At 47.5% G+C, this 123,639-nt stretch overlaps 2 protein-coding genes across 3 annotated transcripts; one reads left to right on the top strand and one right to left on the bottom strand.

The window, feature by feature from the left end:
- Positions 1-54,185: 54,185 nt before the first annotated feature.
- Positions 54,186-90,252, bottom strand: LOC125448458 (serine/threonine-protein phosphatase 2A 65 kDa regulatory subunit A alpha isoform-like). 2 transcript variants are annotated; one of them, XM_059641234.1, is made up of 15 exons: positions 90,144-90,252; positions 86,358-86,448; positions 84,084-84,184; positions 83,300-83,532; positions 80,326-80,473; positions 77,409-77,564; positions 75,533-75,647; positions 75,150-75,220; positions 68,802-68,936; positions 67,969-68,142; positions 66,779-66,839; positions 63,618-63,772; positions 60,244-60,386; positions 55,705-55,796; positions 54,186-54,566 (listed from the first exon to the last, which is right to left on the bottom strand). In XM_059641234.1, exons 1-15 carry the CDS (start codon positions 90,225-90,227, stop codon positions 54,550-54,552), a joined length of 1,776 nt encoding a protein of 591 aa, XP_059497217.1. In that variant the 5' UTR covers positions 90,228-90,252; the 3' UTR covers positions 54,186-54,549. The 2 variants fall into 2 exon arrangements, 1 of the variants encoding a protein (XP_059497217.1); XR_009443093.1 differs by lacking the exons at positions 54,186-54,566; positions 55,705-55,796 and adding an exon at positions 60,514-60,705 and having other exon boundaries at positions 60,273-60,386.
- Positions 90,253-97,125: 6,873 nt separating this feature from the next.
- si:ch211-79k12.1 (uncharacterized protein LOC568891 homolog) lies at positions 97,126-121,500 on the top strand. The gene is made up of 8 exons (XM_059641313.1): positions 97,126-97,310; positions 103,710-103,831; positions 106,099-106,297; positions 109,194-109,345; positions 112,777-112,921; positions 114,602-114,743; positions 116,237-116,339; positions 119,003-121,500. Exons 1-7 carry the CDS (start codon positions 97,250-97,252, stop codon positions 116,325-116,327), a joined length of 912 nt encoding a protein of 303 aa, XP_059497296.1. The 5' UTR covers positions 97,126-97,249; the 3' UTR covers positions 116,328-116,339; positions 119,003-121,500.
- The last annotated feature ends 2,139 nt before the right edge of the window (positions 121,501-123,639 follow it).

Consider the following 123,639-nt stretch of genomic DNA (forward strand, 5'->3'; position numbering starts at 1 on the left):
GGATACTGTATTTGCGTGGGTGAGGGTGTAACACTGTATCAATGGAGCTGCCTGTGGAATGAGGATACAGTATTCGTGTGGGTGAGGGTGTAACACTGCATCAAAGGAGCTGCCTCTGGAATGAGGATACTGTATTCGTGTGGGTGAGAGTGTAACACTGCATCAAAGGAGCTGCCTGTGGAATGAGGATACTGTATTCGTGTGGGTGAGGGTGTAACACTGTATCAATGCAGCTCCCTGTGGAATGAGGATACTGTATTAGTGTGGGTGAGTGTGTAACACTGTTTCAATGGAGCTGTCTGTGGAATGAGGGTACTGTATTTGTGTGAGTGACTGTGTAACACTGTATCAATGGAGCTCCCTGTGGATTGAGGATACTGTATTCGCATGGGTGAGTACTTTATCAATGGAGCTGTCTGTGGAATGAGGATACTGTATTCGTGTGGGTGCGGGTGTGACACTGTATCAATGGAGCTGCCTGTGGAATGAGGATACTGTGTTAGTGTGGGTGAGGGTGTAACACTGTATCAATGGAGCTGCCTGTGGAATGAGGATACTGTATTCTTGTGGGTGAGGGTGTAACACAGTATCAATGGAGCTGTCTGTGGAATGAGTATACTGTATTAGTGTGGTGAGGGTGTAACACTGTATCAATGGAGTTTCCTCTGGAATGAGGATACTGTATTCGTGTGGGTGAGGGTGGAACACTGTATCAATGGAGCTGCCTGTGGAATGAGGATACTGTATTAGTGTGGGTGAGGGTGTAACACTGTATCAATGGAGCTCCCTGTGGAATGAGGATACTGTATTCACGCGGTTGAGGGTGTACCAGTGTATCAATTGAGCTGCCTGTGGAATGAGGATACTGTATTCGCGTGGGTGAGGGTGTAGTTCTGTATCAATGGAGCTGTCTGTGGAATGAGGATACTGAATTCGCATGGATGAGGGCATAACATTGTATCAATGCAGCTGCCTGTGGAATGAGGATACTGTATTATTGTGGGTGAGGCTGTAACACAGTGTCAATGGAGCTGCCCCTGGAATGTGGATACTGTATTCGTGTGGGTGAGGGTGTAACACTGTCTCAATGGAGCTGTCTGTGGAAAGATGATAATATATTCGTGTGAGTGAGGGTGTAACACTGTATCAATGGAGCTGCCTGTGGAATGAGGATACAGTATTCGTGTGGGTGAGGGTGTGACACTGTATCAATGGAGCTGCCTGTGGAATGAGGATACAGTATTGTTGTGGGTGAGGGTTTAACACTGTATCAATGGAGCTGTCTGTGGAATGAGGATACTGTATTAGTGTGGTGAGGGTGTAACACTGTATCAATGGAGCTGTCTGTGGAATGAGGATACTGTATTCATGTGGGTGAGGGTGTAACAGTGTATCAATGGATCTGCCGGTGGAATGAGGATACTGTATTCGTGTGGTGAGTGTGTATTACTTTATCAATGGAGCTGTCTGTGGAATGAGGATACTGTATTGGTGTGGGTGAGAGTGTGACACTGTATCAATGGAGCTGTCTGTGGAATGAGGATACTGTATTAGTGTGGGTGAGGGTGTAACACTGTATCAATGGAGCTGTCTGTGGAATGAGGATACAGTATTCGTGTGGGTGAGGGTGTAACACTGTATCAATGGAGCTGCCTGTGGAATGAGGATACTGTATTAGTGTGGGTGAGGGTGTAACACTGTATCAATGGAGCTCCTTGTGGAATGAGGATACTGTATTTGTGTGGGTGTGGGTATAACACTGAATCAATGGAGATGTCTGTGGAATGAGGATACTGTATTCGTGTGGGTGACGGTGTAACACTGTATAAATGGAGCTGTCTGTGGAATGAGGATACTGTATTCGTGTCGGTGAGGGTTTAACACTGTATAAATGGTGCTGTCTGTGGAATGAGGATACTGTATTCGTGTGGGTGAGGGTTTAACACTGTATCAATGGAGCGGCCTGTGGAATCCGGATGCTTTATTAGTGTGGGTGAGGGTGTAACACTGTATCAATGGAGCTGCCTCTGGAATCAGGACACTGTATTAGTGTGGGTGAGTGTGTAACACTGTTTCAATGGATCTGTCTGTGGAATGACGATACTGTATTCGCGTGGGAGAGTGTGTAATACAGTATCAATGGAGCTGTCTGTGGAATGAGGACACTGCATTTGCGTGTGTGAGGGTTTAACACTGTATCAATGGAGCTGTCTGTGGAATGAGGATACTGTATTCGCGTGGGTCAGGGTGTAACACTGTATCAATGGAGCTGCCTGTGGAATCCGGATACTGTATTTGCGTGGGTGAGGGTGTAACACTGTATCAATGGAGCTGCCTGTGGAATGAGGATACAGTATTCGTGTGGGTGAGGGTGTAACACTGCATCAAAGGAGCTGCCTCTGGAATGAGGATACTGTATTCGTGTGGGTGAGAGTGTAACACTGCATCAAAGGAGCTGCCTGTGGAATGAGGATACTGTATTCGTGTGGGTGAGGGTGTAACACTGTATCAATGCAGCTCCCTGTGGAATGAGGATACTGTATTAGTGTGGGTGAGTGTGTAACACTGTTTCAATGGAGCTGTCTGTGGAATGAGGATACTGTATTCGCATGGGTGAGTGTGTATTACTTTATCAATGGAGCTGTCTGTGGAATGAGGATACTGTATTCGTGTGGGTGCGGGTGTGACACTGTATCAATGGAGCTGCCTGTGGAATGAGGATACTGTGTTAGTGTGGGTGAGGGTGTAACACTGTATCAATGGAGCTCCCTGTGGAATGAGGATACTGTATTCGTGTGGGTGAGGGTGTGACACTGTATCAACGGAGCTGCCTATGGAATGAGGATACTGTATTCATGTGGGTGAGGGTGTAACTCTGTATAAATGGAGCTGTCTGTGGAATGAGGATACTCTATTCTTGTGGGTGAGGGTTTAACACTGTATCAATGGAGCTGTCTGTGGAATTTGGGTACTGTATTCTTGTGGGTGAGGGTTTAACACTGTATCAATGGAGCTGTCTGTGGAATGAGGATACTGTGTTAGTCTGGTGAGGGTGTAACACTGTATCGATGGAGCTGCCTGTGGAATCAGGAAACTGTATACGTGTGGGTGAGGGTGAAACACTGTATCAATGGAGCTTCCTCTGGAATGAGGATACTGTATTCGTGTGGGTGAGGGTGTAACACTGTATCAATGGAGCTGTCTGTGGAATGACGATACTGTATTCACATGGGCGAGTGTGTAATACTGTATCAATGGAGCTGTCTGTGGAATGAGGACACTGAATTCGCGTGTCTGAGGGTTTAAGACTGTATCAATGGAGCTGTCTGTGGAATGAGGATACTGTATTCGCTTGGGTGAGGGTGTGTAACACTGTATCAATGGAGCTGCCTGTGGAATGAGGATACTGCATTCGTGTGGGTGAGGGTGTAAAACTGTATCAATGGATCTGGCTTTGGAATGAAGATACTGTATTAGTGTGGCTGAGGGTGGAACACTGTATCAATGGAGAAGCCTGTGGATGAGGGTACTGTATTTGTGTGAGTGAGTGTGTAAAACCGTATCAATGGAACTGTCTGTGGAAAGATGATAATATAATCGTGTGGGTGAGGGTGTAACACTGTATCGATGGAGCTGCCTGTGGAATCAGGAAACTGTATTCGTGTGGGTGAGGGTGAAACACTGTATCAATGGAGCTACCTCTGGAATGAGGATACTGTATTAGTGTGGGTGAGGGTGTAACACTGTATCAATGGAGTTGTCTGTGGAATGACGATACTGTATTCACATGGGCGAGTGTGTAATAATGTATCAATGGAGCTGTCTGTGGAATGAGGATACTGAATTCGCGTGTCTGAGGGTTTAAGACTGTATCAATGGAGCTGTCTGTGGAATGAGGATACTGTATTCGCGTGGGTGAGGGTGTGTAACACTGTATCAATGGAGCTGCCTGTGGAATCCGGATACTGTGTTAGTGTGGGTGAGGGTGTAACACTGTATCAATGGAGCTCCCTGTGGAATGAGGATACTGTATTCGTGTGGGTGAGGGTGTGACACTGTATCAACGGAGCTGCCTATGGAATGAGGACACTGTATTCATGATGTAACAGAAAGGAGTTGTGTTGGGGACAGTTTCTCAATTTGTGAGGATGTAACAGGATGGAGGTGTGTGTCGGGTACAGCTTCTCAGTTCTGGTGAGGATGTAACAGAATAGAGTTGTGTGGGGGACAGTTTCTCAGTTTGAGTGAGGATGTAACAGGTTGGAGGTGTGTGTGGGGGAGAGTTTCTCAGTGTGAGTGAGGATGTAACAGGATGGAGGTGAGTGTGGGAGACAGTTTCTAAGTGTGAGTGAGGATGTAACAGGATGGAGGTCTATGTGGGAGGACAGATTCTCAGTTTGGGTGCGGATGTAACAGGTTGGAGGTGTGTGTGGGGATAGTTTCTCAGTTTGTGAGGATGCAACAGGATGGAGGTGTGTGTGGGGGACAGTTTCTCAGTTCTGGTGAGGATGTAACAGAATGGACTTTTGTGGTGGTCAGTTTCTCAGTGTGAGTGAGGATGTAACAGGTTGGTGGTGTGTGTGGGAGACAGTTTCTCAGTGTGGGTGAGGATGTAACACGATAGAGGTGTGTGGGGATAGATTCTAAGTTTGTGTGAGGATGTAGCAGGATGGATGTGTGTGTGGGGGACAGCTTCTCACTGTGAGTGAGGATGTAACAGGATGAGGTGTGTGTGGGGGACAGATTCTCAGTTTGGGTGAGCATGTAACAGGATGGAGGTCTGTTGGGATAGTTTCTCAGTTTGGGTCAGGATGTAGCAGGATGGAGGTGTGTTGGGGGGAGAGTTTCTCAGTGTGAGTGAGGATGTAACAGGATGGAGGTGTGTGTGGGGATAGTTTCTCAGTACGGATGAGAATGTAACAGCATGGAGGTGTATGTGGGGATAGTTTTTCAGTTTGGGTGAGGATGTAACAGGATGGAGGTGTGTAATGGGGACAGTTTCTCAGTTTTAGTGAGGATGTAACAGGATGCAGGTGTGTGGGGCACAGATTCTCAGTTTGGGTGAGGTTGTAACAGGATGGAGTTGTGTGGGGGACTGTTTCTCAGTTTGGGTGAGGATGTAACAGGATTGAGGTGTGTGGGGGACAGATTCTCTTTTTGGGTGAGGATGTAACAGGATGGAGTTGTGTTGGGGACAGTTTTTCAGTTTGGGTGAGGATGTATCAGGATGGAGGTGTGTGTGGGGGACAGATTCTCTGTTTGGGTGAGGATGTAACAGGATGGAGGTCTGTCGGGGGGATCGTTTCTCAGTTTGGATGAGGATGTAACAGGACGGACGTGTGTTTGGGGGACAGTATCTCAGTTTGGGTGAGGATGTAACAGGTTGTAGGGGTGTGAGGGATAGTTTCTCAGTTCGGGTGAAGATGTAACAGGATGGAGGTGTGTGTGGGGGACAGATTCTCTGTTTGGGTGAGGATGTAACAGGATGGCGGTCGTGTGTATAACACTGAATCAATGGGGATATGTTGGGTATGAGAACGTGGGGAATGCCAACATGGTCACAATGCAGAAGGGTCTGGACCCGAAACGTTAGCTTTCCTATTCCTCTGATGCTCACTGGCCTGCTGTATTCCTCCATCAACCAACTGTGTGTGAGGAATTATTTCTCAGCGTGGGTGAGCATGTAACAGGATGGAGGTGTGTGAGGCGACAGTTTCTCAGCGTAGGTGACGATGCAACAGGCTGGAGGGTGAGGGGGACAGTATCTCAGTGTGAGTGAGGATGTAACAGGATGGAGGGCTGTGGGGTACAGTTTCTCAGTGTGAGTGAGGACGTAACAGGATGGAGGTGTGCGTGGGGGACAGTTTCTCAGTTTGGGTGAGGACATAACAGGATGGAGGTGTATTTTGGGGACAGATACTCAGTATGGGTGAGGATGTAACAGGTTGGAGGTGTGTGTGGGGGACAGTTTCTCAGTGTGAGTGAGGATGTAACAGGATGGAGGTGTGTGTGGGGGACAGTTTCTCAGTGTGGGAGAGTATGTCACAGGATGGAGGTGAGTATGGGGATAGCGTTTCAGTTTTGGTGAGGATGTAACAGGATGGAGGTGTGTGTGGGGGACAGGTTCTCAGTTTGGGTGAGGACGTAACAGGATGGAGGTGTATTTTGGGGACAGATACTCAGTATGGGTGAGGATATAACAGGTTGGAGGTGTGTGTGGGGGACAGTTTCTCAGTGTGAGTGAGGATGTAACAGGATGGAGGTGTATGTGGGGGAACGTTTCTCAGCGTGGGTGAGGATGTAACAGGTTGGAGGTGTGTGGGGGACAGTTTCTCAGTTTGTGAGGATGTAACAGGATGGAGGTGTGTGTGGGGGACAGTTTCTCAGTTTTGGTGAGGATGTAACAGGTTGGAGGTGTGTGTGGGGATAGTTTCTCAGTTTGAGAGGATGTAACAGGATGGAGGTGTGTGTGGGAGACAGTTTCTAAGTGTGAGTGAGGATGTAACAGGATGGAGGTCTGTGTGGGAGGACAGATTTTCAGTTTGGGTGCAGATGTAACAGGTTGGAGGTGTGTGTCGGGGACAGTATCTCAGTTCGGGTGAGGATGTAACAGAATGGAGTTGTGTGGAGACAGTTTCTCAGTCTGAGTGAGGATGTAGCAGGATGGAGGTGTGTGTGGGAGACAGTTTCTCAGTGTGAGTGAGGATTTAGCAGGATGGAGGTGTGTGTGGGGGAGAGTTTCTCACTGTGAGTGAGGATGTAACAGGATGGAGATGTGTGGGGGACAGATTCTCAGTTTGGGTGAGGATGTGACAGGATGGACATGTGTGGGGGGACAGATTCTCAGTTTGGGTGAGGATGTAAAAGGTTGGAGGTGTGTGTGGGGGACAGTTTCTCAGTGTGAGTGAGGATGTAACAGGTTGGAGGTGTGTGTGGGGATAGATTCTCAGTTTGGGTGAGGATGTAACAGGATGGAGCTGTGTGGGGCACAGTTTCTCAGTTTGGGTGAGGATGTAACAGGATGGAGGTGTGTGGGGGACAATTTCTCAGTTTGGGTGAGGATGTAACAGGTTGGAGGTGTATGTGGGAGATAGTTTCCAAGTGTGAGTGAGAATGTAACAGGATGGAGGTCTGTGTGGGAGGACAGATTCTCAGTTTGGGTGAGGATGTAACAGGTTGGAGGTGTCTGTGGGGGATATTTTCTCAGTTTGGTTGTGGATGTAACAGGATGGAGGTGTGTGGGGGACTGTTTCTCAGTTTGGGTGAGGATGTAAGAGGTTGAAGGTGTGTGTGGGGATAGTTTCTCAGATTGGGTGAGGATGTGACAGGATGGAGTTTGTTTGGGGATAGTTTCTCAGTGTGGGTGAGGATGTAGCAGGTTGGAGGTGTGTGTGGGGGACAGTTTCTCAGTTTGGGTGAGGATGTAACAGGATGGAGGTGTGTGTGGGGATAGTTTCTGAGTTCGGATGAAGATGTAACAGCATAGAAGTGTGTGGAGGACAGTTTCTCAGTTTGGGTGAGGATGTAACATGATGGACGTGTGTCGGGGGGATGGTTTCTCAGTTTGGGTGAGGATGTAACAGGATGGAGGTCTGTGTGGGGGAGCAGATTCTCAGTTTGGGTGAGGATGTAACAGGTTGGAGCTGTGTGTAGAACATAGAACAGTACAGCACAGAACAGGCTCTTCAGCCCACAATGTTGTGCCGACCATTGATCCTCATGTATGCACCCTCAAATTTCTGTGACCATATACATGTCCAGCAGTCTCTTAAATGACCCCAATGACCTTGCTTCCACAACTGCTGCTGGCAACGCATTCCATGCTCTCACAACTCTCTGCGTAAAGAACCTGCCTCTGACATCCCCTCTATACTTTCCACCAACCAGCTTAAAACTATGACCCCTCGTGCTAGCCATTTCTGCCCTGGGAAATAGTCTCTGGCTATCAACTCTATCTATGCCTCTCATTATCTTGTAAATCTCAATTAGGTCCCCTCTCCTCCTCCTTTTCTCCAATGAAAAGAGACCGAGCTCAGTCAACCTCTCTTCCTAAGATAAGCCCTCCAGTCCAGGCAGCATCCTGGTAAACCTCCTCTGAACCCTCTCCAAAGCATCCACATCTTTCCTATAATAGGGCGCCCAGAACTGGACGCAGTATTCCAAGTGCGGTCTAACCAAAGTTTTATAGAGCTGCAACAAGATCTCACGACTCTTAAACTCAATCCCCCTGTTAATGAAAGCCAAAACACCATATGCTTTCTTAACAACCCTGTCCACTTGGGTGGCCATTTTAAGGGATCTATGTATCTGCACACCAAGATCCCTCTGTTCCTCCACGCTGCCAAGAATCCTATCCTTAATCCTGTACTCAGCTTTCAAATTCGACCCTCCAAAATGCATCACCTCGCATTTATCCAGGTTGAACTCCATCTGCCACCTCTCAGCCCATCTCTGCATCCTGTCAATGTCCCGCTGCAGCCTACAACAGCCCTCTACACTGTCAACGACACCGCCGACCTTTGTGTCGTCTGCAAACTTGCTGACCCATCCTTCAATCCCCTCATCCAAGTCATTAATAAAAATTACAAACAGTAGAGGCCCAAGGACAGAGCCCTGTGGAACCCCACTCACCACTGACTTCCAGGCAGAATATTTTTCTTCTACTACCACTCGCTGTCTTCTGTTGGCCAGCCAATTCTGTATCCAAGCAGCTAAGTTCCCCTGTATCCCATTCCTCCTGACCTTCTGAATGAGCCTACCATGGGGAACCTTATCAAATGCCTTGCTGAAGTCCATATACACCACATCCACAGCTCGACCCTCATCAACTTTTCTCGTCACATTCTCAAAAAACTCGATAAGGTTTGTAAGGCATGACCTACCCCTCACAAAGCCGTGTTGACTGTATTTGATCAAGCCATGCTCTTCCAGATGGTCATAAATCTTATCCCTCAGAATCCTTTCTAACACCTTGCAGACGACAGACGTGAGACTTACCGGTCTATAATTGCCGGGGATTTCGCTATTTACTTTCTTGAAGAGAGGAATTACATTTGCCTCTCTCCAGTCCTCAGGTACGACTCCAGTGGAGAGCGAGGATGCAAAGATCTTTGCAAGTGGCGACGCAATTGCATTTCTCGCTTCCCAAAGCAGCCGAGGACAAATCTGGTCCGGGGATAGTTTCTCAGTTTGGGTGAGAATGTAACTGGATGGAGGTGTCTGTGGTGGACAGTTTCACAGTTTGGTTGAGGATGTAACAGGATGGAGGTGTGTGGGGGACTGTTTCTCAGTTTAGGTGAGCATGTAACATGTTGGAGGTGTGTGCTGGAGACAGTTTCTAGTGTGAGTGAGGATGTAACAGGATGGAGGTCTGTGTGGAAGGACAGATTCTCAATTTGGGTGCGGATGTAACAGGTTGGAGGTGTGTGTGGGGATAGTTTCTCAGTTTGTGGGGATGTAACAGGATGGAGATGTCTGTGGGGGACAGTTTCTCAGTTCAGGTGAGGATGTAACAGAATGGAGTTGTGTGGGGGACAGATTTTCAGTGTGAGTGAGGATGTAACAGGTTGGAGGTGTGTGTGGGGATAGTTTCTCAGTTTGGGTGGGGATGTAACAGGATGGAGCTGTGTGGGGGACAGTTTCTCATTTTGGGTGAGGATGTAACAGGATGGAGCTGTGTGGGGGGCAGTTTCTCAGTTTGGGTGAGGATGTAACAGGTTGGAGGGGTGTGTGGGATAGTTTCTCAGTTCGGGTGAGGATGTAATAGGATGGAGGGGTGTGGTGGACAGTTTCACAGTCTGGGTGAGGATGTAACAGGATGGAGGTGTGTGTGGGGATCGTTTCTCAGTTTGGGTGAGGATGTAACAGGATGTAGTTGTGTGGGGATTGTATCTCAGTTTGGGTGAGGATGTAACAGGATGGAGGTGTGTGTGGGGATAGTTTTTCAGTTTGGGTGAGGATGTAACAGAATAGACGTGTGTATGGGTGACAGTTTCTCAGTGTGAGTGAGGATGTAACAGGATGGAGGTGTGTGGTGGATAGTTTCTCAGTTTGGGTGAGGATGTAACAGGATGGAGGTGTGTGTGGGGATATTTTCACAGTGTGAGTGCTGATGTGACAGGATGGAGGTGTGTGTGGGGGACAGTTTCTCAGTTTGGGTGAGGATTTTACAGGATGGTGTTGTGTGGGGTCAGTCTCTCATTTTGGGTGAGGATGTAACAGGTTGGAGGGGTGTGTGGGATAGTTTCTCAGTTCGGGTGAGGATGTAATAGGATGGAGGGGTGTGGTGGACAGTTTCACAGTCTGGGTGAGGATGTAACAGGATGGAGGTGTGTGTGGGGATCGTTTCTCAGTTTGGGTGAGGATGTAACAGGATGTAGTTGTGTGGGGATTGTATCTCAGTTTGGGTGAGGATGTAACAGGATGGAGGTGTGTGTGGGGATAGTTTTTCAGTTTGGGTGAGGATGTAACAGAATAGACGTGTGTATGGGTGACAGTTTCTCAGTGTGAGTGAGGATGTAACAGGATGGAGGTGTGTGGTGGATAGTTTCTCAGTTTGGGTGAGGATGTAACAGGATGGAGGTGTGTGTGGGGATATTTTCACAGTGTGAGTGCTGATGTGACAGGATGGAGGTGTGTGTGGGGGACAGTTTCTCAGTTTGGGTGAGGATTTTACAGGATGGTGTTGTGTGGGGTCAGTCTCTCATTTTGGGTGAGGATGTAACAGGATGGAGCTATGTCGGGGACAGTTTCTCAGTTCGAGTGAGGATGTAACAGAATGGTGGTGTGTGTGGGGATCGTTTCTTAGTTTGGGTGAGAATGTAACAGGATAGAGGTGTGTGTGGAGATTGTTTCTCAGTTTGGGTGAAGAGGGTGTGACACCATCCCAATGGTACGCTATGGGGAATGCGAAAACTGATTTATTTCTTGTCATGTGTGCCTTGTTGTATTGTGTTTCCTCTCTCTGACGCCTATAAAAATACAAAAAAAACATAGATTATCAAGACAGAAAAATGAAGAAATAAAGAAAATGTTGAAGTGTTTCTTTTCAAGAGCTCCATCAAAGGCCATGGGTCTGGTGGCCAAGGCATGAACCCCTTCACTATGCCAGTGCAAGTTGCCAATCTTCAGTACCATTCTACCTTCAATGACACAAAGCAGAAACTTCTTTCCCTCACTCTGACAATGGTAGTTGCCAGTAACTGCAAAGTAATTCCAACTTTGTGATGTATGTGGTTTGTCCCACTTCTTCCACACAGTCCCCCAGCCTTGGAATTGAGTATGAGTCAGATTTTCTCATCTCATTGTTCTTCTGATAATCCATGCAGAATCATTAAGTGCCATCGGGTTTGGGAACCACTGTGATTGGCGAACTCCACTTGCTTTGACTCATCTCTATGATGTCTTTGTGGAGCATCACTTCCACTTTCTTCTGAACCCGCTCTGTTTTAAGAGGATTAAGCCTGTAGGGGTGTGGCTTTATTGGACCAGCATTCCCTATGTCAACCTCATAATCTACAGCATTAGTCCTTCCCATTCTATTTCTCCACGAGTCCTCAAGGCACTGCAACAAGCCTTTCAAGTCAATTCTCTGTTCACCTTCCTATCCCATTCCTTGAGGACTTCCTCATTAATCACTTTATCCTGAGGCATATCAAAATCCAAATCTTTCAGATTTGATTCCTCATTCTGAGTGGCAGTAACTAAAACCTATTTCTCTGGTTCCCTTTCTCTGTCACAGTAACATTTCAGAACGTTCACATTGACATAGCTGATAAAGTTTATTCCTATAGGGGATCTTTACCAGATAATTCACCTGACTTAATTTCTTCTCAATCTGATAGGGACCACTAAACCTTCCTGCAAAGGGATCTCCTACCATTGGCAACAGCATCAATACTCTATCCCCATGGACAAATTGTACAAGTTTTAGATTTCTTACCTGCTTCTTGCTTCATTAGGTTCCGTGCCACTTTCAAATCTTTTCTAATTCATTCACCTACTTTGTTTAAACTTTGTCTCACCTCAGATATGTAATCCAACTGTGAGATCTCTGACTTCGGATCTATCAACTTTCCCTCAACTAATTTTAAAGGCTTTGTGTCTGAATATCAGTTCAAATGGAGTAAACTGAGTTGATTCATTTGGAGCATCTCGTGGAAAACGATATAAATGTGATACTTTTATCCCCAATCATTTGGGTAATCCTGGCAATAAGCCCTCAGCATGGACTTTAGGATCTGATGCCACCTTTCCAATGCTCCCTGGGATTCAGGACGGTGCAGTCTTGATTTAACGTGTTTGATGCCTAAACGATCCATGATCTCCTTAAATAATTTGGCAGTAAAATTGGTCTGACTGAGTCTCCCTGGGTAGGTGATAGCAGATAAAGAAAGCAAGCAACTCCTTCAACAACCAGTTTTGCTTTGGCGCTCCATAACGGAATTGCTTTCAGAAAAATGACACGTCATTTATGGGTAGCAAATACTGGTTCCTACTTTTAGTTTTCAATCATAACCTGTGTGAAAGCTTCTTCAAAGGAGGAAATTGTTATCAAATGTGCTGTTTTTATTAGTCCCAGTGGCTTTCCTGCCAGGAGACATGTCTGACAGTTACAGCAAACTTCAACAACATCCATATGTGATCCAGGTCAATAAAAGTGTTTCTGTACCTTAGCCTGAGACTTCCTCACTCCTAGATGACTTCCTACAGGTAATTTGTACACTACTCGCAATACTTCCTGTCTGCATTCTACCGATGACACATTCTGGTGAACTTCCATCCATTTCTCACCTCCACTAACTTGCCAAGGACCCCATTTCTACCTTAAGATTTTATCCTGAAAGTAATAGCATTCTGAAATAAATTCTGATTCGTTTTCTGAGTAGGCTTTATGATATAAATCCTTTATCGTCATATCTTTTTGTTGTAACTTGCAGAACTAAACACCTCTGCTGACTTGCTTAGGTTTTCCATTACCATCTCACCAAACTGAGTGTCAGCTAACTGGACCTCAACTCCTTCATCTTTCTCTTTTTTGTTTCCCCTTCTGGTTTGAACTCATTCCTATGGGATCCGGTCACCTCGCAGTCCGGGAAGATACCAGGGTATTTTTCTTTTTAACTCCTCAGTTCCCTGGTTTTATTTTGGTTTTTCTGCTACAACAGGCATCACTCTCACCTGTGATCCCACTGTGCTGTTTCCAAGAATAAACTGTGTTCCCGGAATAGCTCAATTTCCCATCACTCCCACTATCACTCCCCCAATCTCGATAGGACTTTCTGGTTTTATCTTGCACAGGGGAACACTATTCCTTTTTCCATTTGTTCCACAGATTACCGCTCCATCAGGCAATATTTCAGAACAAGTGCAAATCTTTTCATCTCTTACTTTAGAGACAGACTAGCTTCCGTTTCTGTCAATATTTCAACTTGCATTTGGTTGGCTTGCTCCTGAGCATCCTTGTAGAAAGTAGAGTCATTGGCAGGTAGCGCCCTGTCATTTGGCGTAGCACTCCCATTTCTGCGCCCAATTTGAGCGAGCTTCGCCCATAAGTCTCTAAGATTTTTGAGTAGATTTGTAGCTCAGGTTATAGATGTTGTGGTTGTTCAGCTCTCCAGCTCGGCGAGCCAGCCAACCACAACATCTATAACTTGAGCTACAAATCTACTCGAAAATCTTAGAGACCTAAGGGTGAAGCTCGCTCAAATTGGCACGGAAATGGGAGTGCTATGCCAAACTTCTTTACCGACCTCCCTGTTCTACCCGAGTAAACCTTACCCACACAGGCAAAGAATGGGATACTATCTCACTAACCAACCCATGGCTAGGCTATGCACTCTCCTCCAGCTCCTTGACTTCTCTTGGAATCTTCTTCCCTGCCTTAACTAATCCTACTCTTTGAGCCACTTGTACCACATCCGTTCTCCACAGTGCCTTTTCTTAAACCATCAGCACTGAGACTTTGTGTGTCCCACCTTACAGCAGTGAAAACACCCAAGGTCTTTCACCACATTTCCACCCTCTTGGGTCTCTTTTCTCACTCATGGTAAACCTGTCCCAGTGTGATCTACTTTCTGTTTTTCACCGAAAGATCTCCCTTTTTCCCATATTCTATCCCTCACAGAACGAAGTTGCGGCCGGAAGCTAGATTTCGATTTACGTGCTAATATATATTCACCCTGCAGCTCTTCTTACATTTTTTTTAACTTTCTGTTCCTCAAAATGAGTTCCTATCACTTCTAGAAGTAAATTTTAAAACTCCTCTGGTAGAATAATACCTCTAAGACCCTTGTAAATCTTTCCTGTCTTTCATGTTCTCATCCATCTATCAAAGCTGTTCCGTTTAATTCTTTCAAACTCGATGTAAGTCTGACCTGGTTCCTTTCTTACATTTTTGAACCATTGTCTATATGCTTCTGGTACCAATTCATAGGCACTCAAAACAGCCCTTTTTTTAACTTCTTCATATTTTCCTGACACCTTCTTTAACAGCGCTACAAACACGTCACTAGCTCTACCTACCAACTTTATTTGGATCCAACAAAACGCACATGTTCTCTGGCCAGTTCATCTGTGTAACCAATTTCTGAAAAGAAATGAAAAGGCCTTCTACATCTTTAACATCAAATTTTGGTAATGTTTGAACATATTTGTATGTATCCCTAACAGCCTGTTGGCTACTGTGAGTTTGCTCATGATCACTTCAATTGTGTACTTCTACTTCTGCCATTTGAAATTTTTTGCTGCAAGTTCCAACTTCATCTTTTCCAACTCGAGCAGTCTTTCCTTTTCTTCTGCTCGGGCTTGCCTCTCCTTTTCTGTTTCCTCTGCTTTTAATCATAAGTTAAACTGTTTCAGTTTCCTTTCATGTACAAACTGTTTCATCTTTTCCGATCTAATATTCCTTCCCTTTCTTAATCATTAAGTGCACTTTCTAACTACAATTGTCTCATTTGCAATTTTTTTTTTCTAACTCCATTGTTTCTGTGATATACCTAAATACTTGACTAACTCCGTTATAATTTCAGCTTTCTGATTATCCCTTGTCAAACCCAACTTTAACCTGTTTGCTAATTCTACAAGTGTCACCTTTTTCTGTCTTTCCAAACCTCCTTGGCAAACTTGTGAAGCACCTTTGACCCCTCAAATCTCATTAACAATGTTGAGGGGTATATCTGCATTTTGATTTAACCAACAACAAGTAACCAAAATTAAACAGATTTTCAACTTATCACTAAAGTTTTAATTAAAGATCTAGGACATTAGTCCCCAAGTCTGTTTAAATCTACTGTGACATTTCATATCCTAAATTTGTTCAAACCTGTCCAAATCCATGCAGATCCCGGACCTGAGCCTCCAATCTGTTATAAAGCAGAGGTTGATTCCTTCTGAGAGCTAAAAAAGGAGAACCACGCCCTATAATCTGTTAAAAGGAGTGTGAGAAAGGGTGTGCTGTATTTTCTTTCAGAAAATTCTGATGGTTAAGTAAAAGAAATCCCTGACACTTACTTTACAACCCACAAATGGCAATGTATTCATGTAACTCCAACAGTGAACAAATTAATGGACCCAACAATTCCCTTTAACTACTAACTATCCCAGAATAATGCAAGATTCTGGTGGTATGCTGTTCCAATAAATGCAAGTCTCACTTATATAACAAAATAATAGAATTTAGTCTCGGCACGGTGGCTCAGCGGTTAGCACTGCAGCCTCACAGCACCAGGGACCCAGGTTTGATTCCAGCCTCAGGCAACTGTCTGCGTGGAGCTTGCACATTCTCCCCGTGTCTGCATGGGTTTCCTCCGGGTGCTCCGGTTTCCTCCCACAGTCCAAAGATGTGCAGGATAGGTGGATTGGCCATGTTAAATTGCCCGTAGTGTTCAGGGGTGTGTGGGTTATAGGGGGATGGGTCTGGGTGGGATTCTTCAAGGGGCGGTGTGGACCTGTTGGGCCGAAGGGCCTGTTCCACACTGTAGGGAATCTAATTACCGCCAGGTGATATCTTCTGGAACTTGCTGTGTCTTCTGTATTGATCCTTCTGCCAGGAATGTTTTCATTGTAAAATCTTCTGTCGGGATGGCTTTCTCCATATATTATTCTGTCCAGAATTTAGATGGTGCGCCACAGTACCTTAGTAAATAGATTTTGCTTTCTCTAAGAGCTGAGAGCTGTTATCTCTTAGCAGGTGGCAGTTCACTCCCCAAGTTTTTCAACTGCCCCCTCCTTTATACCCTTGATGACTTAATTACGATCGGATTGGTGCTAGGTTGTCAAAACAATCAGATTTAAATTTAATCTACTTTTGGCAGCTAAGTGCTTGAATTAAATTGATTGGCAAAATTGGAAAAAAAAATGGCTTGTCTTGGTGAAAATGCAGCTTGGCCATTCAATACAAAATGTTTCAATTTGGGTGCTTTTGGTGCATTGGCAAACACTCAATTTTCAGTCTAAGCGCCAAAAAAACCCACAATCTTTTAAAGGGACCATGCAGTGCTTTTCCCATTTCATACTTGTACAATTTTACACTCACCCAACTTGGCAAACTGCTGCCATGGGCCCACTTCAGGGTCAACTGCGGCTGCTGATGCCACTGAGAATCACTCTGGACTTAATCTTACTTCTGCCAGCACCTCCATGAATCTGTGGTGAGTGCAGGCACCACGCAGAATCAAAACCCACCTTTGACACCCCGTCACAAATCCCAGGCCGCTGCCAGACCGGCGCTGCTTCTGCTGTCGCCATTCCCATGATTAAATTTTTCACCAAGAAGCAAGCAAAATGAAATGGAAGGGAGAAAAGAAATGAAAACAGAGAAAAAAAGAACAGGAAAAAAAAGCAGACAGGACAGGGCCTCAGAATCCTTACCCACTGCCATCTTACAGGATAGTGCGCAACACAATGTCAATGAGGGTGTGGGCAAACATTGTCTCAGAGTGAGCCAGGGTAAAACACATTCTTTAGGAGCGTGAGTGGAATGGGAACACTATCTCCGTGTGTGTAAGGACTGTAACACTGTCACGATGGAACTTTGTGGGGGAACTGAGGGTCAGCGTGGGTAAGGGGGTGAAACACTGGAGTTGTTTGTGAATGAGAACAATGTCTTAGTTTGGGTAAGGATTGTAACACTGGGAGTGTCCTGTAACAGTGCCTTAGCGTGGGTGAGGGTGTAACACTGTATCAATTGAGCTGTCTGTGGAATGAGGATACTGTATTCGTGTGGGTGAGGGTGTAACACTGTATCAATGGAGCTCCCTGTGGAATGAGGATACTGTATTCGTGTGGGTGAGGGTGTAACACTGTATAAATGGAGCTGTCTGTGGAATGAGGATACTGTATTCGTGTTGGTGAGGGTTTAACACTGTATAAATGGAGCTGTCTGTGGAATGACGATACTGTATTCGTGTCGGTGAGGGTTTAACACTGTATAAATTGAGCTGTCTGTGGAATGAGGATACTGTATTCGTGTGGGTGAGGGTGTAACACTGTATCAATGGAGCTGCCTCTGGAATCATGATACTGTATTCGTGTGGGTGAGGGTGTAACACTGTATCAATGGAGCTGTCTGTGGAAAGATGATAATATATTCTTGTGAGTGAGGGTGTAACACTGTATCAATGGAGCTGTCTGTGGAATCAGGAGACTGCATTAGTGTGGGTGAGGGAGTAAAACTGTATGAATGGAGCTGTCTGTGGAATGAGGATACTCTACATTGTGGGTGAGGGTGTAGCACTGTATGAATGGAGCTGCCTCTGGAATGAGGATACTGTATTAGTGTGGGTGACGGTGTAGCAGTGTATCAATGGAGCTGTCTGTGGAATGACGATACTGTATTCGTGTGGATGAGGGTGTAACACTTTATCAATGGAGCTGCCTCTGGAATGAGGCTACTGTATTCGTGTGGGTTAGGGTGTAACACTGTATCAATGGAGCTGCCTGTGGAATGAGGATACTGTATTAGTGTGGGTGAGCGTGTAACACTGTATCAATGGAGCTGTCTGTGGAATGAGGATACTGTATTCACGCGGTTGAGGGTGTACCAGTGTATCAATTGAGCTGCCTGTGGAATGAGGATACTGTATTCGCGTGGGTGAGGGTGTAGTTCTGTATCAATGGAGCTGTCTGTGGAATGAGGACGCTGAATTCGCATGGATGAGGGCATAACATTGTATCAATGCAGCAGCCTGTGGAATGAGGATACTGTATTATTGTGGGTGAGGCTGTAACACAGTGTCAATGGAGCTGCCCCTGGAATGTGGATACTGTATTCGTGTGGGTGAGGGTGTAACACTGTCTCAATGGAGCTGTCTGTGGAAAGATGATAATATATTCGTGTGAGTGAGGGTGTAACACTGTATCAATGGAGCTGCCTGTGGAATGAGGATACAGTATTCGTGTGGGTGAGGGTGTGACACTGTATCAATGGAGCTGCCTGTGGAATGAGGATACAGTATTCTTGTGGGTGAGGGTTTAACACTGTATAAATGGAGCTGTCTGTGGAATGAGGATACTGTATTCGTGTGGGTGAGGGTGTAACACTGAATCAATGGAGCTGTCTGTGGAATGAGGATACAGTATTCGTGTGGGTGAGGGTGTGACACTGTATCAATGGAGCTGCCTGTGGAATGAGGATACAGTATTCTTGTGGGTGAGGGTTTAACACTGTATCAATGGAGCTGTCTGTGGAATGAGGATACTGTATTCTTGTGGGTGAGGGTTTAACACTGTATCAATGGAGCTGTCTGTGGAATGAGGATACTGTATTAGTGTGGTGAGGGTGTAACACTGTATCAATGGAGCTGTCTGTGGAATGAGGATACTGTATTCATGTGGGTGAGGGTGTAACAGTGTATCAATGGATCTGCCGGTGGAATGAGGATACTGTATTCGTGTGGTGAGTGTGTATTACTTTATCAATGGAGCTGTCTGTGGAATGAGGATACTGTATTGGTGTGGGTGAGAGTGTGACACTGTATCAATGGAGCTGTCTGTGGAATGAGGATACTGTATTAGTGTGGGTGAGGGTGTAACACTGTATCAATGGAGCTGTCTGTGGAATGAGGATACAGTATTCGTGTGGGTGAGGGTGTAACACTGTATCAATGGAGCTGCCTGTGGAATGAGGATACTGTATTAGTGTGGGTGAGGGTGTAACACTGTATCAATGGAGCTCCCTGTGGAATGAGGATACTGTATTTGTGTGGGTGTGGGTGTAACACTGAATCAATGGAGATGTCTGTGGAATGAGGATACTGTATTCGTGTGGGTGACGGTGTAACACTGTATCAATGGAGCTGTCTGTGGAATGAGGATACTGTATTCATGTCGGTGAGGGTTTAACACTGTATAAATGGTGCTGTCTTTGGAATGAGGATACTGTATTCGTGTGGGTGAGGGTTTAACACTGTATCAATGGAGCGGCCTGTGGAATCAGGACACTGTATTAGTGTGGGTGAGTGTGTAACACTGTTTCAATGGATCTGTCTGTGGAATGACGATACTGTATTCGCGTGGGAGGTTGTGTAATACAGTATCAATGGAGCTGTCTGTGGAATGAGGATACTGTATTGGTGTGGGTGAGAGTGTGACACTGTATCAATGGAGCTGTCTGTGGAATGAGGATACTGTATTAGTGTGGGTGAGGGTGTAACACTGTATCAATGGAGCTGTCTGTGGAATGAGGATACTGTATTCTTGTGGGTGAGGGTTTAACACTGTATCAATGGAGCTGTCTGTGGAATGAGGATACTGTATTCGCGTGGGTGACGGTGTAACACTGTATCAATGGAGCTGCCTGTGGAATCCGGATACTGTATTTGCGTGGGTGAGGGTGTAACACTGTATCAATGGAGCTGCCTGTGGAATGAGGATACAGTATTCGTGTGGGTGAGGGTGTAACACTGCATCAAAGGAGCTGCCTCTGGAATGAGGATACTGTATTCGTGTGGGTGAGAGTGTAACACTGCATCAAAGGAGCTGCCTGTGGAATGAGGATACTGTATTCGTGTGGGTGAGGGTGTAACACTGTATCAATGCAGCTCCCTGTGGAATGAGGATACTGTATTAGTGTGGGTGAGTGTGTAACACTGTTTCAATGGAGCTGTCTGTGGAATGAGGGTACTGTATTTGTGTGAGTGACTGTGTAACACTGTATCAATGGATCTGCCTGTGGAATGAGGATACTGTATTCGTGTGGGTGAGGGTGTAACACTGTATCAATGGAGCTCCCTGTGGATTGAGGATACTGTATTCGCATGGGTGAGTGTGTATTACTTTATCAATGGAGCTGTCTGTGGAATGAGGATACTGTATTCGTGTGGGTGCGGGTGTGACACTGTATCAATGGAGCTGCCTGTGGAATGAGGATACTGTGTTAGTGTGGGTGAGGGTGTAACACTGCATCAATGGAGCTGCCTGTGGAATGAGGATACTGTATTCTTGTCGGTGAGGGTGTAACACTGTATCAATGGAGCTGTCTGTGGAATGAGTATACTGTATTAGTGTGGTGAGGGTGTAACACTGTATCAATGGAGTTTCCTCTGGAATGAGGATACTGTATTCGTGTGGGTGAGGGTGGAACACTGTATCAATGGAGCTGCCTGTGGAATGAGGATACTGTATTAGTGTGGGTGAGGGTGTAACACTGTATCAATGGAGCTCCCTGTGGAATGAGGATACTGTATTCACGCGGTTGAGGGTGTACCAGTGTATCAATTGAGCTGCCTGTGGAATGAGGATACTGTATTCGCGTGGGTGAGGGTGTAGTTCTGTATCAATGGAGCTGTCTGTGGAATGAGGATACTGCATTCGCATGGATGAGGGCATAACATTGTATCAATGCAGCTGCCTGTGGAATGAGGATACTGTATTATTGTGGGTGAGGCTGTAACACAGTGTCAATGGAGCTGCCCCTGGAATGTGGATACTGTATTCGTGTGGGTGAGGGTGTAACACTGTCTCAATGGAGCTGTCTGTGGAAAGATGATAATATATTCGTGTGAGTGAGGGTGTAACACTGTATCAATGGAGCTGCCTGTGGAATGAGGATATAGTATTCGTGTGGGTGAGGGTGTGACACTGTATCAATGGAGCTGCCTGTGGAATGAGGATACAGTATTCTTGTGGGTGAGGGTTTAACACTGTATAAATTGAGCTGTCTGTGGAATGAGGATACTGTATTCGTGTGGGTGAGGGTGTAACACTGAATCAATGGAGCTGTCTGTGGAATGAGGATACAGTATTCGTGTGGGTGAGGGTGTGACACTGTATCAATGGAGCTGCCTGTGGAATGAGGATACAGTATTCTTGTGGGTGAGGGTTTAACACTGTATCAATGGAGCTGTCTGTGGAATGAGGATACTGTATTCTTGTGGGTGAGGGTTTAACACTGTATCAATGGAGCTGTCTGTGGAATGAGGATACTGTATTAGTGTGGTGAGGGTGTAACACTGTATCAATGGAGCTGTCTGTGGAATGAGGATACTGTATTCATTTGGGTGAGGGTGTAACAGTGTATCAATGGATCTGCCGGTGGAATGAGGATACTGTATTCGTGTGGTGAGTGTGTATTACTTTATCAATGGAGCTGTCTGTGGAATGAGGATACTGTATTGGTGTGGGTGAGAGTGTGACACTGTATCAATGGAGCTGTCTGTGGAATGAGGATACTGTATTAGTGTGGGTGAGGGTGTAACACTGTATCAATGGAGCTGTCTGTGGAACGAGGATACAGTATTCGTGTGGGTGAGGGTGTAACACTGTATCAATGGAGCTGCCTGTGGAATGAGGATACTGTATTAGTGTGGGTGAGGGTGTAACACTGTATCAATGGAGCTCCCTGTGGAATGAGGATACTGTATTTGTGTGGGTGTGGGTGTAACACTGAATCAATGGAGATGTCTGTGGAATGAGGATACTGTATTCGTGTGGGTGACGGTGTAACACTGTATAAATGGAGCTGTCTGTGGAATGAGGATACTGTATTCGTGTCGGTGAGGGTTTAACACTGTATAAATGGTGCTGTCTGTGGAATGAGGATACTGTATTCGTGTGGGTGAGGGTTTAACACTGTATCAATGGAGCGGCCTGTGGAATCCGGATGCTTTATTAGTGTGGGTGAGGGTGTAACACTGTATCAATGGAGCTGTCTGTGGAATGACGATACTGTATTGGCGTGGGAGAGTGTGTAATACAGTATCAATGGAGCTGTCTGTGGAATGAGGACACTGCATTTGCGTGTGTGAGGGTTTAACACTGTATCAATGGAGCTGTCTGTGGAATGAGGATACTGTATTCGCGTGGGTGAGGGTGTAACACTGTATCAATGGAGCTGCCTGTGGAATCCGGATACTGTATTTGCGTGGGTGAGGGTGTAACACTGTATCAATGGAGCTGCCTGTGGAATGAGGATACAGTATTCGTGTGGGTGAGGGTGTAACACTGCATCAAAGGAGCTGCCTCTGGAATGAGGATACTGTATTCGTGTGGGTGAGAGTGTAACACTGCATCAAAGGAGCTGCCTGTGGAATGAGGATACTGTATTCGTGTGGGTGAGGGTGTAACACTGTATCAATGCAGCTCCCTGTGGAATGAGGATACTGTATTAGTGTGGGTGAGTGTGTAACACTGTTTCAATGGAGCTGTCTGTGGAATGAGGGTACTGTATTTGTGTGAGTGACTGTGTAACACTGTATCAATGGAGCTCCCTGTGGATTGAGGATACTGTATTCGCATGGGTGAGTACTTTATCAATGGAGCTGTCTGTGGAATGAGGATACTGTATTCGTGTGGGTGCGGGTGTGACACTGTATCAATGGAGCTGCCTGTGGAATGAGGATACTGTGTTAGTGTGGGTGAGGGTGTAACACTGTATCAATGGAGCTGCCTGTGGAATGAGGATACTGTATTCTTGTGGGTGAGGGTGTAACACAGTATCAATGGAGCTGTCTGTGGAATGAGTATACTGTATTAGTGTGGTGAGGGTGTAACACTGTATCAATGGAGTTTCCTCTGGAATGAGGATACTGTATTCGTGTGGGTGAGGGTGGAACACTGTATCAATGGAGCTGCCTGTGGAATGAGGATACTGTATTAGTGTGGGTGAGGGTGTAACACTGTATCAATGGAGCTCCCTGTGGAATGAGGATACTGTATTCACGCGGTTGAGGGTGTACCAGTGTATCAATTGAGCTGCCTGTGGAATGAGGATACTGTATTCGCGTGGGTGAGGGTGTAGTTCTGTATCAATGGAGCTGTCTGTGGAATGAGGATACTGAATTCGCATGGATGAGGGCATAACATTGTATCAATGCAGCTGCCTGTGGAATGAGGATACTGTATTATTGTGGGTGAGGCTGTAACACAGTGTCAATGGAGCTGCCCCTGGAATGTGGATACTGTATTCGTGTGGGTGAGGGTGTAACACTGTCTCAATGGAGCTGTCTGTGGAAAGATGATAATATATTCGTGTGAGTGAGGGTGTAACACTGTATCAATGGAGCTGCCTGTGGAATGAGGATACAGTATTCGTGTGGGTGAGGGTGTGACACTGTATCAATGGAGCTGCCTGTGGAATGAGGATACAGTATTGTTGTGGGTGAGGGTTTAACACTGTATCAATGGAGCTGTCTGTGGAATGAGGATACTGTATTAGTGTGGTGAGGGTGTAACACTGTATCAATGGAGCTGTCTGTGGAATGAGGATACTGTATTCATGTGGGTGAGGGTGTAACAGTGTATCAATGGATCTGCCGGTGGAATGAGGATACTGTATTCGTGTGGTGAGTGTGTATTACTTTATCAATGGAGCTGTCTGTGGAATGAGGATACTGTATTGGTGTGGGTGAGAGTGTGACACTGTATCAATGGAGCTGTCTGTGGAATGAGGATACTGTATTAGTGTGGGTGAGGGTGTAACACTGTATCAATGGAGCTGTCTGTGGAATGAGGATACAGTATTCGTGTGGGTGAGGGTGTAACACTGTATCAATGGAGCTGCCTGTGGAATGAGGATACTGTATTAGTGTGGGTGAGGGTGTAACACTGTATCAATGGAGCTCCTTGTGGAATGAGGATACTGTATTTGTGTGGGTGTGGGTATAACACTGAATCAATGGAGATGTCTGTGGAATGAGGATACTGTATTCGTGTGGGTGACGGTGTAACACTGTATAAATGGAGCTGTCTGTGGAATGAGGATACTGTATTCGTGTCGGTGAGGGTTTAACACTGTATAAATGGTGCTGTCTGTGGAATGAGGATACTGTATTCGTGTGGGTGAGGGTTTAACACTGTATCAATGGAGCGGCCTGTGGAATCCGGATGCTTTATTAGTGTGGGTGAGGGTGTAACACTGTATCAATGGAGCTGCCTCTGGAATCAGGACACTGTATTAGTGTGGGTGAGTGTGTAACACTGTTTCAATGGATCTGTCTGTGGAATGACGATACTGTATTCGCGTGGGAGAGTGTGTAATACAGTATCAATGGAGCTGTCTGTGGAATGAGGACACTGCATTTGCGTGTGTGAGGGTTTAACACTGTATCAATGGAGCTGTCTGTGGAATGAGGATACTGTATTCGCGTGGGTGAGGGTGTAACACTGTATCAATGGAGCTGCCTGTGGAATCCGGATACTGTATTTGCGTGGGTGAGGGTGTAACACTGTATCAATGGAGCTGCCTGTGGAATGAGGATACAGTATTCGTGTGGGTGAGGGTGTAACACTGCATCAAAGGAGCTGCCTCTGGAATGAGGATACAGTATTCGTGTGGGTGAGAGTGTAACACTGCATCAAAGGAGCTGCCTGTGGAATGAGGATACTGTATTCGTGTGGGTGAGGGTGTAACACTGTATCAATGCAGCTCCCTGTGGAATGAGGATACTGTATTAGTGTGGGTGAGTGTGTAACACTGTTTCAATGGAGCTGTCTGTGGAATGAGGATACTGTATTCGCATGGGTGAGTGTGTGTTACTTTATCAATGGAGCTGTCTGTGGAATGAGGATACTGTGTTAGTGTGGGTGAGGGTGTAACACTGTATCAATGGAGCTCCCTGTGGAATGAGGATACTGTATTCGTGTGGGTGAGGGTGTGACACTGTATCAACGGAGCTGCCTATGGAATGAGGATACTGTATTCATGTGGGTGAGGGTGTAACTCTGTATAAATGGAGCTGTCTGTGGAATGAGCATACTCTATTCTTGTGGGTGAGGGTTTAACACTGTATCAATGGAGCTGTCTGTGGAATTTGGGTACTGTATTCTTGTGGGTGAGGGTTTAACACTGTATCAATGGAGCTGTCTGTGGAATGAGGATACTGTGTTAGTCTGGTGAGGGTGTAACACTGTATCGATGGAGCTGCCTGTGGAATCAGGAAACTGTATACGTGTGGGTGAGGGTGAAACACTGTATCAATGGAGCTTCCTCTGGAATGAGGATACTGTATTAGTGTGGGAGAGGGTGTAACACTGTATCAATGGAGCTGCCTGTGGAATGAGGATACTGTATTCGTGTGGGTGAGGGTGTAACACTGTATCAATGGAGCTGTCTGTGGAATGACGATACTGTATTCACATGGGCGAGTGTGTAATACTGTATCAATGGAGCTGTCTGTGGAATGAGGACACTGAATTCGCGTGTCTGAGGGTTTAAGACTGTATCAATGGAGCTGTCTGTGGAATGAGGATACTGTATTCGCTTGGGTGAGGGTGTGTAACACTGTATCAATGGAGCTGCCTGTGGAATGAGGATACTGCATTCGTGTGGGTGAGGGTGTAAAACTGTATCAATGGATCTGGCTTTGGAATGAAGATACTGTATTAGTGTGGCTGAGGGTGGAACACTGTATCAATGGAGAAGCCTGTGGATGAGGGTACTGTATTTGTGTGAGTGAGTGTGTAAAACCGTATCAATGGAACTGTCTGTGGAAAGATGATAATATAATCGTGTGGGTGAGGGTGTAACACTGTATCGATGGAGCTGCCTGTGGAATCAGGAAACTGTATTCGTGTGGGTGAGGGTGAAACACTGTATCAATGGAGCTTCCTCTGGAATGAGGATACTGTATTAGTGTGGGTGAGGGTGTAACACTGTATCAATGGAGTTGTCTGTGGAATGACGAAACTGTATTCACATGGGCGAGTGTGTAATAATGTATCAATGGAGCTGTCTGTGGAATGAGGATACTGAATTCGCGTGTCTGAGGGTTTAAGACTGTATCAATGGAGCTGTCTGTGGAATGAGGATACTGTATTCGCGTGGGTGAGGGTGTGTAACACTGTATCAATGGAGCTGCCTGTGGAATCCGGATACTGTGTTAGTGTGGGTGAGGGTGTAACACTGTATCAATGGAGCTCCCTGTGGAATGAGGATACTGTATTCGTGTGGGTGAGGGTGTGACACTGTATCAACGGAGCTGCCTATGGAATGAGGACACTGTATTCATGTGGGTGAGGGTGTAACTCTGTATAAATGGAGCTGTCTGTGGAATGAGGATACTCTATTCTTGTGGGTGAGGGTTTAACACTGTATCAATGGAGCTGTCTGTGGAATTTGGGTACTGTATTCTTGTGGGTGAGGGTTTAACACTGTATCAATGGAGCTGTCTGTGGAATGAGGATACTGTGTTAGTCTGGTGAGGGTGTAACACTGTATCGATGGAGATGTCTGTGGAATCAGGAAACTGTATTCGTGTGGGTGAGGGTGAAACACTGTATCAATGGAGCTTCCTCTGGAATGAGGATACTGTATTAGTGTGGGAGAGGGTGTAACACTGTATCAATGGAGCTGCCTGTGGAATGAGGATACTGTATTCGTGTGGGTGAGGGTGTAACACTGTATCAATGGAGCTGTCTGTGGAATGAGGATACTGTATTCGTGTGGGTGAGGGTGGAACACTGTATCAATGGAGCTGCCTGTGGAATGAGGATACTGTGTTAGTGTGGGTGAGGGTGTAACACTGTATCAATGGAGCTCCCTGTGGAATGAGGATACTGTATTCGTGTGGGTGACGGTGTGACACTGTATCAACGGAGCTGCCTATGGAATGAGGACACTGTATTCATGTGGGTGAGGGTGTAACTCTGTATAAATGGAGCTGTCTGTGGAATGAGGATACTCTATTCTTGTGGGTGAGGGTTTAACACTGTATCAATGGAGCTGTCTGTGGAATTTGGGTACTGTATTCTTGTGGGTGAGGGTTTAACACTGTATCAATGGAGCTGTCTGTGGAATGAGGATACTGTGTTAGTCTGGTGAGGGTGTAACACTGTATCGATGGAGATGTCTGTGGAATCAGGAAACTGTATTCGTGTGGGTGAGGGTGAAACACTGTATCAATGGAGCTTCCTCTGGAATGAGGATACTGTATTGGTGTGGGAGAGGGTGTAACACTGTATCAATGGAGCTGCCTGTGGAATGAGCATACTGTATTCGTGTGGGTGAGGGTGTAACACTGTATCAATGGAGTTGTCTGTGGAATGACGATACTGTATTCACATGGGCGAGTGTGTAATACTGTATCAATGGAGCTGTCTGTGGAATGAGGACACTGAATTCGCGTGTCTGAGGGTTTAAGACTGTATCAATGGAGCTGTCTGTGGAATGAGGATACTGTATTCGCTTGGGTGAGGGTGTGTAACACTGTATCAATGGAGCTGCCTGTGGAATGAGGATACTGCATTCGTGTGGGTGAGGGTGTAAAACTGTATCAATGGATCTGGCTTTGGAATGAAGATACTGTATTAGTGTGGCTGAGGGTGGAACACTGTATCAATGGAGAAGCCTGTGGATGAGGGTACTGTATTTGTGTGAGTGAGTGTGTAAAACCGTATCAATGGAACTGTCTGTGGAAAGATGATAATATAATCGTGTGGGTGAGGGTGTAACACTGTATCGATGGAGCTGCCTGTGGAATGAGGATACTGTATTAGTGTGGGTGAGGGTGTAACACTGTATCAATGGAGTTGTCTGTGGAATGACGATACTGTATTCACATGGGCGAGTGTGTAATAATGTATCAATGGAGCTGTCTGTGGAATGAGGATACTGAATTCGCGTGTCTGAGGGTTTAAGACTGTATCAATGGAGCTGTCTGTGGAATGAGGATACTGTATTCGCGTGGGTGAGGGTGTGTAACACTGTATCAATGGAGCTGCCTGTGGAATGAGGATACTGTGTTAGTGTGGGTGAGGGTGTAACACTGTATCAATGGAGCTCCCTGTGGAATGAGGATACTGTATTCGTGTGGGTGAGGGTGTGACACTGTATCAACGGAGCTGCCTCTGGAATGAGGACACTGTATTCATGTGGGTGAGGGTGTAACTCTGTATAAATGGAGCTGTCTGTGGAATGAGGATACTCTATTCTTGTGGGTGAGGGTTTAACACTGCATCAATGGAGCTGTCTGTGGAATTTGGGTACTGTATTCTTGTGGGTGAGGGTTTAACACTGTATCAATGGAGCTGTCTGTGGAATGAGGATACTGTGTTAGTCTGGTGAGGGTGTAACACTGTATCGATGGAGATGTCTGTGGAATCAGGAAACTGTATTCGTGTGGGTGAGGGTGAAACACTGTATCAATGGAGCTTCCTCTGGAATGAGGATACTGTATTAGTGTGGGAGAGGGTGTAACACTGTATCAATGGAGCTGCCTGTGGAATGAGGATACTGTATTCGTGTGGGTGAGGGTGTAACACTGTATCAATGGAGCTGTCTGTGGAATGACGATACTGTATTCACATGGGCGAGTGTGTAATACTGTATCAATGGAGCTGTCTGTGGAATGAGGACACTGAATTCGCGTGTCTGAGGGTTTAAGACTGTGTCAATGGAGCTGTCTGTGGAATGAGGATACTGTATTCGCGTGGGTGAGGGTGTGTAACACTGTATCAATGGAGTTGCCTGTGGAATGAGGATACTGCATTCGTGTGGGTGAGGGTGTAAAACTGTATCAATGGATCTGGCTTTGGAATGAAGATACTGTATTAGTGTGGCTGAGGGTGGAACACTGTATCAATGGAGAAGCCTGTGGAATGAGGGTACTGTATTTGTGTGAGTGAGTGTGTAAAACCGTATCAATGGAGCTGTCTGTGGAAAGATGATAATATCATCGTGTGGGTGAGGGTGTAACACTGTATCGATGGAGGTGCCTGTGGAATCAGGAAACTGTATTCGTGTGGCTGAGGGTGAAACACTGTATCAATGGAGCTTCCTCTGGAATGAGGATACTGTATTGGTGTGGGAGAGGGTGTAACACTGTATCAATGGAGCTGCCTGTGGAATGAGGATACTGTATTCGTGTGGGTGAGGGTGTAACACTGTATCAATGGAGCTGTCTGTGGAATGACGATACTGTATTCACATGGGCGAGTGTGTAATACTGTATCAATGGAGCTGTCTGTGGAATGAGGATACTGTATTCGCGTGGGTGAGGGTGTGTAACACTGTATCAATGGAGCTGCCTGTGGAATGAGGATACTGCATTCGTGTGGGTGAGGGTGTAAAACTGTATCAATGGATCTGGCTTTGGAATGAAGATACTGTATTAGTGTGGCTGAGGGTGGAACACTGTATCAATGGAGAAGCCTGTGGAATGAGGGTACTGTATTTGTGTGCGTGAGTGTGTAAAACCGTATCAATGGAGCTGTCTGTGGAAAGATGGTAATATAATCGTGTGGGTGAGGGTGTAACACTGTATCAAAGGAGCAGCCTGTGCAATGAGGGTGCTGTATTCGTGTGAGTGACGGTGTAACACTGTATAAATGGAGCTGTCTGTGGAATGAGGATACTGTATTCGCGTGGGTGAGGGTGTAACACTGTACAAATGGAGATGTCTGTGGAATGAGGACACTGTATTCGTGTGGGTGAGGGTGTAACACTGTATAATTGGAGCTGTCTGTGGAAGCAGGATACTGTATTCGTGTGGGTGAGGGTTTAACTCTGTATCAATGGAGCGGCCTGTTGAATCCGGATGCTGTATTAGTGTGGGTGAGGGTGTAACACTGTATCAATGGAGCTGCCTCTGGAATCATGATACTGTATTCGTGTGGGTGAGGGTGTAACACTGTATCAATGGAGCTGTCTGTGGGATGAGGATACTTTATTCGTGTGGGTGAGGGTGTGACACTGTATCAATGGAGCTGTCTGTGGAATGAGGATACAGTATTCTTGTGGGTGAGGGTTTAACACTGTATCAATGGAGCTGTCTGTGGAATGAGGATACTGTATTAGTGTGGTGAGGGTCTAACACTGTATCAATGGAGCTGTCTGTGGAATGAGGATACTGTATTCATGTGGGTGAGGGTGTAACAGTGTATCAATGGATCTGCCGGTGGAATGAGGATACTGTATTCGTGTGGTGAGTGTGTATTACTTTATCAATGGAGCTGTCTGTGGAATGAGGATACTGTATTCGTGTGGGTGCGGGTGTGACACTGTATCAATGGAGCTGCCTGTGGAATGAGGATACTGTGTTAGTGTGGGTGAGGGTGTAACACTGTATCAATGGAGCTGCCTGTGGAATGAGGATACTGTATTCTTGTGGGTGAGGGTGTAACACTGTATCAATGGAGCTGTCTGTGGAATGAGTATACTGTATTAGTGTGGTGACGGTGTAACACTGTATCAATGGAGTTTCCTCTGGAATGAGGATACTGTATTCGTGTGGGTGAGGGTGGAACACTGTATCAATGGAGCTGCCTGTGGAATGAGGATACTGTGTTAGTGTGGGTGAGGGTGTAACACTGTATCAATGGAGCTCCCTGTGGAATGAGGATACTGTATTCGTGTGGGTGACGGTGTGACACTGTATCAACGGAGCTGCCTATGGAATGAGGACACTGTATTCATGTGGGTGAGGGTGTAACTCTGTATAAATGGAGCTGTCTGTGGAATGAGGATACTCTATTCTTGTGGGTGAGGGTTTAACACTGTATCAATGGAGCTGTCTGTGGAATTTGGGTACTGTATTCTTGTGGGTGAGGGTTTAACACTGTATCAATGGAGCTGTCTGTGGAATGAGGATACTGTGTTAGTCTGGTGAGGGTGTAACACTGTATCGATGGAGATGTCTGTGGAATCAGGAAACTGTATTCGTGTGGGTGAGGGTGAAACACTGTATCAATGGAGCTTCCTCTGGAATGAGGATACTGTATTAGTGTGGGAGTGGGTGTAACACTGTATCAATGGAGCTGCCTGTGGAATGAGGATACTGTATTCGTGTGGGTGAGGGTGTAACACTGTATCAATGGAGCTGTCTGTGGAATGACGATACTGTATTCACATGGGCGAGTGTGTAATACTGTATCAATGGAGCTGTCTGTGGAATGAGGACACTGATTTCGCGTGTCTGAGGGTTTAAGACTGTATCAATGGAGCTGTCTGTGGAATGAGGATACTGTATTCGCGTGGGTGAGGGTGTGTAACACTGTATCAATGGAGCTGCCTGTGGAATGAGGATACTGCATTCGTGTGGGTGAGGGTGTAAAACTGTATCAATGGATCTGGCTTTGGAATGAAGATACTGTATTAGTGTGGCTGAGGGTGGAACACTGTATCAATGGAGAAGCCTGTGGAATGAGGGTACTGTATTTGTGTGAGTGAGTGTGTAAAACCGTATCAATGGAACTGTCTGTGGAAAGATGATAATATAATCGTGTGGGTGAGGGTGTAACACTGTATCGATGGAGCTGCCTGTGGAATCAGGAAACTGTATTCGTGTGGGTGAGGGTGAAACACTGTATCAATGGAGCTTCCTCTGGAATGAGGATACTGTATTAGTGTGGGTGAGGGTGTAACACTGTATCAATGGAGTTGTCTGTGGAATGACGATACTGTATTCACATGGGCGAGTGTGTAATAATGTATCAATGGAGCAGTCTGTGGAATGAGGATACTGAATTCGCGTGTCTGAGGGTTTAAGACTGTATCAATGGAGCTGTCTGTGGAATGAGGATACTGTATTCGCGTGGGTGAGGGTGTGTAACACTGTATCAATGGAGCTGCCTGTGGAATGAGGATACTGTGTTAGTGTGGGTGAGGGTGTAACACTGTATCAATGGAGCTCCCTGTGGAATGAGGATACTGTATTCGTGTGGGTGAGGGTGTGACACTGTATCAACGGAGCTGCCTATGGAATGAGGACACTGTATTTATGTGGGTGAGGGTGTAACTCTGTATAAATGGAGCTGTCTGTGGAATGAGGATACTCTATTCTTGTGGGTGAGGGTTTAACACTGCATCAATGGAGCTGTCTGTGGAATTTGGGTACTGTATTCTTGTGGGTGAGGGTTTAACACTGTATCAATGGAGCTGTCTGTGGAATGAGGATACTGTGTTAGTCTGGTGAGGGTGTAACACTGTATCGATGGAGATGTCTGTGGAATCAGGAAACTGTATTCGTGTGGGTGAGGGTGAAACACTGTATCAATGGAGCTTCCTCTGGAATGAGGATACTGTATTAGTGTGGGAGAGGGTGTAACACTGTATCAATGGAGCTGCCTGTGGAATGAGGATACTGTATTCGTGTGGGTGAGGGTGTAACACTGTATCAATGGAGCTGTCTGTGGAATGACGATACTGTATTCGCGTGGGTGAGGGTGTGTAACACTGTATCAATGGAGTTGCCTGTGGAATGAGGATACTGCATTCGTGTGGGTGAGGGTGTAAAACTGTATCAATGGATCTGGCTTTGGAATGAAGATACTGTATTAGTGTGGCTGAGGGTGGAACACTGTATCAATGGAGAAGCCTGTGGAATGAGGGTACTGTATTTGTGTGAGTGAGTGTGTAAAACCGTATCAATGGAGCTGTCTGTGGAAAGATGATAATATCATCGTGTGGGTGAGGGTGTAACACTGTATCGATGGAGCTGCCTGTGGAATCAGGAAACTGTATTCGTGTGGGTGAGGGTGAAACACTGTATCAATGGAGCTTCCTCTGGAATGAGGATACTGTATTGGTGTGGGAGAGGGTGTAACACTGTATCAATGGAGCTGCCTGTGGAATGAGGATACTGTATTCGTGTGGGTGAGGGTGTAACACTGTATCAATGGAGCTGTCTGTAGAATGACGATACTGTATTCACATGGGCGAGTGTGTAATACTGTATCAATGGAGCTGTCTGTGGAATGAAGTTACTGAATTCGCGTGTCTGAGGGTTTAAGACTGTATCAATGGAGCTGCCTGTGGAATGAGGCTACTGTATTCGCGTGGGTGAGGGTGTGTAACACTGTATCAATGGAGCTGCCTGTGGAATGAGGATACTGCATTCGTGTGGGTGAGGGTGTAAAACTGTATCAATGGATCTGGCTTTGGAATGAAGATACTGTATTAGTGTGGCTGAGGGTGTAACACTGTATCAATGGAGCTGCCTGTGGAATGAGGATACTGTGTTAGTGTGGGTGAGGGTGTAACACTGTATCAATGGAGCTCCCTGTGGAATGAGGATACTGTATTCGTGTGGGTGAGGGTGTGACACTGTATCAACGGAGCTGCCTATGGAATGAGGATACTGTATTCATGTGGGTGAGGGTGTAACTCTGTATAAATGGAGCTGTCTGTGGAATGAGGATACTCTATTCTTGTGGGTGAGGGTTTAACACTGTATCAATGGAGCTGTCTGTGGAATTTGGGTACTGTATTCTTGTGGGTGAGGGTTTAACACTGTATCAATGGAGCTGTCTGTGGAATGAGGATCCTGTGTTAGTCTGGTGAGGGTGTAACACTGTATCGATGGAGCTGCCTGTGGAATCAGGAAACTGTATTCGTGTGGGTGAGGGTGAAACACTGTATCAATGGAGCTTCCTCTGGAATGAGGATACTGTATTAGTGTGGGAGAGGGTGTAACACTGTATCAATGGAGCTGCCTGTGGAATGAAGATACTGTATTCGTGTGGGTGAGGGTGTAACACTGTATCAATGGAGCTGCCTGTGGAATGAGGATACTGTATTCGTGTGGGTGAGGGTGTAACACTGTATCAATGGAGCTGTCTGTGGAATGACGATACTGTATTCACATGGGCGAGTGTGTAATACTGTATCAATGGAGCTGTCTGTGGAATGAGGACACTGATTTCGCGTGTCTGAGGGTTTAAGACTGTATCAATGGAGCTGTCTGTGGAATGAGGATACTGTATTCGCGTGGGTGAGGGTGTGTAACACTGTATCAATGGAGCTGCCTGTGGAATGAGGATACTGCATTCGTGTGGGTGAGGGTGTAAAACTGTATCAATGGATCTGGCTTTGGAATGAAGATACTGTATTAGTGTGGCTGAGGGTGGAACACTGTATCAATGGAGAAGCCTGTGGAATGAGGGTACTGTATTTGTGTGAGTGAGTGTGTAAAACCGTATCAATGGAACTGTCTGTGGAAAGATGATAATATAATCGTGTGGGTGAGGGTGTAACACTGTATCGATGGAGCTGCCTGTGGAATCAGGAAACTGTATTCGTGTGGGTGAGGGTGAAACACTGTATCAATGGAGCTTCCTCTGGAATGAGGATACTGTATTAGTGTGGGTGAGGGTGTAACACTGTATCAATGGAGTTGTCTGTGGAATGACGATACTGTATTCACATGGGCGAGTGTGTAATAATGTATCAATGGAGCAGTCTGTGGAATGAGGATACTGAATTCGCGTGTCTGAGGGTTTAAGACTGTATCAATGGAGCTGTCTGTGGAATGAGGATACTGTATTCGCGTGGGTGAGGGTGTGTAACACTGTATCAATGGAGCTGCCTGTGGAATGAGGATACTGTGTTAGTGTGGGTGAGGGTGTAACACTGTATCAATGGAGCTCCCTGTGGAATGAGGATACTGTATTCGTGTGGGTGAGGGTGTGACACTGTATCAACGGAGCTGCCTATGGAATGAGGACACTGTATTTATGTGGGTGAGGGTGTAACTCTGTATAAATGGAGCTGTCTGTGGAATGAGGATACTCTATTCTTGTGGGTGAGGGTTTAACACTGCATCAATGGAGCTGTCTGTGGAATTTGGGTACTGTATTCTTGTGGGTGAGGGTTTAACACTGTATCAATGGAGCTGTCTGTGGAATGAGGATACTGTGTTAGTCTGGTGAGGGTGTAACACTGTATCGATGGAGATGTCTGTGGAATCAGGAAACTGTATTCGTGTGGGTGAGGGTGAAACACTGTATCAATGGAGCTTCCTCTGGAATGAGGATACTGTATTAGTGTGGGAGAGGGTGTAACACTGTATCAATGGAGCTGCCTGTGGAATGAGGATACTGTATTCGTGTGGGTGAGGGTGTAACACTGTATCAATGGAGCTGTCTGTGGAATGACGATACTGTATTCGCGTGGGTGAGGGTGTGTAACACTGTATCAATGGAGTTGCCTGTGGAATGAGGATACTGCATTCGTGTGGGTGAGGGTGTAAAACTGTATCAATGGATCTGGCTTTGGAATGAAGATACTGTATTAGTGTGGCTGAGGGTGGAACACTGTATCAATGGAGAAGCCTGTGGAATGAGGGTACTGTATTTGTGTGAGTGAGTGTGTAAAACCGTATCAATGGAGCTGTCTGTGGAAAGATGATAATATCATCGTGTGGGTGAGGGTGTAACACTGTATCGATGGAGCTGCCTGTGGAATCAGGAAACTGTATTCGTGTGGGTGAGGGTGAAACACTGTATCAATGGAGCTTCCTCTGGAATGAGGATACTGTATTGGTGTGGGAGAGGGTGTAACACTGTATCAATGGAGCTGCCTGTGGAATGAGGATACTGTATTCGTGTGGGTGAGGGTGTAACACTGTATCAATGGAGCTGTCTGTAGAATGACGATACTGTATTCACATGGGCGAGTGTGTAATACTGTATCAATGGAGCTGTCTGTGGAATGAAGTTACTGAATTCGCGTGTCTGAGGGTTTAAGACTGTATCAATGGAGCTGCCTGTGGAATGAGGCTACTGTATTCGCGTGGGTGAGGGTGTGTAACACTGTATCAATGGAGCTGCCTGTGGAATGAGGATACTGCATTCGTGTGGGTGAGGGTGTAAAACTGTATCAATGGATCTGGCTTTGGAATGAAGATACTGTATTAGTGTGGCTGAGGGTGTAACACTGTATCAATGGAGCTGCCTGTGGAATGAGGATACTGTGTTAGTGTGGGTGAGGGTGTAACACTGTATCAATGGAGCTCCCTGTGGAATGAGGATACTGTATTCGTGTGGGTGAGGGTGTGACACTGTATCAACGGAGCTGCCTATGGAATGAGGATACTGTATTCATGTGGGTGAGGGTGTAACTCTGTATAAATGGAGCTGTCTGTGGAATGAGGATACTCTATTCTTGTGGGTGAGGGTTTAACACTGTATCAATGGAGCTGTCTGTGGAATTTGGGTACTGTATTCTTGTGGGTGAGGGTTTAACACTGTATCAATGGAGCTGTCTGTGGAATGAGGATCCTGTGTTAGTCTGGTGAGGGTGTAACACTGTATCGATGGAGCTGCCTGTGGAATCAGGAAACTGTATTCGTGTGGGTGAGGGTGAAACACTGTATCAATGGAGCTTCCTCTGGAATGAGGATACTGTATTAGTGTGGGAGAGGGTGTAACACTGTATCAATGGAGCTGCCTGTGGAATGAAGATACTGTATTCGTGTGGGTGAGGGTGTAACACTGTATCAATGGAGCTGTCTGTGGAATGACGATACTGTATTCACATGGGCGAGTGTGTAATACTGTATCAATGGAGCTGTCTGTGGAATGAGGATACTGAATTCGCGTGTCTGAGGGTTTAAGACTGTGTCAATGGAGCTGTCTGTGGAATGAGGATACTGTATTCGCGTGGGTGAGGGTGTGTAACACTGTATCAATGGAGCTGCCTGTGGAATGAGGATACTGCATTCGTGTGGGTGAGGGTGTAACACTGTATCAATGAATCTGGCTTTGGAATGAAGATACTGTATTAGTGTGGCTGAGGGTGGAACACTGTATCAATGGAGAAGCCTGTGGAATGAGGGTACTGTATTTGTGTGAGTGAGTGTGTAAAACCGTATCAATGGAGCTGTCTGTGGAAAGATGATATTATAATCGTGTGGGTGAGGGTGTAACACTGTGTCAAAGGAGCAGCCTGTGGAATGAGGATACTGTATTCGTGTGGGTGAGGGTGTGACACTGTAGCAACGGAGCTGCCTATGGAATGAGGACACTGTATTTATGTGGGTGAGGGTTTAACTCTGTATCAATGGAGCTGTCTGTGGAATGAGGATACTGTATTCGTGTGGGTGAGGGTGTAACACTGTCTCAATGGAGCTGTCTGTGGAATGAGGATACAGTATTCTTGTGGGTGAGGGTTTAACTCTGTATCAATGGAGCTGTCTGTGGAATGAGGATGCTGTATTCTTGTGGGTGAGGGTGTAACACTGTATCAATGGAGCTGTCTGTGGAATGAGGATACTGTATTAGTGTGGGTGAGTGTGTAACACTGTTTCAATGGATCAGTCTGTGGAATGACGATACTGTATTCGCGTGGGAGAGTGTGTAATACTGTATCAATGGAGCTGTCTGTGGAATGAGGATACTGATTTTGCGTGTGTCAGCGTTTAACACTGTATCAATGGAGCTGTCTGTGGAATGAGGATAATGTATTCGCGTGGGTGAGGGTGTAACACTGTATCAATGGAGCTGCCTGTGGAATCCGGATACTGTATTCGTGTGGGTGAGGGTGTGACACTGTATCAGTGGAGCTGTCTGTGGAATGAGGATGCTGTATTTGTGTGGGTGAGGGTGTGTAACACTGTATAAATGGAGCTGTCTGTGGAATGAGGATACTGTATTTGTGTGGGTGAGGGTGTAACACTGTATAAATGGAGCTGTCTGTGGAATGAGGATACTGAATTTGCGTGTTTGAGGGTTTATCACTGTATAAATGGAGCTGTCTGTGGAATGAGGATACTGTATTCGCGTGGGTCAGGGTGTAACACTGCATCAAAGGAGCTGCCTGTGGAATGAGGATACTGTATTCGTGTGGGTGAGGGTGTAACACTGTATCAGTGCAGCTGCCTGTGGAATGAGGATACTGTATTCGTGTGGGTGAGGGTGTAACACTGTATCGATGGAGCTGTCTGTGGAATGAGGGTACTGTATTAGTGTGGATGAGTGTGTAACACTGTTTCAATGGAGCTGTCTGTGGAATGAGGGTACTGTATTCGTGTGGGGGAGGGTGTAACACTGTATCAATGGATCTCCCTGTGGAATGAGTATACTGTATTCGCATGGGTGAGTGTGTAATACTGTATCAATGCAGCTGTCTGTGGAATGAGGATACTGTATTCATGTGGGTGAGGGTGTAACACAGTATCAACGGAGCTGCCTGCAGAATGAGGATACTGTATTATTGTGGGTGAGGGTTTAACAATGTATCAATGGAGCTGTCTGTGGAATGAGGATACAGTATTCGTGTGGGTGAGGGTGTAACACTGTATCAATACAGCTGCCTCTGGAATGAGGATACTGTATTAGTGTGGTGAGGGTGTAACACTGTATTCATGGATCTGCCGGTGGAATGAGGATACTATATTCGTGTGGGCGATGGTGTAACTCTGTATCAATGGAGCTGCCTGTGGAATGCGGATACTGTATTAGTGTGGGTGAGGGTGTAACACTGTATCAATGGAGCTGCCTGTGGAATGAGGATACGGTATTCGTGTGGGTGAGGGTGTAACACTGTATCAATCGATCTGCCGGTGGAATGACTTTCCTGTATTCGCGTGGTGAGATCGTAACACTGTATCAATGGAGCTGCCAGTGGAATGAGGATACTGTATTCGTGTGGGTGAGAGTGTGACACTGTATCAATGGAGCTGCCTGTGGAATGAGGATACTGTATTAGTGTGGTGAGGGTGTAACACTGTATCAATGGAGCTGCCTGTGGAATGAGGATACTGTATTCGTGTGGGTGATGGTGTAATACTGTATCAATGGAGCTGCCTGTGGAATGCGGATACGGTATTCGTGTGGGTGAGGGTGTAACACTGTATCAATGGAGCTGACTGTGGAATGAGGATTCTGTATTCGTGTGGGTGAGGGTGTAACACTGTATAAATGGAGCTGTCAGTGGAATGAGGATACTGTATTGGTGTGGGTGTGAGTGTGACACTGTATCAATGGAGCTGCCTGTGGAATGAGGATACTGTATTCGTGTGGGTGAGGGTGTGACACTGTATCAATGGAGCTGCCTGGGGAATGAGGATACTGTATTCTTGTGGGTGAGGGTTTAACACTGTATCAATGGAGGTGTCTGTGGAATGAGGATACTCTATTCGTGTGGGTGAGGGTGTGACACTGTATCAATGGAGCTGCCTGGGGAATGAGGATACTGTATTCTTGTGGGTGAGGGTTTAACACTGTATCAATGGAGCTGCCTGTGGAATGAGGATACTGTATTAGTGTGGGTGAGGGTGTAACACTGTATCAATGGAGCTGTCTGTGGAATGAGGATACTGTATTTGTGTGGGTGTGGGTGTGGGTGTAACACTGAATCAATGGACTTGTCTGTGGAATGAGGATACTGTATTCGTGTGGGTGAGGGTGTGACACTGTATCAATGGAGCTGCCTGTGGAATTAGGATACTGTATTCTTGTGGGTGAGGGTGTAACACTGTATAAATGGAGCTGTCTGTGGAATGAGGATACTGTATTCGTGTGGGTGAGGGTGTAACACTGTATCAATGGAGTTTCCTCTGGAATGAGGATACTGTATTCGTGTGGGTGAGGGTGTAACACTGTATCAATGGAGCTGCCTGTGGAATGAGGATACTCTGTTAGTGTGGGTGAGGGTGTAACACTGAATCAATGGAGCTGTCTGTGGAATGAGGATACAGTGTTCGTGTGGGTGAGGGTGTAACACTGTATCAATGGAGCTGCCTGTGGAATGAGGATACTGTATTAGTGTGGGCGAGGGTGTAACACTGTATCAATGGAGCAGTCTGTGGATTGAGGATACTGTATTTGTGTGGGTGTGGGTGGAACACTGAATCAATGGAGTTGTCTGTGGAATGAGGATACTGTATTCGTGTGGGTGAGGGTGTGACACTGTATCAACGGAGCTGCCTATGGAATGAGGATACTGTATTAGTGTGGGAGAGGGTGTAAGACTGTATCCATGGAGCCTCCTGTGGAATGAGGATACTGTATTCGTGTGGGCGAGGGTGTAACACTGTATCAATGGAGCTGTCTGTGGAATGACGATACTGTATTCGCATGGGTGAGTGTGTAATACTGTATCAATGGAGCTGTCTGTGGAATGAGGATACTGAATTCGCGTGTCTGAGGGTTTAAGACTGTATCAATGGAGCTGTCTGTGGAATGAGAATACTCTATTCTTGTGGGTGAGGGTTTAACACTGTATCAATGCAGCTGTCTGTGGAATTTGGGTACTGTATTCTTGTGGGTGAGGGTTTAACACTGTATCAATGGAGCTGTCTGTGGAATGAGGATACTGTATTAGTCTGGTGAGGGTGTAACACTGTATCGATGGAGCTGCCTGTGGAATCAGGAAACTGTATTCGTGTGGGTGAGGGTGAAACACTGTATCAATGGAGCTTCCTCTGGAATGAGGATACTGTATTAGTATGGGAGAGGGTGTAACACTGTATCCATGGAGCTGCCTGTGGAATGAGGATACTGTATTCGTGTGGGTGAGGGTGTAACACTGTATCAATGGAGCTGTCTGTGGAATGACGATACTGTATTCGCATGGGTGAGTGTGTAATACTGTATCAATGGAGCTGTCTGTGGAATGAGGATACTGAATTCGCGTGTCTGAGGGTTTAAGACTGTATCAATGGAGCTGTCTGTGGAATGAGGATACTGTATTCGCGTGGGTGAGGGTGTGTAACACTGTATCAATGGAGCTGCCTGTGGAATGAGGATACTGCATTCGTGTGGGTGAGGGTGTAACACTGGATCAATGGATCTGGCTTTGGAATGAAGATACTGTATTAGTGTGGCTGAGGGTGGAACACTGTATCAATGGAGAAGCCTGTGGAATGAGGGTACGGTATTTGTCTGAGTGAGTGTGTAAAACCATATCAATGGAGCTGTCTGTGGAAAGATGATAATATAATCGTGTGGGTGAGGGTGTGACACTGTATCAAAGGAGCAGCCTGTGCAATGAGGATACTGCATTCGTGTGAGTGAGGGTGTAATACTGTATAAATGGAGCTGTCTGTGGAATGAGGATACTGTATTCGCGTGGGTGAGGGTGTAACACTGTATAAATGGAGCTGTCTGCGGAATGAGGATACTGTATTCGTGTCGGTGAGGGTGTAACACTGTATAAATGGAGCTGTCTGTGGAATGAGGATGCTGTATTCTTGTGGGTGATGGTGTAACACTGTATCAATGGAGCTGTCTGTGGAATGAGGATACTGTATTTGTGTGGGTGAGGGTGTAACACTGTATCAGTGGAGCTGCCTGTGGAATGATGATACTGTATATGTGTGGGTGAGGGTGTAACACTGTATCGATGGAGCTCCCTGTGGAATGAGGATACTGTATTAGTGTGGGGGAGGGTGTAACTCTGTATCAATGGAGCTCCCTGTGGAATGAGGATACTGTATTCGCATGGGTGAGTGTGTAACACTGTATCAGTGGAGCTGCCTGTGGAATGATGATACTGTATATGTGTGGGTGAGGGTGTAACACTGTATCGATGGAGCTCCCTGTGGAATGAGGATACTGTATTAGTGTGGGGGAGGGTGTAACTCTGTATCAATGGAGCTCCCTGTGGAATGAGGATACTGTATTCGCATGGGTGAGTGTGTCATACTGTATCAATGCAGCTTTCTGTGGAATGAGGAGACTGTATTCATGTGGGTGAGGGTGTAACAAAGTATCAACGGAGCTGCCTGCAGAATGAGGATACTGTATTAGTGTGGATGAGGGTGTAACACTGTATCAATGGAGCTGTCTGTGGAATGAGGATACTGTATTAGTGTGGTGAGGGTGTAACACTGTATTAATGGATCTGCCGGTGGAATGAGGATACTGTATTCGTGTGGGTGATGGTGTAACTCTGTATCAATGGAGCTGCCTGTGGAATGCGGATACTGTATTAGTGTGGGTGAGGGTGTAACACTGTATCAATGGAGCTGCCTGTGGAATGAGGATACGGTATTCGTGTGGGTGAGGGTGTAACACTGTATCAATCGAACTGCCGGTGGAATGACTTTCCTGTATTCGCGTGGTGAGATCGTAACACTGTATCAATGGAGCTGCCAGTGGAATGAGGATACTGTATTCGTGTGGGTGAGAGTGTGACACTCTATCAATGGAGCTGTCTGTGGAATGAGGATACTGTATTCGTGTGGGTGAGGGTGTAACACTGTATCAATGGTGCTGTCTGTGGAATGAGGATACAGTATTCGTGTGGGTGAGGATGTAACACTGTATCAATGGAGCTGCCTGTGCAATGAGGATACTGTATTAGTGTGGTGAGGGTGTAACACTGTATCAATGGAGCTGCCTGTGGAATGAGGATACTGTATTCGTGTGGGTGATGGTGTAATACTGTATCAATGGAGCTGCCTGTGGAATGCGGATACGGTATTCGTGTGGGTGAGGGTGTAACACTGTATCAATGGAGCTGTCTGTGGAATGAGGATACTGTATTCGTGTGGGTGAGGGTGTAACACTGTATCAATGGAGCTGTCTGTGGAATGAGGATACTGTATTCGTGTGGGTGAGGGTGTAACACTGTATCAATGGAGCTGACTGTGGAATGAGGATACTGTATTCGTGTGGGTGAGGGTGTAACACTGTAGAAATGGAGCTGTCAGTGGAATGAGGATACTGTAATGGTGTGGGTGAGGGTGTGACACTGTATCAATGGAGCTGTCTGTGGAATGAGGATACTGTATTAGTGTGGGTGAGGGTGTAACACTGTATCAATGGAGCTGTCCGTGGAATGAGGATACAGTATTCGTGTGGGTTAGTGTGTAACACTCTATCAATGGAGCTGCCTGTGGAATGAGGATACTGTATGAGTGTGGGTGAGGGTGTAACACTGTATCAATGGAGCTCCCTGTGGAATGAGGATACTGTATGAGTGTGGGTGAGGGTGTAACACTGAATCAATGGAGCTGTCTGTGGAATGAGGATACTGTATTCTTGTGGGTGAGGGTGTAACACTGTATCAATGGCGCTGTCTGTCGAATGAGGATACTGTATTAATGTGGTGAGGGTGTAACACTGTATCAATGGAGCTTTCTCTGGAATGAGGATACTGTATTTGTGTGGGTGAGGGTGTGACACTGTATCAATGGAGCTGCCTGTGGAATGAGGGTATTATATTCTTGTGGGTGAGGGTGTAACACTGTATCAATGGAGCTGTCTGTGGAATGAGGATACTGTATTCGTGTGGGTGATGGTGTGACACTGTATCAATGGAGCTGCCTGTTGAATGAGGATATTGTATTAGTCTGGTGAGGGTGTAACACTGTATCGATGGAGCTGCCTGTGGAATCAGGATACTGTATTCGTGTGGGTGAGGGTGTAACACTGTATCAATGGAGCTTCCTCTGGAATGAGGAAACTGTATTAGTGTGGGAGAGGGTGTAACACTGTATCAATGGAGCTGCCTGTGGAATGACGATACTGTATTCGCATGTGTGAGTGTGTAGTACTGTATCAATGGAGCTGTCTGTGGAATGAGGATACTGTATTCACGTGGGTGAGAGTGTGTAACACTGTATCAATGAAGCTGCCTGTGGAATGAGGATACTGTATTAGTGTCGGTGAGTGTGTAACACTGTTTCAATGGATCAGTCTGTGGAATGACGATACTGTATTCGCGTGGGAGAGTGTGTAATACTGTATCAATGGAGCTGTCTGTGGAATGAGGATACTGATTTTGCGTGTGTCAGGGTTTAACACTGTATCAATGGAGCTGTCTGTGGAATGAGGATACTGTATTCGCGTGGGTCAGGGTGTAACACTGCATCAAAGGAGCTGCCTGTGGAATGAGGATACTGTATTCGTGTGGGTGAGGGTGTAACACTGTATCAGTGGAGCTGCCTGTGGAATGAGGATACTGTATTCGTGTGGGTGAGGGTGTAACACTGTATCGATGGAGCTCCCTGTGGAATGAGGATACTGTATTAGTGTGGGTGAGTGTGTAACACTGTTTCAATGGAGCTGTCTGTGGAATGAGGGTACTGTATTCGTGTGAGTGATTGTGTAACACTGTATCAATGCAGCTGTCTGTGGAATGAGGATACTGTATTCATGTGGGTGAGGGTGTAACACAGTATCAACGGAGCTGCCTGCAGAATGAGGGGACTGTATTAGTGTGGGTGAGGGTGTAACACTGTATCAATGGAGCTGCCTGTGGAACGAGGATACTGTATTCGCGTGGGTGAGAGTGTGTAACACTGTATCAATGAAGCTGCCTGTGGAATGAGGATACTGTATTAGTGTCGGTGAGTGTGTAACACTGTTTCAATGGATCAGTCTGTGGAATGACGATACTGTATTCGCGTGGGAGAGTGTGTAATACTGTATCAATGGAGCTGTCTGTGGAATGAGGAAACTGATTTTGCGTGTGTCAGGGTTTAACACTGTATCAATGGAGCTGTCTGTGGAATGAGGATACTGTATTCGCGTGGGTCAGGGTGTAACACTGCATCAAAGGAGCTGCCTGTCGAATGAGGATACTGTATTCGTGTGGGTGAGGGTGTAACACTGTATCAGTGGAGCTGCCTGTGGAATGAGGATACTGTATTCGTGTGGGTGAGGGTGTAACACTGTATCGATGGAGCTCCCTGTGGAATGAGGATACTGTATTAGTGTGGGTGAGTGTGTAACACTGTTTCAATGGAGCTGTCTGTGGAATGAGGGTACTGTATTCGTGTGAGTGATTGTGTAACACTGTATCAATGCAGCTGTCTGTGGAATGAGGATACTGTATTCATGTGGGTGAGGGTGTAACACAGTATCAACGGAGCTGCCTGCAGAATGAGGATACTGTATTAGTGTGGGTGAGGGTGTAACACTGTATCAATGGAGCTGCCTGTGGAATGAGGATACTGTATTATTGTGGGTGAGGGTTTAACAATGTATCAATGGAGCTGTCTGTGGAATGAGGATACAGTATTCGTGTGGGTGAGGGTGTAACACTGTATCAATGCAGCTGTCTGTGGAATGAGGATACTGTATTAGTGTGGTGAGGGTGTAACTCTGTATCAATGGAGCTGCCTGTGGAATGAGGATACGGTATTCGTGTGGGTGAGGGTGTAACACTGTATCAATGGAGCTGTCTGTGGAATGAGGATACTGTATTAGTGTGGTGAGGGTGTAACACTGTATCAATGGAGCTGTCTGTGGAATGAGGATACTGTATTCGTGTGGGTGAGGATGTAACACTGTATCAATGGAGCTGCCTGTGCAATGAGGATATTGTATTAGTGTGGTGAGGGTGTAACACTGTATCAATGGAGCTGCCTGTGGAATGAGGATACTGTATTCGTGTGGGTGATGGTGTTATACTGTATCAATGGAGCTGCCTGTGGAATGCGGATACGGTATTCGTGTGGGTGAGGGTGTAACACTGTATCAATGGAGCTGTCTGTGGAATGAGGATACTGTATTCGTGTGGGTGAGGGGGTAACACTGTATCAATTGAGCTGTCTGTGGAATGAGGATACTGTATTCGTGTGGGTGAGGGTGTAACACTGTATCAATGGAGCTGCCTGTGGAATGAGGATACTGTATTCGTGTGGGTGAGGGTGTAACACTGTATAAATGGAGCTGTCAGTGGAATGAGGATATTGTAATGGTGTGGGTGAGAGTGTGACACTGTATCAATGGAGCTGTCTGTGGAATGAGGATACTGTATTAGTGTGGGTGAGGGTGTAACACTGTATCAATGGAGCTGTCTGTGGAATGAGGATACAGTATTCGTGTGGGTGAGTGTGTAACACTGTATCAATGGAGCTGCCTGTGGAATGAGGATACTGTATTCGTGTGGGTGAGGGTGTAACACTGTATCAATGGAGCTCCCTGTGGAATGAGGATACTGTATTTGTGTGGGTGTGGGTGTGATACTGTATCAATGGAGCTGCCTGTGGAATGAGGATACTGTATTCTTGTGGGTGAGGGTGTAACACTGTATCAATGGAGCTGTCTGTCGAATGAGGATACTGTATTAATGTGGTGAGGGTGTAACACTGTATCAATGGAGCTTCCTCTGGAATGAGGATACTGTATTTGTGTGGGTGAGGGTGTGTCACTGTATCAATGGAGCTGCCTGTGGAATGAGGATATTGTATTCTTGTGGGTGAGGGTGTAACACTGTATCAATGGAGCTGTCTGTTGAATGAGGATACTGTATTCGTGTGGGTGAGGGTGTAACACTGTATCGATGGAGCTGCCTGTTGAATGAGGATATTGTATTAGTCTGGTGAGGGTGTAACACTGTATCGATGGAGCTGCCTGTGGAATCAGGATACTGTATTCGTGTGGGTGAGGGTGTAACACTGTATCAATGGAGCTTCTTCTGGAATGAGGAAACTGTATTATTGTGGGAGAGGGTGTAACACTGTATCAATGGGAGCTGCCTGTGGAATGACGATACTGTATTCGCATGTGTGAGTGTGTACTACTGTATCAATGGAGCTGTCTGTGGAATGAGGATACTGTATTCGCGTGGGTGAGAGTGTGTAACACTGTATCAATGGAGCTGCCTGTGGAATCAGGATACTGCATTCGTGTGGATGAGGGTGTTACACTGTATCAATGGATCAGGCTTTGGAATGAAGATACTGTATTAGTGTGGCTGAGGGTGGAACACTGTATCAATGGAGCTGCCTCTGGAATCAGGATACTGTATTAGTGTGGGTGAGGGTGTAACACTGTATCAAGGGAGCAGCCTGTGGAATGAGGATACTGTATTCGTGTGAGTGAGCGTGTGACACTGTATCAATGGAGCTGTCTGTGGAATGAGGATACTGCATTAGTGTGGGTGAGGGAGTAAAACTGTATCAATGTAGCTGCCTGTGGAATGAGGATACTGTATTAGTGTGGGTGAGAGTGTAGCACTGTATGAATGGAGCTGTCTGTGGAATGAGGATACTCTACATTGTGGGTGAGGGTGTAGCACTGTATGAATGGAGCTGCCTCTGGAATGAGGATACTGTATTAGTGTGGGTGACGGTGTTGCAGTGTATCAATGGAGCTGTCTGTGGAATGAGGATACTGTATTCGTGTGGATGAGGGTGTAACACTGTATCAATGGAGCTGCCTCTGGAATGAGGCTACTGTATTTGTGTGGGTTAGGGTGTAACACTGTATCAATGGAGCTGCCTGTGGAATGAGGATACTGTATTAGTGTGGGTGAGCGTGTAAAACTGTATCAATGGAGCTGTCTGTGGAATGAGGATACTGTATTCACGCGGTTGAGGGTGTGCCAGTGTATCAATTGAGCTGCCTGTGGAATGAGGATACTGTATTCGCGTGGGTGAGGGTGTAGTTCTGTATCAATGGAGCTGTCTGTGGAATGAGGATACTGAATTCGCATGGATGAGGGCATAACATTGTATCAATGCAGCTGCCTGTGGAATGAGGATACTGTATTATTGTGGGTGAGGCTGTAACACAGTGTCAATGGAGCTGCCTCTGGAATGTGGATACTGTATTCGTTTGGGTGAGGGTGTAACACTGTATCAATGAAGCTGCCTGTGGAATGAGGATACTGTATTCGTGTGGGTGAGGGTGTAACACTGTATCAATGGAGCTGACTGTGGAATGAGGATACTGTATTCGTGTGGGTGAGGGTGTAACACTGTATCAATGGAGCTGACTGTGGAATGAGGGTACTGTATTAGTGTGGCGGAGGGCTTAACATTGTATTGATGGAGCTTCCTGTGGAATGAGAATACTGGTTTAGCGTGGGTGAGGGTGTGACACTCTATCAATGGAGCTGTTTGTGGAATGAGGACACTGTTTTCGCGTCGGTGAGGGTGTAGCCCTGTATTAATGGAGCTGCCTGTGTAATCAGGATACTGTATTCGTGTGGGTGAGGGTGTAACACTGTATCATTGGAGCTGTCTGTGGAATGAGAATAATGTCTTTGTGTGGGTGAGGATGTAACACTGTATCAATGGAGCTGTCTGTGGAATGAGGATACTGTATTAGTGTGCGTGAGGGTGTGACACTGTATCAATGGAGCTGCCTGTGGAATCCGGATACTGTATTAGTGTGCGTGAGGGTGTAACACTGTATCAATGGAGCTGTCTGTGGAATGCGTATACTGTATTCGCGTGGGTGAGGGTGTAACACTGTATCAACGGAGTGGACTGTGGAATGATGTCTTCATGTGGATAAGGAGTGTAAGACTGTTACAATGAAGCTATGTGGGCAATTTTAAAATTCATTGATAGAATCCCTACAGTGTCGAAACAGGCCATTTGGCCCAACAAATCCACACTGACCCACCGAAGAGCATACCATCCAGACTCACCTCCCCCTGTCCTACTCCTGGAACCCTGTACTTCCCATTGCCCGTGCACCTAATTTGCACATCCTTGAACTGTTTGAGGAAGCTGGAGCACTCAGAGCATATGCTAACTCCACACTGACAGTCACCCAAGGCTATAATCGAACCTGGGTCCCTGGCTCTGTGAGGTAGCAGCGCTGAACACTGAGACTCTGTGTCACTCCATGCGATGGGCAGAAGGGAGATTAGTCACAGAAGGACAACTACCTGGGGCGATATGTACCTGTAGTAACTTGGCACTAAGAAATAGCAGAGGAATAGTGGCACTGTCTCAGCGTGGGTGACGGGTGTAACGTTTGTATCAAGAAAGGATTTGTCCTGCATTTTACATACAAGACATACCTCGGCTATTTTTACATTGTCAGTGCTGTAACTATACTGGAACAGCCTGGCTAGGGGAGCGGCCAGTTCTGGAGCACTTGTCTTCAGTACTGTTGCCGGAATGTTGTCAGGGCCCATAGCCTTTGCAGTATCTAATGTCTCCAGCCCATTCTTTGGTGTCACATGGAGTGAATTGAATTGGCTGAAGGCTGGTAGCTGCGATGTTGGGGACCACTGGAATGAGTGGGTGTAACAGTCCATCAATGGAGGTATGTGGGAATAGTCTGTCAGTGTAAGTGAGGGTGTAACACGGCGTCAGTTAAATTGTACGCAGAACAGTGCCTCAGGGTGGGTTGGGGTGTTGCACTATCAAGATGTCAGGTACACAGTCGGGTGGGAATTGCATTAGGAGCCTTCAACACTGATAATGGATACCACAGATTCTCATGCCATTAGGTCCAACATGGGCAGGGAACCTGTTGTGGATTATATGTACTGCCCCTGTTTACCTGATGAATCTGTATTACCACATGTTCAACTTCGAAGGAGTCAGTAACATGCTCTCGGTGGGGCACAGTCTGCCACTAAAACTGGCTCAGCAGCATCACTATTGGCTGAGTTGGTCAGGTCTGAATGGACACAGCTGATAAGTCTGGGTATATGGCAGGTAGAGAAAGAATCAAAATGAATCTGCCTACTGAAGATGCAGATGTCCAAAACTGTATTGGTAGGAGAGTACGGCCCTGTCTTCACATTGGGAATGGTTTATATTGTGATGTGTGGCACTATCATCATGTTAAATGGGATAGACTTTGTACAGATCTGGCAACTCAAACTGGGCATCCGCAAAGCGCTGTAGGCCACCAACAGCAGAACTGTATTCCAGCACAATCTGCAATATCTACCATTAGCTTCAAGCCAGGGGATCAACACTGGCTGAAGGGAGAATGCAGGACAGGCCAGGAGTGGCACCAGCTGTACCTAAAAAATATGTTGTCAACCTGATGAAGCAACAACATAGCTACTTGCATGGGAAGCAGCTAGGTCAGCCTACAACCAATGGATCAGATCTAAGCCCTGCAATGCTGCCACATCTAGATGCAGCAATCATTCGAGTCATTGGAGGATGCCCCACAAATATCCCCTTCCTCAATAATGAGGGAGCAGAGCACATCAGTTTGAAAGGTAAAGCTGAAATATCAGCAACGATCTTCAACCAGAACTGCCAAGCGGATGAACTGTCTCAGCCTCCTCCAGAGGATTCCCTTGATATCTCAAGGGCAACTGGGTTTGGGCACTAAATGCTGGCCAGCCAGTGATGCCCATGTCCCATGAATGAATAAAAACAAAGTCAAGGAAAAGTTGGAGGCAATGAATAGTGCAAAGGAAATGAATCCCAATGACATGCTAATCTCTGCTCCAGGACTTTCACTCCCCCTGCCAAGATCTTCCGGTGCAGCTACAACACTGGCACCTACCTGACAATGCAGAAAATTGCCCTGATATGTCCTGTACAGACAAAGAAAAGGATAACTACAACGCAGCCAATTTCCACTCAGACTACTTTTCATCATCCGTACACTGATGGGAAGAGTCTCAGCAGTGCTATCGAGAGGCACTTGCTTTGCAGTTAGCTAGGGTTTTGGAAGGGCCACTCAGCTCCCGACCATAACCTTAGTTCAAACATGGAGAAACAGCTGAACTCCACAGAGGAGGAAGCAGCGACTGCACTGGATATCAACGCTGTCGGTTGTGACATCAAGCAGTCCTAGTGAAGTTAGGCTCAACGGACTGGGGAAGACTCTCTACTGATTAACACAGAGGAAGATGGCTGCAGTCGTTGGAGGTCAGTCACCTCAGCACCAAAACATCTCTGCAGGTCTTCCTCACGTGAGTGTCCTAGGCCGAACCAACTTCAGTTGCTTCGTCAATGACTTACCTATCAGCGAAAGGTTAGCAAGTGGGGACATTTGCTGATGGTTGGACAATTTCCACCACCATTCATAACTCTTCAGATACTAAAGCTGTCCACATTCAAAGGGACAATATCTAGACTTGGCCTGCCAAGTGCAAGCAACATTTATGACACACACAAATGCCAGGCTATGAATCCCTGACAAGAGACAGTGTAACCATACCCCTTGACATTCAATGGTATTAACATCATTGAATTCCCCACAATTGACATCTTGGGAGTTATCACTGACCAGAAACTCAAATAGACTGGCTATATTAATTAAAGCAGAAAGTGCTGCAGCAACTCAGTAGGTCTGGCAGTATCTTTGGTGAGAAGAACAAACTTAACATTTTGAATCCCATTTAAGTCTTCTTTGGAGGAGGATTTGAAAATTAACATTATCATTTCCTTTCTCTCGTTGCTGCCAGACCGCTCAGTTTCTGAATCTTATTTCAGATTTCCAGCATCTGCAGTATTTTATGTCTATTTGAGTAGCTGTATAAATAGCTACGAAAGCAGATGAAAGGCTTGGAATTCTGCACCAACAGACCATCCTGACTCCCAAAAGCCTGTCTATTATTTACAAGGCGCAAGTCAGGAGCGTGGTGGAATGCTCCCTAATGCCTGGAACCTCCCTCAGAGACAGTCCTCTATGGCTCCCCTTGGTCCCAACAACCCTGGCATGATCTGACCTAACTGCTCCAAGAATACAATGACCATAACCTTGCCTACCAGACTAATGCGCCCACCCTACCTCCAGCCCCAATGGGCCAGGCACCCGAACACCACACTAAGCACCTTACCTGTCACACACCCAAGCACACCAACTCATCATGTATCTGGCCTACTGCTACATTTTAAATTTTAATTTAAATAAAAATTAATTTAGGCATTGTGGTCTTTGATGACTGGGCCAGTATGTGTTGATCAATCCTTATGGCTTGGTGGAAAGATGACGGTGAGCTGCCTTCTTGAACCATTGCTGTCTACTTGGTTTAGATAGATCCATAATGCTGTTAAAGAGGAAGTTCCATGATGTTGACCCAGCATCAGTGAAGGAATGGAAATATACTTCCAAGTTGGGATGGTGAGTGGCTTGGAGGGAAAATTGTGGATGGTGGTATTTCTATGTCCATTTTCGTCTAGATATTAGAGGTTGTGGTTCAGAAGGGACTGTCTCAGGTGCCTTGGTGATTTCTGCATTGCATCTCGAAGACAGCACGCACCGTTGCTACTCAGCGTCAGGGGTGGAGGGAATGGATGCTTGTGGACGTGGTGCCAATCAAGCGGGCTGCTTTGTCCTGGATGGTGTCAAGTTTCACCTGCTGTTGTATTCCCTTACACTCCTGACTTTGCCTTATAGATCGTCAAAGGGCTTTGGTAAGCCTCAAGTGATGACAGTTGCCAAATTATACTGATGACACAAACAGGCAAATTGTAAACAGGAATATGAAGTCTACCGAGATATCAACAGGCTAAGTCAGTGGGCAAAAAAGTGGTAAATGGAGTTAAAATGTAGGTAAATATAAAATTTGTGGAAAATAAAAAGATAAGCTTACAGTTTACATGAATAGAAGACAAGTTAACTGAATTAATCCTCTCCCTACACCTGTGTGCATGTGTGTATGTATATATATGTTTAGAAACACAGGAGTGTATGTTTCCCATATTAGTGTGCACACCAGGTTTCTCTGTTTCATGCATAAATGAATGTTCCAGGGATTTGAAACCCCGGTAAGAAACAGGCTTTTCATGGACAGAGAGAAACAGAGCAGAGACGGATGGTGCCCTTCCATTTGAACCCATTCCCTCTTGACTTTGCACTCAATATCAAGCTGCATGGCTGTAGCGTCAACCAGAATCAGAAGTCATATCAGAGTCAAAATGTGAACTCTGTGATTCTCTACACACAGACTTCCAGGGATACTGCAAGCAGTTTCCTGGTTTTATTTCAGATTTCAAGGGTCTGCTGTATGTTGCGTTTATCTGTTATCTTCGTGGTACTGGTTGAGGCATAACTTTTCACACAACATCAGGTGAACTCCCCCAAAACTTTCAAAGAATGGACATATATTGTATGGCTTCTGATTAATATCTTATCCTAAACATAGCCCAATGAACAGCAGTGACATTTTGACAGTGCAGCACTTCCTCAGGAGTGACGATACAACAGCACAACAGTCTCTCAATACCAACTGTCTGACAGCGCGGCGCTCCCTCAGCACTAAGCCTCCGACAGCACCCGCTCCCTCAGCGCTGACCCTCCGACAATACCCGTTCACTCAGTGCTGAGCCTCCGACAGTGCGGTGCTCCCTCAGCACTGACCCTTCGACAGTGCCCACTCCCTCAGCACTGACCCTCCGACAGTGCCCGCTCCCTGAGCGCTGACCCTCTGACAGTGCCTGCTCCCTCAGCGCTGACCCTCCAACAGTGCCCGCTCCTTCAGTGCTGCCCCTCCGGCAGTGCGATGCTCCCTCAGCGCTGACTGTCCGACAGTGCGGCACTCCCTCAGCGCTGACCCCCCATCAGTGTGGTGCTTCCTCAGCACTGACCCTCCGACAGTGCCCAATCCCTCAGCACTGACCCTCCGACAGTGCCCACTCCCTCAGCACTGACCCTCCGACAGTGCCCACTCCCTCAGCACTGACCCTCCGACAGTGCAGCTCTCCCTCAGCGCTGACCCTCCGACAGTACCCGTTCACTCAGTGCTGAGCCTCCGACAGTGCGGCGCTCCCTCAGCGCTGAGCCTCCGACAGTGCCCGCTCCCTCAGTGCTGCCCCTCCGACAGTGCGACGCTCCCTCAGTGCTGACCCTCCGACAGTGCGGCACTCCCTCAGCGCTGACCCCCCGTCAGTTCGGCGCTTCCTCAGCGCTGACCCTCCGACAGTACCCACTCCCTCAGCACTGACCCTCCGACAGTACCCGTTCACTCAGCACTGAGCCTCCAACAGTGCTGCGCTCCCTCAGTGCTGAGCCTCCGACAGTGCCCGCTCCCTGAGCGCTGACCCTCCGACAGTGCCCGCTCCCTCAGTGCTGCCCCTCCGACAGTGCGGCACTCCCTCAGCGCTGACCCCCTGTCAGTGCGGTGCTTCCTCAGCGCTGACCCTCTGACAGTGCAGTGCTCCCTCAGCGCTGGCCCTTGGGCAGCGCAGCGCTCCCTCAGCACTGACCGTCCGACAGTGCAGCTCTCCCTCAGCACTGACGCTCCGACAGTGCCCACTCCCTCAGCACTGATCCTTGACAGTGTAGCGCTCCTCCAGTCCTGTTGCTGTTGATGGGTTGACTGCCTTGAGGTCTGTCCTCTGGTCAAAGCCTGGACAGATGGGGAGGCTTGATGAAGTAAACACTTGAACTATCTTTATTTTACAACAATTCATTGTGTGTCAACCAGTTAGAACAGCAACAGAAAATGACAAAAATTTCATTTGTAACCTTTGTGAACTGCGGGTTTTAACGAAAAATGAGAGATGAGCAGCGGAAGAGGACAGGAACTTGGGAAGAAGGGAAGGAAAGCAGATGAGGTAACAACTGGGGACAAGGCAGTGCTTTCAGTGAAGTGGCAAACTGACCACAGCGAAGCTGATGGCACTCAGCTTCTGTTGAGAGACGAATCTCTTTTGAGGATTCTTTCCTTCCTGCCTGCCCAGGACGAGCTCGGTAGTTTAGAGGAGAAGACACTCTCGATCGTGCAGGCTGCTCAGGTGCTGAACGTGTGAAGGCAGTGACCATAGAGTCCGGATCGACCCCACTTTAATTCAGGCACAGCACTGGAGAGGGGGAAGGATTGTTGAAAGGTCAGGGATCAGGTGTCGCATGGAGGACAGCAGCTACAAAGAATCTGCAGCAGCGAAGCAGGGTGTTCGGCCCATCAAGTTACTGCCTGGATTTATTGTCCACTCAACTTCCATCCAATTCTAACAGTAGGTTTTGACACAGAGTCCTATCATCTCTCTTCCCTAACATTTCATTCTTTCCCTTTCTCCCTCACTTATTTATCTAGGTTCCCCCTTCCAAACAGATCAATGTTATTCATCTCGATCACTTCAAGGGACCCAGTTCCAACTTGTAGATATTAGAATCTCACCCAGACCCACCCTCCTAGAACCCACCTAATCCAACACCCCTGAAGACTACAGGCAATTTAGCATAGCCAATCCACCTAGCCTGCACATCTTTGGGCTGTGGGACTTCTCCCTACCCGCGGGGAAAAGAAAATTTCTTCTGTATTCCCAACTGGATTCATTTCTGACTGTCTTCCTTTGATAGTCTACAGTTCTAACGTCTCTCCCACTCACCCACAAACACCAAAGGGGGAGACATGGCCTCTTCCACAACCCTCTGTAATTTATAAAGGGCACTCTGTCAGCTTGCAACACCCTTCACATTCCTGTTGCAACTTCTCACCATCTACCCCTTGCCAGCCTTGCTTCTCCAAGAGTTGATGTCACAGGTTTTGGGGGTAAGGGAGAGGTGTGAGAGGGTTGTGCTCATGCTGGAAACGGTAACCCCCAGAGCCAGACCTGCACTCCCAGCGCCTGGCTCGCACCCACAGCGCCTGGCCCGCACCCCCAGTGTGCCTGACCCGCACATCCTGCGCCTGACCCGCACCCCCAGCGTGCTTGGCCCGTACCCCCAGCGCCTGGCCCGCACCCACAGAGCCTGGCCCGCGCACCCCCAGCGCCTGGCCTGCGCACCCCGGCCCAATCACATCAGTGGGCATCGTTGGCAGAGTTTGACCCTGGCTGCAAACCAGGGGCAACATCCATGTCTGCGGCTCTGAAAACTAGGAAGCAGAGAGGAGCATTGCACTAGGACCAATTTCTCCCCCACTACCTTCCCCAAAGCCTCCCACTTTACACCAGGCCATCCCAGTCACCAGAAGAATTTCCTTTGATCACCACTCACCGATTAACGCTTCCTGGGCGAAGTATTTCACATCGATATCTTGATCCCTGCTCAGTTTTTCGAGCACTGGCTTCACTTCATTATGCAATGGGCTGAAGGCACAGAAAGAGAAGGAAGAAGGTGGCAAAATGAAAACAGAAAGAGAAACACTTACTCAATGAACTTCCTTACTGTTGCATCACACTCTGTCTTACAGGGCCACCGCTTCCCAACACCTACGAGCTCGCACACAAGATGAACATCAAACTCACTGAGTGCAAAATTATTTGCATTTCTCTGTCACTTTACGCTGACAGCCCAAAGTCCTAACAAAGGACTTTTTTCTTGAAATCTGGTCACTCTTACAATAACAAAGAAAACACGGCAGCAAATTTTCTGACAACATGGCCCCACAAAGAGCAGAGTGATAGTGACCAAAACCATCTGATTTTAGAGTGATATTGATCGAGGGATGTATAAAAGCCCCAGGTCATTGGGAGAACTCCTTCGCCCTCCGTTGTTCTTTCTTATTGAGCTTTCATATCCACTTACGGAGGACAGACTGGGTCTCAGCTTTATCTCACTCAAAAGATACTGTCGGTACAGTGTATGTTAAACTACAGACTGGTGACAAACAATTACTGAGCAAATGTAAATGGAGAATGGACTATGCTGGGTGTGTAATGAGTAGGCATCACTCTTGTGGTGCGGTCTTCATGTCTCTACGCCCAGATTAGGAAATCTGGCTTCAAGTCCCACCTGCTCCAGAGATGTGTTATAACATCACTGAGCAGGTCGATCAGAAAAAATATCTGGATTCATTGCATATTCCTCCAAGCAAATCAATCTGTAAAGTAGTAAATTGCCCTGAGTGCTATTTCACCAACAAGCCTGGATCTGAATTAACACTAGTTGCCTAAAGGCAAACATCGGCAACTGAGAGTTTTTTCTTTCAGAAAGGAGGTTGTAATTTGAGTTCCTTTTCGACAAAAATTGCTGAAACCAAGTGATCTTCCACAAAACATTTCCCAAGGAAACATGGGGTGTTGCTGACGTTGTTACTTCCTACGAGGAACAAGGTCAGGTATAAAATATTCTCAGAGCTGGAGAAGGTTGGGCACTGAGGAATGCATGAAAAATGTACAAGGGTTTTTGGACAAAATGTATAACAAAGAATAGACAGAATTTACACTGAAAATAACTTTTGAAGAACAAATGAGGCATGGTCAGGCTTTGTTAAATTTAGAAAGGGGTACACTTAGAGATTCCTGGCTCACCTTTCAATTTTTGGACTGTTAAGGTTTTGAACATAGATCGACTCCTAGTATGAGCTGGTGTGTGGTTTTCACAAGGTAGCACTGCTATTTGGAACAGATGCTGGAAGCCTCCAAAAGATTTCTGGGAAGGTTCATTTCCAGGAGCCTTCACAGCTCAAGTGGGTCAATTAGGAAGCAGCGCAAGAGTTGGGTGATTTAATGCAGAAACCCCCAGATATCAGCACGTATATGAGAGGACAACCTGAACAAGGGAGTGAGGATGGAAGCGTGACTGGATGCAGCTTTGGCAGTGATAATAAATGACAGGAATTGGGAACCACAGCAGAAGAATGAACCCCAAAGTGGTCAACAGCTCTTTTAAAATGCCAAAATACAGTTGTGCAATAAGGTGTCCGAAACAGAATTGAAAGACTTCTGATAATTATGTCAGGAACGGAAGATCTTGGAAGCAGAAAATGGGAGTGCATTGTTTAAGATGTGATGTAGAGTTTAAATAATTTGAGGGGTCTAAACCTGCTTCAGGTTCAGCAATGGAAACATAGTGAAGTTACTCAGAGGAATGGGAGTTCCGTGTAAACTGGTAGGGGGGGAAACCACTTTTTAAAATCAGCTCAGACACAGGGTCAAGTGAAATTCTCATTCTGTTGAGCAAGTCCTCTATGAAAAAGACTCTAATGAAACTGGGCGCAGAGCATGACAAGGCAGTTGTTTTTGGGAGATCTGTGGATTTGTAGTTTACATTATCTGAACATTACCATACCCCGTTAACAAAATCTAACTTCTCCAATCAAAATATTAGGTGGGTGTTAGGAGAAGTTTGAATGGGAAAATGGCAAACTATCTTAAAATTTTATTGGCAGGTTGTTTCCATTTTCTCACAGGTTAAAAATCCTACTGAAGGATGCAGGAGGGAAGGTCAATGAGTACAGTACATGTACAAAAGAGGACAATTATAAATGTGACTGCTGTAAAAAAATATAGAACTACACCATCACCAAACACTGTGAGTCTCCCATAGTTACAGCAATGGCTTTGACAGTGATAGAGCAAAGATAAAAAAAAACATTTTTTGCACTCATAGACCTGGCATTTTGATTTAGCCAGACACAATAATATACTGTTAAGAGAGTAACTGTGGTCAAGGAAATGGAGAAATGGACAGGCATCAGATTGACGGCACTGGCTAAATTCCCAACAGACATTGTCGGGGAAACTGACAATGATGAATTTGGGGATGTGCCAAAATATGAACATAGTGGCATTCAATGTGGTGAGGAAAGGACTCTTTAGTCATTGTGTGAAAGAAAACATGTGGTGATAGGTGAGATGCCTCGTAAAATATTAATCAAGTTGTAAATTAAGATCTGTCCTGGTATGGGCAGTCCATGCAAAAATTTCACTGCAAATATTTAGGAGCTACAGTCATGGCTTTCGGGAGAAATCCAACAATTTCTTTAGGAATGAGTTATCCTTCCCTGATGTGGGATGGGAATACAGTTAGCTCCGTTCTCTCAGACCACCTCAGGCTGAAGACTCTGAGAATATCTGCCAAGCTTTACAACATGTGTAAAGCTATCAGAGAGAAAGCTGAATCAAGGGACTTGGTATATTACGAAAGAGAAGGGCAAAAAAGAGGGCAAGAGTCTGTGTCAGATTATAAGAAAGATTATAAAGTAATTTAATAGCGTGCCAACCATGGATAGGGAAACAAATCCAGGAGCTGCATCTGGCCAGCGGTCCATCATACTATCATTCTCCGATCATTCAATGTGAACACCACAATCTGACCTCAGCAGGTGGAGCTTTGCCTTACTGACCCCATAGCAGTGACCCTGATCCCTGACCCTATGGCAGTGGCCTTAACCCCAGCAAAGTGACCTCCCCTTGAGCATAGCAGCCTTGTCTCCTCTGCTCCTCCTATCAGCAGCACAGTGGCCCAGCCCTGCACCAGCCAGAGTACAGCTGCCCCACCTTCTCTCCCAGGAACAGCTCCTCCACACACCTCCCTCCAACCTTAAAGGCCAGAAGATGCAGTGCAAGTTCTTAAAAGTGGACCAAGAAATGAACACAATCCTGGGAAAAGATCAGGAATTGGCAAAAGGAATTCTGCACATGGAGCAGTTTTCCAGAGCATGACAGGAGTAGAAGTTGTACATTGACAAGGTCTATGAGAAAGACTGGGAACATTGTGAGTGGTAGAAACCATTATGATCAACATGTTTTTAGTGAATACAAACAAAGTAAAAGGTAAATTCACAGAAGAAGCTAAATAAATAAAATTGGATAGCTAGAAAAAATCTGAGCTCACAGATAGAGGAGCGCTAGCCTTTTCATACGGGTGTATCAACAGAGCTTTTCCCGATGGGATATATATACAGCTAAATCCAGACTTGTGTCTTACGGCCTTGAAGAGAAATTCTGTGATCAAGATGATCAAAAGTGGATACCACTATTGCAGGAAAAATGAACGCGAAGATCTCCTTCATTCTTTGAGCCACACACTCCGGGGAATTTAAGTTAATCAATATAAAAACTCTGTTTCTGCAGCTTCAAAGAAGCAGGGTGATTTACACAGAATTACAAACATTCACAAGCATTTTCATGAGATTTAATGACACAGTGAGGGTTTGGTATTCTTAATTAGGTCTTTCTGAAAGTAGGTCACATTCAGTTTAACACAGGCAGAGCAATATCGCAAATCATCTTTATGCATGTCGATGATTTTCTGTGGGAAGATTCTATGACGTTTGAATGCTGTGTGACAGATAAAATAAAAAGGAAACTTCAGATTGGAAGTGAGACTTTTAAGTATATCAGTATAGATATTAAACAGAATAAATCAGGAATGGTTTTGGATTAACAGACCGTCTGATGTACTGCCTGGTGGGCGAGGAGGCAGTGTGCCAGGTGGGCAAGGGTAATGGTGTGCTAGGTGGGTGATGGTCCAGGGTGCTAATTAAGTTCTTAGGGAAAGTTGGAGACATTGGGTGGAAAATTATGTCAGATCAGGGTGGGAATCAAGGTGCAGGGAGTGCACGCCCGGTTTGGTCCGGTCAACTGTAAAAAAAATTGAGTTCACTAATACCCTGCAGAAGGTAACAATCTGTTCTGATGGCTTGGTCAGGCTGACAAAGAAACTCTATTGTGGCTAGCTGTAAAGTAAACGTGCGAAAGCAAAGTAAACGCATGTTCGGGTAAGCCACAAAGGGAACAGGCTATTATATTGAAAGTGGGTAGTGGGAAGGATATCTAGCCTGGTACATATTAAGACAGCTCCACTTGCCTGTAATCCAGGATGGACCCGATCTTCTGCAGTGTCTTGGCCACATTGAAACGAACATTCGCCACGGCATCACTCCCCATCCGCAGGATAGTGGGCAACATTATTTTGGTGGTGATATCTTTCCCGCAGACTTCATACAGAGCCTGGAGACAGGTCGGGGAAGTGGGGTGGGGGATTAGAATTAGAGGCGGGCTCCAAGATGATGTGAAAAAAACACCCCGTGTTCGCTTGTCCCGCGCCATCTCCCACTCGGCAAGAATGCTTCCTCACAGGTAATTGTTGCTGTCACGTCAGAAATGCTGTCTGCACACAGCAAGATCCCACAAACAGCAACGCAGCTAGAGGGACCGGTTGACCCACTTCTGCCAGAGCCAGGGCTCCCTTGAGTCTCTTCTCCCTGATGGAAGCCCCAGGGATCTCTTAATCAGCCCGAGTGAGGGAGCCTTGGGTTTAACAGCCCTCCTGAAAGACAGGACCTCTGAGGTTAGGAATGGATTACAATAAAAATCCGAGGAAAATAAACACAAGCGACATAACAGAACCCTCTTATTTGGGAGAGGTGTGGTTGTGTGATTGGAGTTGGCGATGTATGTCCTTCCTGATGTCAAGATTGATTCCTTTGTTGGCATTGCTAAGACGAAGAAAATGATCTGGGCCTTTTGCACACTGCTGCTTGTGGTATCTTGCTGTGCGTAAATTGGCAATTGGTGTGTTATCCATGTTACAATGGAGGACATAACTCAAAGATGAGTCAGAGAGAGAGAGAGAGAGGCAGACAAAGCAAGAGGTAGGGAGAGTCAAGAATGAGGGGCAGAGAGATAAAAGAGAAAGAGAAAGAGAGACACAAGAAGAGGGAGAGAGATCAGATTGACAGAGATGGGGGGGGGGAGAGAGGGAGAGAGAGAGAGAGAGAATGTTAAACCACCTGGACCATGGCCTCTTCTCATAGGTGACATCAGGGAACTCAACTATCTTTTCCGTTCACTGGATGTGGACATCGCTTGGCGGACCAGCATTTGTTGTCTATCTCTAACTGTCCTTGAGAAAATGGTGCTCAAACACCTTCTTGAATGGCTACAGACACTGGGGTGTAGGTGCACCTAAAGTGGGTTGTTAGGAAGAGTTTTCCATGTTTTAACTCAGCCAAAGGAATGGCGATATACGTTTGATTGTGAGTGGTTCAGAGGGGAAATTGCAGGGCTCGGTGTTCCCATGTATCTGCTGCCCTTGTGCTTTTAGGTAAGTGGTTGTGGGTTTGGAGGGTGCTGCTGTGATGCAGATGGCGTACCCTGAGCATCAGTGGTAGAGGGAGCGAGTATTGAAGGTGGTGGAGTATCAGTTGAGTGGATGGTGTCAAATTTTGCAAGAATTGTTAGAGCATTGTTCAAAAAATGCTACGCTGTTGCTGAAGAAAAGACAGCGAGAGAACATTGGCAACTCCAGACCAGCCAGAATGATGGTAGCTGCTGTGAAAATGCCAGAATCCTGATTCACGAGCTGCTAATGGCACTCAGCAAACCATCACAGGGTAAGGCAGAGGGAACCTGGTTTCAGAAAACAGGTTGACAAATCAGGTTGAGTTTATGGTGTGAAAGATTAACTGGGTGATCTGAGCTGAACCAGAAGATGTGGCTCAGTTGGATTCCGAACCTGAATCGACAAGGTATCACAAAATTTTGGAATATCTAATTCAAGGGTGAACTATACAGTAAATGGAAAAGTCCTGGGGAAAATTGATGAACAGAGAGATCTGGGTGTTCAGGTCCATTGTTCCCTGAAGGTGACAACGCAGGTCAATAGGGTGGTCAAGAAGGCATATGGCATGCTTTCCTTCATTGGGCGGGGTATTGAGTACAAGAGTTGGCAGGTCATGTTACAGTTGTATAAGACTTTGATTCGGCCACATTTAGAGTACTGTGTACAGGCCACATTACCAAAAGGATGTGGATGCTTTGGAGAGGGTGCAGAGGAGGTTCACCAGGATGTTGCCTGGTGTGGAGGGTGCTAGCTATAAAGAGAGGTTGAGTAGATTAGGATTATTTTCATTAGAAAGTCGGAGATTGAGGGGGGGACCCGATAGAGGTCTACAAAATCATGAGGGGTATAGACAGGGTGGATAGGAAGAAGCTTTCTCCCCCCCAGAGTGGGGGGACTCGATTACTAGGGGTCATGAGTTCAAAGTGAGAGGAGGAAAGTTTAAGGGAGATATGCGTGGGAAGTTCTTTACACAGAGGGTGCTGGGCGTCTGGAACGCGTTGCCAGCGGAGGTGTTAGATGCAGACACGTTAGCATCTTTCAAGATATATCTGGACAGGTACATGGATGGGCGGGGAGCAAGTGGACACAGACCCTTAGAAAATAGATGACAGGTTAGACAGAGGATCTCAATCAGCGCAGGCTTGGAGGGCCGAAGGGCGTGTTCCTGTGCTGTAATTTTTTTTGTTCTTTAGAAGGCTTTAATGCGGCTCAGCTGTTCGTTGGCTTGTGGGTCGGTTAGCAGACAGAAAACTGAATGCAGGAATAAGTGGGACATTTTCAGGGCTAGAAGGCTGTGGAAAGTGGATTGTAGCAAGGATCAAGACCAGGACCTCAGCTATTCACAATTACATCGTAATGATGTTAACTATTTGGATGAGGGGACTGTGCAATGTGTGGGCATGGGGGACAGTAGTATAGATGCTGGTAATGTTCTGGATACGTGGGTTTGAATGCCCCAGGTAGCTGGGCTCGCCAATGGCATAGTGGTAATGTCACTGTGCTGGCAATCCAGAGAACCAGACCCTCGCTCTGGGGGACCTGGATTCGAATCCCACTGTTGCAGATATTGAATTAATATTTCACTAAGAATCAGGAATAAAAAGCTAGCCTAATGGTAACCAGGTAACCCATCTGGGTCACTAAAGCCCTTTAGAGAACGAAATCTCTCATCCTTAAGTACATGTGACCTCAAAACAATTAGGGATGGCCAGTGGCTATTAAGCTGGAGGATAAAAAAATCTGGAATTGAAAGCTTGTTTCAGTCCTGGTGACCAGGCAACTATCATCAATTGCTGTAAAACCTCGTCTGACCATCCTTTAGGGAAAGAAAGCTTCCATCCTCACCCAGGCTGGCTTCCACATTGAATCCTCTGAAATAGATGAGGAAGGGCCTTTAAAAACCTTACCTAAATAAACTGCAGAAGTTCAAGAAAGTAGCTCACTGTTCTCTTCACAAAGAGCAGTCAGTGAAGGGGTAACATGAGGTGGAAATGGATCACACCAAGTGTCCTCACTTCTTGCAGTGAAGGTTGGGGGCATGGAAAGAATGGAGCCCGTATGAGTGTGTGTGTTAGGGGGGTGGTAGAGGTCAGTCCAGCAGACAGCCAAAAACTTACATTGACACAGAAGAGAGTGGTCATCCGATGGAGGTAGTTGGGATTGGTTGACATAGACAGGACCTTGGGAAGGATGGTGTTCTGAGCCCAAACCTTGCCGAACTTCTGGGTGAGTTTCTTCAGATTGCTGGTGGCTGCTTCACGAATGGCATACACTGGGAGGGTGGGGAAGAGATGGAAAACATCACAAATTCTGGGCCAGGAAGACCACGATCGAGAATGGATATTACCAACCCTGCACTGTACTCTCTCTTGTCAGCACAGCTTCACACTTCAGCCCTTCAAAAAATTCCATATTTCTGCCAAAAAAAAGCAAGACACAGGAGCTTTTTGGTTGTCACCACGAGGATAGATTCAGGAAGATCGAATTTTAGAGAGATCACTGGTTAATTCATGCTGCAGCTGGCTAGTGGGTTGACTCTGCTTTGTTGGAGTGTCACCGCGGAGATGGTATCCCAAAGCTTTTCTGTTAAGTCAAAAACAGCAAGTGGACTCTAATTGGTTGAAATGCGGCTGTGGAATTCCCCTTAGCAAGTCTCAGCCAATTGGCACTCTGGCTGACATGCAGCACAAATTATTATCTCCTCTGAAATTTGGTTTTCTTGCATCTGTCCTGGTGAGTACAAGAAGAAAAGCTTCAACAGTGTTGCCTCTACTTTCAGCAATAATGTTCCCTTGTGGTACCAAATTAAGTCATCAACATTTAATATCACACAAATCACTATTGATTTGAGTTCAGCACAAGTTAAGGCCATTCGGCCAAGCTACCCTGGGTCTGTGTTTATGTTTCATAGCATCACAGAATTGTTACAGAATTGTTGCAGACAGAGGTCATTGGCCCCATCATATCTGCATCAGTTCATTTACCTCATATCAATCTCCTGCCAATTCCCTATATCTCTGCTCACCACTTCCAACCAAATAGTCACCCAATATAGGGGTATACTCGGAATGACATTTTAATAATGCAATTAATTATTTACTTTGCCCAAGGCAAAATACATTCGGACATGTATACACACATACACAGACGGAAGAGTTGGGGTTGAAATATCTGTGAACAGATTCGATCAAAGGGTTCACAATCAATAGGAGCTTAGACAGACGAGACAAGGAGAAACCGCTCCCATTGACAGGATTGAGAACCAGACGGCACACGTTAAAGGCAGTTAACTGGCAGCAGAAGCAATGATCTACATGAAAAGAAAGTGTTACGTAGAGGGTGGTTAGGAGGCTAGAAATGAATGTTGTGATGGGCAAGTTCAAAAGTGACCTTCAAAAGGGAACTGAATCATTGGCATGGACGGAAACTGTGGTGATTTACTGTTGCAGGGATTAAGTTTGGACATCGCTGGGGCAATGGTCACCTTTCGCCAGAACTGACCTCTGGGATTACAAGGTGTAGAGCTGGATGAACACAGCAGGCCAAGCAGCATCAGAGGGGCAGGAAAGCTGACATTTCGGGCCTAGACCCTTCATCAGAAATGGGGGAGGGGAAGGGGGATCTGAAATAAATAGAGAGAGGGGGAGAGGCGGATAGAAGATGGATAGAGGAGAAGATAGGTGGAGAGGAGACAGGCAGGTCAAAGAGGCGGGAGTGGAGCCAGTAAAGGTAAGTGTAGATGGAGAGTTAGGGAGGGGATAGGTCAGACCAGGGAGGACAGACAGGTCAAGGAGGCAGGATGAGACTAGTGGGGAGGAAATGGGGGTGGGGCTTGAGGTGGGAGGAAGAACAGGCTAGGGAGGCGTGGATGAGCTGGGCTGGTTTTGGGATGCGGTTGGGGGAGGGGAGATTTTGACCATCTCTGACCTCTGGGATTGTTGCCTTGAGCAAAGTTTGAGAAAACCGGATCGCATTTAGACAAATGAAAAGTGATCTCATTCAGTTGTACAAAGCTTGAGAAGGCGGATGTGGGAACGATGTTTCTCCCTGGTTTGGTGAACGGAATTGGAGGTTGGGGTCAGAACCAGAGAGCACTGTGTCATATTAACAGCCCGGCTAAAATGAGGAGAATCCCTTCAAATGGAATGGTTCAAGAACGAAGCTCATGACCACCTTCTCAAAGGGCATTAAGGGTGGGTCAATAAATGCTGGCCCAGCCAGCGACACCCACAAGGGAGCAAAAATAAACTCTGGATGGTGAAGTTTTAGAACTCTGTAGTCTACTAGAGGGCAGTGGAAGCTTGAAGTCATTGAATATGCTCAAGACAGACCAGTGGATTTCTAGGTATCATGAAATATGTAGGATTCTTCAGGGGTTTGATGGGTAAATGTTGAGAGGGCATTTCCCCTCATGGGAAGGTCTAGGACAAGACAGCATAGTCTCAGAATAAAGGCATGCCATTTCAAGACTGAGATGAGGAGGAATTTCCTTACCATCCTTAGCAGTGAGAGCTATGGAGGCAGAGTCCTTGTGCATATTTAGGGCTGAGATAGGTGGATTCTCGATCAGTCAGGGAATCTAAGGTTATGATGAAAGGGTAGAAAAAGTAGACTGTGATGAGGAACGATTGATGAAGTCTCCTTGAACTCAGAAAGCTAAGGGAGATTTGATTGAAGTTTGGAAAGCATGAGTCTAGTCAGGGTGACTGCTTGGAAATGGACTGAGGGGAGACAAAACAGTTTTGAAGTGTTTTGCAAAAGAAGCAAACATGGGTTGAGAATAGCATTGCTCACTGTGGATAGACACTGCCTGTGGAATCGGGTTCAATCGGGGAATTCAAGATGGTATTGAAGGATATTTAATCAGAAACAATCTGTAGGATTATGGTTAGAAGGCAGCAAAATTGAAATGCCCCAAGAGTTGGCATGGACCTCACAGGCTGAATGGCCCCCCACACTGTAATAACTCTTTGATCCTGTGTAATAGTGTTTAGGGACAATATCAGCCACGTAGTTAACTTGTAACAGCTCTCTGGGCAACTAGGGATGGGCAATAAAGCTAGTGATGCCCACAGCCCATCAATGAAAAACAATGATCTAGCTGAATAGCAGAACAGTCTTGAGGGGCTGAACATCCTCCTCCTGCTCCTATTTCCTACGTTGTGCAATGACTAGAGGAGACCAAGGTAAAATCTTCCTCATAATGTTTGCCCTCTCCTGAATGAAACTGTATGACAGTCGTACATTGGTGTTGATAATGAAGCGACACTGTCCTCACCATGATCCACCAGCCAAGCCATGCAGAGTGAGTTCAGTTTCTCATTGAAGAAATCAACACCCTGTCGAGGAAAACAGACAGCATTTTTAAAGGGGAGACTTGGGCACTTCCGCAGTAGACAGTTTGAATATCGTACTGACCATTACTTGCACCCTCCTGTGCACCAAGCCAGTTTCTTGTGCCAAAGAGACCCAGCGCCAAGGACAGATCCTCCCCCTCATGCAGCTGTCAATACGTTCAGCATACATCAAAACAGGCCATTCAGCCCCCTTCTCAAGCCTGTTACACAGAAACAGGAGGGAGGAGGCCATTCAATCCCCTCCCCGTGCCTGTTACACAGAAACAGGAGGAGGCCATTCAGCCCCCTTCTCAAGCCTGTTACACTGAAACAGGAGGAGGCCATTCAATCCCCTCCCCGTGCCTGTTACACAGATTAACAGGAGGAGACCATTCAGCCCCCTTCTCAAGCCTGTTACACAGAAACAGGAGGGAGGAGGCCATTCAATCCCCTCCCCATGCCGGTTACACAGAAATCGGAGGAGGCCATTCAATCCCCTCCCTGTGCCTGTTACAGGAACAAGAGGAGTCCCATTCAGACCTATCTTCAAGCCGGGTACACAGGAACATGCACTGTTGAACCAACCATCTCCCCTGACGCTTATGGAATTACTATCATTAATCTCCCATTTTTAACATCCTTTGGGTGGGCAGGGGTCACTATTGAACAAAAACTTCAGTGGAACAGCTATGGCCACACTGCAACTATGACAGCAGGTCAAAGATTGGAAATTCTGTGCCAAGCACCTCAACTCCTAATCCGGCCCGAGCCTGCCCACGGCTTACAACAGGGCACAAGTCAGGAGTGTTATGGCACTTGCCTGGCTGAATGCAGCTCCAACAATACTCCAAATGCGGAGGGACAGTTCTCTCCTCAGTCCTGGGGCTGATACCTATCCCCCAGCTAACATCACTGAAACAGATAAAGTGGCTTCAGGGATTGGATCACTGCTTACGGGATCTTGCAGGGTGTAAAGTGGCCGCCCTGTTTCGCACACTTACAACAGTGACTGCACTTCCAACGGTTACTTTGATTGGCTTTGAAACACTGGGCGATGTCCTGGGGTGGTGAAAGTTGCAAGAGAAATGAGAATGCTGCCTTTCTCAAAGACCATATCAAACCACATACTTACCAGCTGGCCTGCTAACAGAGGCATGTACTCGATGATGGCCAATCGCACCCGCCATTTTGCATCTTCTGCCAGCTCAACAATGGCAGGGAGCAGAGACTGTGACAGTTGCCTAATGCCAATCACCTCATTCACACAGTCCAGGTTGGAAATGATGTTCAGTCGGACCTCTGGGCACTGCAGGGAGAGAGAGAGAGGGAAGGAGTGACAGTGGCAATGCACAGAGAGAGGGAGAGCATGAAGAGTGAAGTAGAAAAAGAGGGAGAGAATGCAGAGAGAATCAGAAACAGAAAGACACAGCACACACACACAGACAGAGAGAAAGAGAGAGAGAGAGAGAGAGAGAGAGAGAGAAGCAATAGATAGAAAGAGACAGCACAGAGTGCAAGGAAAAAACAGAGAGCAGAGGGAAATAAAGACAGAGATAAGGAGAGAACACAGAGAAAGATAAAGTGATGGCAAAGGGAGAAAGACAGCAGACAGCCCAAGATAGACAATGCAGAGGGAAAGAGAGATAGTGACAGTGCAGAGAGAGAGAGAGGAAAAGTGCAGAGAGATTCAGAGACACAATGGCCGTACAGTGAGAGAGAGGGCAGAGAAATAGACAGCGTGACAGAGGAAAAGGGTAGGTATAGAATAATCAGAAAGCAGGCAGTGAATGAGAGAGAGAGAGAGATAGAGAAGGCAGATGTGGTAAAGTAAGTGTGCAACAAGTCAGTGAGGTCACAGAGAATTTATTACTCACACAGTGAGCTGTTTATCTTGAACATGCTGCCTTAAGAGGCAGTGGGAAACAGGTTCAATAGGAACTTCTTGGCACACAGAGAGACACTCACATCATCTTTCAACTGTGCGAGGAAGAGGGGCAGGAGGTGCTCGATGGTGTTCTCCTTCCCCAGCATTGGAGACAAGCCCATGATAACAGCAGCTAGGGCAGACTTCACATGCTCATTTGCATCCGATACCAGCTCCTAATTCAAGGCAGAGCACAGTTCAGTGAGCAACCATTCTGACTTTATACACTGCAGTTACAGCCTCAGAGTTAGACTCAGAGGGCAGACATCTCTTGTTTTGAGATAGAGGAAAGGTGGATGGAAAATTACAGGCAGGAGAGGAAGGTGCTCAAAAGTGGTCTGAGGAGAGCCAGGAGGGGGCACGAGAAAGGCTTGGCATAACTGATTAGGGAGAACACAAAGGCATTTTACACTTATGTGAGGAATAAGAGAATGGTCAAAGAAAGAGTAGGGCCGATCAGGGATAGCATAGGGAACTTGTGTGTGGAGTCTGAGGAGGTAGGGGAAGCCCTAAATGAGTTTTTTGCTTCTGTCTTTACGAAAGAAATGAACTTTGTAGTGAATGAAACCTTTGAAGAGCAGGTGTGCATGCTGGAATGGATAGAGATAGAGGAAGCTGATGTGCTGAAAATTTTGTCAAACATTAAGATTGACAAGTCGCCAGGCCCGGAGCAGATTTGTCCTCGGCTACTTTGGGAAGTGAGAAATGCAATTGCTTCGCCACTTGCGAAGATCTTTGCATCCTCGCTCTCCACTGGAGTCATACCTGATGACTGGAGAGAGGCAAATGTAATTCCTCTCTTCAAGAAAGGAAATAGGGAAATCCGCGGCAATTACAGACCAGTAAGTCTCACGTCTGTCATCTGCAAGGTGTTAGACAGGATTCTGAGGGATAGGATTTATGATCATCAGGAAGAGCATGGCTTGATTAAATGCAGTCAACACAGCTTTGTGAGGGGCAGGTCATGCCTCACAAACCTTATCGAGTTCTTTGAGGATGTGACTAGAAAGGTTGATGAGGGTCGAGCTGTGGATGTGGTGTATATGGACTTCAGCAAGGCATTTGATAAGGTTCCCCATGGTAGGCTCATTCAGAAGGTCAGGAGGAATGGGATACAGGGGAACTTAGTGGACTGGATATAGAATTGGCTGGCCAACAGAAGACAGCAAGTGGTAGTAGATGGAAGATATTCTGCCTGGAAGTCAGTGGTGAGTGGTGTTCCACAGGGCTCGGTCCTTGGGCCTCTACTGTTTGTAATTTTTATTAATGACTTGAATGAGGGGATTGAAGGATGGGTCAGCAAGTTTGCAGACGACACGAAGGTTGGAGGTGTCGTTGACAGTGTAGAGGGCTGTCGTAGGCTGCAGCGGGACATTGACAGGATGCAGAGATGGGCTGAGAGGTGGCAGATGGAGTTCAACCTGGATAAATGCGAGGTGATGCATTTTGGAAGGTCGAATTTGAAAGCTGAGCACAGGATTAAGCATAGGATTCTTGGCAGTGTGGAGGAACAGAGGGATCTTGGTGTGCAGATACATAGATCCCTTAAAATGGCCACCCAAGTGGACAGGGTTGTTAAGAAAGCATATGGTGTTTTGGCTTTCAGTAACAGGGGGATTGAGTTTAAGAGTCGTGAGATCTTGTTGCAGCTCTATAAAACTTTGGTTAGACCGCACTTGGAATACTGCGTCCAGTTCTGGTCGCCCTATTATAGGAAAGATGTGGATGCTTTGGAGAGGGTTCAGAGGAGGTTTGCCAGGATGCTGCCTGGACTGGAGGGTGTATCTTATGAAGAGAGGTTGACTGAGCTCGGACTTCTTTCATTGGAGAAAAGGAGGAGGAGAGGGGACCTAATTGAGGTATACAAGATAATGAGAGGCATAGATAGAGTTGATAGCCAGAGACTATTTCCCAGGGCAGAAATGGCTAACACAAGGGGTCATAGTTTTAAGCTGGTTGGAGGAAAGTATAGAGGGGATGTCAGAGGCGGGTTCTTTACACAGAGAGTTGTGAGAGCATGGAATGCGTTGCCAGCAGCAGTTGTGGAAGCAAGGTCATTGGGGTCATTTAAGAGACTGCTGGACATGCATATGGTCACAGAAATTTGAGGGTGCATACATGAGGATCAATGGTCGGCACAACATCGTGGGCTGAAGGGCCTGTTCTGTGCTGTACTGTTCTATGTTCTCTGTTCTAAAAGCACGAGGTGATCACGTTTCAACATTTCTCAACTCACTCCATATTTAAGAGTGAGCAAAAAACACCAAATCCTTGAGGCGATGGGAGCAGGGCAGAAATTCCTGCTTCCTGTGCAGCCCTCTGGGCTTCAATGCCTTGGGTGGCACTGTGGCTGAGTGGTTAGCATTACTGGCTCACAGTACGAGGGACCCAGGTTCGATTCCACCCTCTGGTAACTGTCTGTGTGCAGTTTGTACGTTTTCCCAGCATCTGCGTGGGTTTCCTCCGGGTGCTCCAGTTTCCTCCCACAGTCCAAAGATGTGCAGGTTAGGTGGACTGGCCATGCTAAATTGCCTGTGGTGTCCACAGATGTGAAGACCAGGTGGATTAGTCTTGGGAAATGCAGGGTTACAGGGTTAGGGTCTGGGTGGGATGCTCCTCAGAGGGTCGGTATGGACTTGACAGGCCAAATGGCCTGCTTCCACACTGGCGAATTCTATGATCTGTGCGTCACATTTAAAAAGGTACCCGACACTCTCTGTTACTCAGGATTACGAGCACAGGTCAGGGTCATTACACACCTCCCATGCCATGCCTGGGGCTGACCTCTTGGCACTGCGGGGGGGTGGAGGAGTGACAGTGGCAATGCATGATTACCCCAAGCGACCATAATCCAGTCAAAAGGTGGTTGTGGCGGTCAGCATCCATGACAACCCTGAGGAGACACTGCAGTACGGCTGAGGGCTCTGACACTGGGAGGGCTGCTCGAAATTAGGCCCCTGCTGAATCCAGAATCTACCCTCAGCTGTAAAAGGGCTGTTGGAAATGCAGGGGCAGGCTGCAGAACATCTGGCAGAAAACAGAGACCCGAGCTGTTGGTTCTGTTGGACGTGGCCAAAAAAAAGAGCCAGGTGCAGCTCCTGCAAAGTCCATGCTCAGACCTTGACATGGGCCACAGCTGTCTTCATTGCCCAGCTGGGGCAAGGGGTGTCTCAGGGAATGTGACCTCTCTCCAGACAGCTGTTGTCCTTGAGGGGAGAGGGAGTCGCCATTGGACGCTGACAGCAAGGGCAATAAACAGGAAGACATTCTTCCACTGTCAGTGGAGCTAAGACGCGGAGATGGGAGAATAAGGAGCCAACAATATTGAAGACACATTTGGAGGATGCATGTTAATTTACTGAAACAAATGCTTGTAGTCACTGGCTTGTGAACGTGTTCCATTCTGGGGTCCGTTCACAGGTTGATTTGTACTCAAGTTGGAACACAGTGCAGAACAACATAAATTATTTGTTCTTACAGGAAACATTCATGTGTCAGATCCTTAAAAGTACACCCCTACATGGATTGTGCTCATAAGTACAAATGTTTGCAAACCTGACACTGGTAGTTTGGGGACCCCTGTATATGGCACTTTGTGCTACGTTCCCGCGTGCTCTCTCAATCTGTTAAGACATTGCACTATCGATGCTTTCCTTGAAGACTATCTTGAGGAAAAATGCCTCCCCTAGATATTCTTATGCACTTCGGAACAGCAGTGCAAAGAGTGCTGAAGTCCCGTTCATGCTGAGAAGCTTATCACCTCTGCAAAACAGAAGCCTAAACTAGATGATTGGGCTTTGGTATTTAATCATCATGGCGTAACCCATCTACACCTCTGCAATACATGAATGCCCTTTTCAAACTTAGCTTTGTGTCATACTTGAGCAGCCCTCAGATGAGCCTGTAGAACCTGATACCAATGCACTGGGCAGGAAACTGAACAGGAAATTATTGGTGCAAAGGGAAGGATTACAGCCATTTATAATCTCTGACAGAGTATATTAAAGTTTTATTGCTATTAAATAAACATTCCCTTCAGGCCAGTGTTTAGGACAAAAATGCAATACTATACTATATGCATCCTACCTTACTGTATTTCCACAGTGAAGAATTCATTACAGGCAAGCAACTTACAGCCAGTACAATAAAGACAGATACAAACTGCGCTGTTAACTAGACTGAACTCAAAATGTATCAAAGTAGAGCTTAGATTGAGTGTTCAAGAGCAATACTGAAGCACAGCTATCAAAAAATGAACACAGGAACATGCAAAGCTGACAATAGCTCCAACACAAGGGACAAAGGATGCTACCGAAAGCTGCTGAATGCATTGGGTAAGACACAGTGGCTACAATTTTTCCTCTCACAGTGCTGCTCAGAATGAAATAAAACACTGCCCTGGTATTTTTTTCTCCATTCATAATGGCAAAATAATGAAATTGTGACTGATTTAATGAATAAACCAGAACAGCTATCAGTAGGGAGCCTTCCATCATTGTTGGGAAGAGATTGTTCTAAAGTGTCTTTCGCCTGAGACCTCTCTGAAGAGCAAAAATAAATGGGCAGCAGAAATTTTGAAACCTGAGTGAACTCAACTAATGCTTGATATATTTGGCCCAAGATGAAGAAGAGTCCATTGAATAAAGTGTCTGTCTTAATGCAACTCAAAGAATCCTGTGAATCTGTGTAACCAAAGGATGGTCTAATTAAGGACTGCATTGTATTAGACATAAGAGGTTCCACAGTGACTGCACATCTACTAAGAGAGGAGAAGCGTAGCTTCAAGAAAACTGAACATGTGCAAAAGCACTAAGGTTGTAAATCAGTAGCTGGAGCTTAGTCATGGTATAGCGACTCTAATAGGTCCAATTGTGAAGCATTAGGCGAAGGCTGCAGGAGATATCTCCCAAAGAAGAAAACACATGTCAAGTGTAGAGCAAGTGGGCTGTTACTTCTGAGCCGAGTTATTTTGCACATGTGCACAGCTAAAATATACAACAGCAGATACACAGGACTCCCGGTGAGATATCAATCGAAGGTTCTGACAAATCACTGTACACCAGATTACAGCAGATTGATTCAGTCTGATCAACAGTCGATGAACGGTTTGTGACTGTTTTAATGATGACAGCCGAAAATGAACATTAGGTCAACATAAAGTGCCTGATAGGCACTGGTGTATCATACATAATGAAATTCACAGGCCTGTCTGAAGTGAGCCAACATGGTTATTCAAAAATGAAGCCCTTGAAAGTAAGTCTGAGGCACCATATCATGCCAAAAGGACATAATCTTCAGAGGCTAATGCAATAGCAAATGTCTTGCTCAAATCAAGCAAATTTCTTTTGAAATTTATTTATTCATGACACGCAGGCATTTTGTTTATTTATTATCCCTAGCTCCTCCTTAAGAAGGCGATGGTGAGCTGCCTCTTAAACTGCTGCAGTCGGTGTACTATAGATGCCCACAATGCTCTTAGGTAGGAAGTTCCAGGACTGTGACGCAGCAACACTGAAGGAACGGTGATATATTTTCAAGTCAAGGAGGTGAGTGGCTTGGAGCGGAACTTGTACGGGGTAGTGTTCCCATGTATCTGCTGCCCTTGTTCTTCTAGAGTCATGGGCTCATAAAGCACTGTCGGAGGAGCCTTGAAAAATTTCTACAGGGCATCCTATTGATGGGACACACTGCTACTACTGACCATTGGTGGTGGGAGTGGATGCTAATCAAGTGAGCTGCTTTGTAATGGACAGTGATGAACTTTTTGAATGTTTTTGGAGCACCACTCATCCAGGCAAGTGGGGAGTATTCCATCATACTTGTTGCTTGTGCCTTGTAGATGGTAAACCGGCTTTGGGGAGCTAGGAGATGAGTTATTCACTCCAGGATTCCCAGCTTCTGACCTGCTCTTCCAGCTACAGTATGTAAATGGAAAGTCCCGTTTGGTTTCTGGTTAACGGCAATCTCCAGGTTGAGCATGGGGTCAAATATAAAGCTCCATCTAAACTGTCCCCATCAAATACTGCCAGGACAGAGATAGTATGGAGTTAGATACAGAGTAAAGCTCTCTCTGTACTGTTCCCATCAAACACTGCCAGGACTGGGATAGCATGGAGTTAGTTACAGAGTAAAATTCTCTCTGTGCTGTTTCCATCAAACACTGCCAGGACAGAGATAGCATGGAGTTAGGTAGAGTAAAATTCTTTCTGTACTGTTCCCATCAAACACTGCCAGGACAGGGGCAGCACGGGGTCAAGTTCCATCTACATTGACCCAGTCAAACATTCCTAGGACAGATACAGCACAGGGTTGGTTCTGAGCAAAGCTCTATGTGAAGTCTGAGTGTAGTATAGGTAGAAAAGTGGCTGGGTTAAATTTTAAAAACTTACTTTAACAGTGGGTAGGATGTGGGTCATTATAATCTGCTGCTGTCCCTCTGTGGGCAGATTCTCACAGAAATCTGAAAGAAACAGTGACTCAATGATGAACCTGAACCCTCATTCATTATAATCCTACCTCATACGACTACATAAAGCAACTGAATAACAAACAGTCAGGTACAGATGGCATCAACGGTCTACATTCAACATCAAGGAGCACATTCAACAAAAGATTTTGGGTTTGAAACACCACATCATAGACTTTAAGGTGCACATTTCCAGTGCCAGTGGGGAGGGCTGCGCTGTTGGAGGGTTAGTACTGAGGAAGTGCCACTTTACTGCAGGGGTTTTGCAATTTCTTTCAAAGCAGTAAACTTGATGTGCAACCTGACCTTTAATCTTGTTGGCAGCGGATGCCCGCACTTCAGCCTCACAGTCTTTCAGCAGGTTCTGAAAGGCTGGCACCAGGTCGTTCTTGGTAATCTCTGGCCCGATGGCTTTCTGCAACTGTTTTGAGACAAAGCAAAAAGTCAAGGCGACAGGGAGAAGGTTAAGGAAGAAGTGAAAAGTAGAGCTTTTAAATCTCAATCTCAACCATGTCCATTCTCCTCCCCATAAATGAATGGGTTAAATCACCAGGATGGGTCATGACATCAGGCTCGTGTTTCGTGAGACAGATCCCAAGTGGAGTGACTGGGTTCAATGCTGAACTGCGTAGCACTGGAGGGAAACAGCGGATTTGGAAATGGAGGTGGTGGAGGAGGATGGGAAGGAGGTGGGGGTAACAAAACCTCTGGGGCTGAGAGGGGCTAAATCCCACGCACAAATCCTGGGCTTGTATTCACTGTTGAGGAGTGACAGAATTTTTCAAATTATTTCTTATTTGTTCACGGGTCATGGGTGTTGCTGGTTGGACCAGTATTTATTGTCCATCCCTAATTACCCACCAGGCAGTTAAGAGTCAACCACATTGCTGTGGGTCTGAGTTTCACCTGCACTTTCTGTGCTTATTTGTTTCAGATCTTTAGCATCCACTGTGCTTTTAGTCGATGTATTTGGAAGACACAATCTATAGTGCTATCCTGCGTTGATTTGTGACTGCCTTGAGATTGATATTTAAAAGCTTTCCCCATCCCCTTGCCCCCAGTTCTTTCCCATCTCCTTGTTTGTGATAAAAAAACGCAACAAAATACGGAGTATGGTGGTGAGAAAGGATAAAATGTACGATGCAAAGAGATTTTCCAAATCTTCACGAGTTAATGAATTTTTTTGAAAAAATAAAGGAAATTGGGGTACTTAAAAAAAATCCCAGTGTTTTCCCACCTGCTCAGTTCCTTGCAACATTCATGTCAGAATGAGCAAAAAGGTCAAGTCACCACAGACTCACTCCCATTAGAGAGGGAGAGAGATGATGGTGGTGTTTTAACCTGAGGGTCACTGCACCTCACGCAAGGGGACAGGTTGGGCAGGTAAGTTCAGTCGGTGTGGGAATTGTTGAGGTCAAATTTAAAACAGTTGTCAGGGTCACTCTGCGAGTTTATTTAAAATTCACTCCTAATTATGCAGAGGTCAGTTCATGGAAAACCACATTGCTGTGGGTCCGGAGTCACACGGAAGTCAGACCAAGTGAAGATGGCATATTTCCATCCTTAAAGGATGTTAGTGAAGCACAGGGGCTTTTACAACTGTAGTGATTGGAATCAGGTAGATCTCATTGACAACGAGGTCCTTGATTTGGGTTGTTAACGGGGGCCAGTCAGGAAACTCTGGCTGACCAATGGATTCACAGTCATCACGAGACTCTTAATTACAGGTAGCTTTTGGGCTTTTTAAATTTGTTTTTTGATTGTTAGTTTTAAAATGATTAGACAGTTGAAAGTGCTCGAAATTCTCCAGTAGTAGTGGAGTGAAGGACTGCTCCATGTAAGAGACCAGACACATCTCGCCCAGTAAATTACTGAGGCCAGGAGAAGTCAAGTGAAGTAGTTAAGGCTAGGGGTGTAAGAAAACCAGCAGGATAGACGAAGTGAAGATGTAGTTCAGTCACGATCTAATTAGTAGATTTGTGAGGACTGCATGGACTTCCTCCCTATCCAGTGTAGCAGATTCAAGGAGTGAGGTGAATGGCCGCCTCCTGTTCCTGTGTAACAGGCTTGAGGAGGGGCCTGAAATGGCCTCCCGTCCCTATGTAATAGGCTCGCTGGGGACGGGAGGTTTGGTACACCGACTCAGGTCTTTCACCCTGCCACCAGCCCATGCCTGGCCTACCTCAGTAAATTTGTCTGCCACCATGTAGCGCACGCGCCAGGATTTGTCTTCCACTGCCTGACGCAGGGTGGGCATTACCAGCTTCTCCACCTCGTCGCGCTTCAGGAGCTGGGCGATACTCACACAGGCTTCAACCGCCAGCAGCCGCACAGAGTCCTGTGAAGGAAGGCACAGGTGCAGTGGGGTCAACGATAGCAACATCTGGGAAGCAGCTGGCCACATTCAAGTGTCTCACCATCATGTTGTTGGCTGCGATATCAACACATGCTGTGGACGGTAACGGTCTCTTTCCTCGAGCACGGTGACACTTATCAAAGAGGGCGTGCAGCACAGGTTCGCTGGACCGGTCTCTGGGAATGTCAGGTTTGACCTGTGGGAGATTGAGGAGACTGCGCCTGTACTTTCAGGTGCTTAAGTGAATGAGAAGTGATCTTTGAAACATCCTTCCAGGACTCAGAGTCGATGGAGGAAGATGTTTCAAAAAAGACCAAAGAACAGTGGATGCCAAAAATCAGAAACAAGAACAGAAACTGCTGGAAAAACTCAGCAGGTCTACAAGCACCTGTGCAGAAACAGAGTTAATGTTTTGGTTGGGTCCAGTCTGGAGGAAGGTACTTGATCTGAAGCATTAACTCTGCCTTCTCTGCACAGATGTTCATAGACCTGCTAAGTTTCTTCAGCAATTTGTACATTTTTTGAGGAAGATGTTTCTTCTGACTGTCAAGAAACAAGGGGCGCAGTCTTAGAATAAGACTGAACCATACAGGGCTGGGACTAACAGGAATTTCTTCCCTCAGAAGGTGGTGAGGTTCTGGAGTTCTGTAGACTGGGAGGGTTATGGAGATTGGATGACTAAGTATGTTCAAAGAATAGTGCCAGAAAATGGAATTGAGCTAGCAGGTCAGCTCTGATCTACTGAACCACTGATAAGGTCAAATTATCTATTCTTGCTACCTTCCTACACTTCTAGGTATACGGCTGGAAATTTATGCTGAGCTTAAAAGCAGTCTATTCTTTCAAACTGCAAGGTAAAATTGTTCCTCCTGTCTAAGGAGCCTCCTTTGATCTCCTCTTCATCTAACTTATTCACACACCCTTCTTGTTCTCCCTCTTGTAGGTCACAAGATGAAGGAGCAAAGATAGGCCATTCTGCCCATTGAGACTGCTCCATTCAATGATATTATGGTGGAACTGATAATTCTCAACTCCATTTTCCTGACTTTTCCCCATAATGCTTGATTCCCTTCCTGATTAAAAAATCTGTTTCTCTCAGCCTTCAATATGGTTAATGACCTAGACTGGACAGCCCTCTATGGTAAAGAATTCCACAGATTCACTCCCCTCTGAGAGAAGGAATTCCTCCTCATCTCTGTCTTAAATATGTCACCCTTATTCTGAGACTGTACCCTGTGGTCCTGTATCCTCCCACATGGGGAAATAACCTTTCCAGATCTATCCTGTCAAGTCCCCCAAGAAACCTGCATGTTTCAATAAGGTCACCGCTTATTTTTATAAACTCCAGCAAGTACAGGCCTAATCAACTCAAATGCTGCTCATGAGGCAGTCCCTTTATAACTGGCATCAGGTGAGTGAGCCTTCTATGGACTACCACTGATTCTAGTATACTTTTCCTTAAATAAGGGGCTCAAAACTGTTCACAGTATTCCAGCTGTGGTCAGGCTAGACTCGTGTACATTTTTAGCAAAACTTCCCCAACTTTTATACTTAATTCCTTTTGATTTATATTCAATTCCCTTCCATTTACCTTTCCTGTAACCCACTGAACCTCTATTATCAATATATTATTTACGTGACTGGAGGATCTGTACTGAGGGAGCACTGCAGTGATGAAAAGTCAAAACTGAGGGAGCCCTGCAGTGTTGCAGAGTCAGTATGAAGGGGGGGCTGCATTGTCAGACAGCCAATAAATAGAGAACGCTACGACATCAGGCAGTCGATACTGAGGGATCATTGCACAGCAGGAGGATCATTACTGAGATGCACACTGTCAGAGGCTCTGTACTGAGGGAGTCTGCACAGACAGAGGGGCACAATTGAGGGAATTTCACACTATCGGAGGGTCTATACCAAGGAAGCACTACAATGTGGAAGGGTCATTACTGAGGGAGTGTTGAATGTCAAATGAGCAATTTTTGAGTGCCTCCATCTGCCCTCTTTGCTTATACTTAGTGGAGCAGGAGGAAGATCTCCCCCTTGTTTTGGGCCAATATTTATCTCGCACAAATAATCATGAAGAAACAGATGATCTGGGGGTCCATGGAACAGGCATGCTATGATCCAAACCGTTACTGCATTGCCACTTGTGGGAGTTTGCTTTGCACATATTGGCTGCTCTGTTTCCTACAACAGTGGTCACACTTCAAAATAGACCTTTCCGGTCAATTCCTGGAATGGCGGGACTATCATATGTTTAAAGATCGGAGCGACTGGGCTTGTATACACTTGAGTTTAGAAGGATGAGAAGGGATCTGATTGAGACATATAAGATTATTAAGGGATTGGACACTCTGGAGGCAGGAAGCATGTTTCCGCTGATGGGTGAGTCCAGGACCAGAGGACACAGTTTAAAAATAAGGGATAAGCCATTTAGAACAGAGTTGCGGAAAAACTTCTTCACCCAGAGAGTGGTGGATATATGGAATGCTCTGCCCCGGAAGGCAGTGGAGGTCAACTCTCTGGATACTTTTAAGAAAGAGACAGATAGAGCTCTTAAAGATAGTGGAATCAAGGGTTATGCGGATAAGGCAGGAACAGGATACTGATTGTGGATGATCAGCCATGATCATAATGAATGGTGGTGCTGGCTCGAAGGGCTGAATGGCCTACTACAGCACCTATTGTCTATTGTCTCTTGATCCACGTCTTGCCCTCGGGGAGGGAATTAGCCACGAGGTACCTGCTCATCAGAGGCCAATGCCGTGAACATGGGGATAATCTCGGACTTCAGGTTCTCCAGCTCCAGGACCTTGGCGAACTCGCCCAGCTTGGAAGCAGCTGCTCGGCGCACCATGGGAGTGTCATCCGCGCACAGATTCTTAAAGTTCCTGCAGGTGGGAGCAGTGAGGAGGTGGGTGGAGGTAGGCATGAGGGAGGAGGAGGAGGAGAAACAGGAGTTACCGCACATCAAGTTTCAGGATTTGAAATACAGCGAAGAAACAAGCCACATTGAAAACACACAATTTGCCCCTCGTACAAAAAAAAAATCTATGCTCAAAACAGAACAACATTTTTACACAAAAAGTAGAGGGTTGAATTATTATTTAGATTTTTGAGGAGGTCTCGTGGGTAGGGCCCCTTACTCAAAGCCAGAAGATTTGATTTTGAGTCCCATTTGATGTACAAGGAAGGTCTTAATGCAGCCACACCATTTGAGGACAACCTAGTACTCTTGCTAATACTTGCCATTTGTAGACTAAATTCCTCATCAGCTCAACCAGTTGGATGTCAGATTGGTACTGAAAGCACGAGATTCGATCCCCGTTCTGAACAGGATGGATTCAGGGCTTGCTGCCCTAGTTGGAGGGGAGGGGTGGGAGGCTGGGGGTCATGGGGTTTGGTTTGCGCAGGGAACGCAAGGAGAATAGAAGAGCATTTTTGATGGCTGTAATCCATGCCTGTCCTTGGGAACCGTCAGTAATGAGACAATCTCTGCTGTTGCTGGCCTTCGTCTTGAATCCAGTATACACATTTGTCCCAAGCTGTTCGTTTTTGAGCGGTTTATGTGAGTAGAGTGGTGGGGAAGCTCCTGAAAACAATTATTTGTGGTGGAATTAATCATTAAATGGAAAAAACGTGAGCATTTAGGAAGAGCCAGCAGAGGTTTCTTAAGGCAAATCGTACTTAATTGACATGCTGGAGTTTTCTTTTAAGAGGGGGAACAAAAAGGACCAGTGACAGTAATGCTGCTGATGAGGTGTGTACGTGGACTTTTAGGAGGCTTTCGACACAGTGCCACACAACAGACTTGTGAGAAATGTTGAAGCTCATGGAACGAAAGGACAGTGGCAACATGAATACAAAATTGGCTGATTAGCAGATGGCTTTCCATGGATAGGAAAAGGACAGAAATGGTCAAAAATTATCTTTCAGGTTGGGAGAAGATTCGCAGAGAAGTTCCCCAGGAGCAAGCATTGTGGCGCTTGCTTTTCCTGTTATATGTTAATGTTCTAGATCTTGGTGCACAGGGGACTATTTCAAAGTTTGCGGATAGTACAAAATGCGGAAACACCGTAAACAGTGAAGGGAACAACGTTAAGTTCCAAAAGGACATCGATATGAGCAGTTAGTGGCAGATAAAGCTCAGTGTGGAGCAGCGAAAGGTAGTCTATTTTGGTTTGATAAACTTGTATAGACAAATAAAATAGAGGCACAAGGGGTTGCAGAAGTAGAGGCCTCTTCTAAGGTGACAGGACAGGCAGACAGAACAGTTAGTAAAACTCAGAGGCTTATTAATTGGGAAACAGAGGAATGCTGAACTTATTAATTCAGTTGTTAGGACACAAGTGGAGTGCTGTGTACAGTTCAGGATGCCACATTTTAGGAAGGAAGTGAACACCTTGAACAAAGTTGGAAAGAGACTTATAAGAATGATCCCAGGCATAAGAAACTTCAGTTATGGGAATTGATTGCAGAGATTGGGACTGTTCTCCTTGAAGTGAAGAAGGCTAAGAGATCTTATAGAAATTCTAGAAATCATGAGAGATCTAGACAGAGTAAGTTAGGGCAAGTGATCCTTGTTTTTAGAGGATCAAGAATGAGAGGGCACAGATCGAAAGCGATTTCCAAATATGGTAAATGTGATATGAGGGAAAAAAAAGCATTTTCACAAAGCAGGTAGCTCAAGTCTGGAATATGCTAATCTGAATAGAAAAGTTCAAGGATGTGGGGAAAATGTAGAGGAATGGCACTGAGTTATAAGGGTCACTGGCGACCTGGTTAGCTCACAACAGTCCAAACGGTCTCCATGCAGTACTTCTCCTTCATTTCATTGGCTTTATTTAGGATTCCTTCCATCCCCTTGTCAACATCCCCTCCTTCACCATCTCCTTCCCTCGCTTTCTCGCTCATGTATTGAAGAGGAGAAACCAGATAAACACATCACACAATTCATCTCGACCATTCCGTATGGGAGTGAGTCCCACACTGTTCCCCCACTCCCTATGGGAGTGTGTTCCAAACTTGCCCCCCCACCTGACTCCCCGTGGGAGCAAGTTTCACATCACCCCCCCACACCCTGTGGGAGCATGCCCCTCATGCTTCCCCCCAATTCTTGTGGGAGAGAGTCTCACATTTGTCCCCCACTCCCTGTGGGAGTATGTTCCAAATTCTTCCCCCCCACCCCCAGTCCCTGTGGAAGCAAGTTTCACATTATCCTCTACTCCCTGTGGGGAGCGCGTTCCAAATTCTTCTCCATCCACTCCCTGGTGGAGTTAGCCCCACATTCCATACCCACTTCCTGGGGGATCAAGCCCCACATTCTCCATGCTGTCTGGGGCAGAGGGGAGGGCTTTCTCCTGAATTCTTTGGTGGGATTTATTAGGAACTGTCTAATAATGGTGGCACTGGCTTCTGGTCCTCCTTCTCCTCCTCCTCGTTCTTGCCTGCCATATATCTTACATTCCACTTTGAAGCCACCTCGTCAGTGTCAGAGTGGCCTGTGGTGTTGAAAGGTACTGGAGAAATTCAGAACATAACTTTCAAACAACATTCTTGAAGAACTGACCCTGACGTTTGCCTGGGATAGTGGAACCAAACAATAGCGTCTAGTCGGCTGAAATCCAACCCTGTCCCCACCCCCCAAAAATACCCACAATGGTCTGTGGTTGCACTGTCTGCCTGGCCACACTGTCACAAGCGGTATTGGTACTTACAGCCTCAGCTCTGCCTTGACTGGGTTGGAGACACGCTGGTAACATACACTGAAGAGGCCACAGGCCGAGGTCCGTGAGGTGAACCAATCGCCGCCAGCCAGGCGCTTTACCAGCGGTACAAAGTAACGCTCTAGATCAGACGAGGAGTGCTCCTTGGAGATGGTCCGCAGCGACTCCACCGCCTTGTCCCGTACCACTGTCTCCTCCACAGTGGCCAGGCTCTCAAGCGGAGGCTGGTATCGGGGGAGAAGGAGAGGCAGCATTAGACACAGAAGCACCCTGTCTCTTCCTACAGTGACCACCACCACTGTGCGCTGGAGAATGTGTATCATCTGTACGGCCCAGAGTTACTCTCATGGGCTGAAAGGCCTCCTCCTGTTCCTGTGTGTCAGGCTCAAGGAGGGGGCTGAATGCTCTCCAGTTTCTGTCTGGCCTGTCTTCATATTTTAGCCCCAGGATCATTCTGGTGAATCTAGGCTGCATCCACTCCCAAGATGAAACATCCTTTCCTGAGATGCAGTGGCCAGAATTTAGACCAGGGCAGAGTATAAACAATCACTTCAATTCTTTTATAATAGTTATCTTGAGAAAAAAAAAGACTTTACATCATCCTTTCGTTAAAACCATTCCTTGGAGCTGTCCTCTAGTATTTAGTGATTCCTTTCTCAGGTGCAAGCTGAAACTCTCCGTTGTGCCCCAACACCTCCCCATCAATGAGACCCATCAGGGAATGTCAGGCACCTTCTCGGTACAAGACAGAATGCAGAAGATGCGCAAGACTCACCAACAAACAATTAACATACGTTGGGCCTCCTACAAGGGGAGTGAATGATCCGAGTTGTTCAGCTAAGGCCAGCAGAACTTCATCCTCATCGTATATAGTATCTACAATAAGAAATGGGCAGGTTTGTGTTCAGTCAGAACCCACCCTGGAAGTTGTTTCCAGTTAAAATAGTAAAAACATATTGTTTAACTTAATTAACTTATCTTTAAATTAATGCACGAACATTAATTAGGTCACACTTGCGCACGGTTCTGGTCTTTGCATCCATCAGTTAGACCACACTCAGAGCACTGTGCATAGTTCTACGTCCCTCAGTTAGACCACACTCAGAGCACTGTGCATAGTTCTACGTCCCTCAGTTAGACCACACTCAGAGCACTGTGCATAGTTCTACGTCCCTCAGTTAGACCACACTCAGAGCACTGTGCATAGTTCTACGTCCCTCAGTTAGACCACACTCAGAGCACTGTGCATAGTTCTACGTCCCTCAGTTAGACCACACTCAGAGCACTGTGCATAGTTCTACGTCCCTCAGTTAGACCACACTCAGAGCACTGTGCATAGTTCTACGTCCCTCAGTTAGACCACACTCAGAGCACTGTGCATAGTTCTACGTCCCTCAGTTAGACCACACTCAGAGCACTGTGCATAGTTCTACGTCCCTCAGTTAGACCACACTCAGAGCACTGTGCATAGTTCTACGTCCCTCAGTTAGACCACACTCAGAGCACTGTGCATAGTTCTACGTCCCTCAGTTAGACCACACTCAGAGCACTGTGCATAGTTCTACGTCCCTCAGTTAGACCACACTCAGAGCACTGTGCATAGTTCTACGTCCCTCAGTTAGACCACACTCAGAGCACTGTGCATAGTTCTACGTCCCTCAGTTAGACCACACTCAGAGCACTGTGCATAGTTCTACGTCCCTCAGTTAGACCACACTCAGAGCACTGTGCATAGTTCTACGTCCCTCAGTTAGACCACACTCAGAGCACTGTGCATAGTTCTACGTCCCTCAGTTAGACCACACTCAGAGCACTGTGCATAGTTCTACGTCCCTCAGTTAGACCACACTCAGAGCACTGTGCATAGTTCTACGTCCCTCAGTTAGACCACACTCAGAGCACTGTGCATAGTTCTACGTCCCTCAGTTAGACCACACTCAGAGCACTGTGCATAGTTCTACGTCCCTCAGTTAGACCACACTCAGAGCACTGTGCATAGTTCTACGTCCCTCAGTTAGACCACACTCAGAGCACTGTGCATAGTTCTACGTCCCTCAGTTAGACCACACTCAGAGCACTGTGCATAGTTCTACGTCCCTCAGTTAGACCACACTCAGAGCACTGTGCATAGTTCTACGTCCCTCAGTTAGACCACACTCAGAGCACTGAGTGTGGGGTGGGTGGGAGGGATGAGGGGAGGGGAAGGAGGGGAGGGGGAGGGAGAGATGATCTGGAGGGTGAGAGTTGGAGGGGGAGAGATGGGAGGGATGGAGGGGAGGGAAGGAGGGATGGGGAGGGATGGAGGGGAAGGAGGGATGGGGAGGGATGGAGGGGAGGTTCTACGTCCCTCAGTTAGACCACACTCAGAGCACTGAGCAGAGTTCTACGTCCCTCAGTTAGACCACACTCAGAGCACTGCGTGTGGGGTGGGTGGGAGGGACGAGGGGAGTGGAAGGAGGGGAGGGGGAGGGAGAGATGAACTGGAGGGGGAGAGTTGGAGGGGGAGAGATGGAAGGGATGGAGGGGGAGGGATGGAGGGGAAGGAGGGATGGGGAGGGATGGAGGGATGGAGGGGGGAGGGGGAGGGATGGGGAGGGGAGGGATGGGGAGGGGAGGGGAGGGATGGGGAGGGGAGGGGAGGGGGGGAGGTCGGGGGAGGGGAAGGGAGAGATGAACCGGAGGGGGAGAGTTGGAGGGAGAGAGATGGAAGGGATGGAGGGGGAAGGGATGGGGGGGGGGAAGGGATGGAGGGGAGGGAGGGATGGAGGGGAGGAGCGGGGAAAGAGATGAAGAGGAGGGTGGGACATGACACACAGCAGATGGACTGAATGGCCGGAACGTTTCAGTGCAGGAAACACGGTCGGAGCACCTTTTCTGCCGACAGGTAACACGGAGTCACAGTTGCCCGGAGAAATGTGTGGTGGTTGAAACTGGACAAACTGTGGGATAGCGAGGCATGAGTTGGATCTGGAAAAATCCTTCCATCTCTCTCTCTCTGTCTCTCTCACACATCTCTCTCTCTCACACACTCTTTCTCTGTCACACTCACCTGTCAGGAATGGGAGAAGCTCACTGCGTGTCCGCTCCATCCCCAGAGCCAGAGCAATAGTCGACAGCTTCTTGATGCTGTTGAGACGGAGCTGGAGGGGAAGAAATGTAACGTCCTGACTCTCAAAAAAAATCCTTCTCTGATAACAAGGAGACTCTCATACATGACAGCCTGACTGCTCCAATAACACCCCCTTTAAAAGAATCACTCGAGTACGTATCACAGGCTCATTTACACTTGCTGGAAATTACGTGTATTCAGAGACACAGCGCCAATCTCTACAAACACGAGGGACCTGCTCCAGCTTTGTGCCTTGTGTGAATTACCCACAGCCTGTTGATCCCTAGTGTTTTAATCACGTCAACAGGTCAGCCAGTCAGAGCTGCCATGCTGGACAGTCAGCCCCTTTTCTGCTGCGGTACCAGTTAATGTGTCTGGTTTGAAATCTGGCATTCTTGCATTTGGCCTGGCATCTCCTTCAGAAACACTTCTCTGTCTTCGCTCCTCCAAATAAATCAGCATGAAGGAACACAAGTCCAGTCTGTGTAACCTGTTCTCGGGAGTTTAACAGGCTCTCCTCCCAACCGCAACCTCTCCCCTTCCCCAGTCTGACTGTTACGTCTGTCTCTCTCTGCTAAGGGAGATTTATACAGAAATCACCAGCTGCAAGACTATTCCTCTGCTGCCTTATGTGTTGACAGTTCTCCTTAAGTAAATACACTGCAGGAGCAGAAGGAGGCCATTCAGGCCCTCAAAGCTCCTCCTACATTCAATAAGAATAAGGCTGATCTTCTGCCTCACACTGTCACTGACCCCTGCATTTCTCAGACCTATCTCCCCTCATTGATTCCTCCCTCTCATTTGTGCCTTCCTCACACTGACCTCTCCCCTCCACATTGACCATCTCTCCCCCTCACACTGACCCCTACCCTCTGCACTGACCATCTCTCCCCCTCACACTGACCCCTACCCTCCGCACTGACCATCTCTCCCCCTCACACTGACCCCTACCCTCTGCACTGACCATCTCTCCCCCTCACACTGACCCCTACCCTCTGCACTGACCATCTCTCCCCCTCACACTGAGCCCTACCCTCCGCACTGACCATCTCTCACCCTCACACTGACCCCTACCCTCCGCACTGACCATCTCTCCCCCTCACACTGACCCCTCCCCTCCGCACTGACCATCTCTCCCCCTCACACTGACCCCTCCCCTCCACATTAGCCATCCCTCCCCCTCACACTGACCCCTCCCCTCCACATTAACCATCTCTCCCCCTCACACTGACCCCTCCCCTCCACATTAGCCATCCCTCCCCCTCACACTGACCCCTCCCCTCCACATTAACCATCTCTCCCCCTCACACTGACCCCTCCCCTCCACATTAACCATCCCTCCCCCTCACACTGACCCCTCCCCTCCACATTAACCATCTCTCCCCCTCACACTGACCCCTCCCCTCCACATTAACCATCTCTCCCCCTCACACTGACCCCTCCCCCCTACACTGACCATCTCTCCCCCTCACACTGACCCCTCCTCCCTACAGTGACCATCTCCCCCCCTCGCAGTGATCCTGTACACCACATACTGACCCCTCCCTCACACATTGTCCCTTCATTCCTCACCCGACCCCCAAACCCCTCACACCTCCCCAACACTGAGCCTGTCTCAGCCCACACCAACCTCCCCCTCACTCTGACTCCTCCCACTCAATGACCCTCTTTCTCCCTCAACTGATGTTCCTCACCCTCACACTGACCCCATCCCCAACAGTGAATCCCTCACCCCTCACACTGACTCTTCCGCACACTCACAGCAGCACGGACCCCGCCCTTCACACTGATCCTGCCCCCATCACTGTGCCACCCCCCCTTCACACTGCCCCATCCAACTTTGTCCCTCACCCTCATACTGATGCCTCGTCACGCACACAGCACCCTCCATTTCTTTGGCCCCTCACCCCGCACAAGGACTCCTCCCTCACCCTAACCCTTCCCCCTTATACTGACCCCTTCCCCAAAACTGTCATCTCACCTCTCGCACTGACCTTTCGCTCTCACCTTGACCCATTGCCCTCACTGACCCCTCCACCCTACACTCACCTCACGCTGATCCTGCACCACTCACTCCCCTCCCCAATAGTGACCCCTCACTTCAAACTGACCTCTCCCCACACACTGACCCCTCCCCCCACACACTGACCACTTCCCACCTCACACTGACCCATTCCCCCATCACGCTGACCCTTATCACCTCACGCTGACCCCAAACACCTCACACGCTGACCCCTACCCCCTCACTCTGACCCCTACCTCCCAACACGCTGACCCCTACCCCCTCACTCTGACCCCTACCCCCTCACTCTGACCCCTTCCCCACAACACCCCGAACCCACCCCCACATGCTGACCCCACCCCCACACGTTGACCCCTTCCCCCTCACTGACCCCTTCCCCCTCACTCTGACCCCTACCCCCAGCCCCCACGCTGATCCCTTCCCCCCATGCTGACCCCTACCACCCCACGCTGATCCCTACCCCCCATGCCGATCCCTTCCTCCTCACGATGACCCCACACCCCCTCACGCAGACCCCTTCCCCTCACGCTGAACCCTACCCACCCACGCTGAACCTTACCACCTCACGCTGACCTCCCCCACCTCACGCTGACCCCACACCCTCACTCTGGCCCCACCCCCCTCACGCTTACCCCACACCCCTCACTGATCCCTACCCCCCCAAGCTGATCCCTACCCCCGCCTCATGCTGACCCCACCCCCCCACGCTGACCCCTACCCCCTCACGCTGGCCCCGACCCCCCCAACACGTTGGCCCCTACCCCCTCAAGCTGATCCCATCCCCTCACGCTGACCCCTACCCCCCCACACTGACCCCTACCCCCTCACGCTGACCCCTTCACACCCAACGTGTTGACCCCTACCCCCTCACACTGACCCCCCCAACTCTGACGCCTAACCCCCATGCTGTCCCCACCCCCCTCACACTGACCCCTACCCCGCTCACACTGACCCCACCCCCTCACGCTGACACCTACCCCCTCAACAAGTTGACCCCTACCCCCACACGCTGAACCCCTCCCCCCTCACGCAGACCCACCCCCCTCACGCTGACCCCTACCCCCTCAAACAAGTTGACCCCTACGCCACACGCTGAACCCCTCCCCCCCACGCTGACCCCTACCCCCTCACGCTGACCCCTACCCCCTCACACTGACCCCTTCGCCCTCACGCTGACCCCTACCTCCTCACGCTGACCCCTACCCCCTCACGCTGACCCCTACCCCCTCACGCTGACCCCAACCCCTCACGCTGACACCTACTCCCCCAACAAGTTGATCCCTACCCCCTCACACTGACCTTTTCCCTCTCACTCTGACCCCTACCCCCACATCTGACCCCTTCACCCCCAACACGTTGACCCCTAGCCCCCAAGCTGACCACACCCCACTCACGCTGACCCCACCCACCCCTTCACCCAGGCCCCACCCCCTCACACTGACCCCACCCCCTCACTGTGGCCCCACCCCCCTCACTCTGGCCCCACCCCCCTCACTCTGGCCCCACCCACCTCACGCTCACCCCACCCCCCCCTCACGCTGACCCCACACCCCACTGACCCCACCCGACCTCACCTCACGCTGACCCCTCCCCCCACATACCGACCCCTCCCCCTCTCTAGTTCACGGGCTGTCTCTCTGTTTTGGTGACCGACAGCGGACCCCTAAGCTATCAGGACGTTGGCTGGTTTCTCTGTCGTTCACCTGAACGTCCTCATTCCGCAGTTCGTCGATCAGGACAGCGATGGGGTACAGAGAGTCGTCAGTAACCGCCGCTGAGGCCGCCATGACGGGGGGAGGGGCTTGAGCGAAGGGGCGGAGCCAGACGGCCGTGCGTACTGAAGAGGCGGGGCTTGAAGTGCGGGAGCAACGGGGGCGTGGCCAGAGGGTGGTGTGGGCGGGACCAGTAGACCTTGTGGGCGGGTCGGGTTTTGGGGCCTAGGATAGGGTCATCTAGTGAGGGGGCGGGGACAGATGGGGGGGTGGGCTTCAGTGAGGGTGGCCATTGAGGGGCAGGTATGAGGGCCTTTAGTGAGGGTGGCCATTGAGGGGCAGGTATGAGGGCCTTTAGTGAGGGTGGCCATTGAGGGGCAGGTATGAGGGCCTTTAGTGAGGGTGGCCATTGAGGGGCAGGTATGAGGGCCTTTAGTGAGGGTGGCCATTGAGGGGCAGGTATGAGGGCCTTTAGTGAGGGTGGCTGTTGGAGGGGATGGGTCCTTGGGGAGGGAAGAACTTGATTGATGGTGGATTAGGGCCTGGGGTGTGGTGCGGTGTTCTGGGGGAGGCATATGGGAAAGGGCATGGAGCCACTAGGAAATGGAGGGGACTGAGGTGGGTAGGACTTGGGACCTGGGGAGGGATGCTGATATTGGGAACACATTTCTTGTTACGGGGAAGTCAGAATTGAACACAGTATTCCAAAAGTAGCCTAACCATTCTCCCGTACAGTTGCAGCATAACCTCCCAACTCCTATACTCAATGCACTGACCAATAAAGGCAAGCGTACCAAACACCTTCCTCACCGCCCCGTCTACCTGCACCTCCAGTTTCAAGGAACTATGAACCTGCACCCCAAAGTCTCTTTGTTTAGCAACTCCCCCCAGGACCTGTATAAGTCCTGCCCTGATTTGCCTTTCCAAAATGCAATACCTCGCATTTATCTAAAACTAACTTCATCTGCGACTCCATGGCCCATGGGTCCATCTGACTAAGATCCCATTGTACTCTGAGGTAACTTTATTTGCTGTCCACTTCACATCTAATTTTGGTGTCATCTGCAAACCTACCAGCCACGCCCCCTACACTCACATCCAAATAATTTATACAAATGACAAAATGCAGTGGGCCCAGCACTGTGATCCTTGTGGCACACTACTGGTCACAGACCTCCAGTCTGAAAAGCAACCCACCAATTACCACCCTCTGTCTCCAACCTTTGAGCCAGTTCTGTATGCAAATGGCCAGTTCTCTCTGCATTCCATGTGATCTAACCTTGCTAAACAGTCTAACATGAGGAACCTTGTCAAACGCCTTACTGAAGTCCATATATATCACGTTCACTGCTCTAGCATCATCAATCTTTATTACTTCTTCAAAAAAGTCAGTCATGTTGAGATATGATTTCCCACACACAAAGTCATGTTGACCATCCCTAATCAGTCCCTGCCCTTCCAAATACATGTAAATCCTGTCCTTCAGGATTCCCTTCTGACAACTTGCTCACCATTGATGTCAGGCTCACTGGTCTATCGTTCGCTGGCTTTTCCCTACAGCCTTTCTTAAACAGTGGCACCATGTCAGCCAACATCCAGTCTTCTGGCACCTCACCTGTGACTATCGATGATACAAATATCTCAGCAAGGAGCCCAGGAATCACCTCCCCAGCTTCCCACACGATACACCTGATCAGGTCCCGTGGATATATCCACCTTTATGCGTTTTAAGACGTCCAGCATCACCTCCTGTGTGAAATGGGCATTTTTCAAGCTGCCGCTATTTATTTCTCCAAGTTCTACACCTTCCATATCAACCTCCACAGTAAACACTGATACAAAACACTTGTTTAGTATTTTCCCCATCTCCTGCAGTCTCCACACATAGGTAGCCTTGCTGATCTTCGAGGGGCCCAATTCTCTCCCTAGTCACTCCTTAATGTATTTGTAGAATCCCTTTGGATTCTGCTTAACTTTATTTGCCAAAGCTGTCTCATGTCCCCTTGTTGCCTTCCTGGTTTCCCTCTTAAGTATACTCCTGCTGCCCTTATACTCTTCTAGGGACTCACTCGATCCCTGCTGTCTAAACCTGATGTATGCTTCCTTCTTTCTCTTGACCAGAACCTCAATTATTATAGCCATCCAGCATTCCTTACACCGACCAGCCTTGCCCTTCACCCTAATGGAGCATACCTGGACTCTCATTATCTCATTTTTGAAAGCTTCCCATTTTCCAGCCACCCCCTTACCTGCGAACTTCCATCCCCAATAAACTTTTGAAAATTCTCGCCTGATACTGTCAAAATTAGCCTTCCTCTAGTTTAGAACTTTAACTTTTAGATCCAGTCTATCCTTTTCCATCACTATGTTAAAACTAATAGAATTAAGGTCACCGTCTCCAAAGTGCTCCCCCACTGACACCTCAGTCATCTGGCCTGTTTTATTTCCCAAATGTAGCTTAGGTTTTGCTCCTTCCTTATAGGGACATCCACATACTGAATCAGAAAACGTAACAAATTCCTCTCCATCTAAGCCCTTAACACTATGGCAGTCCCAGTCTATGTTTGGAAAGTTAAAATCCCTTTCCATTACCACCCTATTATTCTTATGGATAACTGAGATCTCCTTACAAATTTGGTTCTCAATTTCCCATTGACTATTCGGGAGCCTACAGTACAATCCCAATAAGGTGATTGTCCCTTTCTTATTTCTTAGTTCTATCCAAATAACTTCCCTAGGTGTACTCCCAGGAGTATCCTCCATAAGTACAGTTGTAATGTTATCCCTAATCAAAATCACTACTCTCCATCCTGTCTTGCCCCCCACTTTTTTATCCTTCCTGCAGCCCAAAACGTCAAGCTGCCAGTCCTGTCCATTCCTGAGCCAAGTCCATGTCCTTGCTATGACATCCCAGTCCCATGTTCCCAACCATGCCCTGAGTTCATCTGCCTTACCTGTCAGGCATCTTGCATTGAAATAAAGAGATAACAAGGTGTAGAGCTTGTGAACACAGCAGGCCAAGCAGCATCAGAGGAACAGGAAGACTGATGTTTTCTAAAGAAGTGTCTAGGCCCAAAACGTCAGCTTTCCTGCTCCTAAGATGCTGCTGGGCCTGCTGTGTTCATCCAGCTCTGCACCTTGTTATCTCAGATTCTCCAGCATCTGCAGTTCCTACTATCTCTGCAGTGAAATAAATGCAGTTTAATTGATCAGCCCTACCTCGTTCTTTTGCTGCCTGCCCTGACTGTTTGTGCAGCCCCTCAGGTGGATTTTGTGCATCTGGATAAACACTCAATCCCTCACGTAGAGGATTTATACCCAAAGTTGGGAGGAAGGCTTCATGCAGCTGGACATGAACCATGCATGCCTACGATTATGATTCGATGCGGATTCCAAGAAGTAGGCTACAATTAATACCCAGGAGGGTTTGTACCAATATATGAGACTGCTATTTGGGGTATCATCAGCCTGTACAATTCTGGACAATAGAGAACATTTTGCAAGGTCTATGGGAAGACTGATAAGGAACACTTAGAGAGCTTGGACATAGTTCTTACATGTTTCTCCCAGGCAGCCATATGCCATTGAAGGGAATGTTCCAGGCACCCCAAGTGACCTACAGATAATGGGAACTGCAGATGCTGGAGAATCCAAGATAACACAGTGTGGAGCTGGATGAACACAGCAGGCCAAGCAGCATCTCAGGAGCACAAAAGCTGATGTTTCGGGCCTAGACACTCTGATGAAGGGTCTAGGCCCAAAACGTCAGCTTTTGTGCTCCTAGGATGTTGCTTAGCCTGCTGTGTTCATCCAGCTCCACACTTTGTTACCCCAAGTGACCTACTTGGGTTACAGAGTTGACAAAACCGGGTTACACCTGTTTAGAGATGAAGTGAGGACGATCAAAGGTGCCCTGGCTCCTATGTCTGTGCTGGAGTTTAGGCCTTTCCTTGGGTTGGTGAATTATTACTGAAAACTCCATCCTTGCACCTTTGCACCAACTCCTTAAAAAAGGATATGCCTTGGAAGTTATTGCGTAGCCAAGCCGTAACCTTCAGGGAAGTGAAGAAACAGCTGTCATCCTCTAAGGTGTTGGCACACGAGGGTATCAAGTGGCATTTGGTACTGATATGCAATACCTCCCCGCACAGCATCGGCATGGTACTGGCTCATAGGGGGTCAAATGGAGAGGAGCATCCATTAGTGTGTGGGGTCGAGGACTTTGGCGAATGCAGATACACCCAGATCGTGAAGAAACGTTTGGAGGCAGGAAGTTCCACCGATACCTTTGAGGACATAAATTTATAATATTGCAGACCACAAATCCCTGTAAGGTCTGCTGAAAGAGGACAAGGCAGGGCCACCCACAGCTTCAGGCTGAACTCGGTGCTGGGCTCTAACACTATGCGCATATGATCACGAGTTAGAACACCCATCCAGGAGGCCAATGTGGATGCACTGAGCTGCCTCCCGCTGGGAGATACACCACCGATGGAACCAGCACTGGAAGAGATTGTAATGGTTTTATATTTTCTGTCACCCTTCCACTCACAGCTGACAATACTAGACTTTAGACGCAGGAAGATCCGATCCTGGCAAAACTGAATCAGCTGGTGATCGTGGAGAAACCAAAGGGCCATCACAACCAGAACTGAGACATTTTTGGATGCAGAGAGACACCAGAGGCAGATTATTATGGGGAGCAAGAGTGGTTGTCCCGAGCAAAGGACAGTACCAGATACTGGCTGAACTCCACCAGGGTCATCCAGGGGTCTCCACAATGAAGATGTTGGCAAAAAGTTATGTCTGTTGGCCAGGATTGGATGCTGACATAGCCACATTGGTGTGGTAGTGCCCAGGTGCCAACAGCTCCCCACATAAATGGAATGGCTGGGTAAATCCCGGGCTCGAGTACACATTGGCTATGCAGGTCCTTTCATAGGGACAGTGCTCTTAGTCAAATTGTGGATGTCTGCTTAAAGTATCTGGATGTGCATTGAGTTCATTTGTCAAACACCAGGGAAGGTGACAGAAAAATATCTTTTGCAATGCACAGGCTCTCGGAAGATTGGTGTCAGATAATGGGCCATCAGTTATGAGCAGGAGTATTGAGTATTTCCTGACGTTGAATGGTCTGGCAGAAAGAGGTGTCCGAACAGGCTCAAAGGATAAGCCAACAGCCTACTGAACTGAGATAATGGGAACTGCAGATGCTGGAGAATTCCAAGATAATAAAATGTGAGGTTGGATGAACACAGCAGCCCTCTCTGATGAAGGGTCTAGGCCCGAAACGTCAGCTTTTGTGCTCCTGAGATGCTGCTTAGCCTGCTGAGTTCATCCAGCCTCACATTTTATTATCTTAGCCTACTGAACTGTCCTGGTTCTCGTTAGATTATAGGACCACAACGTATGCAGGGATGGCTCCAGCAGAGTTACTCATGGGAGAAGACCCCACACCAGATTAAATCTGATCTTCCCAGACCTGGGGGGTGAGGGTGCAATGGCATCAGGAATGCCAATGCTGGACACAAGACTCCTCTAAGTGAAGGAGGCAGTGTACTTGAGGGAACGAAGTTTGGTGCAGGAACCACAGGAATGGTCCTGCGTGGGGAAGAGACCTGGCCAATGCGAGGTCAGTTCCCGAGGTCCGAGTAGGGGTGATGGCCCTGAATAAGTACACAGATAACATGGATGGTGAAAATTTGTAAATCGTGGAGGAGCAAATTGTGCCTGGCTCCTCGAAAGCCTTTCCAACTATTCGGCAACTCGTGGGTTCTCCATTTCCGTCAAGCATTGAAAATACTTTGGAATTGGAGATGGACATGGCCGATGTCACTGCCTCTGCTCCCTGAAGAGGAGAATGAATTTCTTCTGAGATGTGCTGGGTACAAGAGGCGAGCTCCTGTGCATTACATGTATCAGAGGCAGAGTTGCAGGAACCTGATCTACTGCTAATATGCCCCAGAAGGAACTACCAAAAAAGAAGACTGGTCTACATCCTCAGACACAGAGGGGGAGCGGTTTAGTAATTGTAACAAGGTCAGCCATGTGGACTGAATATGTGGATACGTCCTAGAATATGAAATCCCTGTTTGGGACTGTTAACCTGGTGCAATTAGGGAGCCCTGGCTAACCTATATAAACAGGAATGTCAGCGGTTCTTCTCACACTGAGAGCTGAGTCTGAGGGAGCTGGGTCAGTGACGAGGACTCTCCATGTGTAAATAAAGAATGACAGGATACAGGCTTCTGTGGAGATATTTCAAAATTCTCAGTCTATTGATTAGTAAAGGGATCAAGGGTTGCAAGGAGACGGCTGGAGAATGGGGATGAGAGACATCTAGGCCATGATCGAATGATGGAACAGACATGATGGGCCACACGGTGTAATTCTGCTCCTTTTTCTTCTGGTCTTATGGAATGATCAGATGGTTTTGTAATACACACCATCCTCAAAACAAAACAGTTTCATTTAAAGATTAGTGACATGTTGTCTGTGATAATATTTTATGTTGCGAAAGCACCTGGAACCCAGTCGAGGATCAGTGAGTTAGCTGACTGTGACAACTTTCCAGAGAGAGGTCAGAGGGATCAGATGCCACTAATACAGAAGGGACGCTTGGTCCCCAAGCCTGAAAATTCCCATCATCGTGACTCTGAGGGGGTTTGGGCGGGGGGGGGGGGGGGGGGGGCGTGTGGAGACTCTGAACGCGGAAGTGTCAACAACCAAAGAACATTCAAACTGGGAGCCCGACTTCTACCTGGTGACAATTAACGTGACTTCACTCTGAAGGACATAATTGGCCGAGTCACAGGCTATTAAATAAAAACAAGATAAAGTACCTTTTTTAAAAGAAAGAAACAAACTCCATAGATTACTGCAACACTCCCTACAATGAAACTCCCACTTCTTTGCAACGAAGTGAAAAAACAACGATAGAGAGAGAAATCCCCAAATCATTGGGCGGAGACCCGGAACAAAGTTGTAATATGATCTCCCCGCCTCCTGCAGGTTATTTGTAAGCAGGTAGACGCAGGAGTTCAGAGTAGAACGCTTTTTGGTCTGTCGTGGGGATAATTTTGGAAGTAGTTGTGAAAATGAATCCCTCTTTCTGGACCTTCCTGCTGGCATGCATTTGCTTCCCGGCGATCGGAAATGGTAAGTCAGACAAAACTTGGGACAGAACTCTCAACTTTCCTGTTGTGTTTCTCTGTTCACCAAATGCGTTCAGAAGGTAAAGTGCTCACGAGTGTCCAAATGATCAGACCGTTTCTTGCTAAACCGTGTTTCTTTGAAGCAGTACCAGTAGTCGAATCCAGTAAAGATTGAGCAAGCTGGCGTTAACAAGGGTGGAACGGTGTCAACGTGAAATATAGCTGAGGTGGAGGGGACAGGTAAGAGCCAGTCGGTTGGGACTGTCACCCCCCCCCCCACCCCATCAAGATATTTTGTTCATTGACTGCAACACGTAGATTACTGTAAAAAGCATCTATCATAATTGCTTCATGGCAATGCAATTTATTTGTTTCCATTTCCTGCTTCAAGCAAACAACTTAACCCTTTGTGTCCTGTAACATGAGCTGGTAAATGCTGTCGTGCAGTTTGGACTTTCCTTTTTGTTGCAACTCTTTGGTGTGGGTTAAAAATGAAGCCAGAGTGTGCAGGCCAAGCAGCATCTCAGGAGCACAAAACCTGACATTTTGGGCCTAGACCCTTCATCGGAGAGGGAACTGGAATAAATGGTGGGGGGGGGGAGGCGGACCGAAAGTGCAGAGTCCTGAGCTTGGTCCGGAGGGAGGAGGGTAACTTCTTCAAGTTAGGCATCCCTGGAAGAGGCTTCGCAGCGAGGTTCAAATTGTATCAGAGATAATGGGAACTGCAGATGCTGGAGAGTCCGAGATGACAAAGTGTGGAGCTGGATGAACACATTTGGCCTGCTGCATTCATCCAGATCCGCACCTTTTGTTGTCTGGGATTCTGCAGTTCCCATTATCCTAGAACGTGCAGGATTCCAGAGGGAACCCCCCTGCCCCCCACCTGTCCCCGAACCTACCACTGTAGAAGGAAACATTGCATTTCAATAGCATTCTTGGTCAGCACCTCCAAAACTTTACTACCATAAAAACACTGTTTGAAGAATGGCCTCTCTTGTTGGCCACGGAACACAATAGGCAACTTGCACGTAGCAAGCATCCATCACTCTACTTTCATAACAGCTGGATCATCCTTTTTATTTCTTAATTGAGAGACTTCTTCCTTTCCTTTGCAGAGTTAGGAGTCCGTTCCAACCCAAGTGTTGAATTCCCAAGAAACCCCCACTAATCAGTGCAAAATGATCCTTTGCTTCCAAAGGGTGCCTTCATTTGCTGCCTCATCCAAAAGCCTACACCTCTTCTAGTTTGGGATTGTTTGTGGATATGGGTCGGGATTTTACCCCATAACCTCCCTGGCTCGAGTCGAGATTGTTGCCAAATGAATCGCAGCCAAAACTACAAAGTCGACCCAACTCCTGATCTACCCCTGTCAAGCTTTTCATTGGGAAAATTTGCCGAAGATCTTTTGCGCCTTCCAAACCCACTGCCACTTTCATATGCAAAGACAAGCGGAGCAAATATGTGGGAACACCACCCCTGCAAGTTCCCCTCCAAGCCACTCGCCATCCTGATTTGGAAATGTATTGCCATTCCTTCGGTGCCACTGGGTCAAAATTGGGAACTCCCTTCCGAACAACATTGTGGGTCTACCAACAGAACATTGTCTGCAGTGGTTCAAGAAGGCAGCTCACCATCACCTTCTCAAAGGCTACTAGGGACTGTTAACAAATGCTGAGCCACCCAGCAACGCCCACATCCCATGAGTGAATTAAAACAAAAAATGTGTACGTGGGACGTCACGGTGGCTCAGTGGTTAGCACTGCAGCCTCACAGCGCCAGTAATCTGAGTTCGATTCCAGCCTCAGGTGACTGTCTATGCGGAGTTTGCACGTTCTCCCCGTGTCTGCGTGGGTTTCCTCTGGGTGCTCTGGTTTTCTCCCACAGGCCAAAGATGCACAAGCTAGGTGTATTGGCCATGCTAAATGTGTGGTGAGAGGGTTGGGGAGTGGGTCTGGGTGGAATGCTGTTCAGAAGGTTGGCATGAACTTGGTGGGCTGAATGGCCTGTTTCCACACCATAGGGGTTCTATGGTTCTAGGAAAGTATGTGATCAGGCTTAATTGAGGTTACCAATACAATAGATGAGCAGGCAGTGGCTTAAAAATTGATCCTTGTGAATGGCTCTAAGAAGGAGTTATTATCTCTGATTCCAAGTCTTCTTTTGATGAAGGGGAAAGTCTTGTGTGCAGAGAAGGCATTTTGTCACAGCCTGTGGCTAAAGTAGGATCACTCAGGACTAGAATCACTTAAGATGGCGGGGGGGGGAGGGAGGAGGAGGAGGGTGGCGGCAAGTTATTCATTTTGGGAAACTTAGATCTTTGCATTTTTGTTTTGCTGGCAACTATACCCAACAAGAATGAACAAACTCTTCGTTATTAAATAAAGCAATGCCGTTGTGTTTTGGAATGTGTAGAGCAATTCAGAAGTGAGTCATATTGTTGTTTTGCGTGCTTGTCAACTAGATTTTTGTTCCGGCATGTTGGCAAACATGATTTTCAAGTTGTCTCAGTTTTTATTTGGCTAGCTCATCTCCTTTCAAAATCTAAAAGGTTTCTTTAAGAAGATAGTCAAATAGGATCCTTGCTTAGACTAGCCAGCTTTTTCTGCTTCCATTGGGTTACTGCAGTTCAAAGCCTTGTGGTGTGAGGCTGATGTTAATTACGGCCATAACATGGGCAAGTGCTGCTGTACGGGGAGTTTCTAAATTGGGAAGTGGCACAGTTTTCCCAATCCCTTTCCGATGGGCAGGGATTGGAGCTAGGAGTTGGAACAGTGTGGACTTAAGATGGGGCAGCAAAAAAATTTTGGAGCCTTTGCAACAGCAGAGCTTAGCTGAACAACAGTGTATTTAATGAGCGTGTCTTGCGAAAAGCAGGTATCAATAAAAGCCATTTCTGCATTGTGTCTTTAGTAATTGTTCAGTAATGACCTCCTGTTGCCAGCCCTGCAAAAGGACTGGATGAAATGTCAGCCAGACAATTTAGCCAACCTGCATTTAGAGTCTATGCATTGTTTGTTTGTTAGGGATTCTTTGGCAATGTTTCTATATTGTGTCTGCAGTGTGTATTGAAAGGGTAGTGTACAAAAAAGAAGCTTGCCTTCCTATAGTGCACGTCACGACTTTGAGATGTCAAATGTGTTATATATTTGCAGTGGTATGCACATTAAATTACTCCACACAGCACTGAGATTTTGTTCTTGAGCTTTAACCTCTCATTCAAGGGTGTTGACCCTCTGTGATAAAGTCCGCTGTTAAATGTGATTAGGGAAATTGTAGCACTTGAGGGCAATGGTATGAAGCAAAGTACTGGGGACGCTGGATATCTGGAATAAACAACAAACAAAAATTGCTGGGTGAGCTCAGTAGGTCTAGTAGTAACTGTGGAGTGGAAACAGCTAAAATTTCAAGTCCAGTGACCCTTCTTCAGAATGTACATGCCTCCTTAAAAATACACTGCCTCCTGTGAGTTTACAATTAAGCCTGCACTTCCCATTTCAATTGTGACCTTCAACACTGAGCTAAAGTCCAGTCTTTGTCCCAAACTCCTTCCATTACCATGAAGTCCCCATAAGATGATAAAAATTCAGCAAATTCAATGGGAACTTGTAGGTATGGAAGACAAGCTGTGATTTCACTCTTTTTTTTTTAATTTAATGAACGGGGATTTTTTTAACCCCCTGAGGGTAAAACCTGCTGTACTTGTTCCAGGTAGGTTTCAGTTTCTACTCTGCAGCAGTGGTGTGATGTTTAATAGTTCACTCGGTGTTGCATGTCAATTAGCAAAAAGCGCTGTAAATTAGGTCACTTATTAAGAAATCTCATGGACAATCCAAAACCGAAACAATGATTTACACTTTATTGCATGCAGCAACCAAAATATGACCCTTGCAACCGAACTTGACGATTAGCCAATTAACCAACGGTAGAATTTAGCTACACTACCGCCCTGTCCAGGGTTCAATCCTTGTGCAATGTGGTCGTCCAGAGTTTTGCGACTGAAGAATCCTGTAGCTGAATTCATGTAGGATTTTCTGTCTTGTTCAGTGATGATCCTTCTGAGGTCACCAAGCCCTGTAGCGAGCCTTCTTATCAGGGGTAACCTCTCTGTTCCTTAATGCATTCAATACTATCGAATGCACACAATGTTATGGTTTAAAAATACAAACTTGTCTTTTCCAAACCCACCATATTGGCTGTATGTTTGAAACATAACCTGTCGTGCCATTAACTCTTTAACTTCTTCTCCACAGCCATCATTTGTCCTTGTTGCATAAGGCAGCCAAGTTTATTGAGCAGATGTTGAAACAGTTTATTTATGGAGCTTTGACTCCTCCTATGCCCAGGGATGGTTAATTCTCATGTTGTTCTTGATTCCCTTCAATAACAGTCTGTCCTTGTCCTTTTATTCTCAGGAAACAGTTTATTCCTGGAAGCGTTATTGCTAATTCTTTCAATCCCTGGCAGTTATGAAACTTCTGAAATTTACACGTTGTCACACTGGGTTACTGAGGCAACTGGCAGGTTGTAGCCCATAGCTAGGAATAAACAAGTTAAAGGATTAATAAGTTCTTCCATTGCATGACTGACCAGAAATCCCTTCAGCTCTTACAGCTGCCACTGCTGTACATTAGCAAGATCCTTACTCGACCTGTTGTGAGCCCACCATCTTTGGCTGTCAACCCCTGGAACAAGATTCAAACCTGGAACTCCTAACCTACATTCGGGGAATGCTATTCTGTCTGCCACAAAATGTCACTCACTGCGTTAACTACACTTCAGGTTTAATTGATGCAAATTGGTGACCTCCGGAGTCTCGATTTGGAGGCTATGTAATTGCAGTTCCTTGCTTCCTACCTTCCCTTTTCATCATGTCAACCAGCCAAGTCTATGTGAGCAATATGTCTCCAGCACACCCTTTAGCTCCCACTGCAACCTGTGCCCAACTTCAGTTCTCCACGTTGGCCTTATCTTTGGGGACACGAATATTTACAGCCTCATTCCCACTCAGAGTAGGAGACTTGCATCCTATTTCACTGGGCTCGATGCAAACGGCGATCTCTAAGCTGAGACAAGGGGTTGGGTCCGAGTGCTAACTCGGACTATAGAGGCGTCAGCCTTTCTCAGTTCCAGGCCCCTGGTTAAATTCAACCCTTGCATCCAGTCTAGTGCACACTGCAGCCTAGAATTAGTTAGCCTTTTGAGTCAGCCGTTCATGAAAGATTGTGGGAAGGCCGTGGAAATATTTTTGTTTAACCTGCTTTTGTTTTCCTGGTTTGATCCTCCCTGATCCACAAAGCAACATTGCCTTGTTGGTTTTCTGATGACTCTGATGCTGAATTTCATGCCAAACAGGAGGTCAGCCAAGTTGGCACGGTGGCTCAGTGATTAGCACTGCTGCCTCACAGCTCCAGGTTCCCGGGTTCAATTCCACCCTCGGGTGACTGTCTGTGTGGAGTTTGCACATTCTTCCTGCGTCAGTGTGGGTTTCCTCCCACAGTCCAAATATGTGTGGGTTAGGGTGGATTGTCCAGGCTAAGTTGCCCAGAGCGTTCAGGGATGTGTAGATTCGGTGAGTTACAGAGGGATGGGTCTGGGTGGGATGCTCTGAGCTTCAGTATGGACTTGTTGCGCCAAAGGGCTTGTTTCCACACTGCAGGAATTCTATGATCAAGTTGATGGTTTTTACCTAATTTCAAACTAACAAGTATTGCCTTATATCAAGGGGAACACCATCCAGGACAAAGCAACCCCCACTCGATTGGCACCACATCCACAAACATCCCACTCCCTCCCTCCACCGACGCTCAGTCGCAGCAGTGTGTACCATCTACAAGATGCTCTGCAGAAATTCACCAAAGACCCTCAGGCAGCACCTTCCAAACCCACAAATAATTCCATCCAGAAGGACGAGGGGCAGCAGACACATGGGAGCACCAGCCCCCTGCAAGCCACACCCCATCCTGACTTGGAAATACCTTGCCGTTCCATCACTGAGTCAAAATCCTGGAATTCTCTCCTGAAGTCATGTATGCAAAGAATGGGAAAATGGTGTAGAGGTCCAAAATGAGCTTTGATTCAACTGAGAAATTGAGCAACCTCAACAAGCAACTCCAGTCTCTTTTCTTCCCAGTATCCGATGCTCGTTCAAACATTATTTCTGATTAATTTCCTCATCTGCTTGTGACATGTGACAATCTGTCTGCGTATCCATCTCTTACTCACTGACTTGTGGCTTTCCATCATTGAAAAAGATTAAAATTCTGCACAAGTCTTGTTCAAGACGATTCAATCCCACACATCGCTTCAAGCTACTGGGCTCCTGAGTGCCTCCAGGACTGAAGCATACAGTTTCACACTTTGATTCACTGAATGAGTAACTTTATTTTGTTCTTTGGGATTGCAGCGAAACTGCAACTGGCTATTAAGGAACCCTCCGGACCAATCGTGGAAGGGAATGATGTAATTTTGCAGTGTTTAGACGATGGGCAAGACATGTCTCATGTCAAATTCCAGATGTATCACAAGGTGAGGTTCTTCATTGCACACAGTTAGCGATGATTACTTCATCCTCTTAGGAATTAAAATCCTATGTAACCAATCTTGCTCTTCACATCCAAAGAAACAGAAAGTGCTTGTTTAGGGTCAGGGAGGCCTGCCGAGATACGGTGAGCTGTGAGGAACTGGACGGGCACACATGTTTCATTATCAGTAATGCGGCCACAAGCATACGCAAAAGAGTTGAGGGATTTTCTGTACGTAGCAGGAGGAAACGTGTTAGGGTGCTGTGGATCAGTATCTAACCCTGTACTGCCCATGTTCGATGGGGGACAGTGTAGAGGGAGCTGTACTGTTTCTAACCCTGTACTGTATGTGCCCTGGGAGTGTTTGATGGGGACAGTGCAGAGAGAGCTTTACTCTGTATGTAACCCCATGCTGTCCCTGTCCTGGGAGGGTTTGACGGGCGGCAGTGTAGAGGAAGCTTTACAGGGTTTCCTTTATTCTTTAATGGGATGTGAGTGTCTGTGGCTGGGTCGGCATTTGCTCGCTATCCCTAATTGTCCCTGAACTCGGTGGCTTGCTGAGCATTTCAAGGGGAGCACAAGCTTTAAACTGAGGGGTGATAGATATGGGACAGATGTCAGAGGTAGGTACTTTCCTCAGAGTAGTAAGGGTGTGGAATGCCCTGCCTTCAACAGTAGTAGGCTTGCCAACTTTAAGGGCATTTAAATGGTCATTGGAGAAACATATGGATGATAATGGAATAGTGTAGGTTAGATGGGCTTCAGATCGGTATGACAGGTCGGCGCAACATCGAGGGCCGAAGGGCCTGTACTGTACTGTAATGTTCTATGTTCTATTTCAGAGGATAGTTAGTGAGTTACCTTGATAATAAAATGTGAGGCTGGATGAACACAGCAGGCCAAGCAGCATCTCAGGAGCACAAAAGCTGACGTTTCGGGCCTAGACCCTTCATCGGAGAGGGAACTGGAATAAATAGGGAGAGAGGGGGAGGTGGGCCGAAGATGGAGAGTAAAGAAGATAGGTGGAGAGAGTATGGGAGGGGATAGGTCAGTCCAGGGAAGATGGACAGGTCAAGGAGGTGGGATGAGGTTAGTAGGTAGCTGGGGGTGCGGCTTGAGGTGGGAGGAAGGGATGGGTGAGAGGAAGAACCGGTTAGGGAGGCAGAGACAGGTTGGACTGGTTTTGGGGTGCAGTGGGTGGGGGGGGGGGGGGAAAGAGCTGGGCTGGTTGTGTGGTGCAGTGGGGGGAGGGGACGAACTGGGCTGGTTTAGGGATGCAGTTGGGGAAGGGGAGATTTTGAAACTGGTGAAGTCCACATTGATACCATATGGCTGCAGGGTTCCCAGGCGGAATATGAGTTGCTGTTCCTGCAACCTTCGGGTGGCATCATTGTGGCAGTGCAGGAGGCCCATGATGGACATCTCATCAAGAGAATGGGAGGGGGAGTGGAAATGGTTTGCGACTGGGAGGTGCAGTTGTTTGTTGCGGACTGAGCGGAGGTGTTCTGCAAAGCGGTCCCCAAGCCTCCGCTTGGTTTCCCCAATGTAGAGGAAGCCGCACCGGGTACAGTGGATGCAGTATACCACATTGGCAGATGTGCAGGTGAACCTCTGCTTGATGTGGAATGTCATCTTGGGGCCTGGGATAGGGGTGAGGGAGGAGGTGTGGGGACAAGTGTAGCATTTCCTGCGGTTGCAGGGGAAGGTGCCGGGTGTGGTGGGGTTGGAGGGCAGTGTGGAGCGAACAAGGGAGTCACGGAGAGAGTGGTCTCTCCGGAAAGCAGACAGGGGAGGGGATGGAAAAATGTGGCAGTGTGGAGCGAACAAGGGAGTCCTCTAGTGAGTTACCTTGTTGTGGACGCATGTATAGGCCACATCAGGTTACAAAGGCAGACTGTCTCGGAACTCAATAAGAGCTTCTTACAACCATCCATGCTAGCTTCGTTGTCACAATCCCTGAGAGTACCTCTGTTTCCCAGATTTATTCACGAAATTCTTATTCCACCAGTTGCAATAGCAGGATTGAACCCCATGGTTCCCTAAAAATAAACGAGCCTGAGCCAGTCGTACTCCAAAACATCTCCCTGAAAGCTGCAGGAGGGTCTGATGTGAAGTTCAAGGTCAAGTTTCCGTATTCTTCACCTTGATAAACATTGTCTTAATTTTTAATCAAAAACAAATTGACCTCTTCGGCACGTGCAGAAATGGGAATTTAAATTTTACAAACTGATTTTTGGCAGATGTACGTAACTTAATGTTTCCTGTTTTTAGTGGTTGCGGTCCTGGTTAACTATCGATACTACTACTTCCTTCCGTTGCTGGTACTACAGTTTTAACGTCAGCAGAGTTAATGGGGAACTTCTGCTTCGGGTGAAGCAGATGTACAAATGGCATGCAGGTCCATACCGATGTGTTTCCAATGGAACTGATGGACAGGGCGCCTCTGAGAATGTGACTGTCCCTCTTCAGTGTAAGTGACTTCTTAAGCTTTCTCACCTTTACCTCTGTAGCCTCTTGTCACTCTGTGTGACTGATTGCTCTTCCTCTTCACTCCAGGACTCTCGTTCCTCTTTTTTTTTCAACTGTCATCCCTGTCCATCCTTTCTCCTTCTGTCCCTCGCTCTGTCTTGTTCCATCTTTCCATTTCTCTCCCTCTGCCCCGTGCCATTCTCCCTTCTCTGTCTGATCTCATTTTCCTGTTTCTCACCCACTGTCTCCATTCTGTACCAACATGCTGAGCCAGGTGCTTGGCTTGAGTACCCCCATGACATCTCAACGCCTGCCCCAGCTCAGTTCCTGCTGAAACCATCAATCGCTTGTTGTTTACACTGAACTTTGCCTAGCCCCTACATTACCAGCCCTCTCGTGCCTGAGGTTTTCCAAAGCTGGTCTTCCATGTCCCTTTTCCGAGTCCCCTTTCCTGTGATCCCCAACCTATGCTGAGTTCCTCTTAAGCAATTTTAAAATTCTCATCCTTGTTTTCAAATCTGCCCATCAGGTCATCCCTCCCAATCTGTGTATTTTCCTCCAGCCCTAAAACCCCATGATTCATCTGCTTACCTCCACTTCTGGTCTCTTGAACAGCCTTAGTTGCCTCCCTAAATTTTTCCACCTCTCAAACACTCCTCAAAAATTGCCTCTTTGACTAGGCTCCTGATTGTCAGGTCTCTGTATGATGCTCAGTGATTATGTTTGGTAATGATTCCTGTGAAGTGTTTCAGGATGTTTCACTTTTGTTTGAACTTTTACATAAATCACTCTCTCGTTTTTACAACTCTATTCCTTTTCTAAATTCTTTTTCTCTTGTTTATGCTCACTTTCTTCTTTTCTCACTCTCTCGTGCGCATTATCCGTGCTCTCTTTAGCTGTCTCTCTGTCTGTTTTATCCTTCTCTTCTTTACTTCACTCTAACTCTCTCTCATTCAATCTTTCTTATTCAATCCTCTGTCCTCCCGTCTCAATCCTTTGTTCTTTTGTGTGTGTGTCGCGCTCTGTCTCTCGCGCCCGCGCCCGCGCTCTATCTCTCGCGCCCGCGCCCGCGCTCTGTCTCTCGCGCCCGCGCCCGCGCTCTGTCTCTCGCGCCCGCGCCCGCGCTCTGTCTCTCGCGCCCGCGCCCGCGCTCTGTCTCTCGCGCCCGCGCCCGCGCTCTGTCTCTCGCGCCCGCGCCCGCACTCTGTCTCTCGCGCCCGCGCTCTGTCTCTCGCGCCCGCGCCCGCGCTCTGTCTCTCGCGCCCGCGCCCGCGCTCTGTCTCTCGCGCCCGCGCCCGCGCTCTGTCTCTCGCGCCCGCGCCCGCGCTCTGTCTCTCGCGCCCGCGCCCGCGCTCTGTCTCTCGCGCCCGCGCGCTGTCTCTCGCGCCCGCGCGCTGTCTCTCGCGCCCGCGCGCTGTCTCTCGCGCCCGCGCGCTGTCTCTCGCGCCCGCGCGCTGTCTCTCGCGGCCGCGCGCTGTCTCTCGCGGCCGCGCGCTGTCTCTCGCGGCCGCGCGCTGTCTCTCGCGGCCGCGCGCTGTCTCTCGCGGCCGCGCGCTGTCTCCCGCGGCCGCGCGCTGTCTCCCGCGGCCGCGCGCTGTCTCTCGCGCCCGCGGCCGCGCGCTGTCTCTCGCGCCCGCGGCCGCGCGCTGTCTCTCGCGCCCGCGGCCGCGCGCTGTCTCTCGCGCCCGCGGCCGCGCGCTGTCTCTCGCGCCCGCGGCCGCGCGCTGTCTCTCGCGCCCGCGGCCGCGCGCTGTCTCTCGCGCCCGCGGCCGCGCGCTGTCTCTCGCGCCCGCGGCCGCGCGCTGTCTCTCGCGCCCGCGGCCGCGCGCTGTCTCTCGCGCCCGCGGCCGCGCGCTGTCTCTCGCGCCCGCGGCCGCGCGCTGTCTCTCGCGCCCGCGGCCGCGCGCTGTCTCTCGCGCCCGCGGCCGCGCGCTGTCTCTCGCGCCCGCGGCCGCGCGCTGTCTCTCGCGCCCGCGGCCGCGCGCTGTCTCTCGCGGCCGCGGCCGCGCGCTGTCTCTCGCGGCCGCGGCCGCGCGCTGTCTCTCGCGGCCGCGGCCGCGCGCTGTCTCTCGCGGCCGCGGCCGCGCGCTGTCTCTCTCGCGCCCGCGCGCTGTCTCTCTCGCGCCCGCGCGCTGTCTCTCTCGCGCCCGCGCGCTGTCTCTCTCGCGCCCGCGCGCTGTCTCTCTCGCGCCCGCGCGCTGTCTCTCTCGCGCCCGCGCGCTGTCTCTCGCGCGCCCGCGCGCTGTCTCTCGCGCGCCCGCGCCCTGTCTCTCGCGCGCCCGCGCCCTGTCTCTCGCGCGCCCGCGCCCTGTCTCTCGCGCGCCCGCGCCCTGTCTCTCGCGCGCCCGCGCCCTGTCTCTCGCGCGCCCGCGCCCTGTCTCGCCCGCGCCCGCGCCCTGTCGCCCGCGCCCTGTCGCCCGCGCCCGCGCCCTGTCGCCCGCGCCCGCGCCCGCGCCCTGTCGCCCGCGCCCGCGCCCGCGCCCTGTCGCCCGCGCCCGCGCCCGCGCCCTGTCGCCCGCGCCCGCGCCCTGTCGCCCGCGCCCGCGCCCGCGCCCTGTCGCCCGCGCCCTGTCGCCCGCGCCCGCGCCCTGTCGCCCGCGCCCTGTCGCCCGCGCCCTGTCGCCCGCGCCCGCGCCCTGTCTCTCGCGCCCGCGCCCTGTCTCTCGCGCCCGCGCCCGCGCCCTGTCTCTCGCGCCCGCGCCCTCTGGCCCTGCTCAGTACCGGGACATTATTTGACCAATGTGACCTTCAGATGCCCTTCATTAGGTTTCTCACATGATTCTGCCACGTTCCTCGCCATAGGCCTTCGTTATGATAAGACCCTGGCTGTTTTTCTCCCTTTGTTAATACCTTTCGGCGTGCCACTTCAATTATTCCCTTATCTGTTTGTTTTAAAGATCTCAACCAACTAGCCATCTCTGAACCCGGGAGTGTCTTTAGCCGTTACATGAGAGACCCACGAGTTGTGAGGGTGATGCGAGGAAAGGATGTTGAGGTCAAATGTTGTGCGAGCTCTTCTGAGCCCCCAGTGTTCCAGTGGAAGAGGAAGGTACGGACAGGATACAGAGACAGAAAGTGTTGCCTGACCCATTGGTTGACACAGGAGGACGTAACGATCGTCACAGCATTCTGCCTCAGCTCCAGTGACTGTAACATCTTCTACCTTTGCCCTTGGTTCTTTCATTCAGCTTCCTCCTTTAAATTCCACTGGTAGGAGAGACTGGGGCTTGAGGGCAGAGTGAAGGGGGCAACCCTTTAGAACTGAGGTGGGGGTGGAACGGCGAATCTTTAGAATTCATTGTGACAGAGGGCTATGGAAGCGAGGTCGTTGCATGCCTGTAAGTCAGGGCTAGGTTCTTGGTTAGTATCAGAAATCCCTACAGTGTGGAAACAAGCCCATTTGGCCCAACAAGTCCATACTGCCCCTCCAAAGAGCATCCCAACCCAGACCCATTTCCGATGCGTGTCCCACCTAACCTAAACATCCCTGAACACTATATGGGTAATTTAGCATGGCCAATCCACCCTAACCTGCACATCTTTGAACTGTGGGAGGAAACCGGAGCAAACCCACACAGACACTGGGAGAACGTGCAAACTCCACACAGACAGTCGCCTGAGGGTGGAATCGAACCCAGGCCCCTGATGCTGTGAGACTGCAGTGCTAACTGCTGAGTCACCGTGCCACCCTTGGGGGATCAAAGTTTACAGGAGAATGGGGCTGAGAAACATTATCAGCCAGTGTCCTAGAGCTATTTACCTGGATTAACAATCCGGTGAAATGTTCTGGGGACCCGGGTTCAAATCCCGCCACAACAGATGTTAGGATTTGAATTCAAACAAAAACTGGAATTAAGTGTCTAATATTGAACGTGGTTAGAAAAACTGCCATTTGAACTTGGTCTGAATCCTCAGGTGACTCTATAGACCCAAGGCAATGCCGTTGACTCTTAATTAGGGATGGGCAATAATGTTGGTCCAGCCAGAGATGCTAACATCCCACGAATGAGTTGGAAAAACATGCTCAAGTAGCAGGGATTTGATTTAGCTGCATGGCCTAACACTACTCCTGCATCGTATGATCTAAATAAAGGTTGAAGTCACCATTGGTGGGCAACTGGTGGTGAGTATAACCTGAGGTCAGCTGAGGGAGAAGTTGAGAAAGATGTCGTTCATGGTAACCTCAGCTGGTATGGGACTTGAACCTAGGCCTATTGGTGTCGCTCTGTGTCCATCCAACTGAGCTAGCCCACTTCACCTGGCCCCAAAAATACGCCTCCATTATTCACTTCGATCACTCCTTGTGAAAATGAATTTCGCATTCTAACTGCAGCCTGGGAAGGATGTTTTTCCTGAATTCCCAATTGGATTTCTTGGCCTCAATCTTACATCGACAATCTATAGTCACGCGGTGGACCACGGGCAGAAACATTCACTCTGAATTGGAACCTTCTGTTGTTTGAAACGCCCCCGTCAAACCCATCAGCTGCCTTCTCGAGAGAGAGCAGGTATCCGATCCCTTTGCCTTGTTCAACTGGGCTAATGGGCCGAGGAGTGGCAGTTGAAGCTTAATTAGATAAAGTGAGGTGTTGCATTTTGGTAAGGCAGACTAGGGCAGAATTTAGCAGCTAATGGTAGGGCCCTGGGGAGTGTTGGTGAACAGAGACCTAGGGGTGCAGGTAGATAGCTGACAGATTTAGAGTAAAAGGAGGACCTTTTAGCATGGAGATAAGGAGAAACACTCTTCAGCCAGAGAGTGGTGTATCAATGGAATTTGCAGCCACAGAAGGCTGTGGAGGCCAGGTCATTGAGTACATTTAAGACTGAGATAGATGGATTCTTGGTGATCAAGGGTTGCAGGGAGAATGAGGTTAAGGAACATATCAGGTCATGTTGCAGCTGTACAAAACTCTGGTGCGGCCGCACTTGGAGTATTGCATATAGTTCTGGTCGCTGCATTATAAGAAGGATGTGGAAGCACTGGGAAGGGTGCAGAGGAGATTTACCCGGATGTAACCTGGTATGGAGGGAAGGTCTTATGAAGAAAGGCTGAGGGACTTGAGGCTGTTTTCCTTAGAGAAGAAGATTAAGAGGTGAATTAATAGAGACATACAAGATGATCAGAGGATTAGATAGGGTGGACAGTGAGAGCCTGTATCCTTGGATGGTGATGGCTAGCACGAGGGGGCATAGCTTTAAATTGAGGAGTGAAAGATATAGGACAGATGTCAGAGAGTAGTAAGGGCGTGGAATGCCCTGCCTGCAACAGTAGTAGACTCTCCAAGTTTAAGGGCATTTAAATGGTCATTGGATAAACATATGGATGATAATGGAATAGTGTAGGTTAGATGGGCTTCAGTTTGGTTCCACAGGTTGACGCAACATCGAGGGCCGAAGGGCCTGTACTGCGCTGTAATGTTCTATGTTCTATGAATGGCAGAGTGGACTCAATGGGCTGAATGGCCTAGTTTGTGCTCCTATGTCTTATGGTGTTGTGATTGAAAGTGGTGTCACGGGTAGATAAGATGAAGATGTTTGGCGTGCTTGCCTTCATTAGTCAGGGCACTGGGTTTAGGAGTTGGGACAATGTATTATGGCTGTCCAGGACATTGTTAAGACCACATGAGGAGTACTGAGTACAATTCTGGCCATCCTGTTACAGGAAGGATGATATTAAACCGGAAGGGGTACAAAATAGATTTACAAGGTTACTTACTGAGACTGGAGGGTTTGAATTATGATGAGAGGCTGGATAGGCTGGGGGTGGTGGAGGGATCCTACAGGGGTTTGTAACATCATGAGGAGCATATATAAGATGAACAGTCACAGAATTTTCCCCAGGTTAGGGGAGTCCTAAACTACAGGGTGTGGGTTTAAGGTGAGAGGGGAAAGATTTAAAACGGATCTGATGAGCAACTTTTTTCACGCAGAGGGTGGTGCATGTATGGAAGGAGCTGCCAGAGGAAGTGGTGGGGGCTGGTACAGTTACAGCATTTAAAAGGCATCTGGATGAGGACATGGATAGGAAGGGTTCAGAGGGATATGGGCCAAATGCTGGCAAATGGGACTAGTTCAGCTTAGGAAGCCTGCTTAGCATGAACGAGTTGGGCTGAAGGGTCTGTTTCCATGCTGTAGGACCCAACGACTCTCGCACTCCCTGATGTGTCAACCCACCCATTTCTGGGACCATCCTTGTCAATATTTCCCCGTGCTATCCCTGTCCTGGGAGTGTTTGATGGGGGGGACAGTGTAGAGGGAGCTTTACTCTGTATCTAACCCTGTGCTATCCCTGTCCTGGGAGTGTTTGATGGGGGGGGACAGTGTAGAGGTCAGATTATACACAGAATAACAGATAGCTGGGAGTGAGGTGCAGACTGGAATCTAATTCAGACATTTGGGGAGAGGGGGCTGGTTTATGTCTGTAATACTACCAGGAGTAAATCATGATGAAATCTAAATGAAGTGTAACTATTCCTACAGGGCAATGAGTGGGTTTACCCAAACAGCAACTTAAAGATTGTGAAGATCACCCCAGAACAAGGTGGACTATACACTTGCAAAGCTACTCACCCTTCAATCCCGAGTTTGACCCAGTCTAAATCGATTCTGATTGAGGTTGTGGAAGGTGAGCGAGCTGGACTCATTAATGTTCAAGTTGTCTTTCTTTTTTTTTGGTATCAGTTTATCTGTTTATTTTACCCCTCAGATCATGAATTCTAATCTTTTCACAGCCCAAGTAATTCTGACCTTCCCATGGAATTTAAACTCCTCCTAATGGCTATCTACCTTGTAACCTAAGATAACCACCTCCCAGTACTTTTAATCCCATTAAGTGAGCTTGTGTTTTATAGGCCATCACATCAAAGGAACAGTCCATTCGGATCAACTACTACATTCTGGAGTTTAAACTCCATTGCATCCTCCTCACATCTTTCATTATAAATCCTCCATTGTAGCTTTCTTCCCTTATTTATCACTCGCTTGAGTAGTTTCACCTAAATTGTGATTTGATACAGCCACTCTGTCTGGGAGGGAGTTCCAAATTTCTCCCACTATTTGGGTAAAGAGGCTTCTCCTAGAATCCCCACTGGACTCATCAGTCATTATGTTAAATTGATGGCCTCCTGTTCCCTCCTTCCTCCCTGTCTCTAGCCTGTCAAGTCCATACATAGTTTTGAGTTAGATCTATTGTCAGATGTACTGCACTACAGTGAAAAGTGTTGTTTTACGTGCTATACGGGCAGCTCACACCATACAAAGTGGATCACGGATGACGAACAGAGTGTAGGATATGGTGTTACAGCTGCTGGAAGGTACAGAGAGAGAGAGGGAGATCGGAATTAACATTTTGAGAGGCCCGTCTAACAGTCTGATAACAGTGGGGAAGAAGCTGTTCTCGAATCTGTTTGTGCATGTACTGGAATTTTTTAATTTCTGCCTGATTGTCGTTTTTTGTTTCCAAAAGGGGGACCCTGGCCGGTCAACCTTTATGTAAATTGTACATTCACTCATTTCTGGTATCATACTTATAAATCTTCCTCTCTCCTTCTCCTACACCCCTGCCTTCATTTCATGATGTGAGCCTCTAGTCTGACCACAGCTGCAATACTGTGAACAGTTTTGCACCCCTTGTGTAAGGGATAGGTAGACTTGGGGAGGCATTAGTGGGCAGTCCAAAGAAGGTTCGCTTGGCTGATTCACGTATGGAATGACAGTCTGATGAGGGGGGAGGCTGAGTAGATTGGGCCTGTACACGTTGGAGTTTAGAAGAATGAGAGGTGGTCTTAATGAAACGTACGAAAGTGTCTCTGAGGATTTGACAGGGTAGATCTGGAGAGGTTGTTCCCGCATGTGCGTGTGTCGAGGACCAGAGGACGTCACATCAGAACGAGGGGTTGTACGTTTAATACACAGACAAGGAGTAATGCTTTGAACCAGTTTTCTTGCAGATGGTATATAATGCTGCTGCTAAACGTTGGTGGTGGAGAAAGTGGGATGTTTGTGGTGCCAATCAAGTGTGGGCTACTTTGACCTGGATGGTGTCGAGCTTGTTGTGTTGTCAGGGCTGCTCCCATCCAGGGTCAAGTGGGGAGTGCTCCATCCCCCTCCTGACTTGTGCCTTGTCGATGGTGGGACAGGCTTTGAGGGGTTACTCCCTGCAGGATTCCCAGCCTCAGACCTGCTGTCACAGCCGCTGTACTTCTAGGGCAAGTCCAGTGCATTTCCAGTTGATTTAATGGTGCTCTGCTCATTTTTGTTTAATCACACCTACCCCTTGTAAATAAACCTCTCTTTCTTAATTCAGAACCACTGAGCTCACTACAACTGAGTGACATGAACCTGATTTTAGCGATAGCCATTCCAACTGGAGTCCTCCTCTTGGTGATCATTGGCATCGTGGCTTACAGGTGCAAAGCAAAGAGGAATGAGAAAGGAATGAAGCCTCTGTGAGTAACCCCATAACTTGCGTTTCTTTAGCGCCTTTCAAAACCCCAGGATGCCCCGATGAATTTCACAGCTGATTGGAAGCGCTAAAATAAAGGGAATGTGGTAACTAGTTGGCACACAGCCCCACCCCACTCAAACAGCAACATGGTAATGTTCAGGGTTCTCTGTGGTTTTTTTTGGTGATGCAGGGTGAGGGTTTTGATTTTGATAGTTTGTGGTAACAACTGCGCTGGGTCCCAACAGTTTCCTTCCGTCCTCCAGGGAAATGTCTCTGCGAGATTGGCCCCAGGATTTTTCACATCCAACCTGGTTGGCTTAGTGTCCCATCTGGAAGGCTGCATTGTTGGGTACGATGTTCCTTTGGGATTGCAATAGGACTGTGGGGAAGAGACGAATTCCCAATCCCCCGGTCTGCACATTCGGAGGTAACGGTACCGTCCAACGGGAATGGCCGAAGCCATTTCCCTGCAACAAATGCTGTGTGAAATGAGATGCTGACCTCAGCAGGACAGGTCCTCCAGGAAGCTCCGTTGAGAGGCCAGTTTTGTTTTTTGAGGAGCTTTTCAAAGAATGAGATTGGAATTCTCTCGCTGCCTGAGCGCAGGACCCCAGGCACAGCTGCCAGTGGTGGGCCAATGGGAACTGGGGGATGCTGGGGAGGCCAGGATTTGGGGGTGGGGGGCTTACAGAGATAGGGAGGGGGTGTAGGGGCTGGAGGGGGTTACAGAGATAGGGAGGGGGTGTAGGGGCTGGAGGGGTTACAGAGATAGGGGGCTGGATGGGGGGGGGTTACAGAGATAGGGGGATGGGGTGTAGGGGGCTGGATGGGGGGGGTGATAGGGGGAGAGGGTGTAGGGGGCTGGATGGGGGGTGATTACAGAGATAGGGGGCTGGATGGGGGGGGGGGGGTTACAGAGATAGGGGGAGAGGGGGCTAGGGGGCTGGATTTGAATGTTAATTCCTGAAAATGTGTGAAGTTTAGCTGGAAGACCAGGCGATGTCTGGTTGAATGGAGTCATTAGCTGCAGGAGACATGTGACGTGCTGCTACTCCCCATTAGTAACATCCTCATGTTGTCAGATTCTGCATATCAGACAGAATTGACCCCTTGTTCCTATCGGTCAGTATGAAGATAAACATGGTGATAAGTAGAATCAAGGAGATGTGTTGCATTCTGTAATGTGCACACTCGGACTGAAAATCTGTTAATTTTGCACACTGCGTTCCTGTACAGTTCAGAGCCACTAACTCACGGTGGTACTGCATGCATATGGGATAGCAAACAAAATAGATTTTAGACGTTTGTGGTAACAAGGGGATCAATCTTGTTCATTCTCCATCCACCAGTGAGTGTCTCGTGACGGCTGAAATATGGAGGATACAGTGTGTGCACGTGCGTGAGTCTCTGCCCATGTCATAGCATTTTAAAATATGCTGCTTCGTGTTCCATTATAAACTGCTTTTTGTCTTCCTTGCCGTCCCCTCTGTGCAGGGATAACCAGGCCGTCAAGACCCCTATCTGGAAGGGGAGTGACTCATCCATTCCCAGCTGTGTGACCGATTCCGTTCCTCTGGTCATGTGAACCATACACCAGGTACCGGCCTCGCTGTGACTCCCTCCCCCGTAAGAGAGAGAGAGAGTGTGAAGGAGTGAGAGGGGATGTGGGAGATGAGTGGAACGAAGCGAAGGGAAGGCAGTAAGGGGGGGAAAAGTTGACCGTTCAACCTCCTTGAGTTTTCCTCCCCTTATTTTACAAACGTGGCCCACCTTAGCTTTCTTAGGGGACAGGGTGGGTCCTGACGTTGTGACAGTGGACTGACTGGGATAGTAATCCAGAATCCCAGTCTAATGTTCTGGGGTTACCGGTTCGAATCCCACCACGGCACTTGGTGAAATTTGAATGCTATAAAATGTCCCTAATTGAAATGTTAGCCTGATGGGTGACCATTATCATGAATGTTCACTAATTTCCTTTCAGCAAAGGAGATCAGCCCCCTTTACCCTCTTCCCCCTTGGTCCAAGATGGCCACCAGCCTCTTTCTCCCACCTCCACCTCGGTCCAAAATGGCCGGTACCTCACGCTGAGACTTTTTCCCTTCTGCTCCGGGGATGTAGGGTTCATAGTCTCTCAGCATCCGCCCTGTCCAGCTCCTTTGGAATCTTGTCTGTTTGGATGAGTTCACCTCTCATTCTTCCAAAGTATTCCAGAGAATTTCAGCCCAGTTGACTGCGCCTCTGGAGGTTCAGGAAGATATCTCACTGCCATCTTCTCAATCGGTTACCCAGGCAGCGGCACCCACATCCCTTGAATAAATTCAAGAAAACCTTGGACAAATCTTTCAGCTCAGGGACTGATTTATCAAACTACTCTTGTAACCACTGCCAATGGGAGTATTCCCTTCCTTTAGCTGAATATGCTCTATATCCGAGCACGAACTGACAGAGCAGAGAGAGAGAGAGAGAGAGTGTGAGAGGAAGGTCCAGGAGGGAGGAGTTTTAACATGGGGTTGTGTCAGAAACATCAGCCATGATCGAATGGCAGGTGTGATGGGCTCAATGGCCTAATTCTGCTCTGACGTGTAACAGTCTAAATGTGTCACAAACTTAGAAGCTGTAAGTTTACATACTTTAGTGGCTATTAGAGGGATGCGGAAAGAGATAGACAATGTGGGAAGAGAAAGGTAAGACACAGGGACACCACAGTGAGGGAGAGAAGGATGTGGGCAGAAATCTCGCTTTTTATCTGGATCAACATCCTGGTGGATAATAAGACCTCTGCTCTGGAATGTTGCATGATTTAACTTGGTTGAGAAAGGAGGTCCTCTCAGGCCTGGGGAGATTGTGTAGGTAAAGAGAGAGAGAGAGAAAGGCAGACTATCTAGTCTTGTACTTACAACTTGAGGGTAATTTCCGTGCGTAACTCAATTTTGACTATTCCAGTCAAATCAATCCATTTGCCACAAGGTATGGGAGATCCATATCTTTATCAGTCAGGGTTTTGTATGGGGAGGTCCTGCTGAATTTTTGTACGATGGCTCAGCTGAATTATTGCATCCCGTTGTGAAAACTGGTGTTAAGGGAGGTGCAGAAGACATATATTTGTGAGAATGGTTTCTGGGACGGGGACTGTAGTTACGAGGATGAGTTGGGAAGAGCTGGGACTAGAGATGAGATTTGATGGAGGTGGTTCTGGACAGAGTGGAGATAGGAGGAAGTGTTCCCATCGATGGAAGGATTGAGAGGGAGAGGGAGACAGGTTGCGGGTGATCTGCGAGGGAAGTGATGAAAACCAGTGGACCTCACACACAGAGGACCACCAAGCCTCACGGTGAGGGCTCAACCACCTTGGACTGAGAGCGTGGAGGATGCAGGCTGGATTGAGGCTCTTGTGAGAAAATTGGATGATTCTTTGCAAAGATATATATGAATTTAAAAAGATGCCCATGGCTATAAGAGTATAAATGGGCCCTTGGCATTAGATAAACTGGTCCTCATCAGTTAGTGGAAAGCTGTGGAAGTTCAAGGAGACAAGTTCACCTCTTTGTTTTTAGAAAGAACAGATAAAAATTGCACATGATAGTGAAGTATTGTCAATTAATACAAAAAATGTTATTGATTAAGAAAAAATGAATGAGAGATTCAGGAGGGTAGGAAATTTAGAAGTCAGATTTTGACTTTAGTTCACAATTCTATGATGAATCTAATATGTAGCTTGGAAGTTTAATCTCCTGCCTGTACGGAGCTGGTGATTATTATGACTGTAGTAACAACTGGACCACTTGTGGCAGCATGAGCTTGGAGAAGAGAGGCTAAGTGCCTGCTTTGTTTCATGCCACTGGCTGGGCCAATATTTACTGCCCTGTCCCTAATTGCCCCCTTGAGAATTTGGAGGGTGAGCTGCCTTCTCCAACCGCTGTAGATAGACCCGCAATGTCCCTTAGGGAGGGAATTCCAGGATTTTGACCCTGGTGAAGGAACGGCGATATATTTCCAAGTCAGGATGGTGAGTGGAGTGGAGGGGAACTTGTACGGGATGGTGTTCCCGTGTATCTGCTACCGTTGTCCTTTGAGACAGAAGTGGTTGTGGAAGGTGCAGTCTGAGGAGCCTTGGGGAAGCTCTGTAGCACCTCAGCGAATGACAGGAATGAAACTGCACTGTTGGCAAAACGCTGCATTGTGGACCAGCTGTCTTGCTCACTGATACGTCCCTGCCACACTAGCGTACATTTTCAACAATATTTGTCTTTTGCTTTACAGGAAGGAAGCCTTTGAGAAGGAGGTGGGATGGCCACAATGCTGATCGAGCTGAGCAATTTAAAACTCTTCATCTCTTATCTGCTTTTGCCTCACAACCATGGAGGGAGGGAAATGTTTAAATTTAATGAATTGCTCAATCACAATTATTTTTATCAGGGCTGCAGTGTCCTTTCCTGTGAAATGTGCTGGCAAAGGAGACAGTGTTGCAGATTTGTCTTTTAATTCAAGGCAGTGAGGAATCCTCGTAAGACATTTGAGGCTATTTTGTTGGAAAGTTGGGAGCGTGCTTTCGGGACAAAATTGTCCAGAAGCCTCCCATCTGTTATTTCACCTTGTGGGCAACAGGTGGCGCCACTCTAGAGTATGGGGAGCCATCTGTTGGTAGTGATGAAGTACTGCGCCTCACCCTTTGCAAATTCACTGAACACCTATACAGACATTTCAAATAAACCTGTTACTGAAATTGACATGTTTCTGGGGATCCCTGGCAAATATTGACACATTCCAGGGGAACTTCTGTCTTAACTGGAATTGCTGCCAGGACATTCTGCACCACCCCCCGCCGTCCCAAATGATCTAAACTTCAAATAGAATCAAAGCCATAATTTATGACTGTAGAAATGCTGGTGACTTTTCACTCCAGTGCTAAAGCCTTTGAACGCTGACTCCCTGCATGGTTGCTGCAAGTCTTTGCATTTATATATTTCTGAAATTAATTTTCTTGATTTTTGTTAGTCTCTCAGATTATAATCATTCACTTTGCACTTTCGACAATAGTTGCAGATGTCATAGAAATATTTAAGTCGTGCTGATTTTCTTTCAGTTGATATTTAGAGTTGAGTTTTCCTGTATCAACATTTCTATTCAATTTATTGCACACTTGCTTTCTGTTGTGATAGTTATGAGGGCAATTTATATTTCCTGTAAGTGGTTTTTTTGTTGTAGCCTGCTCACAGAAGTAGCACTTTAGAGCTTGTGATGAGCAATCTGCATGAGATAGTAGCAGTGATTGATCAAAGTAGCGCCTCCTCCTGGCAGAAGGGCACTGCTGCAGTGGAGTTTTGTTTTAAATGGGTTTGCTCCTGCTCACTCTCTCATTTCCTTCTCTTGGTTCTGTCACCCGCGACAAACAGGCACCAAAGATATTTGTGATCAGGGATAATAGGAATTGCAGATGCTGGAGAATCCAAGATAACAAAGTGTGAAGCTGGATGAACACAGCAGGCCAAGCAGCATCTCAGGAGCACAAAAGCTGATGTTTCGGGCCTAGACCCTTCATCAGAGAGAAGGGTCTAGGCCCGAAACGTCAGCTTTTGTGCTCCTAAGATGCTGCTGCTGTTCATCCAGCCTCACACTTTGTTACCTAAGATATTTGTGTCAGAAAAGATTCAGATTGAGGATGAGCAGAGGAGTCAAAATTGTCAGTAAAAGCCGTGAAAATCTTCTTCAACTTTTACTTTAGAAAAGCATTGGCACCTGTAAAGACCCTACCTCGCATTTAAGCCAAGCCTCAGGGTATAGCATAAAGATGACTGCACTCCGATGTCCCTTTCTAATGATGGAAATATTCCCTCTTTACCCGATCTGGGAATATAGTTGACTCCACTCCAGTCTCTAGTGCAAAAAACGTCTGGTCCTCTGCTGCACTGCGTTGGAGTCTTAACTCAAAATTCCTGAGAATAGAGACTGTCCGAGATTGCACTATTTCACTCGCCCTCTTCCCAGCTGCGCCTGCACAGCAGTGGAATTTTGCTTTTGAGTTTGTGCTTTAGCTTCAATTTAAACCTTGCATTCCTGAAAGTTCACCCCCACACCTCCCTTCATTTTGAAAGTTCCCCTTGAGATGGTTTCCTTCATGGTGGCATGTCCAAAGCCTGACAACTCAGTCAAAAAAATGCACTCGTCTACAGTACCCCCACCCCCCCCCCCCCCCACCCCCCTGCCAAAAAGCAAGTCCTCTGAGTTTTTTTTTCATGAATCTCTTCAATCCCTCTAGGGCCTGACCCTCCTGTCCCTGGAACACTGTCTCCCTAGTTGATTCAATCGAACCCCCACCCCCAAACCACCCCTGACCCCGGTAACCTTCCCTGCTCCAAAGGGAACAATCCCGGCCTAAGTCCGTGAACACCCTCATCCCAAATGTGTAAGCCACGTCTCTGTTTTTGAGATGCACACACAACTCAGCTGGATATTTTTTACAGGGTTAGAAGTTTTGTGCCTGTTTCTGTGGATCGCAGATTATTTAATTAGCTAATTCTGACAGGAAAATGATTTCCAACAGTGAAAAGACATTGTATTTCAATACAAATGGCCTGTAGTGTTTTTCTCTGCCCCTGTTTGTATGGGCAGGAACAGTGGTAGGTGTATGGGCAACAGTAATTTCAGCTCTGAATGATTATAATTGGGGATTTGCTGCTTATTTGTATCAAAACTGTCTTACACTAGCTAAAGGATCTCAATTCTTCATATGTTTAAATAAACGATTGAAGTAAACAGAATGTCTGTCAATTGTTCTGATCTCCGCAAACAAGATGGATGGAAATTGATTCTCATCCTGGGAGTGCTCAATCCTGAGAGCCTCCAGCATCACTTACTACTTACTGTTAGTTTCATATGTGAGCTTGATCAGGCTTTGATGAACATTGGGTTAGGAATATAAAAGACTCTACACACAGGATGGGAATACTGCAGGGAGTAACTCATTCTTGACTCCCCCCAAAGCCTGTCCCACCATCAACAAGGCACAAGTCAGGAGTGGGATGGAATACTCCCCACTTGCCCCTGGATGGGGGCAGCTCCAACAGCACTCAAGAAGCTCGACACCATCCAGGACAGAGCGGCCCCCACTCGATCGGCCCCACATCCACAAACATCCCACTCCCTCCCCCCCCATCGACGCTCAGTCGCAGCAGTGTGTACCATCTACAAGATGCTCTGCAGAGATTCACCGAAGATCCTCAGGCAGCACCTTCCAAACCCACGACCCACTTCCATCCAGAAGGACAAGGGGCAGCAGATACATGGGAACACCAGCCCCCTGCAAGTTCTCCTCCACTCCCCATCCTGACTTGGGAATATATCGCCGTTCCTTCAGTGTCGCTGGGTCAGAATCCAGGAATTCCCTCCCTAAGGGGCACTGTGGGTCAACCCACAGCACATGGGGACTGTAGCAGTTCAAGAAGTCAGCTCACCCCCACCTTCTCAAGGGGGGCAACTAGGGACGGGGCAATAAGTGCTGTCTCATGACCAAGGAATGACAGTGCGGCGCTCCCTCAGCACTGTCCCTCCGACAGCGCCAGCTCTCTCAAAGCTGACCCTCTGACAACATCGGCTCCCTCCGGCGCTGTCCCCGCGACCGTGCGGCGCTCCCTCCGGCGCTGTCCCCGCGACCGTGCGGCGCTGCCCGCAGGTGCTATCGCTTGGATTCTGGGCTCTCTTCCCAGCTTAGTGACTCTGCTGGGGGAAAGAGAGAGAGAGAGAGAGAGAGAGAAGAGATGCACAATGCTCAATGGTGTTGCTGATTTCTGCCAAGGTTCAGATCCTAACCCATTAGATCTCAAAGTGTCCTTTTAGTTCCACTGTTGTCCTGTAATTTCAGCTGGAACCACAATATCCCAATATCATTCATGGCTATAAGTCAACTGCTGGAATTTGGGATTAATGCCAATAGATGGGCCAAGGAGGCTGTTTTGAGCTGTAGGCTTATGAGTATTGCTGTATTTGGCGTTCACTGGTGGACAGTACAGTGCTCTCTGTAAAATCATCGTCTTTACTCAAAATTTCAATAGTGAAACCTGCCACAGGGTGATTGCAGGGTGTATTGATAATGTGACATGGTTAAATAAATAATTTCCATGCCAATTCAGAATGATTCTGCACCATAAATGATCCTTTACACAACAGGATCCAACCAGTGGCCCAACACAAACAAAAGAGGCTTCCAAACATTAAACTTTCTTTTTATTAGTTTTGAAGACAACATCGTTTCTTTTGGTCATTTTCTTAACAAAATGGTTTTACAAGAAAAATTGGGATATAAATTGGCTGATGACATTGTAAGTTCATGAGGGGACATATGACACATACGCTCAGACAGTGATGAAAGTTTTCAAACTCCCTGCTAACTCTTGACCAGCAGAAGAGGTAGCCCCAGTGAGTATGTGAGAGTGTGTCTGTGACTCTGACAGCTCTGATCCAAAGGTCTGGGAACACAGCATCTAGAATGCAATTAATCAGCCCTTTCGTGTATGTGTGTGTGTGGACGGAGGGGTGGGGGTGTGGGTGTGTGGACAGAGGTGTGGGGGGGTGTGTGTGTGTGGACGGAGGGGTGTGTGTGTGGGGACGGAGGGGTGTGTGCGTGTGTGTGTGGACGGAGGTGGGTGTGTGTGTGTGTGTGTGTGGACGGAGGTGGGTGTGTGTGTGTGTGTGTGTGGACGGAGGTGGGTGTGTGTGTGTGTGTGTGTGTGGACGGAGGTGCGTGTGTGTGTGTGTGTGGACGGAGGTGGGTGTGCGTGTGTGTGTGTGTGGACGGAGGTGGGAGTGCGTGTGTGTGTGTGTGTGTCGACGGAGGTGGGTGTGTGTGTGTATGGACGGAGGTGTGTGTGTGTGTGTGTGTGTGTGTGGACGGAGGGGTGTGT

Source organism: Stegostoma tigrinum, chromosome 41 (genome assembly GCF_030684315.1).
Source record: "Stegostoma tigrinum isolate sSteTig4 chromosome 41, sSteTig4.hap1, whole genome shotgun sequence".
Taxonomy (NCBI): Eukaryota; Metazoa; Chordata; class Chondrichthyes; order Orectolobiformes; family Stegostomatidae; genus Stegostoma; species Stegostoma tigrinum.

Coding starts and splice junctions, on each gene's coding strand:
- LOC125448458 (XM_059641234.1), bottom strand. CDS start 90,227: ATGGCGGCCTCAGCGGCGGTTACTGACGACTCTCTGTACCCCATCGCT. Junction 66,840..67,968: donor CTCTGTTAGCAGGCCAGCTG/GTAAGTATGTGG, acceptor TTTCCTCGACAG/GGTGTTGATTTCTTCAATGA. Junction 55,797..60,243: donor GGGTCCATCCTGGATTACAG/GCAAGTGGAGCT, acceptor CTGTGCCTTCAG/CCCATTGCATAATGAAGTGA.
- si:ch211-79k12.1 (XM_059641313.1), top strand. CDS start 97,250: ATGAATCCCTCTTTCTGGACCTTCCTGCTGGCATGCATTTGCTTCCCG. Junction 103,832..106,098: donor AATTCCAGATGTATCACAAG/GTGAGGTTCTTC, acceptor TCCTGTTTTTAG/TGGTTGCGGTCCTGGTTAAC. Junction 114,744..116,236: donor GAGAAAGGAATGAAGCCTCT/GTGAGTAACCCC, acceptor CCCTCTGTGCAG/GGATAACCAGGCCGTCAAGA.